The sequence below is a fragment of the Gallinula chloropus genome (genome assembly GCF_964237585.1).
Source record: "Gallinula chloropus genome assembly, chromosome: Z".
NCBI classification, from domain to species: Eukaryota; Metazoa; Chordata; class Aves; order Gruiformes; family Rallidae; genus Gallinula; species Gallinula chloropus.
In genome coordinates, this window is record NC_140089.1 from 37,452,809 (window position 1) to 37,587,719 (window position 134,911).

The following is a 134,911-nucleotide window of genomic DNA, read 5'->3' on the forward strand; positions in this document are numbered from 1 at the left end:
GATCTTGATTTTGAAGAGTAACCAATGGCATGAAAGAATACTCATTTTTATAGGCAAGAAATCCTTCTGGAACACAAGCAGGTTCTTGAACATACAGTAAAATCTGGAAAGTGTAAAAAGCCTATATGCATGTGTGTATGTGTGTGTATAGACACAGACACACATACAAATATATAAAGTATTTTAAACTATGTGTAACAATGTGTTTCTTTATTTCCAGATAAAGGGTTTTAAGTTGGTAGTTGCAACAAAGCCAACAAAACCAGAAACAAAATCCCCAAAACAAAGTAGACAATATACTGTATGAACAAACAAAAATGTTATGCAAATAGTTTTACAGTAAAAGTGAGTCACACGCTGGCAGCAGAGGAGTGTTGAAACTCAAAGTAATAAATAACTCCAAATCAAGAATTTTCTACAACATTTTCTTAGAGGACAGGATCGGTTATTTCTTCTTTTACCATGATCCTGCAGAACACCTTCACTCTTACATGTTTAATTTTACAACAATATAACAGCCATAAGAATGTAGACTGCAAAAGATGCTGGATTCAGGACAGTATACATAACATTTTTTGTTTAGAAGTCCTACCAGTTTATTCACTAAGGCTAGACAGCAAGTCATATGATCCTATTTGGTGCATTTTCTACCACGGTCAAGATCAATAGATGGACAGAGCCAAGGACCTGCAGTCCAACCCAGTGTGGCAGATGAGAAACAAAATATAGGACCATTGTTTGGTCTCCAACTGTGTATCTCATCTCCTGGAACTGCAGAAGTGGAAACAAAACTTTAGTGTTTTAAGTGACTAGAGAAAGATAGCAAGAAGTGGCATTTTAACAGGAATGTTACTAGGCTTGTGATAGTACTGCATCAAAAGAGCACACATGGGACCCCACTACTTGCAACATCTGGTAGTGTCATTCAATGACTCATTGACTTTAGAATACAGGTATGCAATAATAAATAGATCAGTTATGTAATAAGGCAGTGTGTTGAACATGCATTCATCTTGTGGACTGGAATACCACAGAGATAGATACATGATACCATACACATTCATTAAGACCGAAGGTTTTGTTTTTGTGTGTTTGTTTTTCAAGGCTATCCAGGCAAATGCTTCCAGAGCATTTTCTTCTTGAGAAGAGCGGTTCTCTGAGTCTTGTCACTTTTCCTCTCCTGTATGAAGAGATGACAACTGGCTTTAAGGAAAAATAAAGCTGAAAAAGGTTGTTCTGTTTTTTCTCCCCATTTTGGTTGCATCATTCAGAATATTTAATTTAAAGAACTGTCTTTTATGCAGTCAGATGCTGAATCCTCAGGAGATTCCAGATGTCTCCAAATAACTCTGTAGTTTACGGACTGTGGTTTTGTCTAGCGAGCAAAGATCAAAGTCAAAGGTTGTATTTGTGATATGAAAGTGTCCAGTTTCTTCTATGAGATTTACTATCTGAAAAGAAAGAAAAGATGCAATTGAAGAGGTCAGCACTTTTACATGCCCACTGAATGTACTGACATGCCACTAAGTATCATATGAAAGCCACAAAACAAACCAAATTGCCCCGATACTTGCAGGTTTAACCATTATTATTCACTTCATTTCTGGCATGAATTATGATCCAGACTACAGTACTTTCAATAATTTTTAGATCTTCACCAAGCAAATTGCACACATATGCATCCACTGTCCCAGCAAAGATTACCACTGAGAATGTATTTCTCAAACATTAATAGAAAATCTGCATGTTTTCTAAGTTAGTGTTTTAAAAAACCTGACACCACTTCTGTTGACCATTTATAATTACAACTTCCATTGAAGTAGGAATCAGAAGAGCTGTGAAGTGTTCTCTAAAAGAGTAGGAGCTGAAACATCTCTCTCATGAGGAAAAGCTGAAAGAGGCGGGACTGTTCAGCCTGGAAGACAGAAGGCTGAGGGCAGATCTTATCAGGTACAAGTATCTGAACAAAAGGTATAAAGAAGACAGAGCCAGGCTCTTTTCAGTGATGTTCAGTGACAGGACCTGAGGCAGCGAGCACCCACTAAAACACAGGAGGTTCCCTCTGACTATCAGGAAACACCTTATTTTCTGTGAAGGTGACAGAGCAGGCACAGGTTGCTCAAGGAGGTCGTGGGTTCTCCATTCCTGGAGACTGTCAAAAGCCATCTGGGGGTTGGACCAGATGGCCTGCAGAGGTTCTTTCCAACCACAACCATTCTATGATTCAGTGAAATAAACGGTTCATATCCAACTTGTGCCTTTCTTCAGTTTTGACATTTTTAGTCTCTGAACTGCAGTCAACATATTTAGAGTGGTTGTAACACTGAACTGCTGTAACAAGTAATTCCAGATATGTTAAGTTCCAGGATGTGCACCTACCTGAAACCCCCATTCAGTGTCTGGGAAAGCCAAAGCATTACCTGTCAGACAGGGCTTACGCAGTGCCCCCAGACTGTGGCTGTGGATCTCTAACACACACTTTCATTTCAAGGGACAGACATGGCAAGTGAGCAAACAGGCAGGCACCCCATCCTGAAACGTGCCTCTGGGTAGTGTCACAGGCTGACAGAACATGGATCTTCTCCTAGTTTTTCTAACTATACCTTCTGCAGCACTCAAGCAAAGGTAAACGTGCTTTACACCCTTCACTTTGAAACCCATTTAGTTGTAGGGCTTCTACATACACCTCCACTGAGCTACTGCTGCTAGATATTCCTTGTTTGTTCGTGCTTGTTCACTCTGGCTGCAATCCCTTTTTCCACAGCTGAAGGAGACACAGCTGTATTCACACATGGCTCCTAGAGCATACCTTAAAATCACAAATCTGGTGAGAACACACCAACTCAAAAAAGAGCGATGAATTCAAACTAAATCTTTTGTATCCGCTCCCCATTCCATTACATAAACAGATGTTTTTCCTCCTCACACCACAAAAGGAAAGACTATATTAATGATAAATGAAATAACTTCACATGTATTGTCAGGCATGGGCTGACACAGATTACACAGACTGGAAGCAAGATAAAATAATAAGAGGGCAATTCCTGTTTCAGTAAAAATATCTCTTTCCAGTCACTTTTCCCCCCCCCCAAGCTAGAAAAGGAGTAAAATCTGTTTAATTTGGTTTGCAGCTGTCCAAAATTCTGAAAGCACTTAGGAACAATCCTGCTCTATTAACACTTCATTTAAATCTGTGACCCTTGACTTTATTTTATTTTATTTTTCCCATATGGGAATTTTTAATCTAATTTAATTTGTCCAGTTATTGAATCAGAGATTCTGGTAACACTTTTCCATCTTCTATTGTTCTGCAATTAACACAAGGGAAAAAAAAAATAAATCAAATGGGACAAAACTGTTCCCAGACATTACATGGAACTGTTAACACATAGATTTTTAAACAGCACTGCATATTTAAAAAAATTGATAAGCACTTTTATTGATCAAATTCTGCTCTGGGCTTTTAAGCCAAAGGAAATATAAACATTTTAAACATATCCATCATCCGCCCCTCAAGAAATATAGTCGCCCCTCAAGAAATATAGCCACTATGTCAGGGCAGCTGGTAAATCAGACTGAAATGAACCACAAAAGTTTTAATGGATGTACAAAATTTATCAAGATAAACCCAGACAGCTCAATGAAAAACACCTGCCTGCGTGCCAGTCAAGGAGGAATTTGTGATTTACAGTATTAGCATACACATCCTTATGCTATTCAGAAATACTCGAAAAAGAAAAAAAGAAAATTAGTTGCTGGGAAGTCTGACAGTTATAATATTAAAAACACAGTATTAAAAATTTTATTCCAAGAGCTTAGGCTGCAAAGAACAAAAATATACCATTTATTCCTGCTATAGAAAGCTTTGCCTTTCTGCTCTAATGTACATCTATGTTTACATAATGTCTCTCCAGCTCAGTTTCATCATTATCCATCACAGTACAACTATTTATCTAGCCTTTAAACAAGCAAATGAGTGTGTGCGCTTAAGGAAGCCAAAGTGCAACTAAAGACATAGTTATTTTTTCAATTTATGGATGGTTTTAGGCCATTTGATAGTTTCCAGACCTGCAAACTGCCCCTTGCAGAAAATTCTCAGAACATGGTTGCTGTCTGAAGTTAAGCACCTTGTAGACATGAGCAACACAATTTTCAGCAGTGCTACGTACTCTCAATTTCTTCCTTATGCCTGTGCTGTGTAGTGCACTGGCTTTAAGAAGATTTTTCATCCTGTGAAGATATGACTTCTGATTCCTCAAAATGAAAGGTATAATCTTACCAGATATTTCATCATTTTTCATGATGACATACTAACATGATTGGCACGGAAAATGCAGAGTTAGGAACCCAGCAACCCAGCTTCAGCCAACCAAATTTGAATACATGTCATAAGCAGCATTAGTATGTGATCGGACACAGTGATGCTTACAATTTCACTGGAAATCGGACTTAAACAACAACCAATCCAGAAAAACCCCAACTCACAGGAAGAACCTACAGCCAGAAGTCTCAAACCCCTTCTTTACAGTGACAGAGATGGGAGTGAGTTTTCTTTTAAAAATGTAACTTCAGACCAGTCTAGCCATGGTCAAATATTCACATGAAAATTGCTCTGGTGATTCTCATAGGACTAGACTCTTGGTCAAATGTTTTTTCTCACCTACTTTCTATCTGTAAGTATCATTCTACATCAGGATTACTAAAGTACATAACCAGGCACTCACAGTTCAGTATCACATCTCTCCTGCCTCTTCCCTCCTTTTTGTGGGTTTATTTCAGCTTCCTTTAACAAACTGTCTCAGAGAGAAATGCCTCACTTGGGAAAACACCACATTCTCAATACAGATACATTTTTCCGGTTTCCAACTAGGCTGCATTCCTGTTTGCTGTCATGCCCAGGGAGCCAGTAACAACTGAGACTGCAACAACCTGCCCTCTCCTTTTCACGTATTTTAGCATAAGTTTCAAAAATGTGCTGTTTTTTGATGGGATTAATGTTCTTCACAACAGCCAGTATGAGGCTATGTTTTAGATTTGTCGGTAATACAGAGATGCTTTCATTGCTGAGCAGTTCTACTGAGAGCCCAGGCCTCTTCTGCTTCCCACACCACCCCATCAGCAAATAGGCTAGGGGTCCACAAGAGGATGGGAGGGGACACAGCCAGGACAGCTGACCCAAACTGACCAAAGGCATATTCCATACCATATGGTGTCACGTTCCACATGTAACCGGGGAAGGTAGCTGTGAGGTTGGATCATGGCTCTGGGACTAGCTGAGCATCAGCTTCAGGCAGTGAGAAGCATTGCTGGGCATAATTCGTTTTGTATATCCTATTATCATCATCTTTCTTTTCTGTCCAATTAAACTGTCTGTATCCCAACCCACAAGTTTTACTTTCTTTCCTTTTCTATTCTCTCACTGCGGGGGCAGGGAGAGTGAGCAAACAGCTGTGCCGTTGTGTTAGCTGCTGGCCAGGTTAAACCACAAGAAAAAGCCAGCACTTTGGGATTATCAATGCCTTCGTTCCTCTCTTGCAAGTCTCTTCTCTAAGAGCTCCCTAAAAGTCTGTAGGTTCTGTGGGTAGCAGACTGAAATTTGTAAGAGGTATTACCTGCCCTGACATAAACTAAAGAGATGACAATCACTGCTCAGGAACACAGAACTCCATCGACATGCCACTTCAACATTGCCATTGCCTTTAAAACTCCTGCTACTATTTGCAGCTGCATGCTCTTTCAAACAGCCCCTCTTCTCATCTAATAGCCACAAGGCTCACTGTTGGTCCAGTTCTCTTCAGTATCTTTATCGATGATCTAGAGAAGGGGATTGAATTCACCCTCAGTACGTTTGCAGAGGATACCAAGTTGGGTGGGAGTGTTGATGGGCCTAAGGGCAGGAAAGCTCTGCAGAGGTATCTGCAGAGGTTGGGTGGATGGGCTAAGGCCAACTGTAAGAGGGTCAACAAGGCTGAGTGCCAGGTCATAAATCCCGCTCACAACAACCCTGTTCATTGCTACAGGCTGTAGGAAGAGTGGCTGGAAAGCTATCTGGTGGAAAAGGACCTGGGGGTGTCAGTTGACAGATGAGCCACTTTTCTCCTATCCTCCCATAATTATTGATGCAGTATGTTGAGAAGCAGAACAATGAAAAATTTAGCTCAGGTAGGCATTTAAAAAAATTGTCATTCAGTGTGACAACACAATTCAAAGAATGTGTTAAAATTTACCTAAACTGCACTGAAAGTGTTAATGGGCTGTGCATGGAGTATACAGGCTTGGAGGCTATTAAATCTGATTCTACAGTTTTAGATGAAGGAGGGGAAAAAAACTAAAGGTGCCTTCACAATTTCCATGAGCACACTGAGATATTGCATAAGGGTGCTCCTCACCTGTTGCAGTACGTGTCTCTCTCTCAATGTCATTAATCTTCTGTGGAGCTCTACTAGTTCATCCAGATATGCCTAGAAACAACCCCCCACACATAAACAAATTGTTAATTAAGTCACAGCTACGTATTTCAAAAACTTCAGATGTCTTCAAAAACACTATAAATTAAAAGTTTATTTTAAATCATCTTCAGGGTAAGTTTTCGTAGTAATCTGGCTTTCTCTAGCTTAATAAACTCAAAAGTTTTTCTGAGTTTTCCTAGATACTTCAGGCTAATGAAAATATTGCCAGGGTTCCCTCTGCTGTAGAAGATAATCTCCACTGGGGCAAAAAGTATCAAACAGACTGTGGATGCCAAAACAGCATCTTTGAAAAACATTTCCCACCTTTCCATATAAGAGTCAAACCCGAAGGCTCACAATCAAATCCCTCTTTCTTTATCCCTTTTTAATTATTTTTCTGTATCAACAAGTAGATACAAGAGGAGAACGATCAATCAAGATTAATGCAATGGGAAATTCCATTGTCCTACTTCCTGTAATGTCAAACATATCCCACCACTCCACCCAATTATAAACTTTATCCTTCGGGTTAGAGTAGTCAGAAACCTTTTTCCTTTAAGCAGAAAGAAGCAGCATCCATCTTATGAAGCCAAAAAGCGTATGGGTCAGACCACTGAAAACCAAGCAACATATACTGAAACTTTGCCCACCTCCTTCACATTATCCCAAAGTTGACACTAATACCTTTAAAATATGAACCTTCAGAGGAACTCGTCCACACTGGGAAATTGTGCTGTGTTCACTCACACAAGGACTTAGAGCACTTACCCAGGGCAAGCTCACATGATTTTATACAAAACCACACTAGTGTTACCTCATTCTCATTTACCTTATCACAATCCCCATTCTGTATTTGTTTATCGGATTTGTTTTGCTTTATTGGATTTTTCACTTCCAAAATCTGGAAAAGAAAGAAAAACCTTTTAAAATTGAATGCATCATTGGATACAATTATGTATGAAAAATTCTGCTATCAGTTAATAACACAAAGAATACAACATCTGGAGAAAATATAATCAAAACTCAAAATTGATTTTTTTTCTTTAATACATTCAACTTATTCATGTTTTTCATAAAAAAGCAGCTGCTTATAGCAGAAAAGGCTGAATTGCTGGAATGAGGTGGTATGATATTATTAATCCTTCAAAGACTTAATTTAATGTCTTTTAAAGCCTCTTCAATGGGGGGGGGGGTTTGCTGGGTTTTTTTGTTTGTTTTGTTTGAGGGTTTTGTGAGGGGTTTTTTGTTTTCTTAGTGGGGTTCTTTTGTATCTTTTGCTGGCTGGTAGGACAAGAAATCTGATTTTGCATACACAAAATGATACTGAGGCACTCTCCAATGCCTTTGAAATGTCACATGATCACTATATGTTTCCTTCTTTTTTTTCCCCCAATGATGCCTCTCTTCTTCTACAATAGAGGTTTTGAAACATAGTCTTTGAAATGCCTGCATGAGTTGTAACAAAAACATCCAACCTGTTGTACCATAATTTCTCTTGTGCTTACATGGTACTCTTTCTTCAACACCATACAAAGCCATTTACTATTAGAGATAAAAGCCAAGAATGCTTCATCCAGTACTGAACCACAGTCAAGAACAGCATGTCAACAAGCAGCAGAATACAACGCTTAATATGAAGATTTTAGGAGTAAAGTGAGAAATATTTTAAGAAAACAGAACTGTTGATTGTTCTGATTTTCTCACGTGCATTTTTTGAAGCTACAAGTACAGTTAAAAGAAAATAATTCACCATGTCATTTCTAACTTGGAATAGAATAAATTCTTCTGAAAAAGACTGAATGAAAATAAATGATAACAGATGATGAAAGAGGTTTTTTCCACATTTCAGTGTAAGGCTAGCATTACTAGCATGATTATGTCCATAACCACACTGGACAGTCACAACACAGGACAAAAATCAGCAAATAAGAAAGTAAGTCCTGTAAAAGTAAGTCTTCTAGACCAGGAAGAAGCCTCACTGAGAGCTTTTTGTAAGTTTCCTTTCATTTCTACTTGCCTTTATAGAAATGACTAAAATGCATCTACGCTCCCCAGAGTGAGCAGGACCATAACAGTACAGGAGGGCAGGCAGCTATTTCTCTATAAACAGAAAGCGACTGTGGACTGGAGTTGACCCTACCTAAGGATTTACATAGCCAAGAGTGATGCATGGCCAGGAAACAAAAATATACTTTTTTGAAGAAAAATCCCCATTCTTTGATCCAACCCTCTCCGGGGTTACCGCTGTGCAGGCCAGTGGAAGAACTAGCCTTGTTTTGAAAAAAAAACAAAACAAAAAAGCCAAACAAAACAAAAACCACAAACAAAAAACACCCTCTGCCCCCGCCCTCCCCCCCAAATACCCCCAAAACCAAAACTAACCAAAAAAACCCCACACCTAAACAAATCAGACCTTTGCATGGTTCCAACATCTTTGTTTAAATGAAGAAAATTCTTAGTTTCACATAAAACCTTAGCAAGTATACATTACATTTGAAAAAGCAGCTTCCTTACAGTGCTCATGATGCATAGTTGAAGTCTATGATCTTAAGCCCTCTTGATTAAGATGACACACAGCACTACTCACATCTGAGGAAGCTTACAGAAATATTAACTCTGCCATAGCTCTTTAGCTATATGAATGTACTTAGTCAACGCAAGTCTGATGTCATCAGCCAAAAGTACCACCCTGGCAAGCAGCACTGTGCTACCAGGCAGAGATTTAAAACGTGGCTGGGGTCCATACAATTTAAATCCTCGTAACACTTCCCTAGATTTCTGATTTTCTGCTCAATTATAAAAACAGAAGAAGGTATGTGAAATTCAATTTTAGCTGGCACACCGCTATTGTTTGGTGTCTAAATGTGCAGGTAGACCTTCTATTAGGTCCCTGAAAGGGAAGGGAATATGAAATGTGTGACTGAGCGGGGCTGCTGATATTGAGATGATTACTTAACAATTACACTGCCTCTGTATAAGTTATTCTTCATTAACCAACAAGCCATAGATAGGAGTTTTAATTCTACTGTGCTTATGTCTCCAGTAAAAGTAATCCCTCCTTCCTTCTGGTTTGCAGAAGAAAGACTGCAAACAGTTGTAACTGCTGTACAGATGAACTTAGAAAGACTACAGAGTTTCTTTCTGGACACAAATTCTTCTTCGTCTCTATGTGGACAAATGATTCCCCAGTTGTTTGGGGTTTTTTTCCCCTCACAGGATATTTGAACTTAACTGCCATGGACCGTAATGTTTTGGTTTTGCACTGTCAGTAACTTGTATTGGAAGCCTTGTTAGAAAAACAACGAGAAGTAAATAATTTCTGCCAGACAATTGAAGCAGTTAACAAAAGTTTGTGGGTCAGCTGGTGAGTTTAATGGATGAGTCTTCAGTTAATACATGCAGACACTATTCTAACTATATCAATACTTTAAGCAGCCATTTATTGCCAGCCAGTAAATTTCATGACTGCTTTGCACATGATCCAGCTGACACTGAAAGTGAATGGTGGCTCTGAAATAAATGACAAATGATGTAATTCATAATTATGATTTTTAAAAAAAAAAAAGAATATCAGCTTTTATATGTAATGTTTATATTTTAGTGCCTTATTTTATTAGTGACTGGGGATGAGGTAACTTCCAAACTCTAATTCTCATTTGTCCCTGTTCTATTTTCTAGGTCTAGATTACTTAATTTCTTTACTCTGAAATACAAAGCTACCCTGCTTTCCTACCTCAGAAATATGAACAATGTCAGCTCTTACAGATATGTAACAAGTACATGGATAGTGAAGTAGAAAACTACTGTGTCTTCTAGTTAAGTATAAAATATTTTGTCTTCTAGATAAACACTGGAGGGCAGGAGGAGAGGGGAAGAGACGAATGAATAAACTCCTGAGAATGAGCCTCTTGATGCCAACTATGTACACTACTAACACAAACCCAAACCTGTATTAGTTGTACAACTGATGCTCTAAATCCAGTTTGCATTATTTACCTTACAAAGCTAATTCATAGAAAAAGGACAAATTTTTTAACATAGTGATGAAAATATTAGTTTGGGCTATACTATTTGCTAAACCAAATACCTCTCCTTCTCCTGAAGGAAAAGCTCTTCTGTCAATTTACAAAGTAACTGCACTGAAGTAAATCAAAATGTCATATCAGGTCCCCAGGGCTGTATTTATGAATCCTGGTTTTACCTGGTTGCTGTTGGTTTTCATTGAAGGTGGTGCTGGTTCCTGATACAGTGGTGAGGAAGCTGAACTGCTGTCACTGTTACGGCCATCACTCAGACTAACCCTATGGAAAAATAGAGCCAAGAGATTTTTAACTCCAGACAAAGGGCTGTTAACAGGGGTGAACCGAGTTTGCACTTTGAGGTAGGACACTAAGAATGACCCCTTGCTAAGCAAGCGATCATTAATCATGGAAGAGAGGCATTTGAGCAGGGCCACAGTATGGAAAAAGCTCCGCGCAGCATGGAGAACAAGGTTGTCTGCCGGCACTTGGCTGAGAGGACATGTCCGGTTAACAGCAGCTAACATTACAGAAACAGTTAAATATTTAGAACATTAAACTGCTGCTCCAAACATTCCTGGAGAGAGCCTCTATCTCAGTTCACAGCCATGGGGAAGGAAGAACATGTTTTGTAGAGATACTTTTCTGCTCTTCTAAAAGCTTTCTAAATAGCTGTGTTTCTACTTGGACAAGGGCTTCACTGAAAAGTTCCTTGTTTCTCATTGTAAGTAATGATCATTTCCCTGACAAAACCTAAAAACCTTAGTAATCTCAGGAGATGCCACATGAAAAAGCTCAGCTCCTAGTCAGTCTCACCATTTACTTAAAAAGAATAGGCAATATTTACTTGTTGCAAGGAAAAACAAAGTTCTTTGGGATAAAAAGAAGTTAAGAGTAACATTAGCATTAAGACTTTGTTACAAACAAAATCTCCACATTTAGAAACAAACTGAGCTTGAAACAATCCTTTATACAACCACTGACATGAACAAATTCTCAAACTGTTAGTTCATCTCTTTTTGTCTTTGATTCTGCTGCTAAAAGTACCAGGGCAGCAGCTGACATCCATTGGTGTTTTCCTGCTACCTTCCCAACTAAGCAGTAGCTGACACTGGTGCTCAGGTGCTGCCCACTCACAGCAAAACCTTACAGATCAGATGAAAAACCCACCATTGAAGAGGTTCAAGGGAGACTATTGCAGGTTTTCCATAGCCTTCAATAACATTCAAGTTGCCCCAAGAATAAATTTCTGAAACACCCTGTTAAGATTTCGGCTAGGATGAAGCAGCATTTTTATAAGTAGTAATTTCTGTGACAGATGCTTTGTTTTACCTCCTGTCCACAATTTTACATATTACCTACTGCATGAAGCGCAGAAATTACTTGGAATTCAAAATTCATTGATTCTGATCTGATTCAACAAGCTAATCTGAAACTGGTTAGCAGAGAGATCTTGAAAATGAGGGAGTATGTACAGAATGGCTCATCCCGCAATTGAAGGGCTTAATTTCATCTCGTATTTGCCAGACAGTAATTATGACTACTCCCCTGAAGTTACAATGGCATGAAATCAAGGAAAGTCAAACGAATAAGGCTCATCATAACCATATGGATTAGTACAGAAATTGTAATGAGAGTGGCTACTTCTGATAGTTTTTATGTGAGGCAATTGTATATGTTTTAAAATGAGAGTCTGAATTCTCTGCCATTTGGGACTCAGTGCTCTTTGAGAACACTAGACCTCACCCCATTGCAAACAGGCACTATGTCTTGGTCACCAGGCTATTTGCAATTACAAGACACTCACCTGCGATTTCTGCTTCCTCCTTGTATATTTACATGTTGCAACTCAGACTCATTGTCATCTGATTCATCTTCATTATCTTCTGAATGTAAACAACAGAGACAATAAAATACACAAATGAAGTTCACTTTGTAGCATTCCAGGCAATACACCCAGGTTTGTAGACAATAGAAAATTATCTTCTCTACACTGCTGGGAGGGAAGAGTCTTAAATAAAGTACTGCACCAGAGGCTTATGCTTCAGGGATTCATCCATGAATCATTTGCTCACACGAGCAAAAGCAACTTTGCTTCAATAAACTAACACATGGCAGTGAATTCACTCATACATTCAAGCATTTGCACGACTGGCCCCCTGGACCGTGGCTAAATTAAGTAAAATACAGTCATGCCAGGAGACATTTACTACAACTGTACCTTTGTTAGAAGCATAATTATTTTCTATTGCTGGATTTTAGCAATTTTTTGCCTTCTCAGGAGGTATTATATGCAAGTAAAGATCTACAGGGACAATCAGTATTCCTATCAGTCAGTGTAGATTTGTTAGTTTAGTCCATGTATTGAGAAGCAGAGTCTAGCATATCATTCTAACTTGTACTGGCCATGGCAGTTTTGTCTTTCTGTTCTTCATATATTCCACTTTAGCTGTTCCCTTTATTTCAGGGTCAGTTTCAGGTCAAGAAAGCACTTTGCTAATGTTCATACATAAACAGTGCATCAATCCCATCCAACACCATGCTATGCTTTTCCTGAATTAACAGAAGGTACAAAGCATGACATGCTCATAAAACTGCATTAGAGTTTGGATCTTGAATTGATTTTACTCTTTTTTTTTGTTGTAAAAGACAGTAACAGAAAAAGGAATATGTTTAGCACATCTGAGAAATGTAAAACTACAGCTACTTGAAGTAAGAATGGGCACAAGAGGGAAGGAAGCAAGACTGATGCCACAGGGCATTTAACTCTGAAGTACAGACCATCCATGGTAATGGCTGCAGGAACAGCAATTATTATTACAGTTCTGTAACTCCTTCAGCTCAGGAAGCACAGTAATGAGGTGAATGAAGTGAGCTTCAGAGTGTTACTCAAAGGAAGACGAACCTTGCAACTCTGTTTGCTAACAGTTAAGGAATGTCACTCTTGGTCACTGCCAGAAAAGAAGACAGACCTGTCTGTAGCAGTCATATTCCTAACAGGGAGGGTGCTGCATTTTACGGGCTGAATGACTTTACAGTTGATGACTACAGACCTAGCAAGGCTCAAAACACATGGATTTTTGAAAAGTTGTCTAAGTGACTTCAAAGTTGATGTTGGAAATTATTTACCACCAAGGCAACTTCTGTAAATTGGTGCAGTGTGGGCAGGTTCAGATCAATGACTTTTTTTTTTTTTTCATTTTTTACACCGTAAGGTTGGCTGGAAAGATGTCCACCTCATGCTGATGGGCAAAGTCCCAGTGAATCAGACACCTGTACAAGTGACAAGGAAAGGGGAGCTATATTGGTGGTGCTTCTCCATGCAGCCAGTGTTGATCTGCAGAAGCAGCTGTTCTGTGCTCTGTTTTCCATTCCTGTTTGGTTCTCTGGCAAACAACGCTCAGCTGTTTGCATATGGTAACCTGTACTCTGAATATCTATCTAGTCATCTCACCCTTGGAGGAGAAGGGGTCCTTCCTTGGCTTTTAATAGAAACTGTATTAAACATATCCCCTTTAAAAAGGAAGAAAGAGGGCACTATCAGCAGCATCAGTACAGGGATAGAGGAAGAATTTGTCCATTTTGATCTCTCAGAAATTGCTCTCATTGGCCCTTGACTGTTGAGATGGGTGAATGAGCAACATGGCACAGGGAGCTAAACACACCAAGGAAAAACGTTACAAATTAAATTATAAATATTCAAAGGATTCCACATTTCAAGAGAGATAAAAGGATGGAACACAAAGATATTCCCACGGGTTAGGCTTAACCTAGAAGGCTAGGTTCCTTACATCTTAGTAGACAAAGACATTAACAACTACCACCAAAGTCCTACTAAAGACAAGCCAGTCATCTCTGTCTGTACTGAGAGCTGATGAGTCTCATTCTGCTCCATAAGCCGCTTCTGAGAACCCAGAACATATTCCTCTCCTCTCCACAGCTTATGGAAGGAAGAAAGTGATAGAAAAGACTTGGTAAAGGACCAATGAAAGGAAATCATCACCACACTCTTCATAAAAATGCACAGCAAAAGGTCAGTGAGAAGGAACATAAAATAAGAGCAACGGCCTTTCCAGCTTCGGAAAAAAGTGTGTTCTGACCAGAGCACTACATGCCAGAGTGTGAATGTGACACAGTATGCCTGCAGCTTCATGCCTTTGATACAAATGCATTGCCTGAGTAATGGAAGGAACTTAGCTAACAAGAACTCCCAGGAAAGAAGTAACCACTATTTACTGTGGCAAGAAAGAGAAGGTATAGATACTACTTATGCTTCAGAGTTACTCCCATCAGAGGAAAAAAAACTCCCATCTACTCCTGAGAGGCCACAAAAAGCCTGAAAGACACTCTATATGATGTCTTTATTTAAGACCCAAAAGAGATGGATGGATCCAGTCTGCTCAAAAGAAAATACTAAGTCAACAGGTTTTGCTTAACTTAAGGTAACATGTAGAGGAATGGGTATCCAAATCTTTTGGCTTATTCAACCCACTAATGAGGTTTGCATTAGAGCAAAAATGGGGTTTCATCAAGAAGGGGATCTCTTAGCCTTAGGTAAAAAATTAAAAGCCCAAAGCCAGTCATCAACTGCAGTTGTCTTCAGCTCTTGCTTTCTTTCACCTGGAGTAATGCTGCCTGAACACATTAGAAAATTAGTACCACCTACAGAAAGGCAGGAGGACATATACACTTCATGTGTATATCTATTTTAAAGCAAACTGTCTGCCTGAGGCACTAATACATTTTCATAGCCTTGAGGCTGAGTAACATGAATGGATAAAACAAATGCAGTTTTAATTAGTCAAAAGCTGTTTTTTTTTTAATGTCCCTGATCCAAAAAACAAAACAAAGGCTGACTGAGAATGTATCAGCTCTACAATCTGACAAACCCAGGGAAAAAGGCTAAGCAGGAACTAAGTAGTCTGATAGATCATGTAGAATGAATCTCAACTTATTAACAGAAAACCTGTCTTGGTAAGTTCTCTGGGAAGAAAAACTTATTTCTTTGCTGAGTTCCCAATAAACTGTAATTACTAATCAGAAAACCAAATTGAAAACTTGAAGCCAACTTAAAAGCTGACCATCATCTTCTCATTACATGTATCTAAAGTAAATACTGTTTGCTCTTAAAACTTCCCAATGGTATGGGAAGATCACAGCCCTTTCAACAAGTCCAAATCCATCCATCCTTGGGCTTCCCACAGAAAGCCACCCATTCCTGAGCAGGGCTTCAGGTGAAACCAGGTGCCACACTACCTAACCCTCTGAAACAGAAGCCCTTCCAAGTTTAGCATCTGTTCAGTGACTGGCATGTATTTAGTGCTTCAAAATAAATATCCTTTACATTCTTTTCTCAGACACACATTTTCTCCCCTTTCAATTTGCCAGTGCAGCCACATCTGAAAACTACCCAAGGAAGTCTCCAAAGCTAAACTGTGGTCATTTCAGTCTGTGAAACGCAGTAGGAAAGAGGCAATGAGATGACACCAGTTCTGTGTTAATTGACCCCTTCATTTCATGTATCTTTCAATTTATTTTTCTTTCTTGGTACCTTGTTGTCTGCTGTTTGGAGATTGTGTAGAACTGGAACTGGAGCTGGAGCTGGAACTGGAACTGGCAGGACTGGGTTGTTCAGACTTAAAAGGGAAAAATAAAAAGAAAGTAAGTAACATTGCAAGAAACATTCTTTGCCTAAAACCTTTACTTGTTTAGTTACTGCCTAAGGCATGCTGTCAAGAAAAAAAAAACAACTTTGAAACAGAATAATATTACAGGTTGCAATAATGACTGAATAAGCAAGATCACCTTGCTATACAGGGAAATTATCTTGAACCCATACATTACAAAGAGAACTAGATTTTTAGAACAAAATTATTAAAATGTTTACATTATTTAACAAACAGTGTGTAGATTTATCTCTAAAATTCTAGAAAATGAAGGAGAAAGGCCTAGTACTTCAACTGAAAATTCTGTATCATTTTTCTCTTAGTTGTTATGGCTTATGAAGGTTCATAGACCCACAGAATATCCTGAGTTGGAAGGGATCCATAAGGATCATTGAGTCCAGCTCCTGGCTCTACACAGTACCAGCCAAGTCAGAGCAGCGTCCAGATGCTTCCTGAACTCAGCCACACTCCGTGCTGTGACCACCTCCCTAGGGAGCCTGTTCCACGCCCAACCACCGTCTCAGTAAAGAGCCTCCTCTTAATACCCAACCCAAACCACCCCTTGTTGCAGCTCCACGGAATAACCACTTGTATCAGTACAGGCTGGGGGATGACCTGCTGGAGAAGAGCTCAGTGGAGAAGGACCTGGGGGCCCTGGTTGATGACAGGTTGGCCATGAGCCAGCAGTGTGCCCTGGGGGCTAAGAGAGCCAGTGGGATCCTGGGGTGCATCAGGAGAAGTGTAGCCAGCAGGTCAAAGGAGGTGATCCTCCCCCTCTACTCTGCCCTGGTCAGGCCCCACCTGGAGTATTGTGTCCAGGTCTGGGCTCCCTGGTATAAAAAGGACAGGTATCTATCTCCCGAGGAGAGTCCAGAGAAGGGCTACGAAGATGATTAAGGGCCTGGAGCATCTCCACTATGAGGAAAGGCTGAGTGAGCTGGGACTGTTCAGCCTTGAGAAAAGAAGACTAAGGGGGGGACCTTATTAATGTTTATAAATACCTTAAGTATGGGATGCAGGGGGAATTAGCCAGCCCCTTTTCAGTGGTCTGTGGGGACAGGACAAGGGGCAATGGCTGCAAGTTGGAGCACAGGAAGTTCCGCACCAACATGCAGAAGAACTTTTTCACAGTGAGGGCGACAGAGCCCAGGCTGGAGATATTCAAGACCCGTCTGGCCGCCTATCTGTGCAATATGAGCTGGGGAGCTGTTTTGGCAGGGGGTTTGGACCCGATGATCTCTCAAGGTCCCTTCCAACCCCTATGATTCTATGGTTCTATGACTCCCTTGGGTTCTATCACTGATCACCAAAGAGAGGAGATTGGCACCTGTGGCTCCCCCTTGTCAGGAAGCCACAGACCATGATGAGGTCTCCCCTCAGCCTCCTTTTCTCCAGGCTAAACAAACCAAGGGGCTTCAGACTCTCCTTGTAAGACTTGCCATCCAAACCCTTCCCCATCCTCATTGTCTTCCTCTGGACGCTCCCCAATAGTTTTGTGTCCCTCTTGTACTGTGGCACCCAAAACTGCACCTGGTACTCGAGGTGAGGCCACCCCAGTGCAGTGTAGAGTGGGACAATCCCCTGAGAACTCTTGCTTCCTACTGCCATGTTGCATGTTATCTTCTATTTCCTTGCTGCTTCTTAGGCACAGTGGCTTGAAATGAGTGGGTATTGATACACACTTGTACACTCATCTGTGTACGTAAGACAGAACAATCTGGTACATACACATGGGCAGTGCTAACAGAAAACACAAAACAAGAAAGAAGTATCCATACAGAAGGAGTACTGAAAAACAGGTTAATAACTAAAGATCTAAAAATCTACTGTTGAAAAGAAAACCTGCTTACACATTAAGTTTTACACAACTCTGTTATGATGACATGTTATCCAGGCTAATTAAAGTTTTCAGACTCTCCTTGTCCACATAATATCCCTTGTGATTAAAACTAAGTTATTTAAAAAAATAACAGATATAATATGCAGTCTCTGTAAAACTCAGTTTTCTGGAACACAGGCTACCTAAGCCTAACAGTTGCTTTTTCTTCATAAATCAATCTATTGTTGCCTTTCATAATGAGCAGGGAGATTTACAGCTTTTTACTGCCTTTTCTCACAATGAGAGATGCCTATTTGAGCAACAGAATGCTTGAAGAAAACACTATTAACATCTGCTCTCCTCTAATCAACACCACCTTCGGTTCTCACGGACAGGGTCTGTCAAAATGTAAACTTTGGGACTGACTGTATGGTTACAGATAGCTTCTATACAGGTGAATCACAGCTGCAAGAAAAAACAACACAACACGTTTCTACGTCCTGAGAGTGATAATTACATAGTCAACAGCATCAAATGTTTTTTGGAAGACATTCCAGCATCACTTGAGACTGCACCAAAAATCAAGTAATTCTGATCTTTCATTTATTAATTTTACTGCCTGAACTACTGAAAACCATACAGAATTTTTTTACTTAGCAGTAAAGTAATCATGATAACATGACACAGACCGCACTGATGGAGAGCAAGACTCAATGCAAACTTTAAAGACATTACCATTCTGAAAACTAATTTCCATCTTACAGCTTCAGGTTACCCTTAAACATCTGGTTTATCTGACACTTTCTGGTTTTTGCAGCAAAATTACCAGCTGACAACCGGTTTCTGGGTTTCAGAACATTTCATTTCTATTAACTGTATTTTTCCATTATTAATTTCAGCATTAACTTCAAGTAAAAAATCTATTCCTTTAGAAAAGTCACAAACGCTAAAAGACTACCATAGTTTAAAACACTTGAGGAAGTGTTAAAACTGTAGGAAAAACAAAATCCCACTGGTGCAGAGATATCTGTCACTATTAAAACTTCACTACTTGCTTTTTGAACCAGTTTACTGGAATAAAAGGACTGGTCTTGTTCACATTATAAGGCATGCAACCACCAGTGAAATTCCTGTGTGTCAAAATTTTCTCCCCAAATGAACTACTTAAGACAGGGTCACAGGAAAGAATAGATACAAATACAAATAAAGCTGTTATAATGCTTTCCTGGTAAAAATTTTGCTCCACTTTAGCAAGACCATTTTGAGAAGCCAAGCCACACAGAAGACCCACAAACACTAATGATGATCCATGCTCTTTTTAAAAGGGTTCTTAATGCCTCTTGAAACAACTTACATTATTTCCTTAAATGGCCCTGCCTGAAAATTTATTCCACAGAATACAGATACTAAATAGATAGAAATAAATGCTGCAATTGTTAAGTATAGAAAATTAAACATAGGTTTTTTAACTTTGAGAAATGCGGGGTGAGAGCACACTAAGAGGAAACAGCTGCTTTTAACCTAAGACTGAATGTTATTAATAGAAAGACTTGCCTTTTTGGAAGGAACTAAAAATATGCCTTACATACATGAATATGGATTAGTGCTGAGAGCCTGATGCTTCTAGTTACCAGAGGCTATCTTTTGTCACTTAAGCAATGCTTTCTGACAGTTTTACAGGCTCTTATTCCAAGGACATAGGTATTTATGGCTTTATTCACTTGGGCTTTCTGCTCTTCTCCACTGGTTACTAATCGCAAAACACATTTTTTTTTCTTTAATGGGTCTCAAATTAGCTAAAGGGTGTCCTTCAACAATAAAAGATTAAGGCAGTACCAGCAAAGAGCTTCTCTCATATGTCCTTTTCCTGTTTTACTAGTTTTCTCTTCCTGCAGACAAGCTAATGAGAGTTTGGGCCCAAACTGTTCATTAGTGCAATGACCCGGTATGATTTATTGCATTCTTAGACAGTCTATTTTGTTTTAGTGCTCTCACACCGATGCACAGGAGACACTGGCTTCTTTATTAGGCCTGGTTGAGGGATTCTGTGCTTCGAAACTTTGGCAAGAAAAGGGACTTTTCTTTGGCTGAAGTTTTCCCTGAAAAGGTATCTTTTTCACCACTCTAAATCACTTGGCTTCTGTAATTTCCAAACTCTTGTCTGTTTTTACAAGTAGTACAACCTACTAGTAACTCTTGAGCTGCAAACAATTTTCAGGACAACTTACCTGTTTATAAGACAAGGTATAATAGAGCTGTCTCTGTAATATTTCGTGGTTGTCTGGGTTCATGCAACTTCTTCTAAAATAAATCCCATCATTTTAAGCTCCTTATTTACATTAAAAAACAGAAAACATCTGTATGTGGGTGACAACAGCTTCTCTTGCCTTCCCTAAACCATTTTTAAAGGAGGCTTAAATATTGTTTCCTGGAATATAACTTTAAGTGGTATAGCAATATCCCATTTCATATCAGCCAGTCTGCATGTTTCCAATTTTTATGCACAACAGTCTAAAGATTTGGTTCCCTGTGCCATACATACTGAAAGGTCTATTCACTTAAAACAACTTACAGCTGGGCATTGCTTCCAGTCTGTCTGAAGTTAGCTTCTCAGGGAGGAGGAACATGCTCCCCCAGCACAAGCCTTCTCTAACAGGACTCCTGCACTTAAAACTTCTACTGCCTTTTAAGTGCCTGGGCTTTTAGTAGAGTAACCCAACCCATCTGCAACTCCAAGGACAGAACAACTCTACTTCATCCACCAAGGGTCTACATCTGCCACCAAGGGAAGACACCGTCTGGGTGTCTGTGACACCAGAAGCCCAAACTAAGGTGCCTGCATCCTGTCCAAAGGCTGTATTGCCACATCTCCTGTTAAGCAGCTTCATCAGCAACTGATGTCTAGGATGTGGCAAAACTCTTCCTTTTCAGCCATTCACAAAAGTTAGCTTGCTAAGTGCCTGCTCCCGTGAAGACAGACGAACAGGGGTACGGAGTGGGAAGTGGAATTAATTATTTTCTTATAGAAATGGAAATATTTACTCATAACTAGGACATTTAAGGAACTAAAAAAAAAAATCTTGACATGTAATTTAAGACTGTGGGTATGTAAAATTTAAACAGGAAATTCCAGATTATTGATTTTTGAGAGGAGTCAGAGACAGTCGTTTGGCAGAGAATGCGACCTGAGCTACTGATACAATTAGCTGCCTTAATTATTTATAGTAATTTCAAACAAAAATTCCATATTACCGATAGAAATAAGGTTTTTTTGTCAATTAAATTGACTCCGTGCCTGCTATCAGAGCAAGTCCTTGAACCCCAATGTGATACACCCATGACTGCTAGGGAGCTGGCAGATGTCATTGTGAGATCACTCTCAATAATCTTTGATTGATCATGATGACTGGAGAAGTGCCCAAACACCTGAGGAAAGGAAATGTCACTCCTGTCTTTATGAAGAGCAACAAGAAGGATCCAGGGTACTACAGGCTCTTCAGCCTTGTCACAGCCCCCGGGAAGGTGATGGAGCAATTAATCCTGGAAACTATTTTCAGGCACTTAAGAATGCGAAAAATCACCAGGACTAGACAACATGACATCACTAAGCAGAAGTCATGACAGACCAGCAAACTTTTGTGGTCAGGTTGATGAGGAAAGAATATGGTCTACCTAGACTTCAGAAAAGTCTTTCAAGACCTTCCCCAAGATCCTCACAGACAAGCTGCTGATGTATGGGCTTGCTGAGCAGACAGTGATGTGTACTGAAGACTGGCTCAATAGCTGAGCCCAGAGGATGGTGATCAGTGGTGCAAAGTCTAGCTGGGGGCCAGTAGATAGCAAGGCACCCCAGAGGTCAATACTATTTAATGTCTTCGATAATGATCTGGATGATGGGATAGAGTATGCCCTCAACAAGTTTGCTGACTGCACAAAACAGAGTGGCTGATACACCAGAGGGTTATTCTGGCACCCAAAGGGACCTTGACAGGCTGGTGAAATGGGGTGCCAAGAACTTCCTAAATTCAACAAGAAAAGGTTTGAATTCCTATTCCTGGGGAAGAACAGCAACATATACATATTCTAGGAGCCACCTGGCTAGAAAACAGCTTGGCAGAAAAAGACCTGGGAATTCTCATGGATATAAATATATGAAGGGAGAGTACAAAAAGGACTGAACCAGGGTCTTTCCAGCGACGTACAGTGACAAAACAAGAGACAATAGGCAGAAAGCTCTCTGAACATCAGGAGATGCTTTTGTAATGTGGGGTGAAGCAGCATGGGCACATGTTGCCCAGGGAGGCTGTGGAGTTTTCCTCCTTAAGGATATTAAAAAAAGGCAAATGTGGTCCTAGGCAACCAGTTCTGCATAGCCCTGTTTGAGCAGGGGAGTTGTGGTAAGTAGAATTTTCCCCTTTACAGGGAGAGGAAAGTGTTTGTGTTAGTGCTCTGGAACTGCTTCGCTTAGGGTTACATGCACTATGCTTGCAAACAACTCTACCTTTGAAGAGGGACCACCAAAAGCAGCTTTGCTATGAAGTATCCTTGAAGAAGAGCAGGAAGACTGGTGACGAGGCAACACACTGCTCCAGGAAGCACAGGGAGTGGGGGGATACCCAGAGAGGGGCCTCAAGCCCCCCCAGAATCAGCAGTACTGTGGGGAAAAGTAAAGGTGACAGGGGAGATCCCAAACAAATCAAGGGCTGTACAAATGACACCCACACCTTCAAGGAGCATGGGTTCTAATTTAAATATGGTTGACCAATAGTAGATGATGTGGTAATTACTAACCAATTAGCATCAATTTAGTTGGGTTTTTCTAATCCCATAACAAGATAAATGTGTTGCCGTTTCTGTGCGTGGTGTGCTGGCTTTGTGCAACTATCACCCAGCACCCATGAAAAAACAAAATACCCCAGGCCCTGTGTGTGCATCAGCGTGCACTGATGTTGTGAGGGAATGGGCAGCTACACAGAGGGCAAAGAAAAGCACTGCTGGATTACATCATCTTGACTTACTCCCTGTACCTGGGTTACGTGCATGTGTCGCATGTCAGTACTAGAAGAATGAGACACAGCAACTTTTACCCCTGAATCTGGAGCAGGCATATGACGTTCATCAGGAGCATCCCTTGGTTAGGCCAAAAGGGCCCCCCAGCTTTCTCCCACAGTGCAGCATCAAGTGCCAGCACCCAGTACAGCCCCAGGCTCCACAGCATGGAGAGCTGAAGAGCAATCCTTTATCAGCAGGCAATGAATTGCCATTAATTCTACATAGGTATGATACATGATACAGTCCCAGTAGCACCGAGTTCACACAGTCTTTATCCTGCTTTGATAAAATTTAAACTCTGAGTGATTGCTTAGTCTTTAAAATGATAAATTAAATCATGCATTTATGGTGTGTTCTGGAGAATTCACATCAATCACCAGATTACAAGTTTCTGCACAGGAAGTGTTATAAAAATTATCTAATGAATTTCATGGGGAGTTTGGCAGCAAACCTTCAAAAGTACATGCGTAAAACATGCCATTTTTGCCAACAAAAACAACTTGAAACTTGGTGGTTCCACATAAAAAATAAAAGGGAAAAAAAGCCTTGCATAGATGTAACTATTGTAGATTTAGCTAAAACTATTTCAGCTGATAACTAACAGGTGTTGGGTTTTATTTTAATTCTACAGAGCCATTTCTCCAGATCACAGCACAACTTATATAAATAGGTAAAGCAACTACAAAGCAGCAAGATCTGTAATAGGAAGACCTCACCGAATCACGATTACAATAAAATATCCTATCTTTTCCATTTCGGCTGCAATCATCTTGGCCTCGTGAAGCGGTCATGACTTCAAATTAGGCACAAAGGAAAGAATATAATGGAAATACTGGCACTGTGCACACCCAGTTAAAGTCCTAAGTTTCTGTAGGCAAGCAGGTGAATGGAACTTTCTAGGGCTGAAATAAAGAAAAAGAGGCCTCCAATCCAAAACTGCATTTCTGTAAATGACTGAGTTAATCCACGTGAGTAGTCCCCCCTGAAATGGATGTAGCCAACACTTCTGAATAAAGTAAAACACCAAAGTCTGAACTAGCAGCATAATAATTATGCTATTTCTGCATTCAAAATATGTCATTGCCTAAATCTGGAAAAACCCCCACTCTCAATACCAAATATTTTGCCTCAAGAATGAAAAAATTTACAGATTTAGAAGATTACATTTGCAACATGGGCATTTTACCACATCTACATAGTTTTTCTCCACCCTTTAATTTCTAAATCCTTAATGTTTTGGTAAGCCAGTGATTTCCTAACACACCGTGGTTAATGGAAGTATCTCTGAGCTTGCTGCCACCACAGAATCACCATCAGTCCTTCTGCTTCCTCACCCAGTAATGGTTCATCTCAGCCCCCAGACAGAGCAGCTTTATAGGCACCTGAGGTTTTGTGAACAAAGACAATGCATTTTTCCCTTCACAGAAGCAGCTAAAAAAGCCCCAAAACAAAACAAAAGGTTTAATACAGCCGCTGAATGGTGCCATCTGACAGTAGATGCTGATGGCCACATAGCATAGCTGTGCCAACTACCATTTGCCTGAGGAGGCCTGACCATTATTTCTCTCTGTGCACCTATCTGGAAGGATACACCGAGGACTGCACAGTAATTACAGGACCCACTAAGACCGACCTGTTGGAGATTACAGAATGACCACCCCAACACAGGAGTCCTATGGGCAAACAGTCCCACCAGAGTAGCTGGCAGTGTTTTAAGAGCAGGATTCACATCTTGACTAAAGGTAAATTGAATGTAGAATCAATGCATTAAAATAGCAGCAAAAAGCAAAGACTCTAAGAATGCAGCAGGTTGTGAACCCACAGTATCCAGCCTCCAATGAAGGACATCGTCAGCGTCAATACTCTTCTGTCACAGTTTCACAAAATATTGAAGCCTAGCTCCCTTCTTTGCCTGGATAAATACATGACAGTTCCACACAGAGCTCTATTTCACTACTGTTATTTCTAACTTCAAATGTTATTTGAAAGAGATGTTACTGTGGCTCCCGATTCTGGCAGAAAGATACATTTTTCATCTTACAAGGGCCTGGAAGTTTTACAAGACCAGGGTTTTTAAAAAGATTCTTCCACTTTTCTAACAGTCAAATTAGTAGATCATGTGACAGATCAAAAGTAACATTTTATGGAATACTTTTAAAAGGTACTTATAACTTCAAGAGTCTTCTAAGATACACAGTTAATTAAGTAGAAACCCATAGTCTATGTAATCACTACAATATTTTCATTGTTCCATAATGGACTGGAACTCCTCACCCCTGAGCTGTTGCCATTTGCTAGCCTACATTTCTGCTCAGTTTGTGTCTCCACAGACTTCAACATACCAAAAGGCTGCAACTATTACTAATGGCAATGCTACAATTGCACGGACATAGGCAGGAAGGGAAACAAACAATATACATCATGAGAAAAAAACCAAATAAACAAACAAATAAAATCCCAGCAGGAGCAGAAATTCATCCAACTGAACCACGAGCATTCTCTAAAAAAAAACCCACCAGCAAATCACTTTCATGCACAACAGATTTTAAGAGTTTTTATTCAGATCACTGCAACTGAAGATACACTGAGAACATTTGTTAACACCTAAACATGTATGTACAATCTGCCTGACCTCTTTTGTGTGTTTCAGCTGCAGCTTCACCACTTTAGAGTTACGTACTGTTTTTTTTTTCCTCCCTACCCAGCCAGGAAAACTGGTAATAATCAAACAAGAAGTATCAGAACATACCTTCTTCAATGGCTGCACAACTCAGAAGGGGAAGCTCCAGACATGGAAAACACCTCACTCAGATCTGAAACTCTATTTCCCCATCTCACACTCCAGGTTGCAGTTTACAAGAGTGTTATAAGAATGGCTCTATATTTCATTATCAGACATGCTGCAAAATCAAGGTCAAGTCTTTTGCGTGTGTGTGTGTGTGTGTGTGTGTGTGTGTGTGTGTGTGTGTGTGTGTGTGTGTTGCTGTACTGTCCCGCAGAGGAAGCAAAAAGAAGGCGTTTTCTTCAACTAAAACATACTGCCAATTAATTTAAATGCAAAATCTTTGGGGTTTTCAAGTACACTGTGTTAATATTCTTATGCCTCAAAAAAACCCGATAGATCTGACATGTTTTCCCCCCATACCCTACTTGCTCCATAGCAAAGCCAGTAAAATAATTCCTCTGCCTTTGTGTGCAATTTTTCAGTGCATGTGGTACACGTCACTCGCAAGTAACTTCGCTAGCTCATACCACCCTAGTAAGACCCAGATTGTGCTGAACACCAAGTCCCATCACTAATGCTTAAGTCCCACCACAGACATATTTGAAAAGTGATACTCTCAGCAAAGCAGCCTGAAGAGAAATGGAGACACACGTCTCACCCGCCAACCGCTTAAAAGTCAACAAAAACCACAGCTGAAGTACATACAGCACATGCGAAATAAAGAAGTGACCACATGTGGTGGTCATTGTCACACACAGAAAGGTCATTAAACAAGGGCAAAAACTTTATCACTCAACCACATGAGAGAGAACCTACCTCTCCTAGAGGGTGCTAAACCTCCACGTGGTGAAGGTGAAGGCCAGATTTCAAGTCTGAATGCCCAGAACCAGGTAGAACATGATGCCAATATTGAGAATGGTTGAGCACACCCTGCTTTTCTGTCTGAAATTAAGACCATCAGTTGAAAGGATACACCCCACCTAAATTCACCAAAGAAGGGCTGTATCTGAGAACCGAGGGGAGCCACAGCATTGCCTTCCTGTAGCACCTACCCAGTAAAACAGCAGCTCTGGTAACAATGCTTGTCAGCTTCCTTTACCATGAAGACTTTTCCAAATGTCATCCTTAATTTAAAAACCCTAACTCAGCCTTTGCAATTGAGAGCTGATCATGGACTACTCCCAACTCTGAAAACAGTCTTTCATGTGGCTAGCAATACAAAGTAAGTTTCTTTTCCCTTTCACTCCATGGAGTAAAGAAAATACTGCCCTCACAAAATTCTTAGCAAAGTTATTCACAACTTCACAACAATTCATACAGTTATTAGGTTTGCACTATGCCATAAATGTAAATTAAACTAGAAAAGACAAACTTGACTCCAAGTTAATGTTTTTGGGATATGCTAACAATTTTGTTTCAGGGACTGGTGTGTAACATGATTTGTTATATTCAAACCAAAACTGCTGAGTTGGGTTTTGCTTTTTTAAAGCCGCTGTAGGAATAAAACCTGGATACTTCACTGCTGAATATACTCCTAGATACTGACACATTTTTCGTTCATCATTGCTATGGCACCCACCATGGCAACTGCACCAGAGTAAGAAATAACATTTGTCTGAATCTTATAGCACGTTATTATTCCAGAACCTGAAAGTGAAGAAGAGCCTTGCCAGCTTCAGACAACTAGGTTGGGTAGGCTGGTTACTATCATGAAACATTAACAGATCTGAAGTAACTGTCCCTGTATAGCAAAAGCACTATCATATTTTTTGATTCCATTACTCTCTCTGTTATACTGCACCATTTTTTTTTAAATATATCTCACTATATTTATAGGATACACCCTTCATGGATCTAGCTGTAAGATCTGCTCCTTTTCCTGAAATGCTCAAAAACTCACCAATACATACAAAAAGTTCAAACTGTATTTTCCAACACCTTTCACTAGGCTCCCTGGTTAAAACAAATGAAGTGTAGAAGGAACAACTCTTTTTTGTTTGTTTGTTTGTAGACAAATTCCATGGACACTCATTAACCAGGCTGCCCAGCTCTTTATACCACAGCACTGACAATGGTATGGAGCCACAGACACCTTAGGGAATTATTCTGGGTTTTTAAAATACCTTTTCCAAAAATGTATTATTGACTTTCTAAATAGTATCCAGTCATGAATAGGAGCTATACTCAGCCTGATTTATTAATGAACACGCTCCTAAAGTGGCTGATACGTTTTTCACCTGTACAGCTGTGGATCATACTGGTCCTCCCACTGAAGACTGTTCCATGATCCAGGATGTCAAAACGTTAAAAATACACCAGTGTCCAGACCAGTAGGATCCCCTTCTCTTTCAGCAGTCCTCAGTAGTTTACCCTCTTAGTAACACTGGCTTGCAGAACCAGAAAACCCTTAATCTGCTTTTTTGCTTTAGTACAGAATTAAAACAGAAGATCAACTGCAGACAGATTGCCATCTGTCTGACAAACTTCTGTGCAAGGTGATTTTGACATCCTACGAAAGACTCAAGGGTGTACCCCTTATACCACTGGTAGCGTATGAGAGGCTACAAGAAAAAGAGGAGAAAACATGTCAACAATTAAAAAAGATCAGTATTAAACACCATCCATATCATTCACACATCAGTTAGCTGCAGTTGTTCTGTAGTGCCTGCATTAGTAAAATCCCAGCTATATTGCAGGTAATTATTTTGTCTTGGAAGAAAAACAGAGAACTGCTGCCACCAGTATGTGTGTGGGACACGACATGGCATCTATTTGAATCAACAGGGGACCTGAAAGCAAAACTCATGTATAGCCAGCTATACTGAGGGTAGGCAGCATATTGACAAAAGCAAATAGCAGATCCAACTTCTCTTGAATGCATTAGAAATTCATAGAATCACAGAACTGCTTAGGTTGGAAGGGACCTTAAAGATCATCAAGTTCCAAATCCCCTGCCACAGGCAGGACACCTCTGACTAGACCAGGCTGCTCAAGGCCCCATTGAACTTGGCCTTAAACACCTCCGAGGGAGGGGGCATCCACCTCCTCACTAGGCAACCAGTCCCAGTGCCTCATCACCCTCATAGTGAAGAATTTTTTCCATAATATCCAATCTAAATCTACCCCCTTCCAATTTAAAACCATACCCCCTTGTCCTACCACTATATGCCCTTCTAAAAAGTCCCTCCAAGGCTTTCTTGTAGGCCCCTCCAGGTACTGGGAAGCTGCTCTAAGATCTCCCTGGAGCCTTCTCTTCTCCAGGCTGAACAACCCCAACTGTCTCAGCCTGTCTTCACAGGAGACGTGCTACAGACCTCTGAGCATCTTTGTGGCCCTCCTCTGTACCCATTCCCACAGTTCAATGTCCTCACGTTGGGAACTCCAGAACTGGACACAATACTTGAGATGGGGGTCTCACAAGAGCAGAGTAGAGGAGCAAAGTCACCTCCCTTGACCTGCTGGCCATGCTCCTTTTGATGCAGCGTAGGATGCAGTTGGCCTTCTAGGCTGCGAGCACACACTGTCAGCTCATGTGGAGCTTCTCATCCACCAGCACACCCCCAAGTCCTTCTCTGCAGGGATCCCCTCTAGCACATCATGTCCCAGTTTGCATTGATGGTGAGGATAATTAATTCAAACCAAGTCTGAATAGTGTGAACATTTTCATGTTTAAAGACCAATTCCTAAGTTCTAAGTCAGAATGAGAACACCACCCCAACCACAGTATCACCGGTTCCATGCTGTAAAGTAGAATCTGTCCTATACCATACCCTCTAAATTTCACAGCCTTTGTATGCCCTAAGGAACCAGTCATTAAAAGGTGATTTCAGAAATAAATTACTCTCTTCCTTGTGGCAGGTTTCTATGAAGTAAAAACCTAATGTTGACACCTTCTCACAGCAGGGTATTTATTGTCAGCTCCAGAGAAGGCAAACAGGGCTATGAATCTGGAGGCAGTAACACAGGCACACAACAGAAAACAAGAATATGAGAACTGAACAGGCATGGCTGGAAAGACTTCCTCTCTACCATGCACACATCCTTTTGCCATATCCACCAATAAAGGCACCACTCAAGCCTTCTCTTCCCACCACTTCCCTTCCTCTACCCATCTCTACAAAAGACGCTGCTGATCCCTGAAGTCTGCTAGGGAAATGCTTAAAATCCTAATCACCAAGAACAAATGATGCTTGAAACAGAGGAAATGGCATGGCTGAAAAATATTTTCAAACAGGCATGGTATATTAATCCTTTCAGGAGAGCAAATTTCCATAAAAAGCCTGTTAATTTTGATAGATTCTCATCGAAGCAAGGATTCTAGGAACTCCTGCTCCTCCAGTAAACTGGCATCATTTGCAGAACTGCTCTTTTTAGCAGAAAAATAAAAAAATAACACTCTGACTTAATACAATCTTTTCCTGAATGTACTGAGTTCTCTAACAGCTGAATGTGAAGACTTAAGGTATGAAATAAAAGCATTGAAATAAATTTCCTCTTCTCTCACTAGAAACATGAAACTAAAAAGAACAAGATCAAAAGACCAGTATTTATAGCCATCTCTTACATGTTCATTCATCATAATAATGGCAGATTTATAAATTGAGTAGATTTGAATAGGCAATATAATTCAACTAAAACAGACATAAGTTTGAACAGCCGGCGGTCAATATCCTTCAGTTTGAACACTGCCACTGGACAAGAGAAAGGAAGGGGAAAATACAAATACAGTGCACAGTCCCACAGACTAGGCATACTTCACACATAAGAGGTACTTACTTCAGTTTTGGAGGACATGTTTTCCTCCATGTCAGAATCATTGGGATCTACAACATCAAAGGGTGGCAAAGTAGGTGTCTTCTTTTCCAGTGCATCGTTTTCAATATTGACTCTCCCCACCTTGATTTGAGATCTATCCTTTATCTGTTTTTTATCAGCTGAACAAGTAAGAATCAGTGGTGGGGCAGTAGAAAAATTTCTAAATAATGAATCGGAGGCATTTTTTTTTCTTTTTTTTGCAGAATGTTCAGAGTCCATAACAGAGGGCCTTTTTGTGGGGGTCTTCTTTTCTTGCTGCTGCCCACCTGTTGTGGTAAGGTTAGGGATCTTTTCAGATTTTGGCTGCTTGGATATGGGCTTGGGTTCCTTGAAGGCCATCTTAGGAACTATCTTATCATCTTTCAGTGGTTTGTTTTCTTTGGGTTTCTTAGAGGATTCTTTGGAAGATTTATTCTGTTCCCTGGAAGGTTCTTTGAAGGCACTTTTATGTTCTTTTAAGTCTTTAGACATTTTTTCCTTGTGCTCCTTTGCTAACTTGTGGGTCTTTGAAAAACTGTTACTACTGCTGCTGCTGCTGCTATTTGTGTTCAGAATCTTAGCGGGGTCCTGGAAAAAGAAGATGCAAAATTTTAGTTACAAAAAAAAAAATAAAAATAGAGAGGAAACAAGAAAAAAGCAAATAATGAAAAAAGAACCTTTAAAGCTCCAAAAGACAGACACAATAAGAACACCGGATTTACATTAAAACCTTGGAAACTAGAAACTGCAAATACCCATGTAAGAACAGATATAAGCAGTACCAATTTGGCCACATTATCTTTTACAAAGTGGTTACCACTGCTTATCAATATCTGCAAGACAAATTCATTTTGGTCTTAAGGATTAGGTACATTTTTATAGAATCACGGTAAGCTGAACATGAAGACTGTTCTAGTCATGACCATTAGCTATCAGAAAAAAAACCCCTCCAAACTAAAAATGAAAGAGTAAGATATAAACTGTGCACCGCCAACGGAATTACTTCAGGATCAGAGCAAAACTTGTGCTCCTGATAATGTCTCAGGCACAGTGTGATTTCTCTACTGTGGAACTCTCCAGTTTTTGCCAGACCCTCCTCCTCATACACAACTCCAGGTCCAGCCTGGTTATGAAAGACTCGATATGACACACATCATCTAGCAGCCAATGCTTTTTCATGGAAACCTTCCTTTACTAAAAAAAAGCTTTCTTCTTTGTATATATTGTTTCTGTCTCTGCTGAGTGCTTTGTTAAATTTTTTTTTAATTTAACTGTTGCAAGAAGGGTTTCTAAGAAGGTGATGTCTCAGGGGTCCTATAACACTGGCAAAGGGAGGAAAAGCAGAGTAGTATTATTCCTCACTCATACATACTTGTGTTCTTCCAACACAATAAGGAAATTTTTATGCAAATAAAGCATTATTGGAAGGAAATGGAGAACTACTAAAAAAAGTTGCTAGCCATCATAAATATTACACTTCCTATAAAGTGGTCATCCCAGTCCTTTGCAACCTGCTGACCAAAGTGGTGCCCAAAATTCTGCCATCTGTGTAAGATTAGATATTGCTTTCATCTGTAGAAAATTCATGCAAGAATCCCTAGGTCTACTTACTTTTCCCGCAGTCCACACTTACCATTCCACACTGCCAAGAATATTCTTTTCTTTTTTGAGCCATGTACAGTTTTTGGCTGTGACAGGGTTTATCTCCTTCACATCAGCTTGTACGGGACAAGCTAATATGTTGCAAAAGTTCCGGGTTTGCGAACAAAACAGTGTTTGACAACACAGGGAGATTTTAGCTATTGCTGAGCACTGCTTGCATTGAGCCAAGGTCTCTTCTGCTTCTCACACCAGCACGTAGACTGGAAGTGACACAGGGGAACTCAACTGACGTCTCATGCTCAGCACATAAGGCTGGGTGGGGGAAGGAGGAGGAAGACAGAGATGCATCCAATGGTTTCCAAGTAACGGAGCCCTGCTGTCCTGGAGATAGCACAACACCTGCCTGCCCACAGGCACCAATGAATCAATTCCTTGTCCTGCTCTACTTGATTGTGCAGCTTTTGCTCTACCTGTTAGACTGTCATCTCAACCCATGAGTTTTCTCATTTTCACCCTTCCAATTCTTTACCCCTCCCAGGGGGGAGGGAGAGGGAAAGGTAAGAGGTGAGCAGGCAGCTGCCCTCTGGGGTTAAAGCACAACCACCCTCTACACATGTGTAGATGCGGTTTGTCTGGCTGTCTGAGGCTGCCACAGATTTACAGAACCACAGAGGGAAAATGCATTCAGCTTTTCTTCCCCCTTACTCAACCACTGTTTCACTCACAACACAGACTGAAGGACCAAAGCACAACGTGGCCTAGACTGATCCTCTGTGAGGGCTGACTAATTTTAAAAATATAGCAGTAGAACTGCTCTGAAAAAAAACCCCAAACAAGCAACTAATATATTACTACAGATTCAGCCTGTTTTATGAACACTGTGTCAACAAGAGGAGAAATGGAGAATATATCCAGTGGTGTGCTTGCTACCTGTTGACAGATAACTACCTGCTTAAACTGATGTTTTACATCGGTATTAAATGCTGTAGGACCTAAACAGTTTACATACATCATATGTGCAAAAAAAGCAGGATCTCCCTTCTCCTCCACAGCAATAGGTGCAATTAAAATTAATTACTTATTATTTTCTTAATTAGTTAAAAGACTGAATTTTTACACAGTGCTGCACAAATGATTAAACTCTGCTTTTGTTCAGATGTTTCTTGGATCAGTACTGCAAGTGTATTTTTGAGTCAGATTTGGAAATTAATTATATAATATATACGCATCAACTTTAACAACAGGCAGAAGTATCAACAATGAATGATATGATGTTGACATCTAAATTTAAGGCGCTTCCTCATTTCCTAGACCAGTAATTGTGAATATAAGCAAGAAATTAAAACTAACAAACTAAAAAAAAAAAAGTCATTAATCATTCCTTGAAATGTTTTACTTTAGTCAAAACTCTTCTTTCTGTGGTCTCTCAATTGTTCTTTCTTTTTTAAAAAAAAAAGCTCCATAACCAAGACCAGCCCCACAGGTTAGTATCTGGAATATTAACATTTTTATCATCTCATCTTGTTCTACCATGCCAGAGCTGTAAGCACTGTCCTGGAAAGGAATAAAATACATGCGATTAGTAAACTAGGTGGAGTCCTTATGTTTCTTGCTGGTCTCCTTACCATGTAGGATCACAGAATATCCTGAGTTGGAAGGGACCCACAAGGATCATTGAGTCCAACTCCTGGCTCCACACAGGACCAGCCAAGTCAGAGCATGTGACTGAGCGCAGCGTTTATTTGAAATTGCTCCAAAAGAAGAGGCTCGTTTTAGTGGTTTGCCAACAAATGAGAGCTGTGAAATAGGTCCTGGAGCACAGGATTAAAACCTATAGGAACTTTCTTGCCTTTTCAACTTTAAAACCAGCCTTCTTTCCTTTCTCTGAAACATGGAAGCTGACGTTTCTATAGAGATCGCTGTACAAGTTTACTATGTACTTACCATACAGACATACACATACACACACACACACTCCTACCACGGTCTTTGAGAGCTACTCTTGTAATAAGACATCCAACCCATTGCTTTTATATTCATTCTCTAAGTATAAAAATCTATCTTTTCTGACTTCATAAGTTTCTGCAATGACCCTGCAATGGCTTAGAGGAAACTGTAAGAAAATAAAATTTGTATGAGAAAAAAAAGCAAATATATTCACTTATATCAAACCCAATAATGGATGTTAAAAGGCTGGAGGGGATGAAATGTGGCTAAATATTCACATCAAGTACAGCACAGATCTTCCTAAAAATCAGTTTTCTTATTTATCAAAATCTAATAATGTGTTTAAATGTTTCTTTCCTTTCCCACCTTAATAAGTGTATCAAGGAGTAACAGTGAATGATGTATACTGCTACAGGACAAATAAAACAAGTCTTTTCTCAAGTTCATATGTAAAACAGAGATCATGGGTTTCTGACAGGTAAGATACACACCATAGCTAGCAGAATTTATGTATTCATCAAATATTGAAGCAACCCATGTGAATGCTAGACTTTGATACATTCCATAACAAACATCAGAAGAAAAATAGAGAGGATTATATGAATACTAAAATACCTGCAATGTTTTCTTTTCTTAAGCCAAGTAACACCATGTACTTCAAGATATATAATCCCTTTCATAGAGCAGTACTAACAGATCTTTTATCACACTTTCTAAAATATTTAAAGTCTAAGGTTTTGCCAACAGAGAAAAACTGTGCTACTGTGACTGTTGCATCCAGCTCAGACTTTGGCTAATGCAGTTCACACCAAGGCCTGATGTATGCTGGGAGCAGTAGAACCATCAGGTAGGCAGGAGAGGTGGCCATAAAGAGCTCAAGGGCCATTATGCAGCTAAAACCACATGAAAACTGGTGTCTCCTGCAGCCGTCATCTTGGTCTGTCACTTTCATCAGAATCTACTAGTTTACAGAAATTATATAAATGAAACCTCCAAGCTGGAAGGTACAAAACATCAGTTCATGAAAAAAACCAAAGCTTTTGAAATGGATCCAAGGCTGTCCTGCTTCCCAGTGTGATAGAGTGGATGCCTGCATAGTGATGGAGGAGGAAGGACGATAACTCTCACCACTGGCTATGTAAACACATTTTTTTTTTTTCTCCTAAATGCATCGATTAAGACTTGCAGGTTATAAATTAGGAAACTGTGTGACATGAGTGGTGTATAAGTCAATTCATGTGATAGACTATTCTGGACAAAGGGGACTGAGCCCTGACTGATGCATTTCTTAATGAGCTTATTTAATAAAGTTTAAAACACAGGAGTACTTGTCCTGTAAATCTGAGAAATCCAAATGGACCATGACAGTGGTTCAGTAGGTAACACACTTGTAGTTACAGAAGTGTTTCAATCTGCACAGCAAAAAATGCCGTTGAACTCTGTATCTCATGGGGTTGGATCCCGACTTCACAGCACAAAATTTAATCTCCAGTTTGGCTGAATATGAGTTTGAATGACCAGTATCCTCTGAAAACCATTTCAAACTTCTCCAGTTGCTGATAGACATTAGGAAGCCCATTAGCAAATGAAACAATTGCAGGGAGAGAGGGGTGGTTCATTAAATTTTATTAAATCGTTAAACTGACCACATTACCATGGACATGCCAGTCTACTGTACTGAGTTTAGTCTACAAGTTTAAGGGTTAGTGATCATAAAAGCATGCATTACTTTCATTTGTAATAAAAGTAGCATTTCTTCACGCTATGCCTATTGAAATAATGTTTTCCTGTTAAGCCAATGGACTGGAGTTAGTCTGAAATATGCCTCCGGCTCTTAAGAGGAAAAGACAAGGAAGATAGCTGAAAGGAACTAGTTGTTTAAGGAAATTCAGATTTCTGTGGAATACAAATGTGTTATTATTGAATAAAACCACTAACCATTGGAGAAAAAAGCCCACAACATTTTGAAAGCCTCCACAAATACTGTGGTATTCTTCCACTTGCTAGCTACATGCTGGAGATGAATTTACATGCTGCTAGTTCTTCTTAAAGGTTATTAGTGTATCACACGTTTACAAAGCTTTCCACACTCCAGCATGTCCAGCCCACCAAACCATTATGACCAGTGACATCAAGAGAATAGAAGCAGGTGGAGAATTACAAGACTTACAGGTTTGACAGAGAAAGCCAAAAGGGGGGAGGCATAAAACATCTTTTTTTTTTCTTTCCAGTCAAACACAGGAATAAGAGTTTTTGGAGGGGTTCGTTGTTTAAAGAGTAAATCTCATTTCACCGCAGGTGACACTACAGCTCATTCCAAAAAGAGATAATCATCCCAACAAAACTAACCAAGAGGTTTTCCTGTATTCTGTGAATGTAGCATTTACATAATACAAACAGACTCGCAACTCAACTGATTTAAAAGCAACACAAATAGCTGTAGCTAGCCTGCACTTATTTTTATATTCTGAAAAAACACATAAAGCAAGGTTCTATGCATTTTTACCTGTCCTTTGTATATTCAAGAGTGAAGATCTGTTTTGGAATCCCAATACTGGGGGGCTCTAATACCATCTGATTAAGCTAAACACAAAATCATAGAACTTCAGAAATACAAACATTCATATTTTTTAATGTGACAGAAAGAAAACTGACAGTTGTCTCTTACTTGATGCTGCATTGCATTATGTTTAGAAGTGAATGCTAAACCAACAATACAACTCATTGCACTGGTTTTACTACCTTGACAACTGCGGTTCTGTAACCAGAAAGTCTATGTGGTGCTTTGTAGTGGCAAATGGGTAAGCAAACACTCTTAGGTTCTGGTTTTCCATACTTGAATTTAAAACTGACCTCAAAGCTTACTTGGGTATTCACCAACACCTCCCCTCCTCCCCCCCCTCGCTCCCCAAATCCAAACCGAAGCCAAATACATCAAAGGGATATTGCTGCAGCGGGAAAAATTCCCAAACCATCAAGTACAGAAACCTGGATTACATGCACCCATAGTTTTGGTAGAGACAATTTATATCCAAGAGCTACCAAGACCTTTCCACAAGTCCTATTCTAGAGGCATATCTAAATTCAATTTGGATGCTGAAGTTGTTCTACAACTGAAGTTATTACAAATTACAAAACAAAAATACTCTCCTGACCCCCAACAGAAAAAAAAACCCTAAGGACAGAAATCCCAGCTCCCAGAATTTATAATAAAATATCATTTAATAATTTTTAAAAATAATTAACCACTATTTAAATTTTGATGTTGACAGTAATATCTTTAATTATTTGATAGCTATTTGTGATTAAAAAAACAAACTTTTTTTGTTGTACGAAAATCAAGTTTGCTTCACACTTCCATTTCTGAAAACCAGCTGATGAGCATCATTCAGGCAAATATTGACACCTCTTCCTTTTTGAGATACAGCGACAGTTGCTCATTATTGTGTGTTTTAAGATGGACAAGAGGAGACAAAGACAGCTGGGGGAGGCGAAAAATTGAATATTCACATGACTAGTGAGGAACAGGGTATTGATGTAAAATCTCTTCCCACCATTAAAACCTCCAGCAAACAGCACGCAAGGTTCAACAAAAATTCCTTCAAAGAGACAGCAGTGCTGCTGAACACCCTTATTTTGAAGCCAAATAACTTAAAAAAATATTCCTTGGTAACAATTTTACAGGTATTGAATACAACCCTGAGATGTTACATGCATCTAAGCTCCTACTGACCCTGTAACTTCCTCCTATGGGTCAAAATCACTTAAGGTGGCTGGGTTCCTTCAGCAAAAACGAAAGGGTTCAAACATCGATTTATAAGGAGAATTGCAACAAATATGCAACGCTCCCTTCACCCCACTTCAGCCCAACCACACTCCACCCTTGTTTGGTTCCTACTTCAGACTGAAGTTCATTGTCCAAATATGGTTCAGAAAGTGACACACATTTCTCATTTGCTTATGAAAGAATTTACAATGGAAATTCAAGGGTTACCATGGTGTGCCTTTATCAGATGGAGCATTTGCATGAGACTTGGTACCATGTCTATAGCTCCCCAAAGTCCCTCTGTAGGTGCTTGGGTTGTTTGTTTAGGCCAAGCCTCAGAATGCCTGCTTTGGTATGCTATGCAAGACATTGGTGAATTAACGTTATAGCCAGCTCTGAAGTAGTGACTGGAAACTGAACTCTAGGGAGTTACACAACCTGACAAGACCCCTAAAGCAGGTTGTAAAGCATCAAAGTAACTCCTCCAGTATCCAAATAGATGAAGATACATCCTAGTCCGAGCAGTCAGTTATCTTCAGTACCTTGCATCACTTTGGTGCAGGCAGGTGCCTTCCTTTTAGGCATTAAGCGGTAATTTCAGCATGCCAAACTGCCTCCAGTCTAATCCTCCGATATAATCTCCCTCAGTTCCTCATTAGGAAAATAAAAATAATGAAACATCCATATATCCTTTAAACATCATGGGAAGACCTAATTAGAGACTGGAAGGCACTCAAGTACAATCAGGCAGGAACAAGTCACAGAACTTCCCCTATCCATACCCACAATTCATTACCTGACAGCTCTCACAAGACTTGGTACAGCTACAGAACGTGGAAGTTATTGACAAAAACAGGTAATGCCTCTTGCAGTGCATGCACTGCAAGACTGAGTAACACACTTCACATTGAGAAGATACTTAAAAAGAAACCCAAAACTCAAACAATTAACAGAATGAAGAAAATACATAAATGTTAATTAGTTTACAAAGTAAGTCATTGCCTTGCATTTCTTATTTTAATAAATAACGAGATACTCTTTATTCTCACACATCATCAATTCACTTTGTCAAACTGAAGAAATTACCTACTGTTTCAGAAAGGTCTGTTTGCATTACTCAAAATATTCATTGGACTACCTATAATTCTTTTTTACCGTGTTCCTTCTGGAAAAGGAAAACTGCATGTGCCAAAACAGACAAGCAGTATCTTCACTGTGTGACCTGTTCTCACAGCCATCATTGTTCAGCATTCTTTTCACTTTGCAAACAGTAAGAGCTCAACAAAGAAGTGTCAAGATCTACTGTCAGTGGACTATATAATGAGATTGCAAAAATACTTAGAAATATGGGGGTTTTTTGCACCACTAGCTCAAGTATATTCTTTCAAAATAAGTCTCACCTTTGACCCATGAGATGACTTCTTCTTCATTTCAGAAAAAGACAGGGAATTACTGGGAAGGCTAGGGAGATGAAGGCTCTGTCCTGAAGAGAATAATGCACCATCTGACATTACCATCACCTGTTTTAAGAGAGAAACCATGTCAGTATTACCAGCAGAAACAGTCTCACCTGGCTGAAGAACTAGCAAGTCACATTGAAGTTTATTTTCCCACCAACAAACAGTATCAATGTTTCTTCTCAACTGGGAACGAGTTAATGAAATTTTGCTGCCACCTGGTATTTAATGAGTAAATCACATTTTTCAACTTCCATGCAAATACAACATAAGCCCCTCAGAAAATGGCATAAGCATGTTCTATTAAGGCTGCTTACATGCCATAGCACCCAAGTGCTTAGCACTCTTTCTCTTGTCCTGAGCAATGTCTACTACACTTGAAAGTTCATCTCATCCACAGTAAAAGGTTCTGCAGCCTGCTGACATGCCATAAATATGTATGTGCAGCATTACAGCCTGAGCAAAGTTAAGGAAGACTGTAACAGGTATAGGTGGCCTCTGTGAGGAGAGGCCAGGGAATCCCTCACACCAGAAACAACTGGTTCCAGCCAGCTTTGAGGGACACTCCACAGGACACAGGCATGGTGGTGGCACCTCATGGAAAACAGGTTTAAGAAAGGCTGTAACGCTGCACTGGCAGGGGAAGCATGGGGAAGCAAAAAACCAAACGTGTGAGAAACTGCAGGGTGAACACCAAGTTCAGAGGAGGAGGGGAAGAGGTGCTCCAGGTGCTGGAAAAAAGTTAGTTCCCTGCAGCCCACGGAGATCCCATGTTACATCAGTTCTTGAAGGACTGCAGCCCACCAAGTGGCCCCATGCTAGAGCAGGGGGAAAGCTTGAGGAGGGAGGAGCAGGAGAGAGGAGCCGCAGACTGCAAACCCCAATAGGTTCAGGACACTGACACTGGTCAGGCTTAAGCCACCTCAAGACAACCTGCAGCTAGTACCTGTCTGCTCCCACAATGAATTACCTCGGTGACAAAACCCATGAACATTATTAATTTCTCTGCTCAGCCCCTTCCACAAGTCAACAGCTCAGTGGGATCAAACAAGCTTGTGGAAGAAGACATCAGTGCTGGTGTTAATGAAGCAAAGTGAGACAACAGCTGGGCTTTAAACAGCCACATAATCACTCTTGAATTCACCAGTATGTAAATCATGAAGTTCTAGTTACAGTTTCACCATTCCCTCAAAGATGTAGCTTGACTATATTTAAGTAGAGCAGAGGTCTAGCTAACCTCAGAACCTGTCTTTGATGTAGTCCACAGTTAAAGTAACAGGCCATGTAAAAGAGAAGACACACAAATAGCAGCACTAATTCATGAAATTGCTGCTTGATATAACTGGGCAAAACCACAGCAGTTGGCATCTGCATATTCTTCTATTCTAGCTCCAAAGCCCACTGTCCCAGTGACACCAAAGAATGCAGGTAGACAGTTGGGGGAGGAGATGTATTTTTAAATTGCTTATCAGAGATGGAAGAAATCACACTCCATCTCACTTTCTCTGTGAAAGGAAAACTGGAATATCAGTGTGGGCAGCTACTTAACACTTGGACAAGTGAAAACTACCTCTCAATTTTGTGTTCTTTTGGTTTCCACTGTATCTGGGAGGTCTCCTACACCACCATAAAGGAAGCCATTCCATATATGCTTTAGCTCAATATAGGGAAGGGATCATAGAATCGCAGAATCATGGAATGGTTTGGATCGGAAGGCACCTTAATGATTATCTAGTTCCAGTGCTCCTGCCACAGGCAGGATCATCTTCCTCTACAAAACCACCAAAAAACATTAAAGATGACCTCATCTTAATGTTAACATAAGTGTTATTATGAAAACAATGTGAATCTAAATTATATTGGAGAACAACAGTATCACAAAAACATCATACTGGAATTACCTATTATTATTAAAGAAACGTGGCAAACAGATCAAGATAGGTGATTCATTCTGCCCCTCTTTTTGTGAGACCATTTGGAGTACCATGTCCCGCTTTGGGAGCCCTCTGCACAAGGACATGGATCTCTTGCACCACATCCACAGCAAGGCCACAAAAACGATCAAAGGACTGGAACACCTCTCCTATGAAGACAGGCTGAGAGAATTGGGCTTCTTCAGCTTGCAGAAGAGAAAGCTACAGGGGGACCTTATAGCATCCTTCCAAAACCTGACAGGTGCCTATAAGAAAGCTGGGGAAGAGCTGTTCATGAGGGCATGTAGCACCAGGACGAAGGTTTTAAACTCAAAAGGGGAGATTTAGGTTGGATATTACGAAAAAAAATCTTCAGTATCAGGGTGGTAGATCACTGGAACAGGTTTCCCAGAGACATAGTGGAGGCCCCATCCCCAGAGACATTCAAGGTTGTGCTTGATGCAGCTCTGAGAGACTTGATCTAGTGAAGATGTCCCGGCTTACTGCAGGGGGGTTGGACTAGATGACCTTTAAAGGTCCCTCTGCACCTAACACATCCTACGATTCTATTATGGTAAGCATCTCCTACCACAGAGCAAAAGAACAAGTATACATAAGCCATTTTTCACTTTCATTGCTGTTATGGACAGATGTTTAAAACAGCTTCACTACTACATGTTCCAATGCTTTTCCTGCCAGTCCACCTCTAGAGAAAGACTCTTCTGCTTTTGTCATAAGTGCCAGTAAAGCATTACATGCAGAAGCATTCAAATTGATCTGCTGGTAGTGGTATCTTGCCTCTGGTTCACCAAACATTCACTTCGCCTCCATGCAGCTGTTAAGCCTGTATTTAAAATTTTTAATCTATCAGTTGCTTTAAATAAAAGACAGCTTCCTCACCAAGGGCAAAGGAAAGCCTATTTTTTCTCCAAAAGACAGGAGGTAGACGAAATCCACTGGTATTCACACTATTGGGTAAGAACGATCCTATCTGCTTGATCAACCTGAAGTGACCAATCTCCGTAACATCTAAGCTGCAGGCACGACCTAAGGGCATTCCAATTTTCTACTCAAGACAACTGAGTGGTACAGAATGAAAAAACTGCTATGTATTTAATTTATGTAGTTCCATGCACTGCTGAAAAATAAAGGGATTGGGGAATAACAACTTTACATTACCAATTATCTTAATATCATCAGGAACCCTTTTCCACTATCCATTTTTCAGTAACTTGGAAGAAAAATATGGAATTTTAATACCTGTACATAAACTAATCACTGGTTCAAAAGTCTGCTTACAAAGAGTTAACCTATGAAAAACACAAAACTCCGCTTTTCAGATCCCAGTAGGGAAAGTATTAGGATCAGCCTCAAAATGTTCCTTGGAAGTTGGACTTTTGTCAGTTCTACAAATGCACATTGTCCCAGTCCTGATACATAAGAGTCACAGACCTTCCACTCCACGTAGGTGCTTACACAGTCAGGAAATGCATAAGCTGTCACAGTTATCTCAGATCAACACAGTCTTCTTATTTGAGTAATTAGAGCTTCTGCAGGAGAATAAACAACTACTAAAATACTGTTGTTTATCTCCTATTTTTTCATTTTCCTGAATGAAAGGAGGTCATCAAGAAAGCTGGAATAATCTTGCCTCAGATCCGTATCAAACTACTTGCTGTAGTTTCATTTATTGACTCAGAACAGGTTTGTGAGCTTCCCCACAGTGTACTGCATAAAAATTCAAATAGAGCTATAAAATATCTGCTAGAATTCAAGAGAAAAAATTATTGCAATGTTTTTGCAGATGAATTATACTCATCGTGCCTGGGTAGCAGACAAAAGGACTTCTCTGTGTGGTCCTGGGCTGCCACACCCCATGTCATTTAACATTTAAGAACATGTTCATTCATCACTGAAAGCACTAAGAGCAACAGTAAAAATCCAGTTGTGCTGAACTGCCATTATTCTTCCTTAAACCAAAAAAAACCCCAAACACCTCACAAAGGAACAGAAAACCTTTCAAAATCCTTTTAAGTTACTTGCTTGAAAGTAAAGTAATATATAGTTTAAGAAAACCCAATTAGTTAATTACGAAAAGCACAAGATGAAAGACTCCTTTCCCTAAAGCAACATTATACCTAAGGTTGGTAGTGAGTAGAAGCCAACTATTCTGACTGGCACAGGAATTGCAAGCAAAGAGGATAGAGAGAGGATAGTGTTTTCTACAGATTGCCCCCCTTCTTTCTCTCTCTTATTAGCAGATCAACTGTCTTCAAGGAAGGAATTGCCTTGCTACAGAAGCAGGGCTGTCCGTGTTTCCAAATCAGTTTCACGAAAGCAGAAAAAAGAACACCTCTGTTACTAAAAAGAATCACTACTGCTCTAAAAGTGACCTATTCCTTGCATCCTCTAAATCAAACTGTATCATTAATAGCCACCTGCATTATAAGAATTCTACTTTTTTTGCTCATAGTGGTAACCACTCTCTAAGGGGCATCTTACACGGCTTTTCCTTTTATGAAAGAAAATAAAACTATTAAATGTGCACTCCTAGATTAAACAACTAATTTTGAGTCTCCTTCCATAAAGGTTTGATTATTACATAGTACAAACATTTTTATGTACATATTTGCAGGAGACAGGACTGTATTAAGCTGGTGTCTTAACATGGACTGAAAAGATTTTCCATTTTTTTTTTTTCTGCAAGAATTAAAATGAAATTATTCATAATATCATATTCAAACAAGTGATGCCTGAGCAAGTCTGTTTCCAGAGGCAAAATTCATTTTAACTGTTAGGTAGCTGTTATTCAGTATCTTCAATATTAATTTATTTCTACTGGATCAATAAGCAGATTAAGTGTATTTTTTATTTTCTTCTCAAAAGTGAAAACACACAAGTCAAAAGAGCAACACTCAGTCCTACTGACAACATAAAATACATCAAGTCAGACCCTGTTTACATATTATTTTAGTGGGATTCAACATTCAAAATTTATGTAAAATTTGAGGATTGTTTTAGAATGACTGTAAATTCCCAGTCATGCCCCTTCTCATACTCAGGAATCACAGAGCTGCCTCTTCTCCCTCAGGCTCTTTCTCATTTTGAAGCTGCAACTAATCAGAAAAGGTACCTGACAAATCTAGGTAGGAATGACCACTAAGGATCAAGGCTTACTACTCTTCATGAAAACTTCAATCCTAGTGTGTCTAGAGGACAAGCTCTGTAGGACACTACATGTGTATAGTTCTGTTGCTATCAATAGCTTGATAATTTACTTGGTCAGAAGCTGTGTAACTAAAAGTCATCATTTGTTACAGGGTGTCTTTGGGGTTTCAAGCAACAGGTTGGATTATGGCATACGGTCCTAATTCAAAAGAGTTGTATCTGTGTACACGTTAGCTTCACAACATTAGGTACTACAATGAGTAAAGAAAGCCACTGAGAAACCTTTGCACTATTTCTACACCAAGCTTTTCTAAAAAGGTTGTCATTTAGAATATATGCAAAAAGATGGAATACAAACCATTACACTGAACAATGTAATTGAATTTTCCAAGCATACTCTTGAAAGTATTTCCTCTGTGAACAGTTATTTTCACATTTATGAGAACAAGGTCAACGGAAAGTAGGTAAGTGGCAGACATGGACTTGAGTGTTAACTAAATCTTTTCACAAGGTAGAGAGGAAGTTCAGCACAGAAAGTGGAAAACTTTAATTGGATATGACCTTTGTAAGATTGAACTAAAGGTTCCTATTTACCTCCCTGACTACATAAATACCATGTCTGCAGCCAAATCAAATCCTTCTTCTTGTAAGGGCTGGAAAAGTAATTCTTAGACTGCAAGAGAAATCAGCAAGTTGTTGACCTTCTATTAATGATGACTGCACATTTATGCTTCAATTCTGGTGTTATCTAATGAAATGCTAAAATAAAAGTATTCCACAGAATTAATCTACATGACTGGCACCACCCTAAAAGCCCTGTTTGCCTTAACTAAAGTGGCTACAGAGGCACTGCAAAGCTGCACTATAGTTGTGACCTCAATTGTTTAATTACTTGGGGTATTCGAATGTTACTCTTACCCAATGAGCTGCAGCCAGACCTTTGGGCACATGAAGGATGGCATGCATATGGGGAAGGGTAACCATGAGAATGCACTGGCAGACTGCTAGCACTTAATTTTAAACCAACAACAATAAAAAAGGGTTCTTGGCCTGAGAAAAAAGAACATTGGCTGTAGCCAATCTCCCTGACTACTTCACATTTGGAATGCCATAAAAGCTGAGGGAAACAGGGTTGTGATAGTTCAATGAATAGTTCAATGATAGTTCAATAGATAGTTCAATGAATCTGCAGCAAGAGACAAATACCTAGACAAGTCCATGCTGAACATGGCAGCATGCAGGTGCCAGGTATGCCTGCACCTTTCCCTTCAGAAGGATATATTGCTCACAATACACATATGTTTATATAAATGAGAAGCAAACAAACATGTTTAATAGTTTACTTCAGTGGAACAACACATTCCATGACTTTTGGCTGGAAAAAAAACCAAACTAATGAGAGGTGGTTTTTAAGGTGCACAGGAATCAAGTGATTTGCACCATTATTTAAAACCATGTTAGCAAAAGTCCACCACCTTGGAGTGCTTTTTTTAAAGCTGCCCCTCAGCACTTTACATGACTATATGTATCTTATTCATTTTGAGTGACATAAACTTCATTTTGCCAGACCTGTTGCCTGGAAAGGATGGGTAGGGTGGTCCAAGGTGGTGGGCAGCTAGCTGAGCCGGGACCACTTGTGTTCCTGCACAGCAACAAGGGCCAGCAGTGCCTGGAGTTCCATCAGCAGGTCACAGCCTTGAGAGCCAGGGAGGGGCAGGGACTGCACCCTCTGCGTGATGCGCAGATCCCACATGGGCACTGCCTCCATTTTGGGTCCCCAACATAGAAATACCACCACCAATACCGCCACTGAGACAGCAGAGCTAGAGACCTTGCCCTGCAAGGAGAGGCTGCAGGACCATGGTACATCTGGGAGGGAGGAAAGCTCAGGGGAACCCAACGACATCCCTTGCATGGATGGAAAGGGATGGAGAAGACACAGTCAAGTTCTTTACAGTGGTGTATGGCAGGAGGGCAAGAGGCAACAGCACATGCTGACACACCAGAGGCTCAGGATGGAGACAGGGAGGTCTCATCCCACAAGGGCAGCAAAGTGATATTGTCAGGGGCTGGGGAGTGCGGGCTTTCTCTGGCCTTCAGCATTTTACAGTCCAATTGGGTGAAGTACTGAGACACCTGGTCTGACCCTGTGGCTGAGCATCTGGTACTCCCTGTCCCTATTATTCTGCCATTGCGTGAAATACAGCAGAACAGTTTCCACTGACAAAGGGGCAACCTAAAAGTTTGGCCCTCTCCTCCCTCCAAATGGGCAATCTTCCTTTGGGCTTTTTCACATTGATTAATTTTACCAAGATGTAAAGAAATCTTGGTAAATTTTCTGGCACACACTGCATAACATAGTGTTTAAGTAGGTTTACTGACATAGTTTCTAACTTGTTCTACCTTACAACTACTGAATTTATGATGTTTATTATAAAATCATTTATCTTCAAATAAGACAGATTTTATTTTCTTATTACACCCTCCCATCACAGTAGCCCTCTTCATTTCATCTCTGGAAAGTCACATAAGCAATGTTTCACGCATAAGCCTATGTTCTGCTTTTACAGGAGGGAACCCAGTTGTGAAGATGGGTGTCTAATCACATATTTCAGACAGGCACATGCTTATTCGCTTACCCATTCCACTTAAAGACAACAAGCACTGAACTCCTATATCAAGTTAATCCCAAAAACACTTCACTTTCATCTGACAGTGAAACAATTTATTACGCTAATCACACGCCAGCAATAAGCAGCAACATCTTCATGATGATGGCTTTTGATATAGGTGAAGGACTCACCCCTCCTGCCATTAGCAGCTTTCTTCTGAACTCTTCTGTCGGGTTGTTGAATGTGAGCTTTTCACAGCGGAGGTGATTGACAGGTGGGTGGCCTTCAAGGTGCAGGAATAAGTCATAGTCAAATCGAACTTTCTTAGGTTCTTCCTAAGGGTTGAAAATAACCAGACAGCAACATCTAGCACCAAAACTAACTTGAAAACAAGGGCTACATAAAGACTGGGAATTGAAATTAAAATGTCATTTTTCACCATTCCCTGTGTTCTTGGACACGTAATGGAATTTATCAAGTGTCAGCTGAGCTACAGTAAAACAAAGAAGCTTCTATCAGCCCAAGATAAAACAGGGCAAAACGCATGAACTTCATGTTGTATTGACAAGGTTTAATTGAAAGCATCACATCGTGTTTGGCACAGGCTACAGACTGGCACAGGCAAGTATCATGATTCAGCTGACACAGGGTAACTCAGTCACCAACACAACTGCACTACTGAGCCCTAGGTAGTACTGAAGACACTGCACCAAGTTTCAAATGCAAATTCCTTCAATGCCAAGCACCACTGTTAACTTCAAAAGCTGTACACAGGGCTACTGCAGTAAAAAAAAAAAGCTACTGCAGTAAAAAAAAAAAGAAACTGAATGTTCCCTGTACCAATATGGAGAGAGAAAGAACAGGAAAAGTAAATTTATCTTGGAAGAAATCAGTGCTCTACTGTCCTGAGAAAGCCTCAGCTGAAAAAGGACACTAGTGACATTGAACAGACTTCAGTCTGCAATGCCAGAGAAAAAGGTAAGTTTTGGGTTATACCTTTACACAGTCCCTTCTAGAAGCTGTAAATAAGTGCTCTAAGGCAGAATTAAGTAGCTCTTCCTCCACAGCTACTGATGTGCAACAGAAACCACCAAACTAATGTCAGTCTTAAAGCAGAACCAAATTAAGAAAAGCTTTAATAAAAAGGGAACCACAGGCACAGAGGAGGAAGAAACAGCACTATCCGATTCTGCATGTAATCAAAATGTGTGGTCTCTTCAGTGACAGATGTTAAAACATTCACACTAAAAAGAAGAGTTTAGTTTTGATCAGGATTTCAAGAACGTGAAGAACAGAATGTATAAAAGTACCAGTTATTCTAAAAGTTAAATCACAGGTTTCAAACACATCCAAGGGACATTCTTGTCATCCCATCTCTAGACTTGAAGCAGAGACCACAGAAGGGGACCTGAAATGAAAGGTCTTGTTTCTGAAGTCAGAAGAGGGCGGTTCCCTTAAATAAACTACTTTGTGACAGACTATTTTCAAAGGCAACCATGGATGAAGATATTGCTTATTGTTAAAAAGATTAACACATGATTTCTTGCAGACAAAAAAATAAATATGGAAGTGATTTACTCCCCAGTCTACTTAGAAAACTGTGACGTTGCTACAGGCAAACAGTTGGTGCCAGCAACTTTATGATAAAAGCAAAATTGTAAGAATTTATAAATGGCAATCTTCAAAGAATTCTAGGTGATGTTAGATGAACATAATCAGTGATTTCAAAGCAGACTTCCTCAGTACCACTACTGTTACTCCAAAATGGCGTGACAGTGAAGGCAGAATATACTGTGGTTTATGAGCCTTGTCCTAAATGGACTGCATTTTCCAGAGTAGGAGTTTTTCATCCAAAAGCATATTTTCAAGGACTGTCTCAATGGCTAACAACTATGGCATGCTGCTGCTGAATTTAGGGGGTTGGGTGATTTGTCATTTCCCTAATTCTCTAAAGCTTGGAATGCTTTCCATCATGGTAAAATGCCAATTCATTTTTCTAGCCAATTTCTGCTTAATTGTGGGAACAGACACCCTTTAATTCTCCGTGGCTCAGGTGCCTTCCTGTACCTCTGCCTTCTCTATTCATTAGGGTACTTTCTGAACCAGAAATGGAAAAGTTGTCTACCTTGAATAAGTGATGATGGTCTGTCTCCTCTTCCTCCTTCTGTCTATCTCCTCTTTTTCTGTACTGGAATACCTGTGAAGTGTCTTAGGGGAGGAAGGGTAGCTGAGCCAGGAGAAAGCAGCAATTTGCCTCTGGAATGCCAGCTCAATTTTTGTGCCACTTTTCCTTTGTATTGTACTGACCCTGGGGAAAGGCAGGCTGCTGCAGCTGTGTGAAGAGCTAGCTGACTCACAGTCCAACTGCTGCGTGTTGTATTCCATGACACCAAAATAGGGGTGAGGGATGTTTGCAAACTTCCTAATTCCACATGCTGCTTGAGGGTGAAGTGAGTTGTAATCATTGCTGCCCTCTCGATCTCAGTCTAAGCCACAACTCTTGCTGGAGAACTCCTGAGACTTGCAGGTCTCCACAGTCAGCAAAGGCAGCCAAAAGTCTGAGTGGAAAACAAAAAAAGAGATGTCGAGCAGGAAGCTTTCTGTAGAGATGCTTCTGACTTTGTCTCCCCAGTTTTGGGATGAGCAGAGGACTTATAGGGAATGGCTGCTTTACACTGAATGAAACAAAACTGCTTCCCTAACAGAGACAGGGCTAGAAAGCATACCGAAAAGCCAGCCAACTGAGAGGCAGTTCTGTTTCCTTATCCAACAGCAAAAAGGATAGACTAAGCCCAGCTTTTCAGATTGATACAGGGAACATTTCAGAATTACCTGTTTGAAACTTACAACTTAGTGCCTGAGAAGAATTATCCACACCTCATACCTTGACAGAGCCTTCTGAGAAAGACAATAGAATACTGGAATATTGATTTCAAGGTATACATAACTAAGAAATTTGTACTCTAACACAAATTTGAAGTGACCAGTGTCCCAGCAAAAGCCTTGTACTATGCATTTTTTTTTCACCTTTTCACTAAGCATTTAATGCATTAAAGATGTAAGACTAACTTGATTAAAATATTTGTTAAATTATATGTTGGTAATATAAAATAAACACGCAATTATCTTAGAAATGCATGTGAAGTATAATAGCTCCATTGAGGCACATGACATACAAAAGGAACTAAAGCAGTGCAGTTATTAAGGTACTGTAGATCAAACCATGCAATTTTTTGCTCTTTAATTCTACCCAAATCCAATTATTTTGGTTTGAATGTGTTATTAGCAATAAAGACCCTATTATGTACATTAAAGGCAATCTCTGTATCTAAGAGACCTGCTATCTAAGAGACTCACAGTAAGCGCAGTGTTTACGCAGACTCAGAATTTGATATACCACAGTAACACAAGCTTTGTAGCATGGCACTGGGTTTGCTTTTAAACTGTGCCCCAGGTAAGTATAAAATGATGTTTGGGGTTTTTTTCAGACTGAGGATGCAGGATAAAAAAAGAAAAGATTCTTCTGAAAGATTCTTCAGATTAAAGAGATGGACAATACTAAAATAGAACACAGTGTTCATTATGAAATCAGTATAATCAAGATGTTTAAGTAGCTTGAACTTTCTTAAGCGTTATTTATTATTTAAATCAGTTTCTTAAGTAGCTCATTTATAAGAACTTTTAAGTAGGAACAGTAATTCTAAGTAATTACATTCAGCTTCTTTATTGAATCAGGTAATCTTTATTTCACAGATTTATCCACTAAAAATTATGGTGACTCTGAATTGATGAACAGCACTAATGAAGATAGCTTTAGATCTAAATTTTACCTGGATTTATGAATTAAAGTGTAAATCTTTTAATAAAACAAACAAAAAACCTATATGACTTCCACATGATTTTCAATCTCAAAAGTATCTGATTGCATACCTTGTTCCTGAAGTAAACTTCAATTGGTAAAATGAAACCAGCATACCCAGATTCTTCAACTTTGTAGGGTGGATCCTTGCACACTGAAACAAACAGAAACACCTCTGTTAAACACACACACACATGAGGTTTTAAATGTGCAAGCAAAACACATGAGCAAGTAATCTGTTACAATAGTTCCATGGCAGCACCGTTAGAAAATTAGTCACACAGAAAAGAACATACCTGTGCACAATGCAAAATCAATTTCGTGAGCAAATCATTCCTGCCTATATTGAACCTGGAGTTTAGGGATAGCAATTTTTAATTTTTTTTTTCCCCCAACCCTTTCAGAGTGCTAGTGCAGAACCACCTGGGACTTCAACACCAGGTGGACCCACTGAGTCCCTATACACACAGGCACTGCGGCCAAACTTTGTTCTGGGAACAGAAGATATACAGGATTCCACCCCAAGAAAGCTGAATATTTGGAGGGCAGGAGAACTGCAATTCATGTATTCATAAACTGACAACAATAAAATCTTAATTCAAATTAGTTTGAAATACATAGCTTAGAGTTAACGCTAATTAAAATTTAAATCTGCACTATGGTGGAAGGGAGGGCACAACACAACATTCCTGTCAACAGTGGAGAACTCCATGAAAGTTAACCATTACTCTGTTAAAACAGTATCTAGGTTTACCCTAAAGGATTCAGACTTCTTCAACATGACAGTGAGAATTACAGTCTCCAAGACACAATCTCTTCCCTCAAGTTTTTAGTTTAATGCAAGGACTTTTGGTTACATGAAACTGCCATAATACTGAACATGAGTTTTCTGAAGAAAGTGGCACCAGCTGCCAATTCCAGACAGTGACAAAGAGCAGGTTATTAGACAACTCTGAACAGAAGCTGTTTAATTCTGGATTAAATGCACTTCATTTGCTAACAACCTTTGAAGAGGGACCGACCAAAAGCAGCTTTGCTAAGTAGTATCCTTGAAGAAGAGCAGGAAAACTGGTGATGAGAAAACACCCTGCCTCACAAGGCACCAGGAACAGGGGGATTCCCAGAGAGCCCTCAAGTCCCCAGAATCAGCAATAACATGGGGAAACAAATGGTGACAGAGGAAATCCCAACACACAGACTTCAAGTATGAGGAAGATTGCAAGTCCATGCTCAGGTACTGAAGCTGGCTATTGTTACCCAGTTCACTACATACAACCAATGCAAAGGGAAAATAAAATAATCTCTTTTCCAGGCTCTTCTTCAAGACTTACTAATTGTTGCTACAGAATTTTGTTTGTTTTTCTTGGAAGTGGGAAGAAAAAAAAAATAAAAGAGGACCTATAGTTTATAATGGGGGATTTGAAAGGGTGGGTTTTGGTTTGGGGTTGTTTTTTTTTTTTTTTTAAGTGTTAAGATCATAGGTCAAATCTGAGATCTGGCTGCAGACATAAAAAAGCTTTTAGATTGGAAACTGAGCATTTTGTGTTATAAACTTCCAGAAGTAGTCCTTCACTTTATATTAACATATCTTTGACACTGTCCAGCATGACATCTTTGTATCTAAATAGGAGAGATATGGATTCGATGGATGAACCACTCTCTAGGTAAGGAACTGGCTGGATGGTTGTACTCAGAGCTGTGGTCAATGCCTCAATGTCCACATGGAAGTCTATGGCAAGTGGTGTTCCTCAGGGGTCAGTACTGGTACTGGCCCTGTTCAACATGTTTATCAGTGAGGTTGACATGCTGGAGAGAAGGGATGCCATCCAGTGGGACCCTGGCAGGCTGGAGAGATGGGGCCATGCAAACTGCATGAAGATCAACACAGCCAGGTGCAAGGTCCTGCTTGTGGATCAGCACAATGTCAAGCACAGCTACAGGCTGGGCAGAGAATGGATCGAGAGCAGCCCTGAACTTGGAGGTGCTGATTGATGAGAAGCTCAGCATGAGCCAGCAGTGAGCGCTAGCAGCTCAGAAGGCCAACTGTGACCTGGGCTGCATCAAGAACAGCGGGGCCAGCAGGTTGAGAAAAGTACTTACTCCCCTCTAGTCTGCACTTGAGACCCCAGCTCGAGTACTGTGTCAAGTCCTGGAGTCCACAGTACAGGAAACATGGAGCTGTTGGAGAAAGTCCAGAAAAGGGCCAGGAAGATGACTGGGTGCTGGAGCACCTCTCCTATTAAGACAGGCTCAGAGAGTTGGTCTTGTTCAGCCTGGAGAAGAGGAAGCTCTGGGGAGACTTAATTGGAGCCTACCAATATTTAAAGGGGTCCTACAGGAAAGTGAGGAGAGGGAATGTTCACGAGGTAGTGATAGGACAAGAAGGAATGGCTTCAAGCTGAAAGAGGGTAGGTTTAGATGTTAGGAAGAAATGGTTTATTATGAGGGTGGTGAGGCGCTGGCACGGGTTGCACAGAGAGGCTGTGAAAGCCCCATCCCTGGAAGTGTTTAAGGGCCAGGTAGGATGGGGTTTAGGGCAACCTGATCTAGCAGAGACTGTCCCTGCCCATGGCAGGGCGACTGGAACTAGATGATCCTTGAGGTCCCTTTCCAACCCTTCTACGATTCTATGATCTTCCCTTCAGGGGCCTCACCAGCATTTGCAAAATGTAAATATAATAGTCCTAGTTAGGCACAACAACAGGTAAGAGTAATACAAACAGACAGCTTTTCTAGTCAAAGATAGAGCAGCCTTCCTCTTTCTCTGCCTTCAGAATACAACTTGCCGAATAAGCCTTCCCAGTATTATTTGAATGCCCATGCAGTGTTAAGAAGGTTGAAATCCAGTTACATAAAACCAGGGAAAGATTATACAGCTGATATGTATCCAGACAGAAACTTATAATCTTTAGAAACTGTAATAATACATTAACTGTTACAAAAATTTCAGGCTCCATTACCTGACAAGTCACAAATCAGGGTTTTTTTTTTTAAAAAAAATAAATAGCACATCAGCTTCTTCCTGAGGGCTTAATTGGTGCAGAAAACAGTGTCAGCATAAATATTTTTCATTCTCTAGTTCTTTCAGGTTTACACAGCTGTTAGCTGTGCTGAATAGTACCCTGTCAAAGTTTCACATTACAGTTCTGAAAACAAAGTCTGTCACACTTGCAGGCTTTGTTGAAACTTGGGTGATGGGTTACAAAACACTCACAAGGAAACTAGCTTAGATGCTTTCCCAAAATGAAAGATGGGCTTTTAATAGAAGGAAAACGCTACAATCTCATGAATGAAACCTTCCTGTGGGAAAACAAAAACAAACAAAAAACCCGCAAAAACTGACAGAGCAAAGCTTTGTGCTCTTGCATCAGTGCAGACCACAACTAAAATTAAAGTTACTACATTTTCCTCTCCTTCCTCGTGGAAGCCACTACTACATGCATGGGCAGAAGCAGCATCTTCATGACCTCTGAAGCAGCTTCCAGTGGCATAAGCTCTTTTTGTTCCATTCAGCTGTTTTTGAAGTAGTAACCAGGGCTGCAGTGACACGCGTTGTTTAGCCAGGTCAACAGGCAACCATCCTAGCAAGGATGGAGAGAAAAAAAAATAACAGGAGAGAAAAAAACCTCTGCAACCTGTAGTGGAGACGGAAGAGATAAATAAAAACAAATTGCAAGTATAGACCAACAGAACAAAAACCAACAGAAACTATAAAAAGAGTTACTTTGAGCAGGGGAGCACCTGGAAACCCTAGCATGCTTCTTGAAGTTCATTAAAAAAAACAACTACACTAGACCAGATACATAAGCAGAAAACACAACCCTTCTATAGACAATTTCCTCCCCATCCAGAGAGACAAAGGCATTTCCCCAGTGACTGCTCCTCCTCTTTGAAGCAGCTCCTACAAATGCATTTCAAGCACCAGATAAACAAAGCCTCTTGCACAATGTTATCACTAAGGCTTAATTATTTTGGCCATGTCTTTTCTCCCTATGGAAACAGCTTATATGATCACAATGTGTTTCCTCCTCCCTCTCTCCTGTCTTCTGAGTAGGTCCAACTTCAAGTCTCTAAGACAATTAATGCCCTACAGATTCCTACAGGTCCAGTGAAAAATTTGCACCTGCACTGAGAAGGCAGTTCCACAGAACATCTTCACTGACATGCAATGTTAAGCAGCCAGCAGTATGCAGAATTACAAACCGGTGCCTCTTCTCACAAGAGCCATAGGGCCAGGAGAAGTAAAGGGAAAAGCAAAACTAAACAGATTGCTTTAGGCCCACTAGCCACGTAATAAGCTGTGTCCTTACTGCCTGTGTAAGGGAAGATAAGGAGTTCACAATACTGTACTGCTGTTGTGCCTCTGTCAGAATGCAGGATGATCACTTCTTCCATATATGAAAATTTGAATAGTAGGTATTTGCAAATCCATTAGCTAAACAAAGATATACCAATTCCCTAAAGCAATTTTAGGTGCAATTTTAAAATAAGAGTTTATGCAACGGTTATGCTACTGAGGTCCAACCCTTCTGTTCATCACATTACAATGTACTTTGGGATGAATATTGCTGTAGTAAGTAGTAACATTAGCATGCCACAGACGGGATCATACATCAAACAGAACAATAGCTGTATCAAAAGTTGTTCAAACACTGCATGGGAGCTTGAGCTCTAAGTGAAACTAAAAGACTACACAAGCTGTTAAAAGACAGAGGGGAAGGTGTAGAAGCTAGAACAAAAAAAGGCTGAGATCCTACAACAAGTAGTAGTACTCAGTGTACACTGTTGTTCCACAATGCCAGGGAAGCAGACACACATACACACATGTGCAACTGCAGAGATACTGACTTCTAGTTCTGTGCATACCTCAGATGCTCACCCACAGTATACTGTCAGCTACCTTCCCTTGATAGGGGACTGCTTATAGACACTCAGCTCCAATCCTAGCTGCACTACAAACACTTCACACACACACACACAAACACAAGGAATAGTCAGAAGTGCACTGGCCACGCTGATCCGTTCATCCTGATCCATCTTCCCACACATACAAGTGCAGTAATTCACAGCTGATAAAAATTACTGAAGGCTCCTCAAACAAAATGTGCCTTTGAGAAATGAACAGCAAGCTATCAATGTGCATCTGTTAACGAGGGCTCTGTAATAACATGATCAGTACTAACACAGCCTCTAACACAGCCAACCAAAAAATCACATCAAGCCAGGACATGAGTTCATGAGTTGTAGATTATCTGTCCCCTATTTGTCTGTGAATGTGTCTTCTCTACAGCACATGTAAGTGGCTTAAATAATTTATCTTAAATGTTTTCTTTCTTTACACCACAAAGGAAGCACTGCATTTTCTTTTGTTCTGTGCTATGCATGCATTCCCATGTGTTACATCAGACATTAACTGACACCTAAGGATCAGAAGCAAATCAAGCCACAATGATACATTTTACTAACAGTGGTCACACTGAGACCTTTGGAGATATATGTAACAAAACTCTAGTGAAAGCTATTATTTTTAAAGCTTTAACATGAGATTCATTTGCCACTGCAACACTGTTAAACACTTATTGTGATTGACATTTACTTTAAAAAAGTGAGGAAAGGCAGAAGTTCTTTTCAGGGAGATGCTGACAAAATATCAGGACCATGCAGAATAATGACTGTAGAAACCCACATGTTTTTTGTGCATCCTGCAGGATACACCAAGTGGGTGCTTGAAGGAAGTTATGTATTCTGATAGAGAACTGTTTTAATTGTACCTTTTCTTGTAATTGCATTTAATAGATTCTTGCCTATAATTTGCTCATCTTGGTCACCTTTTGACCACCCTTTCCCTCTATTCATCATGACCTTCATTAAAACAAGTCTCACAACAACAAAGAGGTGGCATTCACTTTTGGAGGTAGACAAATTGTGGTACCAAATTCCTCCTGCTTTAAATACTCAGCTGTGATTTCTTAGAATCTCTATGCTACTCAGCAGCTCACTTTCTTAGCTGGTGGGCCCATATACTTGGACTCTACACCAAAAGACCCAGGAAGAGAATGTCCATTATGTCTGACTTTCAGGTACACCTCAGCCATTAATATCAACAGTTTGCTACGCAGGTACAAAGGCAGCAAAAACTACAAAGCTCAGCGTGGGTTAAACGGGAGCTCCCATACTAGAAATGAGTTCTCATTTGCTTAACACATGCTGACACATTTCGCAAGACAGATAAAACTCTGAAGGGAAACCACAGAGGGCACCAAGAATGAAGACTAAGCTTTCAGCATTACATCTTCAGTTACACTAAGTTCCCTGCCCCACATACTGAATACCCAGAATACCACCACTTCCACCAGCTGGATAGGATAGCAAGCTACAGCTTACTGCTCCTCAAAATAAAGTGAGGCCTAACTCACTTTTAGAGTGACATTTTCTGTATATATCTACACCCTGATCTCTGTATAGCTTCTTCATCAACTGAGATCAAACTGATACACAAGATAGGAAGGCAGGCCAAATCCAGGTTGTTCTGCTTTCAGCTCAGATACAGTTAATTTTCTCTCTAGTAGCTTGTGTAGTGCCGCGATTTGGATTTAGTATGAGAACATTGATAACACACTGCTGTTTTCAGTTGTTGCTCGGTAGTTGTTGTGTCTACAATAAATCAAGGACTTTTCAGCTTCCCACACCCTGCCAGGTGCACAAGAAGCTGGGAGAGCTCAGCCAGGGCAGCTGACCAGGCAGCCAGACTGCCCAACGGGACATGCCCTGCCATATGACAGGACATAGCAGCATGAGCAATCCAGAAAGCTCCTGGAATGCACTGATGATGGCTTCATTTTCCAAGATAGAGGACCCAACAAAGGAAGGGTATGATGCAACAACAAGGACGGGTTGGTAGAGGATGTGAAGCTCAAGGGCAGCTTTGGCTGCAGTGACCATGAAATATTGGAAATAAATATCCACAGGGCACTGAGGTGGATGAAGAGCAGGCTCACTAGCCTGGACTTCAGGAAAGCATGCTTCAGCTTCTTCGGGGATTTAGAAACAAAAAAGAAGCCTACAGAGGGTGGAAGCAAAGTCAGTGTTAGGGTTAGCCTGGGAGGAATACAGAGAAACTGTCTGAGCAGGCAGGGATCAGGCTAGGAAAGCTAAAGCTCTGATATAATTAAATGTGGCCAGGCACATTCATCTTTTAAATCTTTTTTTTTGTTCACCAACAGGAAGCGGTTCTCAAAGAGGACTGTTAAGAGAAAAATTAAATCTCAGGTATCAATGGATTGGAGTTAAGTAACTTCCAGAAATCACCTGGTCTAGCAGTCCACTTAGAAAAGCATGCCACTGAACTGAAAGAAAAACCCTTGAACAGGAAAGATCATTAACAGCTGAACTGCGTTAAGTCTCTCTGGATAAAATAATAAACCAGATAATTATTTTTTGGTGGAAAAAACAGTAGATAAAAAATTAAAAACTCTAATATCACTACTATTTTAAGAGTAATAAAAAACTCAGTAATTGTGCATTAATGTACCATCACATTTGTATAGAAAATCCAGCCTTTGGGATTCTCTTCTGAGGAAAACATCCCACAATCACATTAGTTGAAGTCATTTTTATGTCAGTTATGAACTATATACTTCTCCCTAGTGAATAAAAAGCTTTGCATAAAGAATATTTTTTTCTTAACTCTTAATAGACAATTGAGGAAGTCAAATAAATATATATAGTTCTCTATTTCAGCGTCATTATGCTATATCAAACTGGCACATGTATTTTCAGAGATACCAAAATTACTCTGTTCCAGTGATGCCACACATGTCAAACTTTTTCGGTTGACCTGCAAGCCAAGGCTAAGAATTTTTTCCATCACGGTCTCAGTTCTTTGCAGTTAGTTTACTTAATTAATGATCAAGTAAATATAATCTATTTTATTTGTAAGGCCTTCATTCTATGGAATAGATAGAGCAACTTAGAATTTAAAAAAAGGCATAATTTTTCTTTTGTAAGGAACAGTGTTATGTAAAATATGTGTTTTTATCAGCCCTGAAGTGGGAATGTTTAAAACCACAGAAATTGGCTGGTTTCAAATGCTGAAAGTTGGTACAAATCTTTCCATTGTATTAAGAGGCAAGAGTTGCAGATCTGTGAGTGTAATGCTGTCTGGTAAAACTTCTGTGAAAATTTGGTAGCAAAGAACATAATCTGCTACTGCACTGAACATTCATCATGATGACTAGTCATCATAAATCTAGCTGACTTTTTAGATGACAATTAAAAAGAAACCCATAAGTAGTTACAGTAAAAAAATTGAGTAGATTTCTCAATGGGTAGAACAATTCCTGGACTGAATCACCACTCTCCAGTAAAAACTTTTCCTCACAGAAATTTAAATGAAGTAATTACAACTAAGAAATTGTGACAGATGAGGGCACATCTCCATGGAAGTAGCATAATTCAGTTACTGTTCACAATGAATACAGAGTTTATATTTCAAATAATTTTAACTTGTATCTAAGAGCAAGAGAGAAATTCAATGGAGTTAGCACATTCTCATTATTTATCTCTTGCAATAGCATTTCACACTTAGAGGAACAATACCCATTATATATCTCTATTGCCCTTTAAAGCCTGCAGACAGACTTCAGTATATTTTAACTTAGGTCAGCAGAGAGCTGCTTCTTACAAAAGTATTTCTATACTAATTGCAATGTTTCCTATTCTATTCACCGGAAAACATAACTGATTTTACTTCTGTGGTCTACCTGACGCTGTTCAGAGCAGCCACATGTAAGACCACGAATGCTAGCCTACATTTCAGAGTTATTCTAGCAATTGGAGAGTGGTACTAAGAGAAGGAAAAGAATACTTCTTAAACAAACACATTTTTATTACTAACATTCATTAGGAAACAGGAAAATAAAGTATTCCGCCCTAATATAAACAAAACACTGGCATAATATGAATATAAAACTAGAAGGTTACTATTGAGGCTGGAAAAGTTATTTAAACAGTGTGTTTACAAACTGCAAAGAAGTTGCACGGCATGGCCCTTCAGGCAGTCTGTCTCTCCTCCCCTGGCTGTGCTCTCCCAGCTTCTTGCACATCTGGCAGGGTGTGAGAACCTGAAAAGTCCTTGATTTATGTAAGGTAGGCACAACTACTGAGCAAAAACTAAAAACATCAGTGTGTTATCAATATTATTCTCATATGAAATCCAATACACAGTGTTATAGCGGCTACTAGAAAGAAAACTTAACTCTGTATCAGACAAAACCAGGACAAGGACATTAAACTAGACGAACTACAAAGGGGCATTGCAGACCAGCATATCAGGTGCTTTCAGAGGAGCCATGTTCACAACTTTTCAGTATCAAAGCTGGCTTTTTCACTTGGACATAATTTATCCAAAACATTATTTCCCAGAGTAGATTTGCAGACAACACTAAGTTGAGTGGTGCAGTTGACACAACAGAAAGAAAGGAAGCCATCCAGAGGGATCTTGACAGGCTGGAAAGCTGGGCCCAGGTGAACCTAATGAGGTTCAACACTGCAGAGTGTTAAGGTGTTGCACTTGGGCCAGAGAAAGCCCAGATGTATGTACAGACTGAGAGAAGAGCTCCTGAGGAGTAGCACTGCTGAGAAGGACCTGGGTGTCATGGTAAGAAACTTAACATGAGCCAGCAGTGTGCTCTTGCAGCTCACAAGGCCAATGCTATCCTGGGCACCATCAGAAGAGGGGTGGCCAGCAGGGACAGGGAGGTGATTGTCCCTCTCTACTCTGCCCTCATGAGGCCCCATCTGGAGTACTGTGTCCAGATCTGGGGCCCCCAATACAAGAAAGATGTGGAACTGTTGGAGAGGGTCCAGAGGAGGGGCACAAGGATGATTAGAGGGCTGGAGCACCTCCCCTATGAGGAGAGGCTGTGGCCTTGTTCAGCCTGGAGAAGAGAAGGATGCAGGGGGACCTCATGGCAGCCTTCCAGTACCCAAAGGGAGCATAGAAACAGGAGGGGAATCAACTTTTTAAAAGGTTAGATAATGGCAGGACAAGGGGGAATGAATTAAAGCTAATGGAAGGAAGGTCTAGATTAGATATTAGGGAGAAGCTCTTCACAGAGAGACTGAGAAGGTGCTGGAACAGGCTGCCCAGAGAGGTGGTGGATACCCCATCCCTGGAGGTGTTCAAGGCCAGGTTGGATGGGGCCCTGTTGCAACCTTGTAAATCCAGGCCTGGAGGTTGATAGTCCTGCCTGTGGCAGGGGGGTTGGAACTCTGATCCTTGGGGTCCCTTCCAACCCAGACCATTCAGTGATTTCCTTCATAACTAACTGCACAAGACAAGTTGCCAAAATCCAGCACATTGAATTCTGGGGGTCCTTTGTTTTCTTACTCACTGGTGGGTTTTGTGTTTTGTTGTTAATTTTTAAACTAGCAGTTGCTCCAGGAAATTGTCTGAATAGGTACATGTTAGATTTTATTCCTTGTTTCATCCTGATATTTTTGAAGAAAGAACACCCTTAAGTACAGTGTATACACAATCCACTATTAATTAAGAAACAAAAAGAGGAAGTGTAGTCAAACCAGAGCAAAACTCTAAGCAAGTTTCCTCACTCATTTTTCTGTACGCTTTTGCAAGGACAAATATTTCCATCAATCAGATGTTTTAAAAACAGAAAAAAGTGGAAATATGCAGCCTTCACCCAGACTGGGTCTACACCCAGGAATGACTGCTTACTCCATGCCACCCAGACACACATGTGCTCTCCATTGCTACCCTGCCACCAGCCATGTCAAGGGCTACTTCTAATCATCCCTGGAGGTGTTTAAGGCCAGGTTGGATGGGGCCCTGGGCAACTTTCTGTACATCCAGGCCTGGAGGTTGGTGGCCCTGCCTGTGGCAGGGGGGTTGGAACTCTGATCCTTGGGGTCCTTTCCAATCCAGACCATTCTATGATTCTATAATCTCTGTCATCAGAAGATGAACAACAATAAAACCCCACCTTTTTCTTCAGTAACAAGGTCACAGCATCAGAACTGTGCCCATCTGCAGCCTCGTACTAAGAGTTAAGGAATTCTCCCCGCATGCATAATTCAATATATTAAGAAATACTAACAATAACAAAACTGAAATTGTGAAGACTCTCAGAGTTCAGAAGCATAAAAACCTGAAGTGAGCAACACGTGTCAGCACAATCCCCACAGCCGAAAGGTTCAGAGAATCATGAGATGGACCAGGATGAGGAGGTGGGTTTTGTTCTAGCACCCAACTTGCACTTCCACCTTCAGAAAACAGTTTCTGTCAGTAGCAGAATTTCATCCACATGCTTCAGAAACTAAGTATGTTTTCATGCTTATTCTCCAGAATGCTGCATGCGAATATGTGGTGCCATTTAGACAAGACTGGGAATACAGAAAATGCTGAAGGAGACAGAACAAACTAGTCACACAGTTGTCACCTGTATGAACAACGAAATAGGCTTTCTGTGGGTTTTGAGGCATAAGACACACATACAGATACCTATTAAGCAGGTAGGACTTTTAAGAGTCCTCCAAGCAAAACCTAGTTAAAGGAAAGGACAGACACTGAAAACAGACAGCAAAACCCCCTATTTTTAGACTTCACTACTATCTTTGAAATTGTCCTGAAGTTATTTCAAGAAGAATATTTACATACGTGCACAAAGGACAGCACAAAAAAAAACCCTAAGCTGTACCACAGTCCACATAGGAGTAGAAACATTCTTAATTCTCCCCAACTGTTTACATTCCTCTTAAGATAGCACAAAAGATTAAACCACCTTTAGACTGGGGAAAGGAGTAATTAACAGCATCTCTTCAGCACAGGAAACACTTTTAGCTGAGGGCAAAAGTAAAGACAAAAATATTTAAAGTAACACTCTGCGGTAAGAGTGCCCTAATTCTTTCATAAAGAACAGTCATGAGCATCTGACTTTCTCAAGTCTTCCCACAGACAATCCGAAATTTTTAAGACACCATAGATGGGAGTGAAGCATGGATGTCCACTTAACAGGCAGAGAAATGAGGTTCATGCAAGAAGAGAAGTGTCCCATAAACAGAACATCCATGGCACAGTCAGTCAAAAAAAAATGTCTACAACGAGGATTATGATGGCACAACCAACTGATACTTGAGGATTTCAGAACCAAGAAAAATATCAAGGTGTGCTGGGAAAGTAGCACTTAGACAAACGTTCTACTGCAGGAAAACAAAATAAATCCATGAAACTGAATTAGTACAGAGTACTCAAACCAGACAGCATTGTTTTATTTATTTAATCAGACAGGGTTTTTTTCCAACTTTCATGGTTCTTTATGAGGTATTTTTCAATATAGGACTGCTACTCACATTATTGGCTGGATGCCAGGCAGGTAACCTACTGGGAGGAAAACAGCTTGATAAAAAAAAAAACTAGGTTAAGCTCCAACTGAGTATAAAGAAGAAAACCAGGAGACTTAATATAACTTCCTACACTTAATAAAGGTAATAAATGGAAATCAATGTAGAGAGAAACATATGAATTTTAAAAGGACACCATTTAAACTGTAATTCCATTTTAAGTACCTACCGCTTAGCACTATAGCCTGCTTATGAACATAAGAAGTCATGGCAAGCTCGGTATGAATTCGGTAAACTGAACAACTGGCTATTTCAGTTAACTATATATACGCTCTTCTACCACATAACATAATTACTCTGGGCAACTGACCTGCTGTAATACTCATGAGATTTTATCTTCTTTCCTCATTCTTGAAAAACAAAGCAAAAAAATCAAGAAAATTTGAAAAACCTCAAAGAAGCATTAAAAAGCAGGGATTGCACCACTGAGAAGAGTTAAGCCTATGACATGCTTTATTCAGATAACATAGTCAGGGGGCCTTATCACGTGCTTATAAATACCACTCACACAGCTTCAACATACATGCAAAAACTAGCCATTTAAGACAACCCCAAATATGCCTGCCCTTTCACAACATCCCAGCTGAAGCCTTCCAGCAATACATGAGAATCATTTTGCTCAGATTTCAGCCTGAACTCTCTCTCACCAGAAGATTCCCACAACACTTCCCAGTAACAACTAACAATTACTGTGACTTCAGAACACAGCAGTTAGCTTAGGAAGACACTGAGCAGCAAGTACTGGAAAATATTGGCTTGCAACTATCCATCCTTTAAACCATCTGATCCATTTAAGCTCTATTTATTATATCTTATATATTATTGAATATGTTGAACCCATAATTACTTCCAGAGACATAGTAAAGCGTCCCCAAATGCATACAGTAGCTACAGGAAACATGTATAGAAGGGCAAGATGATGAGAGATAATTTGGTGCCACTGGAATTATGCCACCTTCAAAAGCATTATGTTACCAGCTTCAGCATATTCTAGTTTTAGTCCCATCTCTGCAAGATACTTCAAAGCAGTAGACCACCAAAGCTAGCTGCCTGTGGCACTAAACACACCATGCTTCAGACCTAGAACATCCCAGAATGGACTTACAGAATTGAACATACAGGGGTACTGGAAGCATTTTCCTCCAGAGGATAACCTTAAAGCCTCCAGGCAACAGAAGCTGGCTTTGGGTGGGACAGAATTTTGGGCAGTACTGGCTTATGGCTGGGATAAAATTCAATTTCTTTGTAACAGCCTGTACGGGGCTATCAAACGGATTGTTGTTACCTAGCCTCAGTCTTCGCACTGGAAACTAACACATGCTGTAAAGCTGTTTTGTTTTCAAAACCACTAGTAACCTTAAGCTTTCCCAGCAAATCATCTCTGGCTACAAAGTAAAGCACCACAACCCAAAACTCTACACCTGTTTGGATAATCTCTAATGTGAAGAAATCAGGTCTCATTACAAGAGTCCTTCTAAAAGCACCAGATTCTGCAAGACAAACTGCTTCATTTTAACAGTGGTCTCAGGCCAAACTTTCAAAGCTGTAGTGCCTCTGCACGAGGCAACTCCTTGCTCTTCTACAAGTTTCCTCCCGTGGTCCCATGCCACACAGCCCTGACACAGGAAGAACTGCCTGCACCCCCTTGCAGCATTGCTGGAGTTTTCACTGTATTCTGCAGCATTCTTGTCCACTTCTTGCAGGGAAAGACTAGAAATACAGCTATGACCCTTCTAAGATGTTCAGATAACCTTCACCATTCCACACTGAACATTCACAGCTGCCAATGCATTTTATCCTTTCAAAGCATACACAACTGTGTAGCAAATGAGTCAATCCATCCAACCAATTCAGGACACTAAATATGCATTAAGATCCCAAATCTGAGGCTAAATAACCTTTGGTTCGTCTTTCCTATCTTCTTCCAGGGTCCGACAAATCCCTGAAACAATTCTTTCATAAATATAGTTTTCCAACATACTTGGTCCCTCAGTTTGTGGATGGGAGTTCAGGATGCAAAATAAATTCAAGTCTGGTTGGCTCTCCTAGAACAGCAGTAGCAATTAAAACCACTGCTCTTTGGGAACATAGTGTAAAAGCTTCATTAATATCCCACTTCCTCCCATAGAAAATAATTTATTTAATAACTAAAGGAGACAGGAGTTGTTTATGACAGATTTCAAAACAAACCCATTATTTTTTACTTTATTGCTTTGAACTAGGACAGGTCATTAATTTCATATTGTCTGTTCCCAGGAGGCACAAGGAAGGATCACTTTCACCACAGTTAAATGAAAATCCTGTAAAATATGGTGGAACCTGTTAGAGCTTGGCACTCAAACTACTGGGAAATAGTTCAGATTAAGGGTTATGACTGGGAATCTGTTATCAAATTCAATTCACACAGTTTTTCTGGCTCTGATTCTTCTAGATAGTTTTTCACTTGTAAGCAACATGTGGATATGGAGTTCCAAACAATTCTTTCTACCTCCCACCCTCATCCTCTCTCTTTGACTGTGATAATTTTCACCCCCTATAGAAGCTCTTGCTTTGTTTGCTTCCCTCTGGATGTTACTAACACTGATATATTTTTAACATGTGACATGTTCAAACTGATATTCTCTATAAGAGAGAATCCTCTTAATGCCAGCAGCAGTTCACTAGCTTCATCAGAAAGCAAAGACAGATAGGCAAACTGTGCTTGCATTTTTGTTCCCCATTCCTTCCCACCACCCCAAGAACAGAAATTCAGAAGAACAGGATTCTAAAGTATACCATTCTGCCTCTAAGGGGGTTGACAGGAGGACTACAGAGAAAGTATAGTCTGTTCATCCTTCTCTAGGTCTGCTGAAGCCCATGATGAGAAAACTAATGTTACAAGAAAGCAGCAGGATTTTTTGGGAGTTACACATCTGTAATAGTGTTTCTTCCATCACATTGTCAGACTGTGACTACATGACAGGAGCACAACAGCAAAAAAAAAAAAAATCAAAGCCATTAAAGCTTAAATGAAGGACAAATGTCTCCTAACTCACCACAACAAGTTGTTCTCAAAGCAGCACAGTTACTTCATACAGATTTTATATGGGTGTGTACCCTTTGTAGTTCAGGCATCTTCAAGGATCCTCTCCAGGGATGCCTTCCAACTTTTTGCCTGGCAGGATAACCAGTCAGCTTCCCACATTTCTGAGTGGGAGTTAGCCAAGTGCTGATAGGTAAGGAAAAGGGCTGGTGGAAAAGCCCAGTATCAACTTCTGTGTTCCCTCTCCTTCATTAGTGGCACTAAGTAGGGTCTGTTCTTCCCTCCACAAGCTACTACATTCCATAAAATACAGAAAAAAATAACACCCTTGAGACTCCCACCTTTTCTGTCAAGTTTGGATGAAACTGACTGACTTTCATGGGGGTATGTAAAAATGAGAAAAACGCCTTGATCCATAAGCAAAGAAGTAAGGCTTAAATGTTTCAAGTCAGCCATGCTGGTTAAGATTGGCTTATGTATTGTTTATAGTATAACCTAAATTTTAATTCATGTGTTCCCACTGAATTTGATCTCCTGCTTGTCTGCTCTTTGCTTACAGTAAAAATTCCTTTAACAAAGCATTTGTATTCTGATCATCTTGTGAATTATGCTGGTTTTTCCTTCACATTCTATAAAATAGAATTTTCCCACAAGAGCCCCTAATACATACCATGTGTATCAGGATGAAATTCCCAGAGGCTAGTAGCTTATTCAACTTATGAGAGTTTCCTTGGCACCTACACATTTTTCCTTCGTTGAGTAAGCTGTTTCAGTAGATTAAGTATTGAGAATACATTTAACCCCTTGGACCTCGAAGTTAAGTCACAGCTAGAAAAATGTCTCTGTAGAAAGGCATGTGGCACTGATTGTTTTTGCTACTCAAATATCCTCTTGTGAAAGTTTCAAACACTAGCCAATGTCTTCTACTACTACTTTGTATGAGGAGCTGCAGAAAAAAAGGTGATATTAAGACATATTACATGAAGGAAATTACACTCCTTATTCAGTGCATCGCCCTAGAGCACAGCCAATCTGACCTTTTAAAAAGTTTGTTCATTCATCCTGTTACCAGTGCTATGACTTACAGTCAGAAAGCAAACTTCTTTACAAATCAAGTCATAAAAGATAGAAATTGGATGCTATTACTTAGAGATTAACAAACTTCTTTGGGGACACTTTATGAAAGTATTTCTTCCTCTAGTGAAACCATGCTGTTCTACTGAATTCTACATGTGGATTGTCTTAAGCCTATAGCGCCCTACACTCTGGAGGAATAATACAGTACCACAAATTACCTCTCCTATGTAGTATGCATGGACATCACCAACATTTGTCCTTATCTGTAGGTATCCTACAGTGATTACAGTCCTAATTTATTGGATCCCCAGTACAGCGTAGCCCCTCTCTGTCACTCTCCATCAATTTCTCAGTATATACAGAACTTGTATCTGTTGCATATTAAAATTAGGGTTTTTGCACTAAGGTTCTTCACTTACTCTGAAATACTGTAGCCGCAGATATCCATTGTAAGCATCTCTGAGAAAGCAAGTGATTTTGTTTTTCTGAACTATTTGCTGAAGAAGTATAATTCTCTCTACCGACTACATAGTAGAGTCAAGCCACCAAAATTAATGCCAGAGTTAAACAGTGCAAGTCACCCCTGACAGTCACATAACACCACTCTCAAAAAGCAATACAACCAACAGCTGATGCATGTACTGAGCATCTTCATATTGGGAAGAAAAGCATGGATTGATGGTGGAGAATCAACTTAATGAGAACCAACTTTGTATAAGTTGAACCTGTGGTGTAAAAGACACCAGAACTTGATACAAAAAGCCCCCACAAAAACCGTTAGCAGTCACATGACATTCCACCCTTACTAATGAACTAAAACTGGGGAAAAGTCAAGAGCTGCGAAGAACCATAATAAATAAATAAAATTTCATCCCACCAGTACAAATGAACAGGTCATTTGCCTCTGATGTTTCCTACCACTCCTCCCAAAGTAAACTCAAAATTCTGAGCTCACACTTGGGGATGTATCACACAACCACAGACTTGCATTTTCTGAGTTGTAGCTTTAATAATCATCAGTGACAAGCTGTAACAGTTTTGGACATATCAGATTTATATGAGACAATTTTCTCAAGTAATAGATAATAACCCTACTCTCCTAGTACAGTAAAGTTTTGGGGTTTTTACATCAAAAATGTTTAAGGGACACTTTGAAAATAGTCACAAAATATTTATCAAGTATGAGTTCCCTGAACAGCACACAATTTGTCTCATTACTACTACAACAAATGTAATACAATGAAACATTAACTTTAAGAGAGAGAGACACCACTGCAAATCCAACATGTGCTTAAAGCACAGCACAAGACCAGCAATTATAATCAGACAATAAGTAGCAATGAAATGAGGTAATTTTAAATAGAGATATTACAGTTAGGTGTGTTTACACACAGATTACACAGGGTTAAATGGTATGGAGTGTTTAGCTTTCTCGAAAATGTGACAGTACTAGGTTACTACCTGGTTGTTTGAGCAACCTATCAAATACCAACAATTTTGTTTCTAAGTATACCTTAGTTGTAAGTTTTCATGAAAAGCTACCTGCTCAAGTATTCTTATATGGTAAAATATGCTTTCCCAGAAGCAAAAAGACTTTGGACTTGTTGATAGGAGTCTTAAAGGGGAAGCCAAAATCCTAAGCAATGGCAACTGACATTAGAGTTATGCCCTTTCCTATGAAACACTTCATTAAAAAACTGGAATTCAGCACAGCGCAGAAGCAGACCCTTGCTGCAATTCTTCCAACTCCACTCAAGTTCAAGAAGCTACAGTACTGCTTGCTGCCAGTAATGGGAACACAACATTTTCAAGGCAGAAACAGGATTTTGCATAGTTCTCTTCGCTGGAGTGGATTGCATTTGCACAGGAGAAAGTCATTCCAACTCAAGTTTACATTGGTTCTTCATACGAGATGGTAAAGAAATGCAGAAAGAAAAATGTACTGGGGAAGCAGTCCATCATCAGGAACTGCAAGCAGAAAGCTCATATGTTCTGAAGTGGAGGCTGAAGTATTAGCTAAAAATTTTCTGTTAGTCTTGCTTATTTTATAGGTAGAGTAGTCACTTACACTCGAGAAGCCCGTTCAGTCAACTCAAAGAAAGTTGTTCTTTATACTCTGAAGAGGTTAATGTACACCAACAAAGCAATCATCTGTCACAGGGACAGATCAGAGAAGTGAGCTAGATTTACATTTTGCCCTCAATATTCGCATATTGCACCCAACATGAAAGACAGCAAGTAGGTCAGTGTAACTGCTTTTAATAGCCAGTATTACAAGTTGCTGACAATAGCACAACTGAGAAGTGATCCTAAAAGCAAATCACAGTCACAAACTAAAAAGATCTCCTTTAGCAGAGGACCACACGCTTTATTGTTTTATCTAACAGCTTGGATTACTACTGCATTCATAGTTCAGGTGATTATAAAATACTTTCAGAAATTATATATTTTCCAATTAAGACATAAGCATTGCTAGAGGGATCAAACAAGCTGCAGCAAAACGCAGTAAGGGTATATGTTTGCTTCTCTTCAGTCCCAGCCCGCAGTACAAGTTCAGTAAAAAACCAAAAACCAAAACAAACAAAAGGGAAGTCATTTCCTCCCTGCTTTCCATACCATATCTCTGCCTACATAATTCTGATTCTTTAGTTTTCCTGTTGGAAATTGGTTAGTCTTGATATGTAACAAATATTGTGGCAAACTCACCACTGGCTCACCTGTAAAACCATGCTTCTGTTAAAGCATTCCCTTCATCATTTTCATAAAGCCACAACTTTCACCATCTCATCTCAAGCTTCAAAGTGAAACTGAAGGTGAAGTGTTTTCTCCTCCCCCCCCCCCCCCCCTTTTTTTTTTGCAGCTGTATCTGCACATGTTGCTGTCTGCACAGAGAAGGAAGGTGTTTGCAACTTCAACTTCAGTGCTATGGAAGTGTAACTTCTCGCTGCCACACATATCAGGGGGCAGCCATGTTACTACCACACTTACAAAGGAATGGACACAAAGTCTCATGAATACCTTATTCTTACCCTCAAGCTTTCAGTGAATTTTCCTCTTCTCCTTGCCTTTAGATATATAAGTATCTCAACACTACAAGGTTTGGTTTTTGCCTACCCAAAAGCATTCATCTATGGCTTTCCATTATTTCTTCTACTTTCTAAAGGTCATACTTGCGATACAATGTAATCATTGTATCCTACATTGGTGGGATAATGACAACCATTTCTGCAGACATCCAAAGCAATCCATTTCCCATTTCTAGAGAACACTTCAGAAGGCAGACTCCCAGGGTTTCATCTACCTTCAAGTGAATTTAGGTCACATCATACTTCTCTAAGAAATAACTTAGACATTTCATCCAAACTATCTCAAATGGCGCTACAGTTTTTATCCACAAGGTCTCTAAATAACAAAGAAAACCCCATCCTCCAGAAATACAAGAGAAGCCTACAGTTAATTAGAACAACACAGGTTATCTCTCCTGCAAGCTCTGTAACTAGGCAAGTTCAAACAAATTTCAAGAGCTGTGCCCCCCCCAAAAAAGAACCAAACATCACTCAAAAAGCCCACCAAAACAAAGCCCAAACACAAAACCAACACAGAAACACAAATATCTCCATCAATAGCACTTTCAAGCTGTTCATTTATACAATTCAGTATGTGTATAACCAGGAGGAAGAGAAATTAATGTCAGTCTTGGATCCGTGTGATGTTTTCTAGAGTTGTTTTTTCTAGTAAATTTTTACTATTTGTTGCACAGAAGTTGTACAGGGTTGAGTTAATGTTTTTCTGGGCTCTCAGTTACAAACACAAGCATCTGGTAATCGCAGTTGTGCAGTTTTAGGGCTGCTCTAGTAACGTCTCACAGCTACTGTAAAACAGAATGAAGTGACAGCACAGTAAGAGTGTAGCACACATCTGCTGGAGGGTTTTTATGCTGTGGACAAGACAGAACACACAGGCAGACTGTCTCTCCCCTCATCCCTCTCACATCCATGACCATCAGTGGGTCAGCTCAAGGAGAATGGACACTCCTACAGATAAGATAAATAACAAAAGAGTACCGTACCAGTGTATGCACTCAGACCACTACAGCAACCGGCAAAGATGATTTAGTTGTCTCCCCTTGGTTTTGCTACTTGTAATTCATTCCAAGCTCCATCTATTGTTTCTACATCTTGCTTGCACCACGTTTCATTTCCAAATTACCCTTCCTAACAAAATTAAGTGAATTCACAAATTCACAAGAGGTTCTAGTTCACAGCATCCTGTGAGACATTCTGCATTACTTAACTTCTTATTTCTCTTTTAGTAAACTAAAGAACTGGAAAAAAATACTTTTAATGTGCTTTTACAGTTGTAATTACCTACCTCAGTCTCACATGCAATAAACAAAATGATCTAATAACAGAGATTTTCTGGCAATAGGTATCAGCACCCACCAGTTCAAGACCAAAAAGGTAAGCCATGGGCATCTGGCCTCCTATAATCCAGCTCTGCCTTTGACAGAAGACACATAAAAACTGCTTTCATATTCTAATACAAACAAAACAATTAAAACTTTTCTAATTGATCCTCAGTTCTGAATAAAAGGCACATTTTCCAACAGTTTTCTCCATGTCACTGATATGATGTCACAAGACACTGCAAAACCTGAATTTGAGATCATGACAGCCTAGCATACTGAGCAGAGGTTCCTGGGCAACAACCAACCCCACTCACAAATTCAGTAAGTCTCATTTTAAACAGATAGTTTCTTTTCTTCTCACTGTCCATACCAGAACGCTGATACTTGATCACTCCTTTCATGAGTAGGTGTTTTCTACTAACTGCACACTGCTGCTTGTATCAATGATGTGAACATGAGCTACCAAGAGTTCTTGGGATGGTGGGCAAGCAGAGGGACTCTCAGCATCCTTACACATCAGCTCTCAGGCTGAGAAGTTGGAGACAAACCTGAGCACTCACACACCTGTGAAGTGAAAGGGAAAAGAGGTTCACAAGCAAGACTGAAGCCTCAGCCTGTATAAAGCTCCATCTCCACTTGTAATTGGTCAAAACTCCAAATCAGAGGGAACAAGTGCAAGGGGAGGAGAAAATTTGGTCTACTAGTACCTTTCCTAAAACAACATCATGGCACTTAATATATGCTTGTATAGAAGGCAGAAAGAACATGAAAATGAAGCATATGACATATAAATAGAGAAAAATCTGAAGAACCATATTCCTTGTTCAGCTGAATACACACACTACACACCGGGTGCTGAAGTGCCTGCGCACATGCTTCTGCAGCACAGGCTTCTTCCAGATTTTGATACCACTGCAGTCTACAAACTAACAAACAAATCTGATGAAAAATACTCTTCCTCACAATCTGCCTACTCTTATTCTCCTGTCTCTCCTATTCCCTTTTCGGGGTATAAAGTTCATTAGTAACACAGCTATACAAATTAACTTGGCTTGAAACACACTAACAAAGAAAAACCTCTGTAAGGACACCAGTGGAGAGGAAGAACATGGCATATGTCCAGATATTCTCTGACTTCCATATGTGTTTTCAGATGCTTAAAGGAAGAGAAAAACACAACTTTGGTAAACAAGTGACAAATCATCATTTTTATGGTAAAAAAAAAGTGCATAGAACCTTAAAATAAGAGCTAAAATTCTGGCTTTCATTCCAGCCATCAAATACAGGTCTATAGTTACTGCACACATTTCCCTGATGTACAAGCCATTCCTGTCAAATCACCAGAGTTCAGTCCCAAGGTCACTACAAACACTTAATTGTCTCTTCTCTTTCTGTATATCAGTTTTGGTACATTTCTGGAGGATATTCAATCCTCTTAAAACAAGAATAAGGCTTTTCACCATGGCAGATTGTTATTCTAAATCCCTTTATTACCGCCTTGGAGGCCTTAGTTACTGCAGTATAACTGCTATCTTCCAAAACTGCTAGTGGAAAAAGTTTGTTCACAGCTACTTATAGAAAATCTGAGGGGGAAAAGTGGTAGGTTTGTATTTGGAATGGCACAAAGCAAAAGACCACATCTCCAACCAGTCCTATGCAAGAGATGAGCAGCTAGTTTTGGTCTAATAACTAATGTCTGTTGCTACCTCAGATGCAAATGAGGAAAAACAGACTACAGCAAAATCACTGTAGAAACTCGTGCCCGGACTCCCCCTATTCCATGCAACCAGATTCCACACAACAAGCCATTCAGTTAACTATTTACAAGCCTCCCACACCTTCTCCCAATACACCACCAGAGAAGTCAGATTCTCAGGGGACCCAGAAAGATGATCTAGTCCATCCCCCTGCCACAGCAAGATCACCTACACAAGGCTGCACTGGACAGCATCCAGGCAGGTTCTGAATGTCTCCAGTGAAGGAGACTCCACAGCCTCCCTGAGCAGCCTGTCCCAGTGCTCTGCCACACTTCAGTACCTCATCTTTGGGTAGAACTTCTTATATTCAGTTTTGTGCCCACTGCTTCTTGCTCTATCACTGGGCACCACTGAAAACAGACTGACCCCATCCTCCTGACACCCACCCCTCAACTATTTATAGTGATTGATAAAATCCCATTTCAGTCTTCTCTTCTGGAGGCTAATATGTCCCAAGTCCCTCAGCCTCTCTCCATAAGAGAGATCTTCTAGCCCCCTAATCATCTATGTTGCCCTTTTTTGTACCCTCTCCAGTAGCTCTGTGTCCTTCTTGAACTGGGGAACCTAGAACTGCACAGGGTATTCCAAACGAGGCCTAACAAGGACAGAGTAGTCATGATGCTTTACAGTGGTACCTCCCTCCCTCAATTTCAGATCACACCCACTTCTCAATGAATCTCATCTCTAGTCCTGTTCTTAATGCTTCCTTCTCCCATTTAACAAAGATTTTGTTCTCCAGTTACCCAACATACTTCCACAATTTTTCTTTCTATAGCATTTTCATGGCACCTGTCTCAAAGATGATGTGCTCTCTCATTGTTCATACATGAAGGAACTGAAAGAGAACAGAAGCTACACTTAAAATGTTAATTTGAAAAGTTAAAAGAAATACCTCTGGCAAGGTGAGAAAACTTCTATTCCATTACTGTAAACACAAATATAAACACAAACCTATGAAAGACAATCCCAACATCTATCTACTGTGTGAAGAGAATTTGTAAATCATCATCTTGTTAACTGAAATAACAGTACTACTGAATTTTCACCACAGCACAACCTCCACTCTTGTTTACTTCCTAGAGTTATCTAGCATAGAAATGCCAGGATTCACTGTTTCAAAAAGATTGCTCTGATGTTCAACTTGACTTCTACAGATGATTATTTCATTTCAGTTTACCAGAGCTTAACCAATTCGATGCATGCTTGCCCTACTCTATATTCCTACCCATTTTGCTACTGCTGGGAGATGAAATTTATTTGCCATTAGATTTGAGTCAGAGAGATTATTGTCTAGCAAGCCTTCAGAGAGCCTGACAGGCCAATCAGCTCTTTTCTTTAAGATATTATTAAGCACTGACATGCCAGAAGCTTTTATTTTTACATTCTGTACCTGTTTTTTATTATACATCTGATCTGGTTAACAAGAAACTGATTGTTCAATCAAACAAGAGACATAGCTGGAAAGAACAACCTTCCAAACCCTGCATGTACATACTGCCTACAGGCAAAAAGAGCTTACCACTTACATGTTTTGCTTCTCCAGATTAGTCAAGACCTGTGTTGCTATCATGACTGATCCTCTTTTCAGATCATACTGTGCATCACCTTTTTGCATCTCTAATAAACGTTTTCCTGTTGCAGACATGAAATTGTACAAAGCTAAGGATCAGAGAAGCTTAACTAGGATACCACTTTCCTAATCAGCCCTGCAAGTAATAGCCATTAGAACAGCATTTAAATGCACGACTCATACAACTATCAAGGTCCACCTTCTTCAGCTATCTGAAAGCAGAGTACTTCCTGAAACTTTTAACAGCATTTCCACCCAGAGTCATCACCTTTTGCAACAGTCCTATTAGATTTCAATATGAAAAAGCCATGCTGTAAAAGCAAAGTAACCTTCAGAAATGTGAATCAGGTAAAACAATCACCAAGCTTTTGCTCTGAATGTCAACAGCTCCTACTTGCATACTATTATTTTAACCCCAAAACAAGAGAGAGAAAGGAAAGTGTTCAACTGGGAATTGCAATTAGTTTGTAAAAAGTTCAAGGTCAAGTGAAGATTATTCCAAATTGTCTTTATTATTAATCTAATGCTTACATACATTCGCTTTGAGAAGTAATCTTGGTAACAGTTTAAAAGCTTCAGTTCAAAACTTATGGATGGGAGGTGTTAGGAGGGCGGATATTTATTTTCTGGAATTATGGTGCTTGAATTCTATGACCACTGGAAAGGTTTTATTTTCTCCATCACACTCATTTAATAATCAATAGAGTTTGTGGACACATAAGTACTGAAGGGAACACAGCAAAACAAACCAAAAAAGCCATTTACAATTCAAAATTTGGCATTTACAACACCAATTATTTTTATCTTACATTTTGGAATTAGAATAGCAATGCACTAGGGAATAAAGTATACACTGCTCCCAAAGCAACACCCAAATCATGGCACAGTAATACCAGTGAAGCCGAATTACCAGAGTTATCTCTCCCAACAATACCTGTCAGTGAAACTCAGGCCTCCAGCAGAATTATTTAACACACACAAAATCCTCCACATTTCTATCAAAGGCAACATTATTCAACCCATTTACACAAGGGAGTATTTCCACCACCGCACATTTTCTCAGACACTGGAATTAATTGTTACCTCATCAGAAACCTCCTGTCCCCTCTGCTTTGTCCAAGTGCTACTAGCTGCTGGAAAAATTCACACTGACACTACTTAACTGGCACCGTGCAAGGGACAACACACCTACAGAGAAGCGGTTCTTACAGGCCCCTCGTTACAGGGGTATTAATGACTGCAACCAGCCCAACCTCACTTCCCTGCAGAATTTCCTGCACAGTACAGCTTCTGGCTCAGTTCTGAAAGCCTCCTCAGCCCAGACTGCATAGTAGGCCTACGCTCCCTCCAACAACAGGGAGTTTCTCAGGGCTGGTGCATGGCCAGCCTGCCAGCTGTCACCAGTTGTGCCACTCACCATCCTCCTGAGGGATCCCTGCTGAAACAGAGCTGCAGAAATACTCAAGCCACTCCTGTCTGCTGTTCAGGCTGCATTGATCAACCCAGCAGTGAGCTAAGTAAAAACCTCAAAGGGAAACATGCATAGAGAGAGAAAAAACAAACAAAACAAAACAAACAAACAAAAAAAAGAGCATCTCAACCAAAATTCCTACACTGGAATGCCTGTGACCGAAAAATTGAAGATGGAAACCTGTAAGTAAAAACCTATTGGTTCTGATCAGTAAACTTCTGCCACAGTTGGAGCATTCAAGAAAAAAAAAAAAGGGGGCAACTCTAAACTAAATACAGAAGCACAGCTGCATAACCTGAAGAAAATACTAATTTTTGGTACTGCTCATGAAAAGGTTGGACACTGCTGGCACATATGTCACATACAAAAGAAACTGAGTGACAGAAGCAAGGGTTTTGATGTTCAATGTATTAACTGAAAGGCATTCTGGTTTTCATTTTCATTGTTTTACTTCAAACTTTACCTCTATGCCACTGTCTGAAAAGGTATCTCCATCTTAAAATAGCTCAGCTGCCATTACCTAACATAGGGGTTTTTTTGCAATTGGAAGAAACAAGAGAAAAGAGGGGAAGTAAGTGTTATTTGGTGAAACTCACTTGCATTTGGCTTCTTGACCATGACCACAGAAAAATTCTTAAAACAGGCATCTTTTTAGTGATGTAGGCTGCTTGAGTCAAGCTCCCATCTTTCCCTACTATAAGGAAAGCATCGTATCATTGACTCCACTTCTGTGAAGCTGTACATTAACATTACAGCTGAGTAAACCCCACAGTCTGGATAGCCAGTGAGCAGCAGAACACCTCTAAACTAAAGAGAATTCGCCTTTTCTCATTCCATCAGTCATCTTAGGTTTACCATCAAGGCAGTGTGCCTAACCACCCCTGTACATGTACATGGACATCAAGAACAGTTTTCCAAGCAGCATGAAATCACGGAATCACGGAATTGTAGGGGTTGGAAGGGACCTCAAGAGATCACTGGGTCCAACCCCCAGCCAAACCGGGTTCCTTAGGAAATGCAGTCTGCCTCTGTCCCATAGTGTGCAAGACTCATTAACAAATATGGACCAAGGCTCTTTCTCCACTTCAGTTACATGCTGCTGCAAGACAATAAAACTAGCACTTGTGCTTTTAAAATTTTTAAAGGGGAGGGCTTGAACTATGTGAAACACTGCTGAAATGGCAAAGACTATTCAGAGTTTACGAAGTTAAGGATCTCTTCCAATGTCTAGAAATATGGCACAGGCTTCTCATTAACATTTCAGAAGGGAGTATATAGCAGGGGAAGAATGTGTCTTTAGAACTTGCATTTCAGTGGTTCTAAAACGTAAAATTGTCTGAACAGTCAGCAACTATTATTTTAGTCCTGCAGCTTTAATACATTCTTAGTACCCACTGAAATAAAGATATTCCTTGGACAGGAAGTCTGCAATTTACCCATGAGCATTTAATAGTCAGGTCACAATACTTTCTGCATAGTTAAGATTATATAATGGTTTCAGTCATTTCATCATAAAAGAAGGCATTCTGAAAAGACAGAGTACCTGTTGGTTATTAGCAACTTTGCAACACTGCTATAAAAAGAGTAACTTCCTCCAGCAGCTTATAATTATCAGACTGTGCTAAAGGAAGTGCCAGATTTGGTAGAGTAAATCCTAACAAGTAGTCGCTGTTCAAAGAACTAACTGGAATTGGAAGACTCTCCTTGATTACTATTCCCTGCACTGTGTGAAAAGCCATCCAAATCGGTCACCACCAGATGATCACTGATCACCCCCAAGGTGATCAGAAAACACAGGCAATCCCTGAAGCTGTTTTCAGATTTGTTTGCATGTAGGAAGCAGACTATTAACATCCTTTCATCAACCTTAGTTGAGCAAGTGACCTCAGTACATTGCATCTCTTCAGGACTGAGAAAAGGTACTACAGACCAAGCAGAAACCTTACTGTGAATTCACACGTCAGTATATCTGTAGCACAGGCATACTTAACAGTAGATCACTGATTTGTCTTATGGGACAGGCAGCCCAAAAGGAAATAGTGTAGTCACTGATCCTGACCTACAATAACACACTTCAATATCCTGAGAAAATAAAGTAAATTTTGCTGAGGTCCATATGTGAAGAGCACTGTTGGGAGTGGGAAGAACAAAGAACAGAAATCAATATCACCTAAGAAGCTAGAAACATGACTGGGGTATCACACAGACCATCTGAGATACAAAGACTGTGTGGATGATTTTAACACTTGCTAAGTGAGGTGTAACAATGCCAGTCTCATTGTGTAAGCACACCACAGTGCTGACTTCTGCTGGTATGCCAAGAGTAGCATGTTGTACCTTCTACGTTTGCTGAACTGTTAAAAAAAAAGTTAAGTACCTTTCTTATGGAGGAAGAAGAATCAAAAGACAAAAAGGGGACAATAACAGTAGGAAGGAAATTTCTGTCAGGAGACAAAAGGAGAGAAATAGGTCACGTGCTAGTTCCAGACTCTCTCCTTTGTGTGGATGTGCAAGCACACAGAGACACTTGTGCAGAGAAGCTCCACTGTGCTTAGGAAAACTGGGGGTACACAGTGAGCAGGGACTTTCCAACTTGACCACACAATACTGAGGCATAAAGAGCCTAATTAAAGAGAAGGGTGAAGGAATATATGGGATTACCTGTGGATAATCTATGAAGGGAGCTGGGCTCAGTTTCAAACACAAAGGAAGTGTATGATTCTCTCTAGGAAACTAGTAAGATTTGCAGTTCTTGTGACTATAAACTGTCATGCTTGTTCTTACCAGTTCAACCCCTCCCCCTGAACAATTTCAAAGCACATGCACTAGTTTACCCTACCACAGCATATAACTGAAGTGGGGAATAGGTTAAAGATTTTCTGTCCTATCTGGTCTGGTGGGGGTAACTGCACACAGTGCACAGCAGAGCCAGACTCTTCTTGGTTCTGCCACCAGCCTGTCAGGACAACACATCTTGGCCTCTCCAAATCTGTAAACAGTGACACATATCTCTCCTCAGCAAAATACTCTGATTCCACAGTTAACATTAATAAGCTCGATATTATCATTACTGAACCCAACAGCAGCTGAAGACTCAGATAGCTATTAATATCTCATACTGTGCTCAGATAAGCAAATTAGCCAAAAAAAAAATTATTGTTCCTAAACTTAGAATCAAACCTCCCTTAGACTTACTGTACAGACCACCACAGTCAGAAATGTTCAGAACCACAAAGACCAGGAATGAGAATGGAAAGGTATACGCCAAGATCACGCTACTTCTCCCCTGACAGTCAGCAGTCATCACCTGCCAGCAAAGCAGCTGCAGCCACCCTGCAAAATGTACTGAATACAGAAGTCTGAATGAGAGCTGCCTGAGGAAGCTCTAAGTGTGCCAAGGGAGCCGTCCATGTGCTTACAGGAAAGGACATAGCACAAGCAATCCCACACAAGTCTAGGGAGCTGCTTTCTACTGTTTTATTAACCACACAGCACACAAATGTGCATCCTCCTTGCTGTAACAGTGAGGAGGGTTGTGAAGGCAGAAGAAACTTAAACATCAAGCAGCCCTGACTGAACATATGGATGAGGAAAGGTAGCACAGTAAACAGAAATAAAGTCTGTTCTATTAGGTACTGCAAAGGAGATAGTATGAATGGTCTTGTTAATCATTTTGTGAAAATGGCTGTTTTTCTGAAATGCCCCATATTTGTCCAATAGCCGACACCCTTGTATAACTATGAGAACACAGAACGGTTGTGCACAGCAAAGCTTATCTATGCATTAGCTTTAGCACCACTGTCTATAAAACTGTGCATGTGTGCATTTGTGGGCAGGTAAAACCTAAAATCAATTTGCAGTACTATGAGGTGCGACTACGATATGACAGGCAAAGCTGCTGGATGAAATCAGTCAGAAAGTTTGACATTGTTTTGCAATTTGCATCATCAGCCACATAGTCCACCCAGAAAACAGAGAAAGCAAATTCAGAACAGAAGGTGATATACTCTGCTCTAGTGTTGGAGAGTAATGCTTCGATAGATACCATTGTACACATCAGCAAGTAACAGCTCCTTAACCTTTTTTTCTTCAGTCTGAATGGGGACCTTTGTTTCAAACAGTAACAGAGACACCAAAAAAGTCTTCCATTTCCAGCCCCCCTCCCCCCCCCCCAGCTTTTTTCGTGGGGTTTTCTTGAGAAGGGCACAGGGGAGGGCATCTAATCTGTTCCCACTGCCTATGCTAAATCATAGCCAAAACTATTTTTAAATTTACCTGTGTAAATATGTTTTGTAAGACCAGTGGTCTGACTTTTCTGTTCTATCAGGAGAGAACAACACAAACAGAAACTCTTTCCTTTTAACCTCCAAGATAACACAAACACTATTTTTCATCCAGAATTCAAACAAAATGTTTCAGGTCACCAAAGAAAAAATTTATAAACCTAACAGAATCACAGTTTTTGTTAGAAGGGACCTTTAAAGGTCATCTATTTCACCCCCTCTGCAATGAGCAGGGCTATCTTCAACCAGACCAAGTTGCCTTAAGTCCCATTCAACCTGTTCATTAACACTTCCAGGGAGCTTTAACACATCCACAGCTTCTTGGGGAAACTTGCTCCAGTGCCTCACCACCCTCACACTAAGGAATTTCTTCCTAATGTCTAATCTACATCTACCATCCTCCAGCTTAAAGCCACTACCCCTTATGCTATCACTACATGTAGCAGTAAACAGTGCCTCTCCACCTTTTCTGTGCCTTTAGGCACTGGAAGGCTGCTATAAGGTCTCCCCAGAGCCTTCTCTCTGCAAGCTGAACCAGCCCAACTCTCTCAGCCTGTCCTCATAAGAGAGTCCTTCCAGCCTTCTGATCATCTTCCCGGTCCACGTCTGGAGTTGCTCCAACAGCTCCATGTCTTTCCTGTGCTGAGGACCCCAGAGCTGGACAGAGTACTCTAGGTGGGGTCTTACAAGAGTGGAGGAGGGGTGGCTATGCTTCTTTTCATGCGGCCCAGGATATCCACTTGTGGGTCACATAGCCACACACACAGCAAGGCTGACACTCCTGCAACTGACACTCCTGCAAAAACAGTAGAACAGTAACAAGCAGTTCAGTACTGACAACTGATGACAATGTCATCACGTTCACACGTTTCTGGAACAAGTGTAGACATCTTGCTCTCATTTCTAAACAGCTGTCCAGCTTTTGCCAGCTCACTATGTTACTGCATACACCAGAAAGTTTAAGTACAGCTGAGAATTCAGAATGCAAATACACTGTGTCATTAACAGGCTCTGCTCAAATCCTATTTGCTAATCTTGGTGTTTCCTTGGGATTTCTTTCCTCCTTCTCTTAACCTGTAATCAACTCCTAAGTCTATGCAGTAGATTAAATTCACCTGCTACCAAGCCCTTAAATGCCTTGCTTCTGTTATAGTTCTAAGAGTTCGTATTCACGCAAATTTTCTCCGCACATGAAAGTGAAAACTGGAACTACCATGAAGAACCTGGTCTTCTCAAATCTTGATGTCAATAACCTACTGATGACACAGCAATTTAGCCTGCACCCCTATTTCTGTTTTGCTAAGAATCCATAGTGCTTTATTACTTACTTCATGCAGTCCAGAAGAGTAACATGAAAATATTGCTACTACATTTGCAACACCTCAGGAAGCTCAAAGAAGGTTCCATACAAAGCAAAATGCAGCATGTTTGCATGCAGCAGTCCTGTTAATAAACTCACATCATTCAGGTTTCCCAGGACTGATTCCCTAAGTCTATAGTTCCCTGTCTGGCTTATCACTCTCTCCAAGCATCTGCCAAGGCAAAAAGCCTATTGGTGGTTTTAATTCCCTTCCGGTGAGATTCCTGTTTACACCTCTGGTCTGCAGAGGTAAACAATAGCTGCCAACAAGGTTTACAGATTTTATACCTGACTGTCATTACTTAATGAAGATGGTAACTGTACCAGTACCAAATACTAAGTATTGTAGAACATTCATCACAGAAATCATGTTCTACCCCATCGTAAACAATCTATCCCTAACTTCTGCTGGTTTACTCTTCTAGCCTTCCAGAAAAAAAAACTAACAACTTCGAGCACTCAAATTCCCTCACCATTTGCTCAACTTCAGCAAACGTTCAGTATCCAAACGTTAATGTAAAAAACAAATTATACTGATTCACAAACCACATAATTCCTCTAAATGTCCCAAATATCTTTTCCCCACCGAATATAACACAACTAAATTTGTTTTATGATTACATAAATTCCAGGGTATAAACCAAAGCAGAAAAGTGAAGATTATCCAGTATTTTCCAACTCTCAAGCTATATTTATTCTAGTAAATGCACTACTTATCATATAGCTCAAAATGGACCACTGCCATATCATGTTAGCATATGTACATTGATATGTATCTATGTCAGTCTTGAATATAGTTTCTGCCCAGCCTAACAATCCCCACTATTCTTACATACCTTCTTGCACCAAGAACATTGACATCTCAAGAAACCGAAGAGTCACTCTACTACACACAGCAGCAGCAGACCCTAGCATACATTTGCAGCACACAAAAGCAGTCATGAAGTGGATAGACAACACTGCTGGGCAGGATCCTCCCACACTGTGTCCGACCTACACCCAAATTTTACTTGCTCTCCTCACCTTAGCTATCAAGTCACAACTTGCAGGCTGAAGTTGCCCACACTTTCTTCCATTTGCCTGTCCCAGCTAACAGCACCCCCTGAAGACAAGCCATATCCCCAAGAACTTCCTAGCTTCCATAAGAAGTGTCAGTATTTTCCCTAACACTTACATAGGCTACACAGTAAACAGAGGTCTGAATACAAAACATTGTTTTTCTTGACTAACAAGTTTGAAATGTAAACACTGTTATACACTCCCCACTTTTCTTGCAGTTATTTCTGGAGTAGTGGATAGTAACAACAAGATACCCAGTCTCAAGGATTACTTGTATGTTATTCACATCACCAATTCAGAGAAGGTCACAGGAAAGGGTAGCTGCACGCCTTTTCAACACCAGCTGTACCACAAAACACTTCAGCCTAAGTTATACTGAAGTTTCGAAATCCCTCCGGCCGTTATCTATTCTGCCAAGATTCCCCTTCAGCACAGAGATTTCTTCTATTCTACAAAGCTGAACTCTGGCTCTAGAGATGACTGTGGAAATGATTTCTGATTTCAGTGGGAGCAGGATTCAGCTGCTTCAGTTCAGGATCATGACTCGCTCCCCAGCTGGATTACTGAGGGAAAAGCAAAGCACTATTAAAAGGGTTGGGGAAAAGGCAGACTCGTTACACCTCCTTCTACTCTTCTGAGCATTTTAAAATAAAGCATCTTGCAATAATGTGAACATGGGAAGCCACGGAATGGTAAGTCCTCTTTCAGAGGCAGCAAGAAAGAAAACCCAGCAAAACACATCAGCCCCCTTACTAAGCATATCTGCCCAAAACAAAGCAAGTTTCATCATGTGCTTGTATGGTTTAAGCACATATGTCTTGCCAGGATGCAGGAACCCAGCCAATTTTTAACTTATTTTTTTAAATAATACATATGGAAATGTCTGCAATTGACAGTCACATCAAAGACAGACAGACGGACATTCATAAACACCAAAATTAATCAGGCTAATCCTGGATGGACAGGTGCTAAATTTGTAAATCTTTCATAAAAATTTGGAAAAAATAATACTAAGCCTTAAAAATCCTATCTATCTGAAAGAAACCAACATCAGCAGTGTATTTCACTGCACAGCATCACCATTAAAAAACATCTGGAAGACCTGAAACTAAAATGCTGTAGCTCCTGACTAGGAAAAACAATTAAGGGATGCAAAAGTTCCTCAAAAATTCACATTATATGGTCCTCTATAAAGGCTGCCACACATGCAGCTTTTTACTGAAAAACTGATAATAAACATTTGATTATGTTATGCATGTGGAATCATCCAAGAATTTTTGCCTTGTACCAAGTCTTCCAATGTTATATTCATCCAAACTTTACACAGTTTGGTGGGGTTTTTTGTGAGCTTTTGTTGTTGTTGTGATAGTTGGTCCTCTATAAATTTAATCTTATTCTAAGAATATAAAAAAAAGGATTTCTCACAACAAATGATTTAACCTTTTGACAACTCAAACACCTATTTAAACTCTCCACATTTACAAGCACAGCACTGAAGCACCCCCTCACAATTCACTTGCACACTGTCCCCACTCTTCCTCCCCCAAATTTGGCCAAAAGCTCATTTCAGCAAGAAAATAACTAAGCCAGGTGAGAAGCAACCAGAGAAACGAGACTGAAAGAGACAAATCTTAAGTTATTGCAGGTATTCTGGTGTTACCTAACACATGCAGAGTCAAAACCTGGAGGTGGGTTTATTGTCATTCACAAATACACAGAATTGTATCTTACGAGGACAAATTTGTATTCCTATAATACTGCATGTTATTCCTTCCAATTCTTTGATCTTTCTTTGATGCTGAATATGAAGAGCCCCTTTACATCATCTGCCTTCTTCAGGGATAAATCATTCAAGTATCTACAAATCTCAAAGGCAGCTTTCATATACAGTTGATCGTTTAAACATGACAGACAGGAAGAAAAAAAAACTTAAATCAGAATTATGAACACAAGAAAAGAGGATAAGGGTTTGGGTTTGTTTTTTCCAAATAGCTGGAAGACTCTTTTTCAGACAGGAAATACTTCCATTCCCTAGAAAGTGAGTTTCAGAATCAAATACTGGATAGAAACATTCCAGGGCTGAAACCAAATGACTCATAAGGAAGGGAAAAAAAGAAAGAGGAAAATGAAAACTTACCTTGACTATCACTAAGATACTATGACATTTGCATCTATTTCCAAAGCATTCATTTCCTGAGACACCAGTGCCTCTCAATTCATATCTGAAAGATGTGAAACCAGCACGTTCCAGTCTCCCCATGTTTTAACTTCTTCCTATCTTTCTTTTCTTCATAAAACCTTCCAAAAAGCCTTTAGTTCTCTAGCAACAGATTTATCCTCTCTTCCTTTTACAGAGCCCAGGTTTTCCTCTGGCAAGTGGAAGAGTTGTTTTTTTGTAAGTTGTAACAGGAAATGCCAATACTTAAGATTCAGAACCATGCGCTGTGTGGCTTGCAAGTCAAAATAGCTTAAGTAAATCGCAAAATCAAAGAAGGAAATAATTAGGTTCCTCTTATGACCTAAGCTGATGCACTGGAACACCCAGTTTAAAAGCTGATGAAACCAAACGGTCACAGGATCCATTGTCCTGTCTGGGGCAGTAGTCAAAGTATCAAGAAAACAACCTAAGAACAAGGAAGGATACAGTGAGGCTTCACACACACATCTTGATTCACAGAATCATAGATTCACAGAAAAATTTGGGTTAGAAAGGACTTCAAAGACCATCTATCTAGTTCCAACCCCCCTGCCATGGGCAGGGACACCCTCCACTAGACCCAGTTGCCCAAAGCCCCATCCAACCTGGCCTTGAACACTTCCAGGGATGGGGCAGCCACAGCTTCTCTAGACAACCTGTTCCAGGGCCTCACCAGCCTCATAGTAAAGAATTTCTTCCTAACATTTAATCAAAACCTACCCTCTTCTACTTTAAAACCATTGCCTCTCATCTTATTGCTACATTCCCTGATAAAAGAGTCCCTCTCCCATCTTTCCTGTAGGCCCACTTCAGACATTGCAAAGCTGCTATAAGGTCTCCCTAGAACCTTCTTTTCTCCAGGCTAAACAAGCCCAACCCTCTCAGCCTGTCCTTAGAGGAAAGGTGCTTCAGTCCTGTGATCATCTTCCTGGCTCACGTCTGGATTCACTGCAACAGCTTCATCTTTGTCTTACACTGGGAGCCCAGAGCTAGATGGAGTAATCCAGAGAGTTCCCAAGAGCAGAGTAGAATGGCAGAGGGCTGCTCTCAATCCATTCCCCACCCAGCCTGTAGCTGTGATTGAAACTGCCCAAACACACACGTAGGACCTTGCACTTGGCTTTGGAGAACTTCATCAAGTTCATATGGGTCCACGGCTCAAACCTCTTGATGGCATCCCTTCCCTTCAGCATGTCAAGCACACCACACAGATTGGTGGCATTGGCAAGCTTGCTGGGGGTGCACTCAATCCCACAGTCCATGTCACCAACAAAGATGTTAAACAACGCCGAACCCAATACTGAGGGATCCAATGGAATGCAACTCATCACTGGTCTCTCCCTTACCTACCAGTGCTGTAACCCCACTGTAGAACGCCACCCATTTTTTCAGGCATGATCTGCCTTTAGTGAAGGCACATTGGCTCCAATCACCTCCAATCACCTCCTTACTTTCTACATGTCTGATGATGATGATGAGATAGCCACTGAAGACTATCCATGGTTTGGACAACTAACACCCTTTCTACCTCTTTTTGGTTTTAGTCTTGTAATTTCCAACCTCATTCTTCCTCAAGTCAACCTGTTCAAGAGCTTGGTGAAGGGCTTCAGTGGTACTGACATGTCATGTATTTAGTTTCCAAACAGCCTAAGCATTTTGTTCCCAATTGTATCCTGTGATGAAAAGGACTAGCTGCAATTCCACCACAGAAGATTAGATACCGTTTTAAGCTTTTTGGTGACATGCTGTACGAACAGGTGGATTCTAAGGGCTTGTATGCTGGAGGTTTAAAGCTTCAAACTACTTTGCCATAACCTGAGAGGGATTCAGCACCATGCCATTAAGTTCAATTGTTCCCTGAATAAAACCACTTTAAATATCAGGTAAGTTTTATACCTGGCCTCATTCATATCACTATGCATGCAAGACAAGCAAACTGGCCATTCTTACCGTAAAAAAATTTAGACATGCTATTTAAAAAGTTTTCTTCTCCCTCATCCTGTTAAAATGAAACACCTCTGTATTTCATATTTTCACATTAATCCTATCCTGATGTCACCTGAAACCTCCATTGTTCAACTCATCACACATTGTCTTCTGAACTCTGATAGCCTGGGAGCAAGCAAAAGAAGACAGCAGACTATTCTACCTGTTCAAACACTTCCTTAAGCTAAGAGTTGCTCATACTACACAGCAAACAGTCCTAGTACTTGTGCCTTTCCTCAGCAATAGACAAAGATTTTGCTTCTGTTGCTAGTACGGCAAAAAAATTTGAAATCTAAAAGATCACAGCAACTAAGAAAAGGCCACATCTTTTTAAAAAGATTAAAATACAATTTTTTATATGAGCACAAAGCCGTGCCTTCTAAGACAGGTAGAAACATGGAAGAGGCCTCTGGACTCATAGACAGTACAGCAAATCTAGTAACTAGTTGCTGCTCTGCAATTTGGCAGCATTTCTGTTTTGCAAAAAAAAAAAAAAAAACAACAACCTCTGGCACAATTCTTCAGGTTTATTTGAAACAACAGTTTGCAGTACTCCAGCCTATTCAAGTCCTATTAATGCCAGCAACCTGAAAATTACCCCATGATTCCCAACAATGTCACTATTTGGCTGCATAGCTGTGGAAGGGTCATTAGATATTACACCATGTGAAAGATGAGTGCTAAGAGCAGCACTGGAAGCACTACATCCTCATGTTCTTGTCCTGGTTCTGGCCAGGCCAGATTTAACCTCCCCAGGCAGCCAGCACAGGGGAGCTGAGTTGGCCAGGGCTGTTTCCACACCACCTGACGTAACTGCCCCATAAAAGAGGCTGGTTGGGAAGGGGTGCTCCTGGATGCCTCCAGGACAGCCTGAGTGTTGTTTGGAGCATCGGGTCAGTCAGTCAGTCCTCATGTAGGTGCAGTACTCTGTTGGGTCACCAAGGTACTCTGTGTTACCACCAGGTGTGCCAGTTGCCATGGGGCTGTTACTGTTCCCCTTTCACGGTGTTTTTGTCAGTAAATTGTCCTTACCCCAACTCCTCTGGGAGTGAGCAAGCAGCATGTGGTGCTCTGCCACTGTTTGGGGCATAAACACCGCAGTTCTTCAGACTCAGGACCAACATTTTGTTTTAATTGCTTGAATCTGAAGATATGTTTTACTAGTAGAAGAAAGCAAGCAATTTTATTTATGCTTTTAAAAGACTTCACAACAACTAAGAACTTCTCAACTTTAGTCTTCTACCAAACTCAGGCTGATTGTATGAATTAAGAAGATATAAATCATCAATGTTTGCTTTTAATAGTGAGTATTTTTATTAACACTGCTTTTAGGAAGTCAGGACTGTTTTCAAGTTATCCATTTATGTAGGAAAAATGAGCAGTTGTTTCAGCTTCAGTATGGATCAGTTCCTCTGCAGAGAGTACTCATATACAACTGTCAAAACCATGAGAACCAGACTTGAGTCAGTGCTGGACTCTTCTGTTTATCCATAGAGACCAACTCGGAAAGAAAAGTCTAACACTTTGCATCGAGTTAAATCTACCACAATTATACCAAATCAATAGTGCTGTCACATCCAACTTCAACCAAAATGTGTTATTAGTCAGTACAGAGTTACGAGCCCGTAGCAGAAAGGACTCTCAGAGCTGGGCTGGCAGAGCCAGCTCTCGCATCACTGACAGACTGCGGCATAGTCCCTACCACTAATAAGCCATTCAGCTGATGACTTATCACTGTGCCAAATGGAAGAAGCTCTTAGTGAATCAAAGCAGCATATCCTCAAGTATCACTGCAGTAATCCTTACCTCTGTCACCAGAGAATTTTGTGTCACAAGGCAGAAGATAAAAGTGTTTCCTCAATTTTGTTGAATACTGCAGAAGAAAAAACACTGATGGGTCGTTTTGCCTCTTTCCCTGCAAATACCAAACCCAAGTACTAGTCCAATTAATTTATTTGGTGGTTTAAGATTACCAGTCAGGTAACCAATTAGACAATTTCAATGGTCTCATACAAACACAAACCAACAAAAAGGAAAGCAAAAATTCAAAGCCTTGCTTAAAACATTAAAAGAAGGAACAGAATTACTCCTTCATATCTATGTGCTATCCACGCAAGAGAAATTCAAAGTACAGTTCTGCAGTGAGTTAGAGACTCTTGTACAAAGGAACAAGTTTCAGAGCCAAGACCACAATACATCAGCAGCAGTGTCAAAGTAGTACTTATCTATTTAAGAACTCTTAAGGGTGTGCTTTGGTTTAAGTATCTCATCCTCTGTGACTGCAAGCTGCCACTAAGAGAGCCTTGCTTTTCCTTCCACTCTTAGCAATGCACACCAAGCTCTCCTGATTGCATGTGGATGATTCTAGCTCTAGAGCAGATCGAGTCAGCCCAGGAATCCAACAGAAAATAATCTTTCAGAATCAGAAGTAGTAGGAGAGGCTTGGAAGTTGCTTTCTGTTGAATCAGGGTGCAGCCCAAGCTCACACCAATGTCACATGGAAAACTCTGGCAACATGCAGACAGGAGGAGAGATAAGCCATGTACTTTGGCAGCATGCTGTGCCCCTATCTATTAGGCATACCCTGTAACCGCACTGTACTAAGCTGTTTGTCATGTGTATGATCTAATTGTATTCACCAGAGCTCTAAGAATAAAAACAGCTTTCTAGAAATCGGGATAGCAATCCCTGAGAAAGAGGAAGGGGAGAACAAACAATTTATATGAGGTACTCAGCAACTGCAGAAGAGCTTACCTTCAGCCTAATTAAAGCACAGTAAGATTAGCCATACAGGAATTCAGCCTGGCAACTAAGTTCACAAGCTGCAAAACCACTTTCTGCAGCTGAAGACCTTGTTTTATAGATGTTTAAAAGGGATCGTGTTCGCTTTTGCTATAAACTTTACACAGGAAACAATGACATAGGAGTAGCATGTTAAAAGGAGTGGTATAAACAAGACCTGTAAGGATCCCATACTATTTAAAGCTTCTCAGGCACTGAGAGTTCACATTTAGAACTGATGCACTTCAGATTCTTCCAAGAACTACAATGCCATTGTAGGGAAGAACTGCAACCACATGACACCAAACAAGCACATAAAACAGGTGATGCACAGCAGATGCATCACCTCTTCCCCAGTAGGCTTGCTACAAGCCAGTCATGTCCACCAATCACAATCAACTTTATTACCTTTTAACTGAATTCTATTTCAAGATGAGAGCCAAATAAGGTCTCAAATATACTTATTACTATAAACTTGTTTAAAGGCAAATAGCTACAGCCGTGCTATTAGAACTGACAGCTGGAGAGCCTCCCTTCATATGCCAGTTGACTTTAGTGGCCCACGAGTTTGAAAGCTTCTTGAGATAGATCCAAGCCTCCATTCTTTCACTGCTCCACAACTGAAAAACTTCAGTAAACTTCAAATGTAAATGACATGGGAAACACAACCGACTTAAGCTACACAACACTCAATCAACCAAACTGCCAAGTTGCATCTAAGTTACTTGAAGCGCTAACCCTCTGAAGACACAGATTGAGTGGCAATCACAATTTAAGCTATATAGCTATGCAGAATTCTTCACATCTCACTGCACAGACATGACCAGTTATTTGGCCTTCACTTTGGATCAACTGTACATTTTCCATTTCTGGCAAAGTTTTTTAAAAACTAAGTGCAATAAGCATTCAATGACATACAACATTTATAGAATCGAAATCCTCACTAGCTACTTCAGAATAAGCCTGTCCCAGCAAGGATGTTGTCAGCTCAGTGAGAGGCCCAAGAATTGAAACTCAAGCACTGGTTTGTAAGAGGGAAGACATTTACCAGGGATGCAAAAATACAGATGTTAGCAACACAACACAAGTCATGAGGCAACAAACATCATAAACCGAGAAGAAACAGCTATGGCTTCACTGCATTTAGTTACTGAAGAAAACCACAACCTACATGACAAGTTCAACTACAAATAAAGTGTTTCTTCCATGTTTACCAGATGAATGTTAAAGCTGGTAAGCAATTAATGACAACAAGGCCATTGAGAGTAAACACCTTTCAATCAATAGTTCCAGAAGTAGTGAATTTAAAATTAATCCCATAAATTATTAAAATGTTCAGATACTAACAGACAGATAGGTGAGTTGTTAATAAAGAAACCAGTCTTTAGTGACAGGAGTCCCACTAGTAACAGGAAGCACAGCACTAATTCTTCAGATAATAGTCTCCTTCCTTCTCAGAGTAAGTTAATGGGAATACTGTGAAATCTGCATAGTAATAGAGGTGTCAGACCTTGTTCTTATAAGAAGCGAAGTCCAACAGTGAATATAAGTTTCATTGCTTGTCAGACACTATTAATGTTCCAACAGACTTCAGCACTTGCAAGAACCAGACAGGGATCATGGACAAAGGAATCAGGTGTGCCTAATCTATAAAAATAGCTTGGCTATTAGAAGGTTCACTTAGATCAACAAAAGGCAGAACGCTGGAGCAGAATTGCTAGCCTCTGCTATGCTCACAGTGTATTGGCTCACTCATTTTTCTGGGCCTCAAATTTCCATTTCTATATTGGAGGAATTCTTCCTTTCACCACCTGAAACATGCTCTGCCTTGTTTACAGAGTAGAGCTAAATGCTAACCACCCCAACAGTCCTAATTTTGAGCAATACTAATGTCTTGGTGCCCCCGTAGTTGTAAAGTACTGGCATTTATGTCAGTTAACAACCGGTTGTGTTACTTCTCCAACAGAACTGCAGTTCCACATCTCTTTAGACATGGTAAGGAGACATGATGACAGGTTCTCCTACTGGATATTCACGCCAATGCCAGGTTACATCTCTTTAAATGCTGGTTTTATTTAAGAAAAAATGATCTACCAGTACTTGCTATTACTACAAGCAACTGAACACTATCTCAGAGAATACTTACTCCCTACATCTTTCTCCACTGGGCACTGTGCTAACCCCATAAACATACTCAAATGATCAGAGCATTCTGTCCAGCCAAGTGAAAAGCAAAGCAAATGAAAGTAAGCTGCTGTCACCAGATGTTTATCAACATACTGGAAAACAGCAGAACACCCCAAAACTTCCTTGTGGGGATCCACTGCTTCCTAACCCCTGGTTTTCAAGTAAGATTGTGAACAGATTTCTAAAACCAAGTAACTTCAAGGAAGACTTCCAGAGGATAGCAAGGGCGTCACACTTACACTACCAACAGAAAAACTAACTAATATTTTCCAGCAGCAGTGTCACTTGGACTACTTATACTCCTGGTTAAGTTTGCAAGAATTTTTGAAGTCTGTTTTAATCTATGCATTTTACATCTTGTACTAAAGGAACAAATATGCCATTTCACAGTGCAAGTACAGTATTAACTATCCTAGAAGTAGACAAGGTGCTTGTTAACTTCACTTCAATGAAAAGCTTCCTAAGCCCTGTTTTCTTTTCATTGCTTTGAGAAAAATGGAGGAGCAATTTGCATTTACAGCTTAGTTCCTGCTTCCAAAATACCCCTTTAACTTTTTTTATTATTATTATTATTTTTATGGTGGATATAAATGGCACCAAATTGTCAAATCACTGCTCTTTTTTATGCTACCTATACAAACAGGTCTGATTTCTGGCAAGCCATCAGCCATAAAACAATTATGGCTGAATTCCTGTAGTCCTTTGATATTCCGGCTTGCCTGTAGTGCTTCAAAGCCATCCCAGGGCAATGCAAGAAAAAAAAAAATCTAACTTCCAGAAAACATATGTAAAACAAAGCACTTAATTTCCCACACATTCAAGCATGAACACATGGAAATCCTAGCACTGAGATGATTATGATTGAATGATTGACAGTAACGTGACTTAGAACAAACACAAACGAATGAGATAACTGCAACAGCTTCAGTCAACACCGCCCAACAGAAGGCGGAGATACAGCCAACTTGAGAAAGCAGGGCAGGGAGCACACCACATCCATCTCTGATTCCCTAATACCTAACGAAAGCTGAGAAGCACATCCTCCTGCTTAAGCTTCCAGATCTCACCCCTTCTTGTGCGGATGGCAAAGAAAGGGGTAGGAAATAATCATAAATAGTAGAGGCAAATGGTGAAACTGCCTAGAGCACACACAGCAAGCAAAGTACTGCCTTTCCCTTTACGGGAAAATAATAAATTGAAAGTAATAAATTACAAAGAAATGCATGGAAAGTCAGCTAACACAGGTAACCTGAAGATTTGGGTTATCTGCGTTATTATTTCTATTATGAAAGGGTGCTTTCCTCCTACAGGCAGGGGGAGCTAGCTCTTGCTGTACCAACAGAGTTTCAGATATCCATGAATTATGTCTGAAAAAGGCAAGGGGACAACACCACCCTTTAAATAACACCAGCAGTGCTTCTGCCTCTTAAATGACCTGGAATTTAAGAGATACAGAATTCAACGAGTGGAAGACTGATGAATATTTTTTTTTGCATGAGAGAAGCTTCCATGTTGGCCCAGGCAAACATTATCTGAGTAATGTAATTCTCATAGGTTGAAAGACTTTCAACTCTTTGTTTACTTTAACTTCCTGCTTCTTGGTGGTGGAAGGCTAAAAAAAGCTTCACCAGTAACTCCTATGATGAGCAGGCATACACAAGTACTCATACACAGAGTCAATATTAAATTAGAAATCTGGACACTCTGTTCTAGAGTTATGATTTGTATAAAGAAGGCACATGCCCACATCACATTTTTTCTCCTGACAGAATGAATTCACAGGCTCTAGAGGAGCTGCATAAAATGAGCTTAATCCTAATAAAATCTATAATTTTCTTTAAAATACTTCCTTTTAGGAGTAGGCAAACTAGTGATCTAGAGCAAGGAAGAGATTCAGTCAACAAAGGGGAAAAAAAAACCAAAGTAACCCTTAAGCCGTGCCTTTTCCTCCTTCCCTCCCCCTGTGGCACTTTTGAAGAAACACATTTCTTATGATCATTTAGAATTTTCCAAGATTTTTCATGAAGTCTACTTTTCTTAACTTTGACAAGAATATCTGCAAGAACCCTTGTAGTCACATACCTGGCCATGGCTGGAAGACACTTTGTACTTATTCTATCCCTAATTTGCAGTTAAACCCTTGGGGCCATGAACTGGCTTCATGAAAACTATTATGGGGACCACTAATATAAGATTAATGTACAGTACAACAGGGCACAGAAAACGTATGAAAGAAAAGAACTCGCTACTCAGAGCGGGGGGAGGAAGTCTTGACTTCAGTGCCTGACTGCATGCCAGTCTTAACAGCCCTTAATTTGCTTCAGTGTTTTTCATACAAGATGCCAGTTTTCTTTTACTGAGTAGTTTTATTTTCAAATAAAGAATGTGCTAGAAGTTTTCAGAGTTTAGATTAAGGGACTGATGCCTCAAGGCAAACACACTGATCTAATCACTGTGTCAGATTCCCCTCCCCCCCCCCCAAAAATAATTACTTTAAGTAAAAAAAAGAAGTTGTTATGCCTCTGAAACAATGCATACATATTTACAAACTACAGGCTAGCTATATAACATAATAGTCACATAATCAAACACACCACTAAATGCATAAAACCCCCAAAAGTTAATTCAGATTTTAACCAAGAAATTACTATTACCTAGACAGACCACAAAAAGTAAAACCAAAATGTAAAATTTTCCATTACCTCGACACCAAAATTGACAAATTCCCAGATTTAAGCTAATCAAATACACACACACACACAACAAAGAAAGCAAAGGCATTTAAATATTCCATTGAAACACAGATGGGTAATTTTGACTGTACATTTAAAATACCAGTCTACAAGTGGTTTATTAATACTTCAACTCCTGTAAAACTACAGTTCAGGCACTACGATGGAAGTGGAAGCAAATATCCCTGCAAACAAAAACAACACTTTTTTTTACAAATTGTTTTTTGTTACCACTGCAAGATCAGCAGTCGTCGTTTAACATTGTCTTTATTATATCAAAATTCAAGGAAGTAACCTAATGTAGGTCTGCTTCATAGAACAGTTTGTTTCTATTTAGTTTCCAGGCAATAAAAACAATAAAAAGGGTAATGAAAACAGAAGTCATTCACAGTTTGACAACCTCATTTTTGAGAAACACTTTCTTTCTCGTATACACTCAATGGAGACACTAAATTTGTCTGGGAAGAATTTTGTAGCTGAAATGAAAGCAACCCCAAAAAAAACTTTCCAGCGTGCAATGTCTCAATATATAACAACAAAGCCAGAAGCAAATACAAAATAATTGATGACTACCATTTTAAGAACAGCCTTTCATTAATTAGTGCAACATCCAACAGATACTTTCAGTTTTCTAAAACACAAACTATTTAAACACTGTAGGTGCAACGTATCATCTCATCTTAAAACTCTGCACAGCTACACAATCCACACAAAAACACTGTTCCATGCATATGAAACAGTCAGGATTTGTAAAAAGGTGTCCTGCACGTATGTGGTTTTGTTTGCGGTGGGTTTCTGAAGCTTATGCTCCCACTAAAAGCATTTGGTCACTGGTCCTGTTAGGTCTGAGCTACAGAATTGCTGTAAGTGGATTTACATGGAACAACCTGCCTGACTGGGTCCAGAAGAGCACAGGTCACTGTCACTTCCCAGGAGCGATCTCCAACTCATTCGAGCAGCCAAGCAGGTAGTACTTCAGGGCACAGCTACCTAGGAGAGCCTCTTTCATCATCATCTCTCCTGCACTGAAAGATGGACAGGGCAACTTGCAATGTGCCCAGCCACCCACTGGAAAAGTGCCGCTAGGACAGCTTCTGCAGGCACTGCTGTGCTATCTGAAGTGTTTGACTGTTGCTGGGCTACCTTATTTGATTTAGGTTCAAAGGCTGGTCTTGGTTTATTTGCACAAGATTGCCCAAGGCACCCAAAGAACTTGAATGGGAGTTGCTTCACAATAATTTAAACACAAATACCTCACATTTTTTTTTAATAAAAGCAGCTAAGCAGCTACTTAGAGCTGACTGTTAGAAATGCTGTATCTAGGAAAGCATTACATAGAGGATGGTATTAAAGAATAATAAAAAGCCAGTATCCTTATAAGAAAACATGCTAGGTAAATACAAATTTTCTTGTTTTGTTTTCAGCTGAAAGTACCCTCTATAGTGCTGTGATTTGGATTTAGTATGAGAACAACATTGATAACACAGCGATGTCTTCAGTTGTTGCTGAGCTGTTGTGCTGCCCACTCTACAGAATCACAGAATCGTAGGGGTTGGAAGGGACCTCGAGAGATCATCGGGTCCAACCTCCCTGCCAAAGCAGCTCCCTAGGACATATCTTGAATATCTCCAGAGAAGGAGACTCCACCACCTCCCTGGGCAGCCTGTCCCAGGGCTCTGTCACCCTCACTGTGTAAAAGTTCTTCCACATGTTGGTGTGGAACTTCCTGAGCCCCAACTTGCAGCCATTGCCCCTTGTCCAGTCTGTCAAGGACTTTCCAGGTTCCCACATCCTGCCAGGTGCACACTTTTTCCCTTTTCGCAAGCACTAGACAATTGCATTTGTGCATCACTTAATAAGAGAAATAGATTATTACTACTCTCTTCCATAGTTAACCTAATAAACTGTCTTTATCTCAACCCACAAGTTCTCACTTTTCCTCTCTGGCTTCTCTCCCCCACCCTGCTGGGGGGGGAAGTGAGTGAGCAGCTGCATTGGGCTTAATTGACAGCTGGGGTTGAACCACACCAGAGACCAGTTACAAGGCTGCTGCCTTCCCACACTTATGGAGGAGACAGAAGAAGCTGAGACCACACTATAGAGAGTACATCTATGTGTTCTAACTGCCTTTTTATTAAATAAGTTAGTGCAGAATATTTCAAGTCCAATCTCCTTCTCTCCTGCTTTTCAGGAAAGCGAGATGTTTCCACTGTGATGAATTATAGCTGTTCTGTAAATGTTTTAACAAATGCTTCAATAAAATATTCACTTGGAACTTACATTATGTTAGATAAAATATGGGCGCAAACATTTTCTTTTGTTAATTATTAGAGTCTCGCATTGGTTCACAAGAGGAACTAAAAAGCTATTTACCCATTTAATACATATCAGAACTCCTCAAGAAAACTTCCTCCACTTCCAGGAAAGGCTACTCTGTGTACCAGTAAATATTTCTGGACCTGCCCTTTTTACCCCACACACAACAAAACACAGTTGCTGGCCCTAAGCCCATAGCATCAAGTAGTTCTGTCTCAACTGAACCTCAGTATTACTCCTTTCCAGATTATTTGCCCTGTAAAGTTAAACACATGAAAGGTGAAACATTGTCTCCCTCTATGTATACAAATAAAGTCCTCTACTTCCCTTACAAGCCCACAAACATAGAACATCATTCCTGTCAACACAACTGTTTTGAGACGGATGTTATGTTAACTTTACTCCTAGCTAGCATGAGGAAAATTATTAGTGTCTCACTGAGTTGGGTGGAGTTTTTCTACAGGCTTTAGAACAGCAGGTACAAACAGTAAGTTTAGGATACTGAGTGGTTTGTAACCATAATCAGAAAACACAATCCACCTCACACTTCTTTTTCAGCTCTGCTTTTTGTTGTTTTGTTGTGTGTATTAATGCAGTTTGGACTATAATCTCTGCCATCATCACCATCTGAAACACAAACACCTATCTTAGTATTTATCCTTATGAGCAAGACCCTGTAAGAAACACACACACATGCTACTGTGCAGATCTATGCTTCATGTAAAATTACAGACAAGTTACTGAAGCCATAGAAATGCAATTCATTCACATCCAACACTAAGACTAGGTCTGAAATACATTTAAAACAAGTTAGATTACATCTGTCATTTACATCATGTCACAGCTGGTGACACCTGTCACCACAGTGCACCAGATTTTAAAAGTCAAACTCATCCAGCACCACTGAGTTTGTTCCAGGAGCTCAATGAAACAAACCTGAGCTCCAAAACAGAACCAGAGACAGAGCAGGAGCTCAGCACATGATCAGCCCATAGCTTGAAGGCAAGGGAGAGAGCTAAGCATTGTGAGGCTCTGCCTCGGTGCACCGTCACAAGGATACTGTTGAGAAACCTCTGACTGGTACCAAGAGTCTTGCCCACTATTTAAATAAATAGCATCCCAGGAAGAACTTAATGACTTCAACAGGTACTGACCAAGAAGTTTTACCCAGCAGTATACAGGGGTTGTTTCTTTCTTAATTTTCAACATTACAAAAAACACTATTTATCTGCATCCTTTACCAGCAGGCAGTATAATACATTAAAATTTAATTTAATTCCTACATAGGAGACTTAAGCATACAAGTATATTAAGTACCAACCTGTTCTTCCTCACCTTTATGCACTACAAAGCACAACCGAAAGACAACAGGCATACAAAAAGCAAACCTTTTCAATTAGAAGCTAAGTGTTTTGTGACAAGATGAGAAACCATAATTTCCCAGCAAACATATGGAAGCGCTAGCATGTGACTGGTCCTTTATTTTCATACATGCCTGTCAACTAGTATCAGGAAGGAAGAAAACAGAATGATTGCACAGGAACTGCATTCTGCTGGTTTAAAAGAGCAGGTGTTCATCATAAGAAGCTCACAAAAACCAATATAGTCAAACTGCAACACCTACAGACTTCATCCTGGATCAAACCTTTACAAATTAATTCATGCTTTCTCCACCTATTGTAAGCACTATCAACAGGCTTTATACATTGTCACTACCAAGCTGTCAGTCATTTCCACAAATTCTACCAGAATAACACTCTTGAGCATTTCTTCCCCAAAACCTGAAAAAAACACCCAAAACAAAAACCCACAAACAACCATAGCCCACAGTGAACACACCAGAAAACAACCCATAACCATGCTACACAGCACTGTTACAAGAGCAGCCTTCACACCTTCAACAGTACCACAAAAAAAACCCCACACAAATCAGATTTTCAAGATTTTACAGCTAATACAGTAATTAAAAATTTTAACAGACATAACTATGTCTGCAGCTCAAACTGTCTAACCTGTAATAGTGAAGATGTGGTTTGAAAATTTCTTATATATCTTTTTCTGAGGATATAAACCACACAGAAGTTAGAGTAACAAAAAAAAAACCCAACTACCACCCATCAACCATCCCAGCAGCTTCCATTTTCTCAAATACATTTACCTGTCTACTGATTTGAATATGTTGAGGTATCTTTGCTCTCACACTGCCAAAGAAGTAATGAAGTTGATCTTACACGCAGTGCTTCAGGCGAGTGTTATTCTACAGCTATTGAAGAGTCTTGTGTACAGAATCACAGAATTGTAGGGGTTGGAAGGGACCTCTAGAGATTATAGAGTCCAACCCCCCTGCCAAAGCAGGCTCCCTAGAACAGGTCACGCAGGTAGGCATCCAGACTGGTCTTGATTATCCCCAAAGAAGACTCCACAATCTCCCTGAGTAGCTTGTCCCAGTGCTGAAAGTCCAAAACTGAACAGGTTCTGAAACTACATTTTATTTCCTACGATCTAAAATCCAGAAGATTTACAATCAGTGTATTATTATTACTGCAGCTTTAGAAAGATGTAACCACAAACTTGCTAAACCTAAAAATACTTAATTAGCAATTAAATGCTATTAAAATCAATAATGTGAAATAAATAACCTAATTAATCTTTTGAGAGTTAAAGTGCAAGAGTCAGAACTGAGTGGCAGTTCTGACAGAAATCAGCATTTCCCCTTGCAGAAACACAGTGGCAGGGGGGAAGACATCAGCCCAAACTAGACATCCCAGGCAGGAGAATGACAAAAGCAAGCATTGAACACAAAACACACTATAAACCAAGTAAAAAAGATGTGCAAGTGAACATTAAAAACTGTAAGTCTGTGAAACTGGAGGATGTAGTGACCTTGATACTCACATATCTAGTCATGCTGAGGTACTACAGACCACACAGTCACTACATATCTTGAGCAAATATAAAAACCTATTGTGACACTTCAATCTGCATTTATTGTCATTTAAATGAAATGCAGTGCAAGCCTTAGCAGACAGCAAATCACTTCTCATAGAAAGGAATCATGAGATTTGTTACTCATAAAACACATGTACACAGTTCAATCTAGGTATCAAGACCTTATAAATAAAGCATAAGCATTGACCTTGAACAGGAAAAAGATTCAGAAACTTATCAGGGAGGGAAAAGTCTGTATTAGACAGGAGATTTTCCCGTAGCGGAGGCAGTCAAAGCCACTACTTACTGATGCCACTCATCTAAAGATGAAACTCAATAGCTTATAGCTTCCCTATATTCAAACTCTTATTACTCTCTTTGAAAAAGAAAACTGTGATTGCCCTTGTGACTGAATGAGAAAGTACACTTGAAAACATACATACTCTCAAAGTTACTCAAACTCTTATTAAAGTAGTAACATTTAGCCTTGAGAGTTTCAGGTTAAACAAAATTCTTCACAAGGTATCAGAAGCTTCATCTGTCTACAGCTGAAATCCACTGATGAGCAAATCCATGTGCAGTAACACAACCATTCTGCAGCTGTAACAGGAACTCCTGCCCTAAAAGGTGCAGTATCAAACCTGTATCTGTAAGACTGATGGAAAAAGAAATATCACACGCCCATCACACCTTAAGTGTTAGGTTTAACCAAAGTTTGAGAGAGGAAAAAAACCGAAATAAAAACAGGCCTACAATTGATTAAAGTTCTTACAAGCATAGCTAAATATCCTACTAAAGTATCTAGCAGAGAACTGTTTGCTGATCTTGACCAGCTGCCTGCAATAGCTGCTACAAAGGGAAAAATCAAGTCATATGGTAAGAAGCTGTAGGTCCCTAATGTCAAGCCACTGAATTGACTAAAACTAATAAAGAGTTAAGTCTCTCATTGACTTTAAGAAGTGGAGGGAAAGACCATTCTCTACACACACACACACACACACACCCTACCCCCAAGTATTTAAAAGTCATCAAAATGAGAAAAAATATTAAGTAAGAACAGTGAATGAGATAATATTGTTTGGTCATTTTGTCCAGAATTTTACAAGACAGGCATGCAAGATAATAAAAGCAACAGCCTTTGCACTGTGGTCAAGACACTAATAAAATGGGGTTAGCAATGTAAGGCGAGCTAAGGATCTTCTTTCCCTTCCACTAATGTGATGCCTAACACAGTAAAATATTTGAAAAGCAAACAACAACAATGCTAAAGAATAAAGAAATAATCAAAATTATCATGGGATAATTGCATGGTTTTTCATAATCAAAATTGATTCAAAGATATTTAAATTATTTTCTTGGCTGGCATGTTATCAATAAATACTTTTAGGGAGCTTCATAAAGCATTTTTACAGCTAAAATATAGATCACTAGAGACTGTTTTAAAATATAGTATGAGATGTGCTGAGGATTAAGCTGCCAGTGCAAAAAAATTTAAACATTCTTTAAAAGCAGCAGACCAAAACATCTCCATCGAGGAGTCTATCTACATCTTGAAACTGCACCAATCTGTCCATTACAAGTTGAGCAATCAATTTTGTACAAAAACTGAACTACAAATCCAAATGCACAAAAGCAGAATTTGATTGGCATTTTTTTAATGTCAAGGTAGTGTACAGGGCACTAAAAAGCTATATAATTTTTTTACTAAGTATTTTAAAATCACAATCAAAAACATTTACCCTGTATAAATCAAATCCTGTGTACTCTATGTCAGATTTAAAGATATGTTTTCCCAAGAACAACTTAAAATCAAACTGAAGGATGCTCTTAATGCAGTTTCTACTCTGCAATTACACTGCCATTCACTGAGGGTGGAAGAGACAGAACCAGGTGCCCCTCACACCACATGTCACCACGGACAATGATGTGTCAGAACTGAAGTCAGCTTTCAGGTTTATGCAGGCAGCCCCTTCCACCAGGTAGACAAGAGCCACCACCACCACTGGCCTCATGCTTCCTGTGCCAAAAGGCTCTTACCCTGCCATGGTTCAAAATATTGTGGCGTCTGGGACAAACATAGCATAAGAGAACCTAACAGAAATAAATGCCAGTGACCACAAGGACTGCATCTTTCAGTCTCTTCTTCTTTACTGGAGTCCAGCAGCACAATGGATTCAACAGAGGGGATTTTTTAACTTTCTAAGGAAGACTAACTTCAAGAACAAAAACTGGAAAAGCTTTCATATGAGAAGAAAAAGGATATGTTGAGTAGGAAGAAATCATCAGCACCTTTTCCAGTAGCTAATTCTGCTTCAAAGCACTATGCCCCATTACGCCTCACTCTGCACTACAGAAAGCACTACTGGAAACATGCACTTTCTAGAATGTTACAGTTTAGTTCATCCTATAGCAGAACAAGCAGCAGCTCCACTTCCATCACTTTGCCATATCATCGTAAAAGTTGGCAACTATTGTCTCCCTCAGCTCCACAGAGGAGGACAACACCTCCCACTTACAAGTTACAACACTCAGTGTCCAAAGCACCAGTGACATACCAAGTTATTAGCACAAAAATATAAGCCCAGATCTTTTTTCATGAGAAAAAAAGGTCTAGTTTCTCAACATGCACCACTGATTAATAGAAACTTAACCACTCGGGCCACACTAGTTCCCATGTAGTTTTTGACGTGTACTTATAAATAAGTCATTGAAAGAAGAGATGTTTTTCTTTATCCATCTGAAATACTGTAAGACAAATAGTAAGTTGGACTTCTGTTGCAGGGCACCAACATTCATTAGGTAGTAAGACAAAGAAATATTTCTACATTGTTTAGCATCCAAAGAAATAATTGAGACATGTTACCAGACAAGAGCAACAGCTCCTCTTTCGGAGGCAGTATTGCAGCAGATCAAAACTAACAGTAACCTGGTGACAAATCTCATTCAACAAACGTGCTTTAAAATCCTACATCTCTACACACAGCACTATTTTCTTCACATGAATAACGACAGGTAAGCAGGACACGCTTTGAAATAAACCTAGAACCTTAGAAATTCTTCACGCCTTCTCTTACCAAGTTTACTTCGGCATCGTGATGTATTTGTGACTGCATGACAATTTCACAGAGCTTTTGTCTTGCAAACTGTACTCAAAACTGAGATTGTACATGAGACCGCTTTGTTTAACCCGACTAGTAGTTCTGTAGCCGCCCCTCATGAAACTACTCATGGAAGTCAGACAGCTGGAGCAGGCCATTAAAGTGGGAGGAAGCACGGAGAACCAGTCACTGCAAATGCCTTTGCACTCCACCTTGTCAGGGTAAACTGAAGCACTCAGTCACTACAAGGCAAACAGAAAACAGTAAAACCACTGCCAAGCTCAAGATTTTTAAGGTAAGACACAGTGAAACCTGAAGGAGACTATTTTATTTGCTCACTTTAACTTATCAATGCTCTGTTCTCTGTTGGTCACCACCACCTTCATATCCAATCAACAGACACAAATCAACCTGTGCTGCACTCCAGTGACTGTACACTGTCCCTGGCTACGTTTCCACCTTAAAACTGACACAACTTCGGGGTACAGGACCCTGCTTGCTCTGCAGCAACTATTAGTAGAGCAAACACTTGGACACACCTTTGCAAACTCACCACCGACCTCTGGTATTTCCAAAATCCCTGGTATAGCCAGAAAAAAAGATAAGCAAAGCCAGAGCTGTAGCCAGCAAACTGACAGTTTATCCAACTATTCTCATAAACATGCAAAGCACATGCACTAAAAATGATTCATCTCCCTTCTCCCCATTGATGTCTGGAATGGCTATGCTGCTAACAAGTCGTGCTCTAGCAACAAAAAGAGACTGTTACAAGGCTGTAACACCTATGATAGCCTATTTAATTATCATTTTCAAATCAATCTGTGAGCTCTACAGATAGACAACATGAATTACAACTTTTCCTAGTAAGCATACATATTAAAGCAGCCATTCACAGCATAAATCCAGGGATTCTTCAATCACTTAACCAGAGTGCTAGGTGTTATGGCTTGTCAGTATACTAGTGTTTTGGTTAATACTGTACACCTACTTCAGCTTGTTAAAGCCCTAGCTCAGAATTAGTTTGAGAACTTATCAAGTATCTTCAACTGATAAGTTATCTTATACGAAAATAATAGAGCATACAACTACAGAGGGAATGATGGAAAACAGGTATCTTGGCTAACACAACCAGCATGTGTACCATTGCCATTAAACATGTAACATTTAATATACCACCCTGAATGCATCTGAGGTCAAGCTAACAGCACTGATCTACAGAACCAAGCAAACCTAGATTACCAATTCAGTTAATATATCTGAATAAAGTAAGTTAGAAAGGCAAGCAAAACAGTCCTGTTAACGGGGCACACATCACCACCACCGTTTTAAATGCTTCTAAAGAGCAGAAAATGCACTAGATAGTTCACACATGGATCACTCTCAGCAACACACAGTCTCCCATTGTGATTTCAGGGGCCTTAAATTTCTTCAGTACCTGTTTTTCACTCGTTGCTTTAGTTTTTGGAGGCTAAGCAAAGCGCAGAAGTGAATGGAGTGTTTGCCATCTGAGCCAACTCTCTGCTGGGTGGAAGCAGAGGCAGTGTTCTACAACCCAGTCCTGTGCAGTCACAGTATCACACGTCCCCTCCCGGGCTATATAAGTTGGCATCTTTCCCAGCAGTTGCCACATCATGAAAGTGATGCATACAAATAAAACCCCAAAATAAACACTTTAAAACAATGCCTTAAATGACTGCATAACTAAACTCAGCAGCTGGAGACACAAAGCACTACCAGAGGCAAACCATGCATCTCTCCCTTGCGAAAGTCCTGAAACATATTCTTGCTTACCAAGCTCCACATCACACCTAGTAACCAACCCCCAAGCCTGCTGCAGTCATGTCCCCCAAGACCAGGCAAGTATATAAATAAAACATGGATAACAAAAGGAGACGGCATCACAAACACCCTCAAAGTTTCAAGATGTTAAATGCACTTTCTACAACTGATTTCAATGCATCTAATTCCTTGAACACACATAATGCTCTCTCACTTATTTAGGCTACTCAAGATATGTTCTCACAAGTTTCTCTGCCAAACTGTCTCTTGTACAGAAGAACATGATTTTAGGTCAAAGAAACAGAAAACAGGAGAAAAAGTCCACAGTGCAGTCTAGGCAATTCATCAAAAATACTGCAGTATTTCATATGATCCACTGAAAACCATTTGTGCAGTAGAGCACTAGTTTACAATAGATTAAAAAAATGTGTTGACTCTACAACGATTTAAGGGAGTTAATAGTCTATACTTTAGAAGATAATCTCAGCAGCTGAAATGCTGCAATTCTTCCACTTCACTGCTCAAAGGTATGAAAATAATTTAGATGAAACACAATAATTAACGTAACACCATAGCTTGATATCTTTATATTTAGAAACCCTAGTTTGGGGTTTTTTTACTCTCAACACTGAGAAATTTCCTGGGGTTTTTTTCCTCCCTGAACATTCATTTTTTACCCACCTAGCTCTAAGCAGACAGAATTTATGATGATATTGTTCTAAGGAACTGCAGGAGTTCTAGGTGCCAATAAAGATTACAGATCAAACAAAAGAGAACTACTAACCATTGTGTCTCCACAGATAAATAAGCCTGCTCGCTCCTTTTATTTGTACTGTTACCTTTTCTAATCCAACTACAATAAACAGGACACCAAGGGCTCAAGAATCAGTTCTAAAAACAAAAGGCTTCTTACACCTCTCCCGGTCCAAGTCGTGTGGGCACCTACACACCACAGACACACGGCTTGCAAGAAGTTTTCGTGTACTTTGGAAAGGCTGTCGCCCTGATGATGAACTAGAGAACTAACCGGACAGCAAAGCGCTGGGGGAGTCCAAACACAAGTAACAAAAGCGGAGCAGGTCGTTTCCAGGCTTCCCTGGCCAAGTCAGGCATTTAGTACATCGAGAGAAGGCAGCACCGGCCAGAAACACGCGGGCAAAACCTTCACAGAGGGCGCAGACCGGCGCCGAGACAGAAGCGAGCCCCGCGCCACCGACCAGAACGCAGAAAGCGCCGGCACCCGCGCTTCTGGCGGGCCCGCAGGCAGCTGCGACCGAGTGCGGGAGAGGGGAAGCGGCAGGAAAGAGCTCCCCGCCTATGCCCCCGCCGCGGGGCGGGAGACGGGCCACCGGCAGCCCACCACCGCACCGACGGCCGCTTTTGTTCTCCACGGGGACCGGCACAGACCCAGCAGCTGCGCCCGCTCCGGGCCGGTTGGGAAGCGCTTATCTAGGGGGAGATGCCGCTACCAGCCGCCCGGAGCCGGGGAGGCCGCCAGCGCTAAGGGCGGGATGCCGGTCCCGTCGGGGCAGCCGGCGGCGCGCCCTACCTACCTCTTTTCGGCCTGGGGAAGCTCTCGTGCAGGTGAAAGACGACTTTCTCCACAAAGTGCTGAATATTGCTGTGCTCGGGCCCTCTGACAAACACCATCCAGTCGTGAGTGAAGCCCTCCACCGTGGGTTTCTTCCTGACCTGGGCCCGGTGCCCCAGCTCCAGCTTCACCTGGACGGCGTACTGCGGGGGAGAAAGAAGCAGGGTGCGCCCGGTGAGCGCCCGGGGAAGAAGAGCTGGGCGGCCGGCCGATGGGCAACCGCCCCATCACTGGCCGAGGGGGAACGCACACGGACCAAACGGCACCGTAAACCTGGCAAGAGGAACACAAATAGGAAGGCGGCATCACCGCAGCCGCGGAACAAAACACCGGCTATACAGACGAGGGCGTAGAAGAGCTCTCGCTGCGACCGGGAGGACGCGGGGAGGAGCAGCCGCCGGCCCGCGGTGCCGTCCTGCGGGCGCGGGTAGCCGGGGGCCGCTGTCAGGGACGCGCCGTCCCCCTCGCAGGCGCCTCCACGCCCAGGACCGCCGGCGCGCCGGCGGGATCGCGGCTGAGGCGACACCCGCCGCCTCGCTGCGGGTGCGTGCGCGCTGCTTGCCGCTGCCGGGAGCGGCGGGAAGGCGGCGGGGAGGCAGGGAAAGCCGCAGGCGAGGAGGAGTTCCCGTCACGCGAAGCCCTTCCCGGCGGCGAACGCCCGCCGGCGCCGGGCAGCGCGAAGCGGAGGCGGCGGGACCGCGATACTCACCGAGCTGGCCATGCCTGGGGCGCCGGTTCCGCCGGAGCGCTCGCTCCCGCCCCCCGCCCCGAACCCGACGCACTAATTCATGAAGACGGAGGCGATGGCGGGAGAGCAGAGGAGCGCCGGGCGGACAGCGAACATCCTCCGCCTCGCTTCTCTCGCCGCCCGCCGCCTCTCCCCCGCGGCAGCACACCGACTCCGCGGCGGCACCCCCGGCTGCAGCACTAGCACTGGCCCCGCCGGCTACACGACCAGACACGACGCATGCGCACCAGGCACCGGACTGACACCGAGACACAGACATAACAGTGTTCGGGAGGGGGCGGGCACCGAGGGGGCGCGGCCAGCCAATGGGGCGCGCCAGCGCGGCCGCGAGCCCCTCCGCCTGGCCCCGCCCCGCCGGCCCTTAAAGCAACACGGGAGGGGAGCGTGGCCCGGGGCGGGCGGCCGGCCAGGCAGTGCCCCCGGCAGGGCCGCACGCCCCAAGGGGGGGTCGACGGCGCCGAACTGAAGCGGGAAGCGAAAATGAAGGGGAGCCGCTGGGGACGGCAGAGAAACGGGCTAGCGGTCTGCCCCGCTCCCGGCAGGCCGGTTCTACTTCCAACCCCAGTTACCGCCGCGGCGGCTCGCTCGGGGCAGCTCCCGGCCCGGGGGCGTGCGCGCGCGGCGCTCGGAGCCAGCTGCGGCGAGCGCGTCAATCGCGGCGCTGGCAGCCCGCCGGTGAGCGGTCCCAGGCGCCCGCCGGTGAGCGGTCCCAGGCGCCCGCCGGAGCTGCCCCTGCCCGCCTTCGCCGCGCTGAAAACTAGTTTGGACGGCCCAGTAGCCAAATTCTCGGTAATTTTTCCCGATGGCAGTTATAACCCGACGAGTCGACGATCGCCCTGGCGCTGCTCTCCCGGGAAGGACACGTACACACGAATTAATCGCCGCCCCCCCGCCCTCCCCCCTACCCTCGCCCGCTGCCCGGGCGTTCCAGGTTTGACCAAGAGAGGGCGCACGGAGCCCCTGCGCTAATGTCCTCGTTTGACCTCCCGCTCCCAACCATCCACCTCCTGCACCTTCTCTCGCTCGCTCGCCTTCGGAACGGGAGATTCACGTTACCGAAATCCTACCGTAACTCCTTCAGAAGTACCGAGAATGGACAATAAATGTTATGAGGAGCGGATGAGGGAACTGGGGCTGTTCAGCCTGGAGAAAAGGAGGCTGAGGGGACATCTGAAGCCTCTACTACAACTACCTGAAAGGAGGATGTGGAGAGGTGGGGGCTGAGCTTTTCTCCCTACTGACAGGCAATAGGACAAGAAGAAATGGCATCAAGTTATGCCAGGGGAGGTTTAGATTGGATATTAGGGAAGAGTTCTTCACAGAGAGGATGGGTAGGCATTGGAAAGGGCTGCCTAGGGACATGGTGGAATCTCCATCCCTGGAGGTATTTAAGACAGTTAGATGTGGTGCTGAGTGGCATGGTTTAGTAGTGGGTAGCAGGCTAGGGTGATGGTTGGACTTGATGGTCTAAAGGGTCCCTTCCAACCAAGACAATTCTATGATTCTATTCCTCCAGTGGCTGTTGTGAGCCGGAGCTAATCGGATCAGTGCCAACAACTGACCACAATTTGTAAAAATGCCTCAAGTTGCAACCTGAGCTGGAGTTACTCAGTGTTAACTCCTCACCTACAGAACATCTGCATTTCCAGCTGCAGTGTGCAGACCTCTTAGCTCACACATCTCCCTCTAATCCTGCACGGCGCGAGTCGACAAGTCAGCATGCGTAATGCTTCCCGCTGAGCCCACAAACCCAACGAAGCCAATTCCAGCAACCTTAAAACTCTGCACATCCGTAACACATGGTAATAAAAAAAGGCACCGTGATGTTCACTAGAGTAAAGATTATCCACATGAGCAAGGACAGCAAGGCTGGAGTGCTACCGTGCTTCCAGGTGCCGGGGCCCATCTGAGCAGAGCAGTGTGCAGGCTGAGCATCCCCAGCATTTCTCCTAGAAAAGGTACATTTTTACTGTGGCTGACCTGCTCTTCTCAAGTTTCCAGTCACTTAAGGGATTTCACAATAGATCATCAAGAGCGTTTCGCTGTCTAGAACCCTTCGGTGGCACTGGAAATCAGAGTCAAGTATTTTTAAGTGAGGGATTTTGCCATGCTGAAGACTGTAGTTTTTGGTGCTTGATCACAACGTACTCTTCCACATTAGTGGAGATTTGAGTGTCTAACACAATCCCAGTAACAATAACATAGACAGTGAAGATATTTTGTCTTTCATTATTTAATTTCAAACCGTATGTGACCTTTTGTTATCAGTTAATGCAACTGCTGGAACTTCCATTTGATTCTCACTCCAACAACAGATTTGAAGCACTGATGATTTTACTGGGAATGATTATTATTTAAATCAATACCAAACCACTCCTCTTTCTTTTCTTCTGCACCATCACCTACATTCCAACTTCAGGTTACACTGCCAGTCTGAGCATGGTCACATGCTCTGACTTGGCTGGCACTGTGTGGAGCCAGGAGTTAGACTCAATGATCCTTATGGGTCTCTTCCAACTCAGGGCATTCAATGATTCTAAGATGAGCTTCTCTGCTATCAAAATGGTGCTTCCACTCCACTCTTACAATGGAAGATACAGTGTTTTATGACAATTACCTTGCATACTTCCGCTTTCTTATTATTGCCTTTAAAAAACCAGACAAATGTACTTAAGATAGTAATAAGCAAACCTTCAATTAGGTCATGAAGATGATATGATTTTAAACATAGGCAGCTAAAATAATATATCTCAGGGGGAATTTCAGCTTATATGTATATAGTTTCATAGATATTTTCAATGCATTGAACATTATCTTTGACAGCAATTATGCAGTAAGCAGAAAAAATGCCCTGTGATACAGATTTGTTACTGAAACAGAACTGTGGAATTATTTGCATACTCAGTGACTGCAGTATCAACCCTAAGAGGTTTTTTTGTGGGATTTTTTTTTGTATCCACAGCTTTTGAATACTACAGAACACTGCCCCATAATGCTCAGGTACAAGCATTATTTTCTTAAGGAACTATATATTGGAATCACTGCGGTTAAAATGCTATTAAATATGAGCTCCTGTCCTCAATCCTTTTGTTAGTATTTCTCTACATTTCTGGAAAATGCTTCAAAGGTCATCACTGCCCATTTGTGTTTTCCTTCTTTATTTACATAATAGTTTTGCATTGAGAAGAATATATTTGCTTCCTATTCTGTGACAGAAATCATGCACATTTTTTTTCTGTGTAATAAATTAGGTTCTGTTGTGAGGGTACCATGTAAGGATACAACAGGGTTTTTTCAACTGAATTTGAATGGGAAAAAATAGTACGGACAATTTCTATGTATGAGTCAAGTCATAGTTTTGTTTGGCTCAGTAGGAACAAGACATGCAATCAAAGTAGTGAAATGCAAATATAAAACATCATTCTAAGTTGGAATATTTCTACTTCTTGTCCAGATTCTTCAAGGTTTTCTTCCTTTACAAAGATATAAATTATTCTTCTCAAGTTTGTTCTGCAAAGCATTGCTACTTAAAATGACTGTAAGCTTTCTGCCTGGTTTAAAGTTATTTCTCCCTCTCTATAACACCACAAATGATCCATAACCATTGTTGGAGAGAAGTCACAGCAGGCCTGATCCGGAATGTACATTCGTTTTGTCAGGATCCATGGTAGGAATGGAAGAAGCATTTCCTGTTTTAAAGGTCTGCAAAGATGATGATTAGCTTGCAAGTTAAAAGCCGTTTTACACAAGATATACCTGTACATAGATCTATTTATTTGCCCTGCTTTACTCAGAAAGTTATAGAGATAGGACATAATCTCTTTCTTGCCTCCTGATACACTAATGTCTGAGAAAGGAAGGGTTCTTTTAGGTCTGGCAGCATCAGATGTACTTACTACAAGAGAGAACAAATCAAACAAGTGAAAGAACTGTCTTTAGTCTCCGCGAAGTAAATGTCTCTCTTTTCCTGACAGCTTTTATGCTGAAGTCAAAAAAACAAAGTCCCTTCCAAATCTTTGGGGATTTTTTTTCTGAAAGCCACAGAACTATAATCACTTTAATGGTTGCCCTGTTACTTTATGATATCTTTGGCATTTTGTTTTACCAGAATTAGAGCATAGACAAGTAAAACAGTTTTGATGCTTGGGCCATTTCAAAATAGTGAGAGAAGTTTTGGTAACAGTGTAGGGAAATGAAGTCGCTGTTAGGCTTTTAATAGTAGCTCTAGTATGGCTGGTGGGATCTTCACTGGTTTAACAAGAGAGGAGGTGCCCAAGAAGTAGAGACTCTCCATTACACTGTATGATTAGGCTTGCTTTATTTTTAATTTTCATCCACAGAAGAAACAGGAAAGAAGAGAACAAAAAGTCTTCCCCTGAAGGGAGATGTGGGTTTGGGGTTTTTTTAATATATCTAGCTTGTGTTACCATTAAGAATAAGATTGTCAGATGATCAGAAAATTCATTTATTCTTAACATACACCAGTGAGACAATTCTGTTTTCAGAATCCCTTAAATGGATGAGTTTTCTGGCACAGACTCACTCCATATTCATCTCCCTAACTCAAGATTCTACTGAAGGAAACAGAGCTAGATGATCCTCTGGAGCCCTTCTACACTGATTTGTATTTCTTACATATTTGGACAAAAATACTTTCCTCTTGACTTAAAACAGGCATGAATCAATAGAAGCTGTTTTCCTATATTACACATAATTCAACTTCTATTCACTATGATAGTCTTTTTAGCTACTTAACTGAGACCACTCTGTTAAGTAATGATTACTTAGAAACAACTGCAGATTCAAGCTCAAATTTGGAAAGGGAGTGGTTTAATATATGTCAGTTGTGAATCAATGCTGATTTTTAAACAAAAAAAACCCCAAGCCAAATTAAGAACAGCATTTACATTCAACCTGAAGTCGGGATGCAATTGAAGCCATTTAAAATATCTATCAACTATACAAACTCTAAATATAAACTTTGGTTGCCAGGAGCAGAATCAAAGAATGATCTTGAGCTGGTTAAGTGACAAAACTGGTACAACTATTTTCTTCATTTTGGATTAGCAGTTAAAATAAACATTCTTTGATCTCATTACAGCAGATGGATGCAATTATGTGCACATGAAAGTGCAAAGACCCAGACTCAGAGAACTACAGAATTACAAAGGTAAAGGCAATTTTCTGGTAGTACTATCCAGTACTACTAAAACATGGTTTACCACAGAGTAATTATACAGTTGCTGGAAAATGGGAGACATTTCAGTCATGTTCTTAAAGGTATTTAACTACCTGAAGGTTCATGTAATCAGTTACTCCAATACTACAAAACTTTTGCATATTTTGTCTGCTGAAATAACTGATGTTGCTGTAGGTGAGCTTCCCATTAGGCACCAGTCCCTATGTTTGGACACATTCAGACATAACTACATCATGCAAAGTGTGATGCACAGATCTCAGATCCCTGACATAAATGAAAAATCAGTCAATATTTCTGCTCACTGTACCATTACCTGTGGAAGCAGTGTAGCTGTGTTAGTGCAGCAGTGAATATGGCGTAAGAGCTGGTTTTTGTAGCTATACTATTGTTGATTCCATAAATGGCTGAAAGGAATAGCTGCCTTTATGTATTATTTTCTTACCCAAGGCAGATACGTATTATGTCACAAAAAAAGGAGATGGCTTCCCAAGTCACATAGACACACTGAATTGTCTTCAGTGTCTCAAACCAGCTGCTTGATATTTGCTTTTTCAAGTTCAAATTTGGTCACCCAAATACAGGAACTAGCTGAAAGAGCTAATATTACTAGCCATAAAATAAACCACTATGCCTTTTAAATATATCATCAGTCTGAATTTCTCTGTATTTGAGATACTTTAATTTCCTTAAGATGACAATATATAAAATCATGGTCCATTCCTGTTGCAGATACTTCAATTACAATGTTAAGATGCTGGTCTGAACCAGAGCCAGAACTTAAAATGAGCCTGTAGCTGATCTTACACATACAAGAAGGAATATGTATAAGCAGCTCTGTAAAAGCACTCTGACTGCCAGGAACTAATGACAAAACACTCTCCCTGGACTGGACATTTTTTCGAGCTAGCTACAAAGCCTGAAAAAATGCCAAGCAGCCTGGGCCAAGTGCACGTGTGTTTTGAGGTTTTATTGGCTTGTCCATTTCTAATCACAAATCAAATAGAAAATAACCCATTTAGCTGATAATATATTAAACTCTTAGTCAGTGGAAAAGATCTTTAAGAGCAATGGCTGCACATTTTAGAAATCAATATAAAATAGTTTATAACTTACCACCAGACACCTCAGAGGGAGGTAGTAATGGCAAAAGATAAATGCAAAAAGGGAGTCCTAGCTATGCACAATATTACAGTATAGAAGGTTAAAAAAATGTTTAAAGACCTCTAGGGACACATAAGGAAATCTGTTCTGAGTGGAAAGTCTTGTTGAGAGAACTACAAGGAAGTATTTAGTTTTTATTTCCTCACAATGGTGTAGCCCCTGAAGGAAATACTCCTGTTAGACAAAGAAACACAGTTAAATTCTGTACCCAGCTTAGGCCTGTGTAATGAACAAATTCAGAGAACCCACTCTGGATTTCTGCAACCACAGCTAGGGCAGATTCTGATCATACATGCAAGAGAGCTATTGAAGAGTAACTTCACTGAGATCAGTGTTCTCAGTTCTTGACTTGACAGGAGATTTGCTGGCACAAAATCACCTGTGAAGGAATTACATCATTATCCTCACCCTGCATCAGGTGCTCCTGCTGGGCACTCTGTTACTTAGATAAGGTGACCATTATGCCAGACAGGAGTTTATTCATAAGATGATCAGCACATCTTGGTCATAGAATACTTGGTTATGCTATAGCTTGGTTACAGGAGTGTCAGAGAGGCTACTTTCACGCTTTCTGCTGCATGCACCACGAACCAGCCTAAACCTCCTTATTCTCAATATCACTATCAAGGAACTAGGCAGCTGAAATGGCTTAGCATTACCTTGGTGTGAAACTCAAGGGGAAATGCAGAATTCTTTACCAATGGAAAGTACTCAAATAACCATAGGGTTTAGTTGTCCTCATCTTTAATGAATTCATGAATTCATGATCACTGTGACTCAGAAAGTACTTTTAGCCTGGCTTTATGGATGGTGACTTAATCTCTTAAAAAGGGATTAAATTACTTGATCAGGACCACAAAAAAAAAAAAAAAAGAAATTATGTTAAATCCAATGAGGACAAACTTGGCCCTGAAAAAAATTGGAAAAAAATTAAGTAGGAAAAAATGTGCAAACAACAGTAGTAGGGGAGAGCAGAGGGACTGAAATTTGCAGCTAGCTCAACAATTAACAAGAAATGCTTTGACAAATGAGAACATTGCAAAATTTGAGGAATACATTACATATGTATTTGCAGAAATCTGGCCTTTTCGGGCATATTTCAGATATCTAAACAGAAATCCAATGAATGAGAAATAGCTACTTTTACACATGAGAAGCTGTAAAGCAAGACTGCTCAAAATATGGATGTGTGGGAGCCAGCTAGTAATCACAACATTACAAGGAAGCTGGAGGTAATTTTTATGAAGGCACAGAGGGGAGCAAAGGAGAATTAAGATGGGTGGAAATGCCTTGCCAGCTGCTGGAGGGGGACCAGTGGAACTGCTGTCTGTATATTCTGACTTGCCATGCAGATTTGAGAAGCCTGTCATATAAGCTCTGTGTGGTCCACTGAATTAAATAGATTTTATTAGTAGCGCAGCTGCAGTCTGTTTACACCCTTCAATGCACAATGAATTTCCTATCAGAATACTTGCCACCACCATATGACTTTATTCCAGATAATTTTCCATCTCTTTGTGATTTCAAATAAACCTCCTAACTCTCCAAAAGATACAAATGAAAAAAGACTGGTGTTCTGATCTACTGCAATTTCCATTTTTCAGTGTTCTGCTCCTTCTTTTTTACCCATTCCCCACTTATCTGTTCCTTATCCAGTATATTTTAAATTGACCAGAACTATGAAATGTATCTATCTAGCTTTAAACTGCATATACATACAAAGATATGTGTGTGTAAGACATGTCTACTATATATCTATACATGCATGTGTGTATATATATGTGTGTGTAGAAATATATAGAGAGAGCAATAGTTTCCCCGCGCATCATTCATCAGAGTTCTTCATTTGTATCCCCATCTCAAGGAAATCCTTGAAAGACTAGGGTAAAAAGGGGCACCACTTCCTACAAAATAGATGCAGGAGAACTGCAAGTCTTTTGGAGGAGTACTTGGATAAATAATTTGTTTTCAGAGCCTAGGTCTTGAGGCGGAGAGGTCAAAATCTTCTTCTAAAAGCCTTTCTTTAGTGGAAGTAAGTTACACAGACACTTTGTAGGGCCAAAAGACAGAGAGTTTCAGTTGAAGTATTTAAACTGCTATAATTGATCTTACTACAACCACTGGAAATAATTTTGATACAATTGATTGCATTAATAATGATATTAAAATCTTGAGTGTTTCAGAATGCAGTCTCAAATGGAACCAAAAGGAAATTTAACTCCAGTGAGTCCAGAAACCATAAGCCATTGGAAACACAGCTCTAAAAGAACACCTGAAGGGTGTAACTACCATTAGAAAATGTAAGGTGGAAACACAGCATAGGAATTGCGAGCACTGGTTTTACCTCAAGTTGGATGCTATCTATAAAATCAATCCAGCTATCGGTTCTTTTTAACATTTTCATAAACAACCTGGACTTAGGACTAGAGGGTCTACACTGTGCTGGTGAGGCCTCACCTTGAGTACTGGGTGCAGTTTTGGGTGCCATAGTACAAGAGGGACACAAAACTATTGGAGAGTGTCCAGAGGAGGGCAGCAAGGATGGGGAAGGGTCTGGATGGGAAGTCTTATGAGGAAAGGCTGAAGCCCCTTGGTTTTTTCAGCTTGGAGAAAAGGATGCTGAAGGGAGACCTCATCACAGTCTGTGGCTTCCTGGTGAGGGGCAGGTGCCAATCTCTTTTTGGTGACCAGTGATAGAACCTGAGGGAACAGGGGAGGTTTAGGTTGGGTGTTAGAAAGAGGTTCTTTACTAAGAGGGTTCTTGGGGACTGGCACAGGCTCCCCAGGGAAGTGGTTACAGCCCTGAGCTTGGCTGAGTTCAAGAAGCATCTGGACGATGCCCTCAGTCACATGCTCTGACTTGGCTAGCCCAGTGTGGAGCCAGGAGTTGGACTTGCTGATCCTTATGGGTCTCTTCCAACTCAGGATATTCTATGAGGCTATAATTCCATGATCAGAACTTTTCCAGCACATAGGAACAAAGGCCAGTCTTTACATATTTTGTAAACTAAGCTTTTTTTTCCCCCAGATACTCCAATACTACTTCCCCTTGTCCACATAAACTGGCTAGATTCTGCTGCTCTTTGAAAAAAATACCACAGAGCATGATTCAAATAATTGAAATGCCTACATGGGCAGAGGCAATACAGTCCTCCTGTCTGACATACCTGTGCAGGTGCAATTGTCAGCACTGTACATGCATATTGTTCTGAGATGAGCTGCCCGAGAACTGACGGCTACCAGCTGACTAGGAGGCATTTAGGCGAGTGGCTCATGAAGACTAATTTTAATCTCATGGAGCCCAAAATGTGCTGAAGTAGAGCACTCTCTTTTTTTTTTTTTTTTAAATAGATCCTTTTATGTTTTGAAAGTAGAGTTGAGGCATGAAACAGTTTAAATCACATCCTTATCCACATTCTTCGAATCCTCCTCTGGTTTTGCTCTGCTATGTTCTGTAAGCAAGTGAAAGTAGAGTGCAGTTCATTGTTTTGAAGTCACTTGTCTCATGGTTTGCTTTGCTGCAGCCAGCAATCTGTCAATCTTTTATCTCAAATGCAGATCATTACTGATTAAGGTGTTGCCATAATAGGAAATATAATTTCAAAATAACAGCTTTAAAAGACTTCATACATGGATGGAAATATAAAAGTAGACAGGGAGGTGGCCTCAAGAACTTGCGAAAATATATTCAAAACAGTTGTCAGTTTAAAGCTGTAATATGTTTTTGAAAGTAATTTACTGAGTTTGAACTTCACACTTGGATTCTAATGTTCAAATAAAGACTTTTCACAATTATTAACTCCTCTGGAAGCTACATTATCTTGTTACATCAATCATCCCAAGTTATGAAAACACCAAATGAAAACACTTTAAGTCACAGAGTCATAGAATGACAGAATGGTTTCTGTTGGAAGAGACCTTAGAGATCATCATGTTCCAACCCCACTGCTATGTGCAAAGACATCTCTCTCCATAACCCAGGTTGCCCAAAGCCACATCGAGCCTGGACTTGAACATTTCCAAGGAGGGGGCATCCACAGCTTCCCCGGGCAACCTGTTCCCGTGTCTCACCATCCTCAAAGTGAAAAACTTCTTCCTAAGTGTGTGTATGAAACACCTATTCTTGCTTCAAAGTAGAATTCTTGATCTCCAGAAAGATCCAATGATCCAATAAATCATTTTTGAGATGGTAACTGAGGTTATCTGAAGATGTTAGTACTGACTAATTAGTACTGTACTGACTCAGTGTTAGTCCCCAGTGTACACCACTGGTGATTGGCCTCCAACTTAGGTGTTGTGCTGCAGATCATAAACTTTTAAGCCTGGTAGCACAATGGAATGGATATCCATTTCTGACACATTAATATGTGCACAGTGATATATGGGACCGTATAGAAACAGGGACAATAAGTTAATCACAACTATATATGTACACTCAAAGAATATAGTCATAGAACTTAGTCACATAGTTTGAAGAAAACAACTAATGGAAGAGGAAGTTTGGTTTTCTTTCCCTGACAAAGGGCTTACTTGTGAGGAGTAAGAAATGGTATCACATTATCTCAAGGGAGTGATTATAAGGAGCAAGAATCCAAAAACAAGATCACATCCGTCACAAATACGTCAATAAACATCCTTGCTAAAGGAAACCAGATGGTTAACAAGGACATGAATTATCTCAGACTGATAAGAACACTGCAATCTTGCAGGATTTTAGGCAAAGGGTGAAAAAGTTCACCATGAGGAAAACCTACGGCCTTCCTCCCAAAGACCACCCTCCATGTTCTGAAGACCCTTGCCTACAGTTTTTGGAAGAATCTGCGCAAGAACGAAGGACTGATAAGCTGATTAGCATGTGAAGCAGGAGTAGGTGTTTTTAGGAAATGAATATGTGTAGGTGTCAATTGTTTCATTGTATAAATGCGGGACGGTTTTCCTCCTTCAGGCATACATGCTTGTGGTGGAGTGATCCCCCGTGCATCTGGGTGCAATAAACACGCCTACTCTATAACTTCCGAGTTATAGAGTCTATTTCCGTACATCACACAGGGTGCTCACACCTATCGATTAAACTGTGCTAATTGAATACAGCTATTAGCAAGGAGAGTTGGAAATTATTTCTATAGTTTGGAAAAATATGAAAGGATAGCCATCCAATCTTAAAAATTCTTGTCAGTGGGAATCACCCAGCCAGTGCTCTTCTTTTCCAAAAAATGGACTAGCCATACCGTAAGTGCAAAATTACTGACTGGAGTGAAGTAAATTTGTTTGTTTGTTTCTTTTGAATATGAATTTCAGAGAAAATTACATTGAGCATACAGATGATGTCCCAGGGAAAAATATCTAAATTTCTGTACCCTCCCCATATCCAAATAACCCCAAAGGAAACTTCTGCTAATCATAGAATCATAGAAATTAAGAGATAGAAAGAGCCTCAGGAGATCATCTAGTATAACAACTGGCATGCTGTCATGGATGGCTACGTGCTTTTTAGGAAAGACAGGCTAGGGAGGCGAGGTGGAGGAGTTGCCCTTGATGTTAGAGAGCACCTAGAATGTATTGAGCTCCTCCTGGGGAAGGATGAACCATCTGTCGAGTGCTTGTGGGTTAAAATCAAGGGGCAAACTGGTATGGGTGACATTGTTGTGGGAGTGTGCTATAGGCCCCCTGATCAAGAGGAGCAGGTTGATAGCGCATTCTATAATCAGTTAGAAGTAGCCTCAAGATCCCGGGCACTGATCCTTATGGGGGACTTCAACTATCCAGATATTTGCTGGGCAAGCAGCACGACCAGTCGTATGCAGTCCAGACAATTTCTGCAATATGTTGAAGACAATTTCCTGCTACAGATGGTGCAGGAGCCTACAAGGGGAAGGCAGCTGCTGGACCTTGTTTTCACTAACAAGGACGGGCTCGTCAGGGAAGTGAAGGTCGGGGGCAGCTTAGGACAAAGCGACCATGAAATGGTTGAGTTCAAGATCCTGGGTGGAAGAAGCAAGCCAGAAAGTAGGATAGCAACCCTGAATTTTGGAAGAGCTAACTTTGCTCTCCTCCACTACTTAATAGGGGCTATCCCGTGGGCTACACTGTTTGAAGGAATGGGAGCCTGTGAGAGCTGGGTAGTATTCAAACAGTGCTTCTTCCAAGCACAGGAACGATGCATCCCTTTGAGCAAGAAATCTGGAAAGAGAGGCAGAAGACCTGCGTGGATGAACATGGAGCTATTGCGTAAACTCAAAGAGAAGCAGAAGATCTATGAATTGTGGAAAAAGGGTCTGAGTACCTGGGGAGAATACAGGAATGTGGTCAGGGACTGTAGGGATGCAGCTAGGAAGGCTAAAGCCCTCTTGGAAATGAAGCTGGCAAGGGACATAAAGGATAATAAAAAGGGTTTTTTTAGATACATGAATAGTAAGAGGATACCCAGGGATAATGTAGGTCCCTTGCTGAATGAGGAGGGTGTCCTGGTAACGGGCAATGATGAGAAGGTGGAGATACTGAATGCCGCCTTTGCTTTGGTCTTCACTTCAAAGGCCCCCCAGGATCCACAGACACTGGATGAAAGTAGGAGTGATTGGGAAATGAAGAATTTCCCTCTGGTTGAGGTAGGGGAGGTCCAGGAATGGCTCAAAGGGATTAATGCACACAAATCCATGGGCCCAGATGGGTTACATCCACGTGTGCTGAGGGACCTGGCGGAGGTGATTGCTGAGCCGCTCTCTATCATCTTCAACAGGTCTTGGAGGACAGGAGAAGTGCCTGAAGACTGGAGGATAGCCAATGTCACTCCAGTCTTTAAAAAGGGCAAGAAGGAGGATTCTAGTAACTATAGCCCAGTCAGCCTCACCTCTGTCCCCGGAAAGGTGATGGGACAGCTTGTTCTGGATGCCATCACCAAGCAATTGGAAGAGAAGAAGGTCATGAGGAGTGGTCAGCATAGATTCACCAAGGGGAAATCGTGCTCGACCAATCTCACAGCCTTCTACGATCTCATGACAGGCTGGGTAGATGGAGGGAGAGCAGTGGATGTCATCTACCTTGACTTCAGCAAGGCCTTTGATACTGTCTCCCATGACATCCTGATAGCAGAGCTGAGAGAGCATGGGAAAGATGAGTGGACAGTGAGGTGGGTTGAGAATTGGCTGTCGGACCGAGCCCAGAGGGTTGTGATTCGAGGAGCAGAATCTGACTGGAGGCCTGTGACTAGCGGTGTTCCCCAGGGCTCGGTGTTGGGTCCAGTCCTGTTTAATATCTTCATTGACGACCTTGATGAGGGAACAGCATCCACCCTCAGCAAGTACCCGATGATACAAAGCTGGGAGGAGTGGCTGACACGCAGGAACACTGCGCTGCCATCCAGAGAGACCTGGACAGGCTGGAAAGCTGGGCTGGGAGAAACCAGATGAGGTTCAACAAAAGCAAGTGTAGAGTCTTGCACCTGGGAGGAACAACCGTTTGTATCAGTACAGGCTGGGGGATGACCTGCTGGAGAAGAGCTCAGTGGAGAAGGACCTGGGGGTCCTGGTTGATGAGCCAGCAGTGTGCCCTGGTGGCTGAGAAAGCCAATGGGATCCTGGGGTGCATCTGGAGGAGTGTAGCCAGCAGGTCAAAGGAGGTGATCCTCCCCCTCTACTCTGCCCTGGTCAGGCCCCACCTGGAGTATTGTGTCCAGTTCTGGGCTCCCTGGTATAAAAAGGACAGGGATCTCCTGGGGAGAGTCCAGAGGAGGGCTACAAAGATGATTAAGGGTCTGGAGCGTCTTCTCTACGAGGAAAGGCTGAATAAGTTGGGACTGTTCAGCCTTGAGAAGAGAAGACTAAGAGGGGACGTAATTAAAGTCTATAATTATCTGAAGCAGGGGATGCAGGGGGAATCAGCCAGCCCCTTTTCAGTGGTCTGTGGGGACAGGACAAGGGTCTGTGGCTGCAAGTTGGAGCACAGGAAGTTCCACACCAACATGTGGAAGAACTTTTTCACAGTGAGGGTGACAGAGCCCTGGGACAGGCTGCCCAGGGAGGTGCTGGAGTCTCCTTCTCTGGAGATATTCAAGACCCGTCTGAACACCTCTCTGTGCAATATGAGCTGGGGAGCTGCTGTGTTGGACCCGATGATCTCTCAAGGTCTCTTCCAACTCCTACGATTCTATGATTCTGTGATAACCTTCTTCACACTGGCAGGATCAAGCACATATGGAATAATCCAAAACTCTGACCTTCACTTGATTTTGCTTTAGTTTCATTGTGAAGCTATGCACAAATCTTTTTTCCTCCTTTCTTTGAACATCCTATTGATCTGTGAAATAGGATAAAAATATTTGAATTAATACAGAAGATTGCTCTGAAATTTAGCATTAAAGATTATTTCCCCATCTTAGTACGAACCATAATTGTGCTTTTGATCCCACATATTGGAGGGACCCAAAAGAAACAATAACTAATACATGGGAAGAGTCACAGCTCTTTTCTGTCAGATCATAGATAGTAGTTCTCATGACACAACACAAATGCATTTTTAAGATTAGAAAGAAAAATACAGATTTTCCACAGATTTCAGGAGCACCTGTATTTGCAGCAGCTGAAGATCAGTTTAACAGCTTCACATAATTATTAATCAACAAGTTTGAACAACTACTTAAAGACATTTATTGTAATTAATATTAAGATGACTTGTACAAGTTTGGTTCAAAAAAAAAAATCAGCACTGGGATATTTAAAATGTGGCCCACAAGGTGACAAGTGCCTTACATTGGGACCAAGCTCTTCACAGATACCACTGTGAGCTTCTGAAGCTGAAGAGAGCTTTACAGAGAAGTTGGAAGCAAGAGAGTTTTTCAATAATAATGGACTTCATAACACAGAAAGGAAAGATTAACAGTGAACTTGTATAGTATTAAAAGGTTGCTGGGATATCTTTATTTTAGCTACAATCACACCTCAGTGATCCAAATCTGCTTGCAATTTTCATTTTTATGTGCTCAAAACCAAAATCAGATTAACAAATCAGCCAATGTATAAAAATAAAGAGACTGCTCAGACAGATAAATGAATTAACAATGACCAAGCACATTAAAATCTAAGAGCAACTCACAGGGACTGCTGACCCTGTCCACCTCATCATCCTCTTCAGCATTCTTGTCCAGGTGCTGTGGCACTCTGTTCTAACGGCTCTGTGGTTGTATGTAAAACCTTTCAACCGATTTCGCTATTCCATCTGAACCGCAAAATGCCCTCAGCTCCATCCAGGAAACAATATTCACGATATCAGACCCAAATTCCAGGGGGGGTATTTTTTTTCTTACTGTATACCTAGTAACAGATACATTGCTCGTCATCTAGAAAAACAGGAGCTATTTAACCCTGGATATCTGAATATTCTTTTCAATTTACATATATTCACTCCAAAAGGTTTTGGGCTTTGTCTGTTGGTTTGTTGTGGGTTTGGGTTGGTTCGTTTGTTTTGGTTTTTTTTTTGGGGGGGGGGGGGGAGTGAGGGTGTGTTTTGTTTTTTCTTTGTGTGTGTGTTTAGATCAGTCTATGCAAAATAGCAGCTTCTTTCCCCTGTTGTTAACTAAAGGAGCTGCGGGTGTGGGAGACCCTAATAGCAACAAGAAAGGTGAGGGTCTGCACACAGTGATTGACACGCAACTGTGTTTTATGGAACATCTCAGCATCCGGTAAATGGAGGTAGGTTGTGGGGGCAGGACAGGATGGGTGAGTGTATGACCTGGCCACAACACACTCCAAAACTGGAGATGACTGGAAAACTCAAAGCAAACAAGCCACCGCCTCCCCCCACTTCCCATCTTGCCACTTGTGTCCATGAGACAAAACGTCAAACAGGACAATGCTTACAAATCCAAAGCCATTTTATCCCGTATGCAAAGTGTCTGTGTTTGAAGGGCAGTTTCCCTGTGTGTGACTCAGTCTGGATTTACAGTGGAGGAACCCTCAACCAAACATTTAGCACTATTTCCTCAGCGTAAAATAATCATGATGGTAACAGACAACACAGCTACTTAATTACATCTATTGAAATTATAAAGAAATGTACTGAGTCTGAATTTTGCCTCCAATTCACTTCATTAATCATCTGAAGTACTCTACTGGCTCTGGCTCTACTTAACCAGGCAAGCCCAGGAATGTAGGAGGCATTATGTGTCTGAAAACACAGCAAGCTTGACCTAAAATGTACTAAGGTTCCTAAGGAGCCTTCACTTGTACTGCAACCAGTTATTTTGTTTCAGTTATGACTAACGGATCCTTAAAACTGTAAATCCTAGAAAACCTCCATTTTAGTAGTTGATGTGTAGACGGTCATTTTCCATCAGCTCCTAAGTAAGATCAAATTAGGATAGGTCGGATGAAAAAAAAACCCAACCCAAAAGTGAGTATGAAAGGGGAATTGGAATCTAAGAAATACCAGTTCTTTCCGCACAAGACTGTGAAATATGCTCTTACACATAATTACCTCAAGGGTTTATTAGATTTTTGTGCAGCAGCTAATGGAAAGGAAGGGATGAAATAATTTTGTTTAGCCTTCACTTTTTAGGCTTATCCAAGCTAAAAATAAAAATCACAAATGTGTGTACTTAAATTCACATAGGTTATGAGAAGAGATAAATCAGTTAAAATAACAGACAAGAGAAGGCAATTTGGGTTTTATTTCTTTTCTAGAGAAAAAATTTGCATACTTAGAGTTTAATACCTTGTGTCTTGATGCTCTCTGCCACTCACCACAATCAATGGGAAACTGAAATGCTCCAACTGTGACAGAAATTAATCTTTGCCTGGGGTACATCTCAAATTTTCAATACCACTCTTCAGGAGAGAAGTGCTGTACTGTTACAGCCAGCCTAGCTACTCTGCTGGCCTTGCTTGCACTAGTACAAAGGGAGTTTTTATCCATGAACTGCTGCAGGATAAGGTTCAGTAGGGCATTTCAAGCCCAATCTTGTGAGCTGCAGAGATCTTCCTGGCAAATGTTAAGCAATTTCATCTCCCATTAATCTCAACAAGGCTTTGAGGATACAAATCTGGGACTTTTTGCTCAATTCTGTCCTGACACTGAACTTCTGTTGAAGTCCTTGGAAGCTCTGTGTGTGGTGATGTCCTTTCATTGCCGACTATGGCTTTCACTAAGGGCAGCTGCATCTGAAAGTTGAGTGTGTTTTAAATAAGCCTTAATTTTAGTAATAAAGGCTAAAGACATAGCTGACTAGGCCCGTTTCATAAAACTATATTTTATTATCAAGTTTAAGAGATTTAAAATAAATACTTTTTAATAGGGGTAGGATTTGCTGCTATTGCTTTCTGCAATATATTCTAAGCTCTGACTTTCCTTATTCCTTTCCATCATTTTTAAAGCTAGAATTGCTTTCCAGCTTGCATAAAACTCCGTATAAGAAATGAGATATGCAGATTAGGCCATTATCAGTGCTGTTACTGTATGATTTTCATTTGTATAATAACCTTCACAGGGAGACCTCACATCACATTACAACAGCTTCCAAGAGAACCTTCTGGCAGTTGTTGGGGAGCATTACCAGTGTTATCACCCCTCATGGGATGACTCTCCCCTGATAGAACAACCCAGAATGTCCTGGAAAAACCGTAACTGGAGACAAGGACTACTGTCTTGTTTCTGTCTTGGGAGAGAATTCACAGATCAGTGAACAAGGAAGTTTTTGTGGATTTACCGACCTTTGCAAAAATTCTTGTTGCAAGAACCAGAGGGTGGTAAGCCTACTTGGCAGCCTAATTTAAGCTAACCAAATTCTACTTTTGTTGTGTTTTATATAGCAGAGAGGCCACATTAAGACCAGCAGGAAATTAATGTTGGTGATACCTCCCAGAGTTGTCAAATTTCTTTTACATTTGACTAGTGAAAGCAGATTTTTCAGCACAATCTGCAGTTGCTATGAACTACTTTGAATATAGTCTAGTGATAGGACAAGGGGTAATGGCTTTAATCTGAAAGGGGTTAGACATTAGGAAGAAATTCTTTACTATGACGGTGGTGAGACTCTGGCACAAGTTGCTCAGAGGTGTTGTGGAAGACCCATCCCTGGCAGTGTTGGACAGGATGGATGAGGCTTTGGGTAACCTGACATAGTGAAGGTGTCCCTGGCCATGGCACGGGGTTTGGAACTAGATGGTCTTTGAGGTCCCTTCCAATACAAACCATTCTGTGATTCTGTGAATCAAACACAATTGCGACTTTGACATTGATGCTGCCTTCATAACTACCAAATATTTCTTTTACTTTAATGGAAGACCTTTATAAAGACCTTTATATGGTTTATAAACTGGGGGCACTACTTCAGGGAACTTCAGAAAATGTATGTTTCACAGCCATTAACTAGAAGAACTGTAAGTTGAAAGGCAATCAAAAGTAGTATCTGTGATAAGCATGTCCATTAAAAGAGATCTGCTTTTTTCCCTGCTTCTGAGATGTGGGCATAAGAAAAAATGTATTAAAACAGATTGAGAACAAAGGACAGTAAATGGTTCCATACAGATGAGATGGATTTCTTTTGTCTCAAGCCAGGATTGAGACTCTGGAGCTATCAAAAGCTCTTTGTGAGAGTGTTTTGGCTATGTACACTCAATGCCCTCATGCATCAATGTCCTTATATAACCTGTATGAAGCTCAGGGTTTTGGAACACCCAGAATTAGGCACCAGAGGCAATTAATACAGAGAGTGGATGTGATAGCACTGATAACCCGATGCCAAGTGTGAAGCTACTGTGGTGAAGTGCTTCTCAAATCAAAATGCTCCACAGTATGAACAGGATCAGAACTGTAAGCATCAAAGTATTTCAAAAGGCTATATGCTACTTTGCCCTCAAGAGATCTCACTGCAATTTTCACCTACCTGAAAGCTGTTCTGGCTAACACTCCTTTGGGCAACAGCAGACTTAGCACTGTATTCAAGGGGGTCCCCTCTTGGGTGTAACATGGAGCTAACACATGGCTAGAGAAATCTTGGTTAACATGCTACTGAGACACGCTTCACCTGTCTAGGGAACCTCCACAACATGAGAGCTTCAAAAAGAAAAGCTGGTTTGCTAAAAGGCTATGTGGCAACAAACAAAAATGGTCTCTATCAAGGAGGGGGGAAAATGGGAAACAGAACAACAAAGCAGCTTCCCAAATACACCCACATTCCCTGTGCCTAACTACTGCATGAGTAGATGTGGCAGCATTTGGGACCGACTCACTCTTTGCTTCAGCAGCATGGGAAGCAGGTACCCGAGAGATTGCACTGGGAGGCTTGCAGATGATATCCTGGTTCTGGCCAGGCCACAGTTAACCTCCCCAGGTAGCCAGCACAGGTGAGCCAAGCTGCCCGTGGCTGTTTTCTATACCAGCTGATATCACACCCCCAGTGAAAGGGGTTGGTCGGGGAGGCGTGGGTCTGTGCAGTTGCAGAACAGTCCGAGTATGGTCAGGCTTTGGGTCGGTGATTGTGTCAGTGCAGTGCTCTGTGCTATCAACTCACTGGGTTGGTAAAGTACTCTGTGTTATCACCATGTGTGTGTATTCTGTGATGGGCTCTGTTATTGCCCTTTTGCAGTGCTGTGTCAGTAACTGCCCTTATCCCAAGTTGTGGGGTTTTGGCTGTTCCTCCTCTGTGGGCAGGAGGAGTGGTGGTGAGCAAGAGGCCTGTGTTGCTCAGCCACTGCCTGAGGCTGAACCATGACACCATGTCTGCTTGATTGGGCCTTACACTGTGGGCCAGAGAAGCTCGTATGCTATTAACATAATCTGTACTTCACAGTATCTTTTCTAAAAGTAATGTGTACATAGATCAAGCTGTGGAATGTATTGATTCTGACCAGGAGACTACTGTATAATCAGGAGTCAGAGACCCACGTCACCGCTAACCTGAGCATCTGCAGGACTCTGCTGGGCTGTACTCTATGTCCAGTGTAGACTTCGGTCTGTTACGCGGTGCACAAGTCCCCTGGCACTGTAGAAACTCATCCAGCACATTGGAAATGAGAGAGGGGCCTGCAGGCAAGCTCCCATCCTCTACTGGCTGTACGTTTCTTGCACAGCATTGCCCTTAGCTTATGCGTTGCCTGAATTCTCATGTAAACATCCTTTTTGAATAGAGGTGTTTTCTTGTAAGAAAACTGTATAGTAGTTTGAAGAGCAAAAAAGGAGGGAACACTCTCCACGTATGAGATCTGTGCAATGTGCAGACCCACCAGGGTCTGTTCAATGCTGCATGAATGTAGGGACATAACATTTACACGCTATCTACGTTCCTCTTTCTGTTTGATCAGCTATTTTACGCAGCCCTCTGCTGCTTGTCATTTCTTACCGAGATGCAGAGAGCCCCACACTGCCCCTCGCCGGCATCTCACCCCCCACTCCCTGATACGCAAGGCAGGCGTCCTACTCTCTCCACTATGGGGAAAATGCTCAGCAGTGCAACTCTCCCCCTAAGTCAGACTAACTGCGATAGGGGAAACATAAAATTCCACAACAAATTCCCTGTCTTCCTTTAATCTGGCCCGCATGTGAAGACCTCAAGACCCCAGTGACAGTCAACTGCACTAAAACCCTCTTTGTGGAACGAGCAACAGCCACAATTATTACCTGGCTTACGGCACAGGACCTCTCATCTCCATTCAGCTTTTATTTGTTACGGGGCTTAACAACAAATTGTAAACAACTCCTAAAGAGTTCAACTATGTAGTCATCTGCGCTGGTTTATAAAACACCACCGAAGACCTGTAAACCTGTTTAAGATTCTGTGATTCCACAGCCAGTCCAAGCCTTGCCCAACACCGGGGCCACTAAGCCCAGCCCCACACCCTGCACACCCAAGCCCGCCGTACCCCGCGGTGGGGGGCCGGCCGGCAGCCCCGGCGAGGCGAAGGGCTGGGCAGCGGGGAGCCGAGCAGCCCTGACGCAGCCACATCACGGAGAAGCGTCCCGGTGGCGGTGGGCTGCCCCGCCACAACGGCACCGTTTAATGATGGACCGGTCAGTCAGTGCCCGCAGCTCCCTCAGTCTCACCCAGCGACGGGACACACACAGAGAAACACTCCCAGGCCCAGGAGACACCCCCCTCCCCCTCCCGGAGACACACCCACCCCAAGCGGAGCCACCAGCCCCCGCCGCAGCCGCCCGGCAGCCGCCGCGCATGCGCTGCCCGGCGCGCAGGCGCTTTTGCTGCTGGAGGTGGCCGAGGTTTGGTCTGGTGCCTGTTTGTGGCCGGGGAACCCGGGGTAGGTGTCGCTGGAGCCGACTGGGTCTGCCGGTGAGGTGAGGAGCGCGGCGCGGCGTGGCATGGCGCGGGGTGGCATGGCATGGCCTGGCCTGGCGCAGCGCGGAGCGGAGCGGCGGGAGATGGCTGTGCTGGCGGTGCGGGCGGGCCTGGCGCCGGGGACGCCGCTAGCGCCGAGGCGGAGTGTTCAGGGCCGTGTGGCGGGTGCGGGGCTCCCGCCGCGGCGGGGCGGTGGGGAGGCCTCGCTCCCCGTCCCGGGGTCCCTTGAATGTGGCTGTGCCGGGCCGGGACGCAGAGCGGGACAGGCGGCCCCCGCTGAGGCCTGCGGGGCTTGTCACTGCCCTGGGGGCAGCGGAACGGCGTCAGGCCGGCAGCGAGGCGACGTCGGCGGCTGCTGCCCCTACTCGGTATTCTGATCTTAAGTGACTGTTCCTTTGTTATTTAAATCTGGTTGTTCTGGGGGGCTGTGAAGTGCTGCACCTGCCACATAGAGGCTTTGTAGTGTCCTTGCAGGTACTGGCGCTCCACGGGTGTGATAGGAACGCTGGCTTGAGTTCAAGAGACCTTAACAACGAGCAGAAGACAATCACTACGGACAGGAGTGTGGTCTCAGTGGTCCCAGGAATCACTTTCTCTTACTTAGATTAGTTTACCGTGTTGTAATTCTTTTTGCTAAACTGGTGTGGAGCAGATATGAAGGTGCAGTGCAGGGACAACACCTCTGTGGTTCAGTTTCGTTAGCAATACTTGTCTGCCTTAAGTTTGGGATGCAGTGTTTCGTTTAGATTTTGGTAGCAAGGGCAGCTGCAGGGCTGTGAGAAGCTGCTAGAGGCTTCCGCTGCATCCAACAGAGCCACTGCCACCCAGTTCCAAGACTAACATACTGCTGGCCAAGTCTGAGCCCATCAGCAGTGGTAGAAGTGCCTCTGGGATAGTGTATTTAAGAATGGGAAGAAAATCCTGCTAAGCAACCACAGCTGGGAGGAAGGAGAGAAAACATGTGAGAGAAATAACTTTGTGAGCATCAAGATTAGTGAAGAACAAGAGGGATGAAGTGCTCAAAGTCCTGGAACACAGATTTCTCTGCAGCCCATGGAGAAGACAGTGGTGAGGCAGGCTGTACCTTTGCAGCCCATGGAGGCCCATGATGGAGGAAATATCCACTTGCAGCCTGTGTAAGACCAGACCCCACACCAGAGCAGATGGATGCACCTGAATGAGGCGGTTATCCCATGGGAAGCCCATGCTGGAGGGGAATCCTGGCAGGACCTGTGGCTCCGTGGAGAGAGGAGCCCATACTAGGATGGGTTTGTTTGCAGGACTTGTGACCCTGTGGGGGACCCACGCTGTAGCAGTGTGTTCGAGAAGGTCTGCACACCATGGAAAAAGGACCACGTGGAAGGAACCCACGTTGGAGCAGTTTGTGAAGAGCTGCAGCCTACGGGATAAACTCATGGTGGAGAAATTTGTGGAGGACTATCCACCATGGGAGGGGACCCTGTGGTAGAGTAGGGGAAGACTGTGAGGATTCCTCCACCTCTGCAAGATGGAGCAGTAGAGACAATTTGTGATGAACTGGCTGCAACCCCCATTTTCCATCCCATTCTGCTGCTGGAGGGGAGAAGATAAATTGTGAGTGAAGCTGAACCCAGGAAGAAGCAGGGGGAGGGGAAGGTGTTTTTAAGATGTTCTCTCTTTCATTTTTCCCAAGTTCATTTTGCCTATGATGGCAATTGTGAGTGATCTCTCCCAGTCCTTATCTTGATCTGTGAGCCTTTCATTATCTTTTCTGCCCCTTGTCCAGCAGAGGAGGGGAGTGAGAGAAGCTCTGGTTGGCAGCTGGTGGTCAGCCAAAGTCAGAGCACCAGAGCTATAGGGACTCTCACGAGTTCTTAGGAGCCTGGCCTTTTTTTTAATTTTTATTTTTTATTTTGTGTGTGGTAAATAACAGTCAAAAACAGGAAACAATATTTTACTGTTTCTTTTCCAGTTCTTGGGTTGATTGTGTGGAAATTGTGCCATTCCTGGGAAGAAGAGAAAGTGATTTTAAAAAACTGAAGTTTATATCTACTTATAGAAGGGGGTTGGCATGCTGACAAGAGTGGGCAATGGTACTGGTGTCTAAGGGTGACAAAGCTGGTTGTTCACATATTATTTTTTTTTAAAGTGATCTCAAAATTCAAGTAGCTATCTAAGTAGGGGAAGGGAGAAAACCCTCACCTTGTTTTATTTCTTTCTTTTCACAGTGTGTAGGTCTTGACTGAATCTTAATAGCTTTCTCATCTTCAGTGCCAGACAGAAAGACACTAGGTTAAGAAAAATGTTTGTTTTGGTTTGTGGTTTTTTTTACTGATTTTGGATTAAGGTAGTGCTGAGATTCCATTTTATATACTGTACTCAGAATTGTCTGCAATGATTTTGAGTATCTTTTGGCTCTGTAGTTACTACCAACAGCAGCTGTGGTTCTTCTAAACCTGTTCTTGAAAGGATGTTAATGGTATTCTGACAACACTGTCAGTAATCTTCCCGGGTCATCTGCTTTTGGGGTGTGGAGGAGTTCTGAACAATGCATAGTGACAAAAAGACTTGTTTTGCAGATGGATAACTATGAAACCACACTCATAGATTAAGGGAACTATAAAACAGCATTTAACCTTTGTGTTTAGTAATGTGCAGTAACAGCATTTGACAGTCTAGTTAGTAAGAGATCATCTACTAAGTATGCATTTGAGATAAAATTTTTCTGCGCTTTGTACCTGTGCAAAATCAGTGTGGGAAATAGATAATTAAACAATTTCTTAAGTGTTAGCTTCGTTCTCTTTTTTCCTCTGTATAATACTTGAGCATTAAGTGTTTTGGTCTACATATATTTTACAGCTTGTCATTCTTTTATGTAATTTCTAATGAAGGTGAACCCTTCTGTCTTAGATTGAAGTGTGTAGATAAACCCATGCCCACTCAGCAAACTCCTTTAGTGTGAACGGAAGTTTTTTTTTTAGAATTATTATGTCATGATGCTTGAAGTTCATTTTGTAGTTAAAGGTGAGTGTGTTGGATCTCTAGCTTGTCTGGCTTCCAGTACTACATGTTTTTAATGTGTTGTTAAAAAGCCCCATTCGAGTTGGATGAAGTGGATTCCAGTATTATTCACAGTGTTTTGCAATGACATTGCCATCTAAGCTTTTCAGCAGTGTATGGGGTGGCATCTTTATTTATGCTTCATCTTCCCAATTCTAAAGTTCAGACCAGAGACAATGGAAGTGTCAGTTCAGCTGAGGATGTGGCTTTATGCCTCTTTCTACAGTGAGGTGTTATTTTTTTTTTTTTTGTGATACCTTTGGCTAAGTGTCTGGCACTGAGCAAGGCCAGTAGCAAAGTACAGACCCTGAACTTCAGGAGAGCAGATTTTGACTTATTCAGGAAACATTTTGTTAGGACCCTGTAAGAGAGAGCTTTGGAAAGTGAAAATCAGGAAAGCTGGCAGAGCTATAAGCACAGGATTAGGGGCAAGAAAAGCCTATCCCAGTACTCACCTTATATGTGTTAGGACACCAAACTGGGTACCCCTGTGCTAAGTAGGGAGTATGCAGGAGATAGAAGCAGCAGTGGCCTATAGAGGTGTAATTTAGAAACTTGCATAGTGATGGTGTTAGAAAAGCCAAAGCTCAATGTGAACTGAAACTTGAGGGCTGTCAATGGCAGGAAGAGGAGCTTCTATTGTTAGATTAATAGTAAAGTGTTGAACAAAGAAAAGTAGGGCATTTTCATGGTGCTAAGAAAGCTGGCCGATTCATGTGTGGGGTTGCTCTCTGTTAGTATTCAGGAGGTGGTGGAGATCTGCAGTGGCTGCAGGAAGGCAAATAGGGACCCATTTTAAAAACGGGCAAAACAGTCAGTGTGGAGTAGAGCAGACATGTCAACCTCACTTCAGTCTATAGATAGATCATGGAAGGTGCTCTTGGAGCACATTTCTGAGTGTCAGAAGAAGGATCCAGTCAACTGCAAGCTGCTCAGTATTCACTTCAGTCTTTGGGAGACAATCCTTCATGAACTTCTCCAATGTGAGTCCTTTCCCACAGGGCTTCAGCTCTCCACCAGCTGCCCCAGCGTGGGTCACTGCTGTGGGGTGCAGTCATATATCACAGAATGTCTCTCAGGCCCAAAATGCTCCAGCCTGGTCCTCCATGGAATCACAGTATCCCATGAGTAAACCCACACTGGTGTGGGTCTCTCTCTCTCTCTCGCTCATCTCTGTGTCTCTGTCTCTCTCCATGGGCTGCAAGTGCTGGCAGGGGCTTGCTCCAACGTGGGTCACAGCATCTCCTGTAGGTCTCCACCTGTGTCAGCGTGGGGCCTCTCCACAGCCTGCAGTTGGGGTCTTATCTTTTTCCATGGGCTGTGGGGCGTCACTCTGTCACCTGGGGCACCTCCTCCCCCCCCTTCTGTGGCCTTGGTGTCTGCACAGCTCGTTACATCTTCTCATTCTCTTCTCTGGTGGTAAAAAGCGGCCACTTGTGGTTTTTTCATCTCCTAAGATGTGATTCCCAGAGGTGCTGTGACCATTGCTGATGGGCTCGGCTTTGGTCAGCAACAACTCCAGCCTTGAGCTGGCTGGTGTTTGCTCTGTCAGCCCTGCAGAGAGCTTCTGGCTGCCTCTTGCAGAAGCCACCCCTGCAGCTCCCCCTCCTCCACCAGAACCCAGCCACACAAAGCTACAACAGCCTCGTATGCGTATGTTCAGTTTTGGATTCCCCAGTAAAGAAGGGGTACTGACCAGCAGGAATGAATTTGGGAGAGACCACTGGGGTTGGAGCCATTGTCCTGTGAGGAGAAGCTGTGGGACAGGAGCTGGTTCAGGAGCTGGGATGGCTTCAGGGAGTACCCAAAAGCAGCCCTGGCGCTCATAGGAGTAGGATGAAGAAGACCCATTCAGGCTCTTCACATCAGGTAGTGTTGCACAAAAAAAAATAAATCAGGTAGTGTTGTGGTTTAACCCCAACCATGCAGCCAATTGCTTACTCTCCCCAGCCCCCCAAGTGAGATGGGGAGGAGAATGCAAAAAAAAAATGTCTTGTGGATTGAGGTAAGACAGTTCCACAGAATAACAAAAGAAGATAATGATAATAATAATAATCTATATATAATATAGGTAACATGTGTAATAATTACTCATTTATAAAACAACCCCCAAATTTATTGCAATTGTGAGCAATTGATTGTTCTCAACCTACAGAGGGAAAAAAACAAACCAAACCCCTGATGCACAGCCTATGTGCAGTAAGCCAGCCTCCTGGATAGCTTCCCTGATGTATACAGAGCATGATGCCATATGGTACGGTCAGTTGGGGTCAACTGTCCTGGATATGTCCCCTCCCAACCTCTTGTGCACCTCCATCCTCCTTACTGGTGGGGTGGTGTGAGAAGTGGTAAAAAGGCTTTGACACTGTGCAAGCACTGCTTAGCAGTAACTAAATCATCTCTGCTGCATACTAGTTACTGGGAAGAAAGGTAACTCCTTCCCAAAACCAGCACACAAAGAGAAAGCGTTTATCAATCAGGACAGCCCTGTAAAGTGGTACCTTCTCTGTTCCTGGAGGTTTTTCAGGCCCTCATGGGACAAAGCCCAGCGCAGCCTGGTCTGACCCCACGACTGAACTTCCTTTGAGCAGGAGGTCGAGCTAGAAAAATTTTCAG

At 41.3% G+C, this 134,911-nt stretch overlaps 1 protein-coding gene across 1 annotated transcript; it reads right to left on the minus strand.

The window, feature by feature from the left end:
* Positions 1-1,319: 1,319 nt before the first annotated feature.
* Positions 1,320-107,758, minus strand: MLLT3 (MLLT3 super elongation complex subunit; the record flags this gene model as incomplete). Its single annotated transcript, XM_084278554.1, has 12 exons — positions 107,577-107,758; positions 106,830-107,010; positions 50,920-51,002; positions 47,181-47,324; positions 39,240-39,359; positions 30,507-31,112; positions 16,020-16,104; positions 12,276-12,354; positions 10,651-10,750; positions 7,279-7,350; positions 6,390-6,461; positions 1,320-1,451 (listed from the first exon to the last, which is right to left on the minus strand). The coding sequence occupies exons 1-12, from the start codon at positions 107,586-107,588 to the stop codon at positions 1,320-1,322; spliced, it is 1,686 nt and encodes a 561-aa protein (XP_084134680.1). The 5' UTR covers positions 107,589-107,758.
* Between the last annotated feature and the right edge of the window lie 27,153 nt (positions 107,759-134,911).